The sequence below is a fragment of the Camelus dromedarius genome, chromosome 9 (genome assembly GCF_036321535.1).
Source record: "Camelus dromedarius isolate mCamDro1 chromosome 9, mCamDro1.pat, whole genome shotgun sequence".
NCBI classification, from domain to species: Eukaryota; Metazoa; Chordata; class Mammalia; order Artiodactyla; family Camelidae; genus Camelus; species Camelus dromedarius.
This window is the reverse complement of record NC_087444.1, coordinates 64,890,321-64,999,576: the sequence shown is the minus strand read 5'-3', so window position 1 is coordinate 64,999,576 and position 109,256 is coordinate 64,890,321. Positions and strand designations below refer to the sequence as shown.

Below are 109,256 nucleotides of genomic sequence, written 5' to 3'. Positions count from 1 at the left end.
ACTGTGATGTTTCAATGACAAGTATGCATTTAGAGCACTTAGCATAAGGCCTGCCACATAGTAAGCCATCAATAAATTGGCTAAGATTATTATTAGCAGCCTTAGCATGCGGTGGACAAGAAAACATAGGGAAGTCAATTTGTTGCAAAAGGGCCCTGAAGCCCAAGAGATGCTGGTGTTGGGTTCATCTGTGGCTTCGGATTACCCCTGCCGTGTGCTCCTCCGTCAGCATGTCTAATCGGACCGTGACATATCAGCTCTCCTTTGTTGGTTCTTCATTCTGCTCTTGGAGTTGACCTGATGCTGACAGAATGGTGGTTGAGCTCCTTCAGTCCCTGCTAATTACTTGGTAAGAATTCATTACACATGAAAACTTGTGTCCTCCAGAAAGCCTTTTTGGGAGGTGCTCCGCCCTCCTGTCATTTTCTCACTCATCCCCTCCAGTAGCGCCAACCGCACAGGACCTCCGCTGTGACATGGTCATCTTCATGCTTAGTGAGCGTTCCTGGAGCACTGTCTTCTCAGGGAGCTCTGCACAGGGGGAGGAGCCACTAGAAAAACTGAGGAGGCTAAATGTGGGCAGGATGTTCAGGACCAGGGTGTGGGGGCAGCAGGAGAACTGAACTGAAGTGCCAGCTCCTGGGGTTCACACAGACTGCTCGGGAACGCCATGGAGCGCACCCCGCCGAGGCCTGCTCCCTCTGTGCGTTGCATCAGGTCGGGGTAAAGCGACCCACTCTTAAATGAGGTCTTGCTTTGTCCAGTCAGGGCCCATCTGGATTGCAGCACCTCCCTATTACACCAGGAACCGGTTGGGCCTCCTGAACCTCATTGTGGGGAAGGTTGCTTGATTAGGATGTTTTGTTACTTTGAGGCAATATGACTCCCAAGCTGGGGGAGTAGGGTGGGGAGTGGTATAAGCTGAATGAAATGGAGTGGGCGCCCAAGGTTCAGGACCCAGATCCCGTCGCCAAGCGGGTCTCTCTGAGATCTGTTAGTGTTTCTCTATCCTTTGTCTTCTCAGCTCAAGACAGCTACCTCTCTAAAGACCCAAGAGTAAAAGATGGGCAGCTGGAAAATGGGTCCAGCCCCCAAAGGGAGAAAGTGTGCAGCATGATAGAAGGATGCTTGGATTCTAAGATAGCCAATCTAGCAAACGTTGACGCCACCTCTACAGTGTGAAGTGCAGAGCTAGGGAGATACAAAGGGGCTAAGACACAATTCCTGACCTCAAGGAATGTGGTACTCTATGCAGCAAGAACACAAGTTACTCTGGGTTCGATGCCAGAGAAACACAAATGAATTGCACTGGCGATTTCAAGAAGGGAAGTTTGAGGCGGGAGTGGTAGGGGGCTGGCGGACGCTGGGAGACATCAGGGAAGCTTTATCCAAGATGGATGTTGGGTTCTGAGAGCAAGAGATGAGAGAAGGGCATTTTAGGCATAAGGAGTAGCAGGGACAGATGCTTGGAGGAGGAAAAAGAAGGGTATCTTTGGTTAGGAGTCCAGTTTGGCCAGAAGGAGAGGTGCATGCAAAGGGAGGAAAAGACAAAAGAGTTAGAAGAGTAGGTTGAGGCCAGGGCATGGAAGGCCTTCAATGCCAGTCTAAGGAGTTTAGGCAGAATCAGGTAGGATGGAAAAAAGCCTGAATTATAAGAAAGGAACGAAAAGGTATAAGAAAAAGAGACAAAGACAATAGGAGAGGTTGCTTGGGTGTCACTGCCAATCCCTTGGAGGGACAGGTCCAACCTGTCTCCATCGCAGCTCCATTTGCATGAAGAACCCATCGCTGGCTCACCTCCCCAGTCCCCGGGCAGGTGGGAATTGAGAAATCCAAGGTAAGTAGGGAACAGTCCCTACCTCCCCATCCCAGAGCCCCAGGGGTGGTGACAGGATCTGGGGCTGAGTCAGTGGGGTGGGGACCCCACTTCTGCTCAGTATGCCTCCTTGGAATATAAAAGGCAAGCGGCAAGGCCTGGCCTCAGAGCACCCCAAGCCTGACACCATGAAGATCCCAGTCCTCCCCGCTGTGGTGCTCCTCTCTCTCCTGGCGCTCCACTCCGCTCAGGGCGCGGCCCTGGGGAGTTCGGAGGTGAGCACGGCACCTGGGTTCTCTTTCTCTTATACCTACTAGCTCACTTACTCCTCGATTTCTTTACCTTCCATCAGTTACGGGAAAAGTGGGGGTACTGCCAGGGGCAGAATGAGAAGCTGGGGCTCTGAGGAAGGAAGGAAAGAAAGAAGGAGACAAAGCATTCCTGGGAAGACACATAGGGACGGAGATGCTTACGTTGCTGGAAGGGATGGTGAGGTGTAGGGCAGAGCCTGGACACCCTGGGAGGAGACGGGGGCTGAGGCTGAGGGTCTGGGTTCAGCCCCACCTTTGTTTTGTTTGTATCCCTGGGAATGGCCCCCAGGTGGCTGGAAGCGCCCTGCTGTCTCTGGAACCTGGGCCAGAGTAAGAATCCTTAGGAGCCAGTCTCCAGCCAAGAAAAATCCTGAGGTCCCCCTCTCCCCTCCTTACCCCACCGCGGGGGGAGAGTGTCCATGCTGCATTTAAAAGTCTGTAAGAAGCGTCACAGACTCAGCTGCTTAGGATCCAAGCAAGAGATGTCAGTGAGCCAGAGGGCGGGCGGGGCCTCTGGGGAGGGGGCGTGAACTTGCCGGGTCTAAAATGGGGACACTCTACTGATGGCTGCTAAGTAGGAAAATGTACCCCGTGTGGCCGGAGTTTAAAACTTTTTAAGAGAAACTGGAAATCCGAATTATGAATTCTTGCTGATCAAAAATGTTTAGTTCAAATGGAAAATCAAGCAAGCCAAGTTACTATGAGATCGAAACATTTGGGTCTCACATGCAGGTAATCCTTTTGCAACCTTTGTTGTGAGAAGGAAGAAAAAAGGGGGCAACGAAGCAGAGCAGTTGAGGTTGGGAGGGGACAGGATGGGGTGCGCTGAGGCCTAGGGGCTTACCAGACGGAGGAGGGAAATGGATACTCGGACGCTGGTGGCAATAAAGTCACAAAGCAAACCAATCTCCATCAATTAAAGGCAGCGGGGCTCCCACCTGCATGTAAATCTCCCCGACCCAGCTCCACGGGCCGAGTGTGGGTGTCTCAGAAACACCCCAAGTCAATGGCAGAACAACACCAGCTCGTTTTTCATGGGAGGAGTCCTTTCTCCCCATGCCTTCTTCCCCCTGCCTACCATGGACGCCGGCCCGGGTTTGACTTCCCTGTCTCGCACGTGCCACCCTCCATTCCCTTCTCGTGGTCCGCACATCTGCCCACCAGCTGCCTTCCCGGGACAGGCCCCGTGGTGGAGAACAGGGCTGGCCTGTGGAGGGAGGCGGAGCTGGCAGAGAGGGTTTGGGGCAAAGGACTTGCCATCATGTGATCATCTGGCCCCTTTCTCCCCCTCACTTTCCAGGAAGAATCCACCATTGGTAATTACGCGTCGGGACCTGAGGTAAACCCCCTGTCTTCCCACCATCTGACTAGGAGTTTGTCCCCTGTCTCTTCATGCTGCTTAGTAACTTGCTTAACACTCCGCTCCTTTGCCTAGGCCTTTAACACCCAGTTCCTGAACATCGACAAGTTACGAGCCGTAAGTGCAATTCTGTAGTACGGCCCCACGAGCATCCTCATCCTAAAGGCCGCTAAGGCCTGGGTAGAGAGCTTGCAGTGATGCCTCCTCTTTCCCAGAGGCCGGGGCCAAGCTCTGCCCTTCCCCGGAGCTGACGCTCCTCTGCTGTCTCTCTGCACAGGCTTTCAAGCCCGAAGAGTTCCTGAACTGGCACGCCCTCTTTGAGGTGAGTGCTTGGCTGCCCTCTCCTTCCTTGATAGTTTGCCTGTCTTTCCCGGGTGGTGGTAACACACTGTAATTTAGCCCTTTCGGTTCTCTCCTGAGTTCTCGGAGGGAGTGACTGCCCTGCGTGGATGCTGCCCAGCTGTGGAAAGCTTCCCCGGGGAGCTGTCATGGCCGCATCTTATTTTCCTAACGTGGCAGAGGGGCAGCCGGCCCGCAAAGACAATCCCTGAAAAGGAAGAACTTAATTGGTCAAGTTTATCCAAATCCTCTCATCCTCTAGAAAGAAACTGAGGTCCTAAGTGGGGTGGCTTACCCCAACATAGAAGGCGAAGTCAGTGGCAGCGCTGGAATTCGAGCCACAGTGCATGACCCTGCATGTATTTGCTATGTGCCCTCGTGCAAATGTCTTCAGGTCTCTGAGCCTCAGTTTCCTCATCTGTGATATGGGGATGATGACAGTACCGATGTCAAAAGGTTGCTGTGAAGACCGAATGAAACGACGCCTAGAAAGCAATTAGTCTAAGGCAAGCACAGAATAAGGGCTCAGGAAACGTTAGTTCTTACTGTAATTATAAAACAGTAACAGCGTCGCCACTACAGAGAGCTCATTCCACAAGTGCTTACTGGTCCGTGCTCACCTGACCTGTATGAGAGAACCACTCTTGTTCTCTTTTTCTGTTTCAGTCCATCAAAAGGAAACTTCCTTTCCTCAACTGGGATGCCTTTCCGAAGGTAAGAGGTGGTGGGCATCAGGAGAGTAGGGAGGTTGGGGGTGAGGGCAAAGCAGAGGATCTGGGAGGGAGAGTGGGGAAAGGGAAAGGGGCGGGGGTGGGGGGAGCTTTCTTCTGATCAAACCCAAGGGAAACAAGGGAAAGCTTACCTACTATATTCAGCAACTTAGATGGGGCAGAGATTCCTTTCCATCACTGCCCCGCCCTCTCCTGGGCTTCCTTGGAACTGCAGCTCCCCACACCCGAGGGTCTCCAATCTGACCGTACCCCCTCTCCCTCCAGCTGAAAGGACTGAGAAGTGCCACTCCTGATGCCCAGTGACCATCCCCTTCAAGACCCAGCGCTGTCGATACCCAGTGAAAGAGGGGGCTAGTGTGGGATCTGATCACCATCCTATAATCACTCTTCGCTGGCTCAATAACAACAATAAAATGTTTTCCAAACAAACAGCTCCTGTATCTGCGTCTCTGTTCTTATCTGACTGGGCTCAGAAGGGAATTACAATGGAGTGGGCCCCAAGGCTGGCAGGTGGAAACCTTGACTTCTGAGGGGGTAGTAAGCAGTGAGACAGGAGGAAGTGGGGAGGACGTAGCAAGGGGGCAAAAGACCCCTTGTGTCTTAGCTCCTCGGTACTGGCTGCCCTCCTTGAGGAGCACGAAGCTGGGGCTGCTTGGTTAAGATCCCCAAGGAATCAGACCCAAACAGCTGGAAACCTCCCTCCCCGACCTGCCTTCTGAGAACCTGATTCCTCTGGTGGTGGCAGCTCAGTATAACAGAGCTGTCTGTAATCCAAACCTGAGGACCCAACTTAAATCATTAGAGCCCATCTAAGATCGTTTCGTTTTTTTATTGAATTAGGTAGGTTATAAATAAAGGAAACTAGTGGTGTGACCCTGGGCCTTTCTAAACCTCCTTTCTTCATCTGTGAAATGAGTATGGAAATAAACAAGAATGATAATAACTACCCCGAGGTGTTGTTATGAAGGACAATTGAGGTAAGTATGTCAAGTTCTTTGCACAGGGCTGGGTATACAGTAGGTACCCAACAATTGCTTCTTTTCTCCACTCCCACTGCAAAGGCCCAGATTCATTATTCACTTACTCACTCACCATTCCATCCATCCATCCATCCATCCATCCATCCATCCATCCATCCATCCATCCGTTTACTGCAAAGGTCTTGAAACACGGAATGGTTCATTTCAGTTCCTGCGGATGAACTCCGTATGGAATCTCTGTACCCCCTGGGCCTGCTCTGTGTACTTACAATGTTGAATAAGTTGGGATTATTTCTGGTTTCTCTTGAAAACCAGGAAAATGGGAGAACAGTGGACCTGCAACTGGCTTAAAGCTGCCCTTTTTACACAGAACATGGTCTCCAGATTGGTAACGTTCCACCTGACAAGTTTCACTTATTGACCTTGCTTTTTTGGTCCTTATGAGCAACTGAATTTGCAAACTGTGGCCTGTAGCTTGCTGAGGAAGTAGACTACGAAGGGAAATTAAACATGTGGCTGGACTAACAATTAAACTGACATGGGACAGATTAATAGGAGAAAAGCATACAATTTTTTTTTAAAGTATACACAGGTGTCTTCAGAAGGAAAATGGAGCCTTGCTGAAGAATGTACATTTAAAGCTAGTCTAGGTTGTTGCCATAACCCAGCTTGTCAGCCGTATAGGGATCCCACAACTTTTTCCTGAGATAATGATGCTTTTTATTTCCTCCTGAGACTTAGGATGGGAGGGAGTGGAGAGGGAAGGGAGGGTTAGGGCCAAAACTGGGCCTTGATGAGGGGTGACCAGGAAGACTGAGTCCTCCTTCTTGCTGGGATTTCCCAGGTGGCATTTTGCTGTTGCCAAAAGCAACGTGGTGAGATTTCCAGATGAACACTGACTGAAGTTTATGTCCTAACAGGGCTTGTTTTAAAGGAAGGCAGCATAAAAATACAGATACATAAATTGCATTTTGCTGAATTAATATTTCTTTAAGGAAACTCATTAGTTTTCTTTGCAACATTAAAAAAAGAAGAAGAAGAAGAAGAAGAAAAGAAAATGAAACCCTGAAGAAGCAGTTAGGTCCAAAAGCTTATAGTATACACATTTTTCCAGAAAGAACAATAGTTGTGGGGATGTGACAAAGCAAAGGGGCTTGAACTAGGGGTCATACCTCGTGGGACAGTGACTAGGAAGTATGTGAGGGAAACTGATGGAAGATAAGGGTTATTTTGGTAGGTTTGTTTGTACAGACTGGAGTCAACTCCCAGTCTCTGAAGATAAGAATGTTCTCTCTTCCTGGTACCAGGAGGGCATCCTTCTCAAGGAAAAATTTACAACCTGCTTTCAGGTCGAAAGAGGGAGGTCAGAGGCCCTTTTGTATCTGCTGTTTCATAAATGTCTTCAGCTCAAAATACTCAATATGTCAAAGCAGAATATTTTGGGGTGACACGTTCTGAACCCCTTCACTTGGTTCCTGCTTTCAGAGAGCTTAAAGTCTAGATGAATAAGACATGTAAATGTTGCTTTTACCTGTCCTTCTGGGTAACTGGCAATGACAGACACACAACACACACCAATAAGCAGCAACTTGTGAGTGGGATCATCAACAGAAAAGAAAAAAGATGGAAACTAGTCAAATGCCACAATCAATTAAAATATTTAACAAGGACTGAATGCTCATAAACTGGGTGACAGGAAATGGAGTCGAGGACGAAGGAGGGAAGTCCTTTAGCTACATTTATTGAGTGGCTAGGTTTTAGGGGAGGCTAAGAGTCATGACACAGACGTCAAGAGTATCTCTGAAATAAAGCAGTTCTCAAAGTGTAGCCCTGGGATCAGCAGCATTTGTATCATGTAGGAATTTACAAGAAGCACAGATTCTTGGGCACCACCCCAGAGCTACTAAATCAGAAACTGGGGGTGGGGCCCAGCAGTCCATGTTTAAACAAGTTCTCTATGTGGCTTCTAATGGCTTGAGAACCACTGAGAAAGGAAAGCCAGAGAATGATTAATACAAAATTCAGGATGGTAGTCACCTTGTAGGTGGAGAGAATATCATGTATAGGAAAGGAGCACATGGAGGAGGAGGGAAGTGACAGAAGCCTTCTATTATTAATGTTTTTATTTTTTCCTTAAATATATTGGAGGGGAGGGAAAAATATCTTTGCCTTCTACCTTTCTAGGTTAGAGATTGTTCCATATTTCAACGTATATCTCTACATCCTGTTTAAAGAGAGGCACAATGTAACAAAAGAAAGATTAACAAAAGAAAAGCATACGAATTTATTTAGCATAAGTTTTATGTGACATGGGAGCCTTCACAAGTCAAAGGAGACCTGAAGAAGCAGCTAAACCTGTATGTTTTCACGCCCGGTTTGATGAAGAGTGGGAAGTCATGGGAAAATGTGATAGGAAAAAGGGGTATGAGGTCGGTGTGGGAACCTGGGGAAACTCAGCAAGGCGTGTTCACTCAGATTCCTCTTGGGGGGTCCCTCCATGTTGGAGACAAGGATTATCCTTTCCTCTGGGTACAGGCAGGGCACTTCTCACATGAGGGCCTTATGACCTCCATCAAGGGAAGGTCAGGGAGTCCTCCTTGCATCTATTTTCTCGAATTCCTTCAAGTTGAAATGTGGTGCTAAGGTTGTGTATTCTGGGATAGTTGCAGTGCCTGCCGTAGTGCGTCCTGAACCCCTCCAATATATTCATTTTATACACACTTATGTACGCACTATTCCACAATGATATGTTATTAAAACAAGAAAATGTCTCTGAATAATTTGTGAGTGCTGAGGGAATACAGAGTAAAGAAACAACTGGAGTCTAGGAAGACTGGAATCTAAAGGAAAAAAAAAAAGTGTAGACGTGCTTGTGTAACGACTGGCAGACGTACTCCAGATCAAATGAAGCTGACAAAAATGCACCAGCAGGGGCCAGATAATTCAGAGGTTTCAAAGCACAGGAGACAAGACACCTGTTCTCTCTGGGGAACGTGCAGGATGAGGAAGAAGCCAAGAAGTCTCCCTTCACTGTATACTTCGTAAAAGCAACAAATGCAGTGGACTCTATGCCACTCATTAAATAGGATGTAGAGATACATGGTGAAATATGGAACAGTCTCTAAGATAAAGTAAAATGAAAAAAGAAAGTGATAAAGCAGTGTGAACAATACGTTAAAAAAAAAAAGAAAGAGAGAGAGAGAGATATGCTACAAATATGTGCTCTTCTATACATGAAGTGTTTCTAGAAGAAAACTTGAGAAGTAACAGTGATCACCTCTGGGGACTGATGTAATTTTACTGTATGCCCTTTTGGACTTTACACTATTACATATTCAAAAGAATAATTTAAAAAACCAAAATGCAAAATAAAACAAATAAATACACCAAACCCCCCTGCATTTTAAGGTATCAGGGCCTGGCCCAAGAAGCGGCCCAGAGCTGGTACTTCTCACTAAGTGAATGAAAGGGATTTCCCATACATTTACCACACCCTTTTGCCACCCAAAGTGTGGTCCTTCGACCAGCAGTATTAGCATCACTGGGGCGAATGAGAAAGCAGAATCTCAGCCCATCCCGGAGACAATAAATTGGAATATGCATTTTAACAAGACCATATGGGGTGGCAGCATACGACTCATAAACACAGTGAAGTTTGAGAAGCACTGCCCGGCATTACATTAAGTGCTGATCAGAAGCTTCAGGGAGCTTCTGATCTAGCTGAAGACAGAGAAAGTTCTGGATAACACTAGAAACGATGCTCTTAAATTCAGCAAGAGGGAGAAATTCCATCTGAGTCAGGGTAAAACACACAAACAAGAAACCCAACAAACTGGGGGAAGTAACTTTTGGCCTGGGCATTGAAGAACTCAAAATGGAACCAGAAAAGAACAACAAACTCATTGGTTACCTTTAGAGGCTGCTGGGAACCAATTCACTCTTTTGAAAGCTGCTAAATAAAGGGAAGGGACCAAACATTTATTCTCTTTTCTGTCTGAATTATACCTCAGAGCAAGCAAATAATTTTTCTTTATACAAATATTTGAAGCTGATAAATGAAGAAGGGATAATAGAATTATAATACTACCATTTTGCAAAATTTAATAAATTAATGGAGCTAGGCTGGCACCAAGGCCTGCTAAAACCATCAGGTGAACCACTGGCAGGGACCTTCAGAGTGCTGGGTCAGGCTGACAATCTGCAGACCCGCGGATTTATCCAACACTCTTAGAAAGATGAGGAGAGCTGCCGCTGCAGATCTGATTCAAGACAAGGGAAAGGTCACCACCTCTGAAGTATTCTCACCAACAATCACCCCCAAATCTGATTAAACCTCTAGAATCTAAATCTAACCACCAATTTGCAGGGGGAAAAAAAAGTACAGAGGAACCTGGTAAAGGATTCCAGGGAGAAGAAATTAGCAACCCCTCTTTGACACTTCCCATGGGAAATTCTCGATGACTAATAACCCAGTTTCTTCAACAAAAACATCATAAGAAAAAAACAGAAGGTGGGAAAGAAAGAATTTAAAGATAAAGACAAATTTAAGAAGCATATCATTTAGATGCAATGTATAGATCTTACCTGTGTCCTGATTTGAATAAATTAACTTTAAAAAAAATTATGAGATGATGAAGAAAATTTGAACAGGCAGGTTGACATTAAGGAATCTTTTTTAAGATGTGAAAATGGTATTGTAGTTATGTTTTTCAAAAAAAGTCTATATCTTAGAGATACACGATGACAAATTTAGAGATGAAATGATAAACTGGGATTTGCTTCAAAATAACCTAGTGAGGTGAGTAAATTGGGCTATCTATAGGAAAGAGGGTTGGTAATTACTAAAGCTAAGTGACTAAATACCTGAGGGTTCATTACACCAGCTTTTTAGGTTTGTCTTCTATTTTGAAATTTTCCATAATAAAAGTTTTTAAAAAATATTTTTTAAAAAGCGTACTCTCGTACTTGGGAGCAAAGGAGAGGACAGAGGAGGGTCCCCTCAGTGGGCAGGGCATTAACACATAACTGGTAGTGCCGGATACCGGCTTGGGGATGTAGTTCAGCTTGGCTATGGAGTGGGTGCTGAAGGCTGGAAACGCAGGTTGGGTCAGATGTCGGAGGGCCCTGAATGCATGCAAGGCTGAGAAATTTCCACTCCACCCTGTGGTCAGTGAAGAGATTCCTGCAGGTGGTAACAACCACGGTCACAAAGGCAACAACAGCCACTCTTATTTGGTTCTTATCACAGGCCAGGCTTTTTGCCAAGTGCGTTGCATGTATTAGCTCAGTCCATCCACAAAACAACGCTGTTAGGTTGGCATCATTATCGCTATCTCACAAATGAAGAAACTGAATCTCAGAGAGCTGAAGTAATTTGTTTAGACTCACTCAGCCCAAACAAATTAAAAAAAACAAACTAAAGAAAGCCTAAACACAAAGCTACAGAAACAATAAAAAGATCGTGGTTTCTGGGTTTGGGGAGAGGGAGGGAGGGAGAAATGAATAGATGGAGCACAAGGGATATTTAGGGCGATGAAATTATTCTGTATGATACTGTAGCGGTGGCTACATGTCATTATGCATTTGTCAAAGCCCATAGAATGTACAACATCAAGACTGAGCATTAATGTAAACTATGGACTGTGGTTGATAATAATGTGTCCATGTTGGTTCATCGATTGTACCAAATATGCCACACTGATGAGGGATGTTGAGGGGAGGGGAGTATATATGTGTGGGTGGGGAGGGCTATGTGCAAACTCTCTGTATTTTCTACTCAGTTCTGCTGTGAACCTGAAACTGCTCTAAAAAATAAAGTCTATTAATAAATACATATAAATATTATGCTGTTTTTCTGAATTTTGCATTTGTCAACTTTTTAAAAGTTGCCATTTTTGTGATTTCTTTCCTCATTGTAAATAAATAGTCACTTTTGTACCTAAAAAAAAAAAAATCCTAAGCAAACTTAGAAAAAGCCAGGATTAAACTGGCATGGACCTACGACATTACCCCCACCTTCATAGGAGTCCTACAACTTTTGTTTGCTTTCTAAACTGGGGTTTCATGTCAAATTTTGCTGGACAAAATGCTTCCATTTCATAAAATAAAAAAAGAAGTTTAGAAATCACTGCTGAGAATGATGGGCAGCTGCCAAAGTCACTGGAGTCACTATAGCCTGGTGGTTAGAACACAAGTTTTAACATCAGTCAGACATGGTTTCAAATTCTGTTCCGTCCACTTTACTAGCAATGTGATCTCTGAGTGGCCACTCCATCCTGGCCACGGTTTCATCATCTGTAAAGTGAGAACAACACTGATGCTTCATAGGAGTTAAGAAGGTTGAGTCTAAAAAAATGTAACGTTGTGACAAATGCAAGTTGCAAAATGAAACCTCTGGTGTGAAACTATTAACATAAAGTCTAAAAATACGCAAGGCGATACTATATGTTTGTGGCTACATCTACTACATCTACGCAGTAAAAGCGTAAACACTGGTGGGCAGAATTTTCACCACCTTCAGGATTGTGTTACCTCTGGGAATGGACGAGAACAGGATTAAGAAAGGTACAATCAGGGCTTCAGCTCTATCTGTAATGCTTAGCTCTTAAAACAAGTCTGAAGCAAATAAGTCAAATTTTTAAGCTGACTAAAGCCAGGGAATGTGTACCCCAGGCTTTGTTAGTATGGTTTCTCATATGTTTATGCATGTTTGAGATACTTCAAAATAAAATATTTTAAAGCAACAATAAAGACACTTGAATTTCAACCTGCCCAGAGCCGTTCAGCCTCGAAGGAATTCTGTGGCCGACACTCCTCACGCTGCCTCCTAAGCCCAGCGGCTCCTGAGAGCCTGGCTGGCTTCGTTACAACCCCCCGCGACAACGGCGCTGTGGAGGCAGCCCAAGAACTTTCGACAGATGAAATGGCCTCAGATGCTTCTGAGAAGTGAACGCACAGGCCACCCTTGAGGATTCCCCTCCTATAAGACCTCCCACTGCGTTTCCTGACACCCAACAGATGAACCTACTACATTTCCCAGTGTTCCTCCCTTAAACCAGTGACAACCCAAACAAACAAAAGACCAAAAGACAGGCTCCCCCCATCGTCTCCCACTAACAGAATCCTCCTGTTCCTTATATAAACCTGAGTCTCCCAGACCGGTGACCGGAGGTAATGCTCCTCAGTGCCCCCTCCTGTAGCTGACCCCTTTGGCGCCTACCCTCCTAACAGACTCTCCATCACCCATGGATACCTAGTCACCTCCCAGAAACCCTGAGAGCTCCTTTTTTTAAATGTCAAATCAGATCGTACCATCTTTCCATTCTCGACCCTCCAGTGATTTCCCATTACTTTCAGGATAAACCTGACAGACTTTACAGGCCTCTTCTCCTGTCTCCCTGAATTCCCTGCTCACTGTGGTCCAGCCACCCAGCCTCTTTGGGGCTCCTCCTCAGACCGGCCAAGCTCGCTCCGCCTCCTGCATGACTAATCCCCCTGCCCCTTCCCTCGCTCCCTCACTTCATTCAGCTCTCTTGAGATGACACCTCCTCCGTGAGACCTTCCCAGTCTGACCACCTTACCTAAAGAATCACCTGCCTTTTTGATCTTCTAATTCTGCTTTATTTTTTGTTATCACTTTTATCACCACCCGAAACATCTCTACTAAATTGTTATCTTTATAGGACTCAAGAGCTGCCCTCTCCAGTGCAGCCATCCACTGTCCACATGTGGTTCTGGAGTGCTTGAAATGTGCCTAGTCATAACTGAGATACGGGGCAACTGTGACACACATAGACTGAATTTTAAAAGCATTAAAAAAAAAAGAAAAGAGAATACAAATATCTCACTAATATTTTTATATTAACTGTTGAAATATATTTGGTTACATTTGGTTATATTTGGTTACAGGAAGTATATTAAATTTAAAATGAATTTTATCTGTTTCTTCTTACTTTTTCAAGACTTGGAAAATTTTAAATTACCTATGTGGCTCACATTCTATTTCTTACATATAGCTGGTCTAGAAGAAGGTCAGTCTTAAGAAGATGAGAACTGTTTTGTTTCCCACTGTATCCCTAGCACAAGTGCCTGGCACACACACAGTAGGCATGCAATAAACACTTGTGAATTGAACGAAGGACCAGCCCCCATCTATGCCTAAGCCTACATCTGATCATGCACAACCAGGTCTCCTTCAGAGACTGCCAAACAACAACTTTCCTTCACACGTTCCTTCTGAGAGCCCCGTCTCCAAGGTACTACACAATACTGGCCCTACAGTGATGACCCCAACATCGCCCACAGGTAAATCTCCCTTCATACTATTCTTTCACTCCCTCTCCAATAGGCAAGGAACTTTACCTTAAAATCCCCCAGCGCATCTCACCTGATGCCCTGCATTCCTGATATCATGTGTGGTCATGGGGTCACTGTTACAGTCTCAACCAGAAATCCTCCCCTCCCATGACAAACCTCCCTCCCTACACACAGCACCCCTCATCATTCATTCCCAGGGCAGCCTCAATGGAGGCTGACCCAATGGAAAGATCCCTCAAGACCTCCAATTATTGGGGGGAGGGTATAGCTCAAGTGGTAGAGTGCATGCTTAGTATGCATGAGGTCTTGGGTTCAATCCCCAGTAACTCCCCTAAGAATAAATAAATAAATAAACCTAATTACCCCCCACCCCAACAAAAATTTAAAAAAAAAAGAGAGATTTCCAATTATCACAGTTCTTCCTTACAGCTTATTCTCAGGATAGCCCTCCTCACTAATTCCTACCAGAATGTCTGTGGCTCCTCCCTTATGGAAGCAAGAGCCAGGAAAACTAACTGTTGACTCCTTAAATTATCTCCAAATCAGATTATTCAGAGACACAGGGACAGGCTGACTAGATTGAGAAACCAACGTCTCACTCACTGTACAGCTTAAAAGTTGTGTCCCATTACCAGGCCACCTTGTTATTTCTTGCACATCAAATTGCACACTCATTTTGTCTTGGATATATTTTTGTATAATTCATTCAGTGTAAACCTTTAAGTAATGGCACCGTTTTTGTAACACATTTTACTTTGGCCTTGATTCATTTCTCAATATGCCTCAAAGAAACCTCCCAAGTTTCTTCTGATCTCAGAAAAGCTGTCCCTAGCTTGCTCTGTGCAAAGACCCTGCCCAGGAATAAACCTTCCTCCCCCTGAGGCCCAGACTTGCAGTTCTTTTTTTGTTGTTATTGTCCTTAACCATGTGTGTATGCTTTTTTTAATTGAAGTATAGTCAGTTTACAATGTTGTCTCAATTTCTGGTGTACAGCACAGTGCTTCAGTCATACCTGAATATACATATATTCATTTTCATATTCCTTTTCACCTTAAGCTACTACAAGATACTGAACATATTTCTCTGTGCTATACAGTATAAACTTATTTATCTATTTTATATATACTATTCAGTATCTGCAAATCTCGAACTCCCAATTTATCCCTTCCCATCCCCCTCCCCCTGGCAACCACAAGCCTGTATTCTATGTCTGTGAGTCTGTTTCTGTTTTATATATAAGTTCATTTGTCTTTTTCTTTTTAGATTCCACATATGAGTGATGTCATATGGTATTTTTCTTTCTCTTTCTGGCTTACTTCACTTAGAATGACATTCTCTAGGGCCATCCATGTTGCTACAAATGGCATTATTTTATCATTTTTCATGGCTGAGTAGTGTTCCATTGTATAAATATACCACAACTTCTTTATCCAGTCATCTGTCCATGGACATTTAGGTTGTTCCCATCAGACTTGCAGTTCTTATTATCCTCAGTGGATAAGTCAATTTCCAGTTTCAACTTGGCTTCAAACACCAATGCTAACTCATTCTGGCTGCCCCAGCTCCATAGCCTGGGCAGGATGCCAAGCTTCAAGCTTTGGGAATCTCAGCCCTTTGGCTTTTTGCATGGACCGACATCACAGACCTCAAAGACTGCGCAGCCGCTTCCTTTCTTTCCAAACGCACTTCCGGTGGGAGCTACCCTGCGCGCATGCTCTGTGGTCTGGCGCCCCTTGCTCGGCTCTTCCCTATCCACTTCCGGTTAAGATGGAGGCTGGCCCTAGAGCGCGCCGCTGACCCCTGAACGCACCTGTTTTGTTTGAGCATCTGCACCGGAAGGCATTTTCACGCCTCGCTCGAGGACCACCTCCCCGTTTCTCTCCAGGCAGGCTCTAAAGAGCACATGCGCACTGAGAGAGGTGCAGAAAAGGTGAGAAAAGTGAGACATAGTTTGAGGGACGTTGAGGCTCCGTCCTGAGGTGGGGGCTTGAGAATCCCCAAATTTTGAGGCAGTGCTGAGCTCTTCAGAGCCCAGAAGGTGGACTAGAGTGATGAAAGAGGAGTAGAAAACAAAGAAAAATTTCTCTCTTTTAAAATCATTTAAACGTTGAGATAATATACTTTAAACATGTTGGCTTAGGTGAAATACGTTATTAATGTTAATTTCATCTGTTTCTTTTTACTTCCAATGTGACTATTAAAAAATTGAAAATGGCTTACATTGTATTTCCATTGGACAGAGCTGGGTTGACAGAAAGATACATTGCAAAGCTCTTAGCCCAGTGACTGACACATAGTAATTCTCAAAACACATTTTTACAGATTGCTTCCCCTTAAAAAGTTTTCTGCTGGTTATGGAGGATGCAGCGGTGAAAAAAAAATAGAACTGCCCTGTGTGATTCTCAGCTCTAACTGGGGAGACACACAATAGGTAAGTGAACCCAGAAAGAAGGCCCTTTCAGATCATGGTAAATACATGCTATGAAGGAAACAAAACAGGGGCAGCGGAACAGCGGGAACTGGCAGCGTCTCAGTTACTTAAGGTGTCAGAGAGGGTCTGTCTGAGCTGGTAGCACGTGATCTGAGACCGGAATGACTAACAGAAGGAACTGGCCCTGAAAGGCCTGGGGGCAGGAGCTCCAGGCAGAGGGAACAGACTTCAGAAGCCTTGAAGTAGGAATGAGGCTTCTGTAATGGAGGAATGAAAAAGAACTCTTGTGCTCAGGGACACGGTAATAGGAAATGAGCCTGCAGAGGTGGAGGTGTGGTGACTGCAGGTCACAAGGGCCTAGTGGACTGTGGTCATGGATAGCTGAAGTGTGATGGGAAACTTTTGCAGCTGTCTGCACCCCATTCTTGCAGAGAATTAAGCCCTATCACTCTAAGGCATCCATTGCATGTCATGAATTAGGTCATCTCCTATTGTATTAGACAGAGAATGGTATTAGCCAGTATCATCCTTAGGGAAATTGAGAAAACATTCACTCATGCCATTCTCTGCAGGGCTTAATTCTCTCCCCAGACCCTGAAAAAGGCTGCATGAGGGGATATTTAGCAAGAGATGTGAAAAATCACTTTGGGATGGGATGGGGGCTGAAAGACAGGAATGGAAGATGGCGATCAGTGAGGAGTCCTTCTCGGTGACTCAGATGAGAGATGGCAGTGCCCTCCGCTGGTGCTGCAGTAGCTGGTTAGTAAGATGCAAGCATATATCTTGGAAGCTGGAACCAACTGGACCCAATGGATTAGATAGACATGGAGAGGAAAAGAAGAGGGAGGAAGGAGCCAGGGATAACCACTGAGTTTTTGGTCTGAGCAGCTGGGTAGATGCCAGTGCTGTGTATGTTGATTTGGATTCTGGTCCCAATTCTGCTGGATGACCCTGAGAAAAATAAGTGACTTACTCTCTGCTGGGCCTCAGTTTTCTCATCTGTAAAATGGGGGTTGCCATGGAGATTTGATGAGATCATGCATGAAAAGCACAGGTCTGGCACGCATTAAACGCTCAAATAGCTGTTATTATCATCGTGATCATTCCTGCGTGACTAGCATACTGAAGTAGATAAAAGCATGGGCTCTGAAACCAGTCAAACCTGGGTTGAGTCCCTGCATTGTTTATGTGACCTCGGCAAGGCAATTCACATCTCTGAGCTTCAGGTCCCTCTTCTGTAAAGGGGGTTAATGATAATATCCTCCCTCCAGACAATGTTGTGAGGATTCAGTGAGTCTTGACTATGATGTGCTTAGCACTCGGCATAGTGCATAGTAATTGCTCAATAAACAGGGCCTAAATGTTAGAGTAATTAGAATTTTCTTCTGTGTGTGCGTGCGTGTGTCTGGGGAGCAGAATTATTACTTACAATAAGTCTTTATATTTTTATTATGAAATAATATGTGTTCCTTGGGAAGATGCAGACAGTAAAGGATTTTGTAAAGCAGCTGATGAAAGCTGACCTACCACCCTTTCCCATAACTCCCTAAATAACCACTATGGACTGTTGCATAGCCCTTCTGAGTTTCACAGACGCCCATTGTGTGCATGTGTGTTACATCCTTCTTAGGGATGCAGTATAAGGTAGTGGCTGGGAGTTCAGGCTCCAGCGCAGCACAGGTTCTAGTCCTACCCCTGCCGCTTTATTACTGTGAGGTATTGGGCAAGTTATTTAACAGTCAACCCAAGTCTCAATTTCCCTTTTTGTAAAAAGAAAAGTCATAACAGTACTGCTGGTAAAGAGTTGCTGAAACATTAATGGACCTGAGATTGTCATACTAAGTGAAGTAAACCAGAAAGAGAAAGAAAAATACCATATGATATCACTCATATGTGGAATCTAAAAAAAAAAAAAATTAAGCAAAAGAACTTATTTACAAAACAGAAACAGAGTCACAGGCATAGGAAACTAACTTATGGCTCCCAATGTGGGGAGAGGGTGAGGAGGGATAAATTGGGATTTCAGGATTTTCAGCTACTAATGACTATGCATAAAATAGATAAACAACAAGATCCTACTGCCGAGCACGGGGAACTATATTCAATACCTTGTAGAAACCTGTAATGAAAAAGAATATGAAAATGAATATATGTATGTATATGTATGACTGAAACATTATGCTGTACACCAGAAAATGACATTGCAAACTGACTATACTGCAATAAAATAAAAAAAACTTCATAATAGCCTATAATGAAAAAGAATATGAAAAAGAATATATATATGTATAACTGAATCACTATGCAGTACATCAGAAACTTAACATTGTAAATCAACTATACTTCAATTAAAAAAATAAAATAAAACTTCAAGAAGGGAAAAAAGGAGTTGCTGAATAATGTGTGCAGCACTGTGACTGCATATATGAAGATCTCAGGACACTTAGCTGCTTTTATTATATATACTTATTTTAACATAATGGGCATGCTGTTTTCTTTATGCTTTTCTGCAACTGTTTTTTCTTTCCTTTTTTTTTTTTTAACACTTTAGAAGGTTATAATTCCTATGTTTTTTTCCTTTATGCTCTTCTGCAATTTTCTTTTTTTTTTTTTTTTTTACACTTTAAAAAGTTTCAAGTTTTTAAGTTTTCTCTTTTTCTATTGAGGCAAAATTGATATATACCAGTATGTAAATTTCAAGTGTATATCTTTATAATTTGACATCTGTGTACACTACAGAGTGATCACCAGCAAAGGTCTAGTTACCATCTATCACCGTACAATTGATCTTGCATCTGTTTTTGTAGCTTAGTAAGATGTCTTGAGCCTCTTCCCACACCAAAGGTCATCTTGATTTGAGGCAAGGTTAAGGACATGGACCCCTTGTCAACTCCTCATCCCTAAATTTCTGCTTCAGAGATGCCTAGCTGCACGTGAGCAACAGACACCACAGCTTCTGTTGTGTCTGGGTCTCCCAGGCTTTGGAGGCAGGTAGTAACCTTATCTCCCCAGGAGGTGGCAGGCAGACTACAAGAGAGGACAGCGAGTGGCACAAGGAAAGTGTGGGGCCCTTGCAGTCTTGCACTTCTGTGACCTGTGCCCTTGGGACTTCTGAGGTTGCATCTTGCATCTTGTTTCCCACAAGGTGGCCACATTCCCTCCTTCTGCTTTTCATTGGGGAGCCTCAAGCAGAGTTCAGACTGTCCCGAGACCGATCTTGTCTTAGATCCCGAGATCTTGATGCCAGTCTAGAGTATTTTGTAACTGGCTTTATGACTATAATAGTTTTTTTCTTTTCATCCCCTCCCTACTCCATTCTTTTTTTTTTTTTTTCTTTGAGAGTCTGCTGTTTATGATAGATGGTTATTTTCATCCCACCTCTCTCTCACCATACACAAAATGCTGCTCTTTCATTCTGGGACCTATTCCTTCTCCTTCTGGGATCTAAGCACCCTCCTAGTACCAACCTTTTCTCTATGCTTTACTAATTCAAACAGTTCTTCTTTTCTTCTTTTTCTGTTCTAAGCATGTCACAAAACTCAGACATCCTCTTTGCCCAAAGATCCTTGGATTATTTAACCACATCTGTACTCTGTACCTCTTTTTCGTCTTTATGAGAGAGCTCATCTTGGGTTCTTGAGGACCTTTTCCTTGAAAGGCGACAAACCTTTAAAGTCTTATTTGCAGAGGAAGTGATGGGAGGGGCCAGATAAATGACAGCAGCAGGGGATGAAAGGTCAGGAACAAGGTTGGTGATTTCTTTGGCAGAGGACAGTTCTTGGCAAGGATCATAACTGTATTAGGGCAATAATAATAATAATCTGTTTCCTATCTTGTCCATGGCTATTGTCAGGATCAAATGCGATAAGATTCTGAAACCACTCTGTAACTTGTAGAGCACTTTATAACCTGTTAGGTATTGTTAGTCAGCAAAATCACTCACATGCTACCCACGCTGTGCCAGGAAGGATACAAGATGGAAAGTCAAGAGACCTGGGTCTGCCACCAGCTTGTTGAGTGTGAGTAGCAAGTTTCCTTCTCCAACAAATTGACCCAGTCATTTGTTGAACACCCACCTGTGTCAAGAATGGTTCTGGGTACTGGGGATGCTTAGCTGAACAAAACAGACCAGTTATCTTGGAACCCACATTCAAGAGGGGAAAACGGGCAATAAACAAGTAAACAAATAACAATAACAAAGAAGAAGTACTTGAGGCCAATGATGGTAGATTGAATACCCATGTCTCCTTTGCCTCCCTCCTGAAATCACAGTGTATATGACAGTAAAGAGATCTTTTCGAAAGGCACTAGACGCATAAAGGCAGGGAGTGGAAAAGAGGATGCAATCGTGCCAAGATTTTGGAAGTTGGAAAGCAGATAAATAAGTGGTAACTGGTCATTGACTTGGCAGACCTATGAAAGTTGAATCCCAAGCCAGTAGTGAGAAAAGCCAAGACTCAACCAAGTTTCTACTGCAGAGCCCACAGAAGGCTCACCAGCTAGAGGCAACAGGTGCCTCTGGAAATGGGGGTGAAGGGCAAGCTGACATAAGGAAGATGGTTGAAAGTTTATTTGAAAAGAACCCCCAGATCTCTTCTGCAGTTTCCTGATGCAAAGCTACTCCCCTCTCATCCAGGAAAAGACTGGAGTTTTATTCTTGGAAGAGGAGAACACAAAGGATCTTTCAAATGTGGGCTACCAGATGCAGTTGGAGGAGGAAGCAACATAATGTAAATCAGAGATTAAAGGAATGCTGTATGTTGAGACCCTCCTCCCCTAGCTGTCTTTTCCATTTGACTCATAAATTTCTGGCAGTCCAACTTTCACCCTCAAGGCAGAAGATTAGAAGAGTCTTCTCTGGGAAATTTGACCAGTCCAAGAAGAAACTGACATTGTACTGACATTGGAGGTTCCCCAACTAGGTGACCCGGCTGAATCACCCTACGGTGAAGCCTCATATGTGTGCTCACAGCTTCCATTCATGGTTCAGTACCTATGGAAGGTAGTCTCCAAGATGGCCCCAGTGATCCCACCTCCTTGTGTTCTCGTGTAACTCACTCTCCCTTTCAAAATGGGCTCAGCAAAAATGATGAAAGGTCACTTTGAAGATTAGGTTTATAAAAAGACTATCTTCCATCTTGTCTTTCTTGCTTTCTTGCTTGCTTGCTCTGGTGGAAGCCAGCTGCCCTATGGAAAGGCCCACATGCTAAGGGACTGAGGGAGGCCTTCAGCCCATAGCCAGCAAGGAACTGAAGCCCTCAGTCCAAAAACCCTCAAGGAACTTAACTCTGCCAGCAACCACATTTTTATTGTGAATATTTTCAAGTGTGATTAAAAGCAGGGGAAATACAACAGTAGAACCTTGTCCATCATCTAGATTCAACATTTATGGAGATTTTGCCATATTCCATTCTTTTTTTTTTCTCTTCTGCCTTTAAATCAAACCCTAGACATCATGTCATATTATTTTTATTTACTTTTTTATATATCTCAAGAAAAGTCTCCTTCCTTCTCCGTAAGATGAGCAGAGAACCAAGTTTTACCAGATATCTGATGACAACTTCTGACATAAAGGATAGAGACCAATACCAAAAAAAGAAAACTGGGAGCAAGGAGATGAAAATTCCTCAAAGAAATCCAAGTGGATATCACAACCATGAAATAAGGTCAAGAATAAAAGAGAGTACTTGGATATGAAACGTGATAGCAAAAAGGAAAAATGAAACAGAAGGGCTGGAAGATAAACCTGAGGAAATCTCACAGAAAGTAGCACAAATGGCACGTGGGAAATAAGGGAAATTTCATGGGCCAGTCTAGGAGGTCCAGGATCCCCCAAATAATAGGAGTCCCAGAAAGAGAGAAAAGAGAAGACAAAGGGAAATAATCACAAAATGTTTTAAGAGAATTTCCCCAAATTTAAGGATATTATTGTGCAGATTGAAAGAGTCCAAGTGCCTTATGCAGAGGATGAAATTTTGGAATGCTTGTGAGAAAGCTGAAGGACCCTAAAAGCCTCCAGTGAGAGAAAGATGGGCCATCATCAAGGAATCAGGAATCAGAAGGTCTTGGGAACTTTCAACAAGACTGGAAGCCAGGCAGCAGTATGGCAGTGCCTTGAAAATTCTGAAGAAAAATGATTTCCAATCTAGAATTCCACACCTAACCCTTATCAATTAATAAGCATGAAGGTAGAATAAAGACATTTTCTGACAAGCAGAGTCTCAAAACATTTACTTTCTAGAGAAGTTGTTAGAGGACATAAACCGAGAAAGAGATGCAAGAGCAGAGAAGCAAAAAGCATTCTCAATTTAAAAACATCCAGGGGTCAGCTATACACCTGGCATAAACCACCACCAGTTCAGACTGGAGCAGAAAGTTCCAGGAGAGATCTCTTCAAGAAGATGGAATCTGTCTCCTCCTGTTAACTCTGAACGTCTTGAGAGGAGATAAGACAATTGGCAAAGAGTTTGGGTGGAATCAGTGATAAGTATGTGAAAAACTAAGAAAATGAAAAATAAGACAATTATTAATTCTGGGAGAGGGGAAAGTTGTGCAGGATATTAAAAAATCATAGTTTGCCGTAGAGCTCCATTCTTTACATAGTCACAGGACTGTAAACATTGAGTATTGTTCTGACACCATTAAGATGTAATTATATTATCATGATACAGAGTGGGAAGGGCCCACACGTACTTATGTATTAGAGAGAGCCACAGGGAGAAATTAACAGATAAAACCTGATAATTAAAAAAACGAGAAAGTAAAGTGAAATAAGTAAGTTCCGTACAGACATGAGGGATAAATATTTAGTTGAAAAGAGGTGAAAGTTTCCTACAGGAAGGGGTAAATGAGCTGATGGGGCAAGAGGGTGAGGGATGCTGTTTTTCACAGCAAACCATCTGACTCATTCAACCTCATGCATGTATCTCTTTTATAAAAATTGCAAGTAGGATGATACCGGAGAGTGATCAATGCAGGAAAGTCTGGCGGAGGGAGGCAATTTTGGACCGGACTGAGGAGAAAGCCCTGGGAGCAAATGAAATTTAAGTCACAGGCAGCCTGAAGGATGGGGACTCAGCCATGTGAAAATCTTGGGAAGGAGGGCCTCCAGGAAAGGGGAACGGCAAGTGCAGAGGATCTGCGGGCAAGAGCAAGGTGTCGAGAGCACAGAGGAAGAATGAAGTGAGAAGGATGGGGCGCGGGGGAAGAGAGAGATGAGCTTTGGCAGATGGACCAATGTCAGATCATGCAGAGCCTTGCTGGCCACGGGAGGGCCTCAAGATTTATTCTGAGAGCCTTGCATGAGAAGCACTGGGAGGCTTCTAGGCAGAAAAATAGAATTTTAAAAGATCACTGTGTATAAACATCTGCAGAGTGCTCGATGCTATTCTAAGTGTTTGTATGTACAATAATATTAAACTCACTTAATCCTCATAATAACATGAAGAAGTCTCTCCCTTTTTTTTAGTCTGAAAATTAAAGCACAGAGAAGTTGAGTTGCATAGTGTAAGAAGCCAAGATTCAGGCCCAGTTACTACAGCCCACTGACTCCGTGGAAACCCTTCTGGTTAGTCCAGCCTAGTCTAGACATGGTGATCCTCAACCCTCCAGGCTTCCCAAGAAGCTGGGAGCTGTAACCCAAAAAAAGTGCCCAAATGCACTGAAATTTTTAGACGCTCCTCAGGTGGCTCTGAAGTACAGCCAGGGATGAGAATCTTCCGGCTAGAGGCTTTCGAAGATTCGGCAGAGTTCCACGACTCTGTTGTCATGCCTCCATCTCTGTTCCAGGTGGCATGGGGTGGCTCCTGGTGACCTCCTCGGCCTCCTGCCCCTGCCTCTCCCCAGCCACCACTGCTTCCCAGCACCCAGCTCTCCCTCCGGGCTGCTCTCTACTCTGCCCTCGGCGCTCAGGTGTCTTGTGCCACCTCTGCATCCTTCCTTTCCTTGGAATCTCAGCAGTCAGTCATCTCCCTCCCCAGCATTCTATAGTGAACAAGTGCGGTTTGCATGAATCACGTTTCCTGCCCTCCTTTCTCTTCCACAACCAGGTAACCAATTGAGAGAGAGAGAGAGAGTTTTGAGAGGGAGTCTGTAGTCCATACCAGGGTCCAGGGGTCAGAAGACCGTCTTTATGAGGACTGACACACGGTCACTTGACATCTCTGAGCCTCAGTTTCCCTTGTTGTTAAGTGGGGGAAAGATTTGTGCTGTGCCTCCAATCACAAACCTCGAGGCCCCCTATGATCCGACCCTTGCCTGTCTCCCCACCATCACTCAGCCCCAGTCACCCTGGCTTTTCAGTTCCTTGTGCAGATTCAACTTGTTCAAGCCTTGCGCTTGCCTTGAACCCTTTGCTCGGACTCTTGTTTCCCGCCTCCATTCTTGGCTTGCATGATTCCTTCTTGTCATTCCGGACATTTGCATGTCTGGAATGGAGCAGCCTTCCCAAGCCACTCATCCATTGCTCAAGGTCATTGCCTGACCCTGACTCTGTCTTACTGACAGCCCTTAGCACCACTCCAGAGTGTCTATTTGTCTCCCTGTCTGCCTCTCCCACTGGAACTTGGACGGCGTGAGAGCAGGGGTCTTGTGCTTGTTCGCAGCTGTGTCTGTAGCACCTAGAGCAGGACCTGACACGTAGTAGGCCTGCACAGAGCTTTGTGGATGAATGAATGCCTACGTATGATGACCAATGTCTGCCATGGCACTTCAGAAATTCTAGACAGCTGTACACGAGTATGGGCTTTTTATTTAAAACATCTAGCTTTGGGAGCAGTATATTTACTTTCCTAACACTGTTTCCTTGAGGCCAGTGTAGCCTGGGCAACAGATGGCAGGGGACAATGTTTGGGGAGAGGGAGCCTGAGGTTAGACTAGAGCCGTGGCCAGCCCCTCCTTGGGTAAGCTGCTGGTGGACAGTTGACCGCAGCCGTTGTTGGCTCCCCACCTCCACCACCTCACATCTTCTGCCTCATCAGACGCTCAAAACTTTACCAAGTGGGTTACTGGACTACAGTGTCTGAGGGCTTAGAGATCTTTGGCCCAATTTCCTGGTTGAATGTGCAACTTGTAGATGAGAAATTGTCATTTGCTGTGATTAGAGAAAAAAATGAAAAGGAAAAAAATGGGGCAGAAGTATTTAACCACAGGAAGTAGAGAAAGCTGAAAAAAAGACAGGGAGGGAGGGAGAGAGAAGGAGAGAGAGCTAACAGAAACCTGGAGGGAAGGGGCAGGAAAGTTAAAGGGAGTGGAGTTGGAATCTCGGCCACGTGTTTGCCTTCAGCCCCTCTCTCCAGGCCCACCCATGCCTGCCTTCTCCGACCAGTGTCCCCCACAAAACCACACTGCATGGGAGCTCAGGCTGTGTCATCAGATGAGGATTTCTGAGGAAGGGGCACACCAGCATCTTTTCCAGAAAGGGGAAGTGAAATAGGCAATGCAGGGTTCTCACTTCCTGATGGTGGCCCCCCCCACCCCGGGGGCAGCCTCAGCCAGCTCCCTCCACCCCTGTTTCCTGGTAGCGGCTCTGGGCTGCTGTCTGTGTTACTCATTAACCAGGCACTAATATTTCTGTTTACCCATCTGTCATCCTGCAGGGGATTCAGAGGAGTCCCACAATCTAAGCAGCCACCCGGATCCTCTTGGGTCAGGCCCAGCCAGCCATATTTAGCTTGTGTTTATTCAGTGTCAAAAGTCCTGTGCCAGAGCCCTGAACTATATGTAGCCAGGGAGAGAGAAAGTTTTCTCAGGTCGGATGTGATCCGCCTGCTGGTTGTGCCTGTGTGCTGGGAGGTGCCTCCGGCGAGGTGCTTGAACTCGCTTAGAAGTGCGGTTTATTAGCATGGCTGGCCAAACCCATGTTCAGGGTCTTCACATGGATAGAAACTGACCCTGGAGGGGGATGTATGCTCCCGAAGTTGGCAGGTGCTGCAGATCAGGACCTGTGCTACCCTCTACCCTCAGCCCCCGAGCCTCCATCCCAAGAACTGGTTGTTAAACATTGCCGGCACACACTGGGGACATCTATTTATCAAATAGATGCATGGTAACTTGTAAGGCCCCCTCCTGGCTATTTGGTTCTTGGTCGGCCAGTTCTAATGAAAGAAGAAATAGCCCCCACTTTCAGGGAGCAACCGGCCTGATGAAAACCCTCCGTGTTTGCTCCTTACTTTATGGCTCTTAACTCTGCTGTGCATATTATCTCCTTGATCCTAACAACCATCTCCCTTCAGTGGTGGGCACAGATACCAGAGTGATCATCCTAAATTGGAAATCAGATTATTTCACTCTCCTGCATAAAATCCTCAAATGGCTTCAGAAGCTCTTGCGGTAAATTCATTCTTCTCTTTGGGGCGTAAAACACTTTGCATGGTCCGGTCCCTGCCGACTTCCTTGACTTCCTCTTTCACTCTCTTCCCATTCACAGTATTCCAGCCCAGTGGTTCTCAAAGTGCGACCCCTGAACCACCAGCATCAGTATCCCCTAGGATTGTTGGAAATACAAACTCTTGGGTCCTGTACCAGACCTAGTGATTCTGAAACTGTTCGGAGGAAAGACTGCAATCTGTGCTTCAGCAAACCCTCCATGTGATCATAATACATGTATGAGTTTGCAGACCGCTGCTCTAGCACCACACTGGCCTTCTCTCTGCCCCTGAGATGCTCAGGTTTTCTCCCTCCTCCAGGGCTTTTGCACCAGTGGTTCCTGTTTCTAGAATGCTCTTCCCTTGAGCATTTGTATGCAACTCTTTCTCATTGTTCAGATCTCAGCTGACCACCATTGCCTCAGGAGAATCTTCTAAAACCTCTCAACCCCTCTTTATACTTTCTTCCATATCCCTGTTTTGGTCCACATTCTAAAATTATCTTGTTGTTTGTTTACTTGTTTATTAACGATTTTTTCCCCACTAGAATGGAAGCCCCAGGAGGGCAGGTACCTTGTCTCTCATACAATCTGCATCCTCAGCGCCTAGAAAAGTATCTGGCTTTTAGTAGATAAGTAGATAAAAACCAATACGTGTATTTGCTGAGCAAGTGAATTACTAATTTCCCAGTAAAGAAAGTGACTTGATGAAGATCAAATACTTGTTAGTGAGTAGCTAAAGCTTCACCCTGAAAGTCTCAGACCAGGGCTAGAAGTTTCCTTGCACTTTTTAGCAGGCGCGACCTGGTCCCTAAAATGGTGGGACTCTCCGAGTTGGAAGGGGTCTGGCCGTTCACTGGTTCAGCCCTTATCAGATGTGTGAGCTTCCTCCACGTCCCAAGTTGAGTGTTTTGTATCTTCTACCTCAATATTCCTGGAGACCGGGAGTGATTACCTTGCTGAGCCCTGGCTGTTGAAGATGGAACCCCCTGCTGCTTTGGCCCATGGTCCTTGTTCTTCTCTTTGGGGCTGCAGAGAATGCATCTTCTATAAAATGAACCTTATCTTGTTCCAGCCATGTGTTCAGCCTTCTCTAACTGGCTTCTTATATGCCAGTGAAAAAAGCAGGCACTTTGGAATCCGGAAGACCTGGATTCAAACTCCCTCCCACTATTGACCTTGGAAAGTGCCCTTAGTTGTCTCACGCTTCTTCCCTAGAACAGTGCCTGGCACTTAATGTGTATTGTTATTGTTATAATTATTATTATTAGGTTTTAAATCTCCAAAACATTTGGTCAATTTAGGGGCTTGATTCTTTTTAAGTTCACGTCCTTTTTACAAATGTGCTGCTTAGCGCTCGGCATGCTGCTGCTTATCCCCAGCACAGTGAGATTATCATCAGCTTGTTTGCACTCTGTTTCTTTTAATGCCCCCCAAAATCAAATCAGCTTTTTTGGGGGGAAGGTGTAATATATCACAGATGCATAGGAAGCTCACAGTCAGCTGAAAATCACAGATTTTTTTTTATACATTACTGTCAAACCATCCTATGTAGTTGACCATCTAGTATGTTATTTCCATTATTTAAAATTTCTACTTACTACGTTTCTTTTAAGTGGGAGTACGTCTGTGTTCAGATGGGTTGATATCTTACAGCTAAATACCACTGTAATTTCTCAGCAATTTAATCTATGCAGTCTCATTTGACTTCTCAGAATAACCCTGAGAGGCATGCAGTATCCTCATTAGTTTGGTTTGGAAATGGAGGCTGGAGGTTGTGACTTGCTCAAGGTCATCCAGTTAGTAATCAACACTGAACTCAGAGCTCTTAAGACACCAGTCCGGTGTTGTTTTGAGGAAGGGAAACAGAAAATGAGCTCTCGGTTGAGTGGGAGTAAGGAAGGAAGCCTTTCTGGAGAAAGTGACTATTGAGTGGCGTTTTGCAAGAGGGGAAAAAGTAAGCAATCGGAAGATGGAGCCATGTGGGGTTTAGGTGAGGGGGGATTACAAGCAGGGAAGGTCTCTGAAGAATAATTCCTTGGACAGTTTGGGCCCCTGAACTAGGCTGGTGATTCCTGACCTCAGCTGCCTAGCATAATCACGTGGGCTGCTTTTTAAAGCTCATCTGCTGGGCGGCACCCTCAGAGATTCCAAGTCAGTAGGGTTAGGGTGGCCATCTGTATTATTTTTTTACGTCTGTGTGATATTCTGATGTGTAGCCTCTGGTGCAAACCACTAGGGTAGGTGCTGGAGGGCCTGCTAAGTAGAGAGTGCGGTCGAGGGGTGCTTACTGCGGAGAAATGAGTTAGGCAGGTGGAACTGGGAAGGAGGAGAGGATACAAAGCAGGCAGTGAGATGATACGATTTGAGTTCTTGGGAGGAAAACTTTTGATGATAGGAAAACTCTGCAGGTTTCTAAGTGGGAAGGTAAAATGTTTTAAGCCCCTGTGATACATTGATAGCTTTGAGCCAGGACTCACCTCATCCTCTTTCTGAGTCCAGTCTCTATTCATCAGTCTAAACAGGAGTCCATCAGTACTCACTCCATGACTCACTTACCCCACGTCTTTATCTTAACATATTTCTGTGGTTTCAGATGCACCGTCCTCTCCCTTTGCTGCTGGGTCTGGTTCTCTATCCCATTTTTGCCCTCCTTGTGCTTGCAAAAATGTTACAAAAATTGTGGACGCTCTCTTCAGAGTTTTATAATCTTTATTTTCAATCTGCCACCCCAGACTGTCTTTTCCTGTGCTAGTCAGTGTTGACCTCTAACTGATGGGTGCCAAGCTGGATTCTGACCTGTGGGTGGCGCCATGGAGGGAGAAGATAAGACCCAGACCTCAGGTGGCTCCCAGATTAATGGGGGAGACAAAACACACACACACACACGGTGACGACTGGATCATACTTACAAAGCAGCGGGTCAGATGGACACCGTCCACACCTAGATCATTAGAGGTCTGAGCCCCAGTCCTCTCTCCTAGTCCCCTTGGTTCACAACCTTCCTACATCTTCTTTGACCTCATTTTCTATTTCTCTTCCATCTGTTTCCCATTGGCTTCTTTCCAGCACCAACGGCTAGGCCAGTGTGTGGGTGGTGTTTCAAAAGATTGCGTTAGAACTCTCTCCTTCAGTTCCTGACCACCTCACAAGGACTGAATTTGTATTACCTACATTGCTTCTGAAACTCTGGTCTGATAGTGCTTCTAGGCCCAACCATTTTCTTCTTTAGTCATGGAGCTGTGTTCCTTTGGGAAGGAAAATTCAGACAGGAAGGGATACCAAACCAGTGAGACAGATTTTGACAGTCCCAGCATCAGATTGGGTCTGAGGATTCCTGAATCTGAGACAGGAACCCTCACGCTCTCCCTCTCCTGTCCTGCTCAACTCATCCAGGGACATCCCTAGTCCGTGGTGAAGTCAGAACTTGGCCCTCCTTCTGCTTGACTCACACCCCTGTCCCCATTCGCCACCGCCACCTCCGCTGTCTGCCTGCCTCTGCATCCCAGCAGGGAGGAGCCCTGATGCCGCAGTGCCTGCAGCCCTTTCCCAAAGGTCCTGCGCACGACCGAAGAAGAGAAATAGAAAAGCAGAGGGTCCAGACCGGCATTGAGGGAACTGAATACCACAGCTTCCGCCCGCCATTTGGGGCTTTCCTTCGTGTGAAACCCCACCAGGTGGGAGATGTTATAGGGCCCGAAGCACACCAGGAAATTAAGGAGCGAAACGACAGCCAGCCCCACCGCTCGGCGCCGCCTCTGGGCCCCCACGTGGGGCTGGGTGAGCATGATCCACACAAAGCGCCAGTAGCAGAAGATGGTGACCACCATGGGGATGAAGAAGAGGACGAGGCACAGCTCCAGCCGCACGGGAAGCACCAGGCGCAGCTGCTCTCGGGTGAAGTTCACATAGCAGGTAGTCTCGCTCACATCTGTGGCCCTCTGGGTTGAGTTCAAGTACTGAACGACGATCACGACGGTGCAGTGACCAAACGACAAGGTCCAGGCGACCAGCACAGCAATGACCCCGTACAGGGGCCGGCGGGACAGCTTGTACCGCACGGGGAAGGCCACTCCCAGGTAGCGCTCCAGGCTGATGCCCGCCAGCAGCCACGTGCTGCAGTAGGTGCTGCTGTAGAAGCCGAAGCCCATGAGGGCGCAGACCAGCTTGGGCAGATACCAGCGGAAGTCAGACGCCGCCTCGATGATCTTAAAGGGCAGCAGCAGCAGCAGCAGGAGGTCCGCCAGCGTCAGGCTGAGCAGGAGGATGTGGATGGGGGCAGGGTCAGGCTGGCGGACCCGCCCCACGAAGGCCCGCAGGGCCAGGAGGTTGGCAGGGAGACCGATGAAGAAGATGACAATATAGGCTGCGAGGATCAAGGAGTTGTGCAAGTTGGGCATGACTGTTCTGGAAGAGGGTGAGAGAGGGCAGGGTCAGGAGGCCCCACGCACAGCCTGCAGACCCCCCTCGGGTTCGGTCTGCGGACCCCCTCCCAGGCGCTGTCCTTGCCCCAGGTCACGGCTTTCTGCTGTTGCTACCGCTGGCTCGCACCACCTGCCAGAACTGCCCAGAGCAATTATTGACTTTGCCTGGGGCGGGATATTAAGCGGTGGTTATTACGTTTGCCATCCTGTATCTCTGGGGGAGACCAACCCTTGGCTTCCCAAGGGAATTCCCCCTCCGGTTTTCCCAGCCTCTCTCCTCTCCTCACAGACAGACACAGGAAGTTACTGTTTTCCGTTTCGAACTTTCTTAAGCCGTTTCCTCAGTCAGAGACCTGCAGAGAGAAAAGGCAAGCCTCACCACAGCGAGGAGGGAGCTGTAAGAGGCCTCTCAGGAGAACTCGGGCTGTGAAAACCCAGGCTGGGCCACCCTGCGCTGGTTTCTCCTCAGGACCCCGCCGCCCGCCCAGGAAGCAGGTGCCCAGCCCCCAGCCCATCTCCCTACCTGCTTTCCTCTCCTTTTGCAGAACGAAGGCGCTCCTCCACCTTTGCCTCCCCTGTCCAGTACTGACTCTGGGGCTGTATTGAAAAGGGGAGCCTAGTGAAACACGGTCCTTTGGGGCTGGTCCCCCAAAAGACTCCAGAGAATATTCAGAGAAGAACACAGATGGTAACTGGCTCCTGAGCCTGGTGTTTTGACAATAAACAGAGGAATTCTTCTTAATGGGGTAACTTGGTTTCCACTTGGTTTGTAACCCTTGCTGCCCACACACAGTCAGGCCTCTTCATCCTCTCTCCAGGCTTAGGGGCTGGTCCGTGTTTCCTTGCCCCCGCTGGCTCTGTCTGTGGATATGATCTTTGCATTTGGTTTCCAACAGACTTCCTCCAGCTCCCCCCAACATTTCCCCTCCAGTTCTGATCCCGGCATCACTTCCCAGAGCGCAAGCACTAAGCTAGCAGCCTTGCCTTGCCTTTGTTCCGGATAGATGGCTCCTTGGGATTTGTCCTGAAGGAAAATCTGAAAGCTCCTGGGAGAGAGGAACAGAGCTTTAGCCACTGCTACTGCCCATTTCACACAGGAAAAACTTGTAAGGAACCTGGCTGGCAGAAAGCTTTTATACAAGCCCAAGTCACATGACTGGGGAGAGAAGGTCAGTAACTGAGCACTGTCTCCTCTCAAACCCAAAGGAAAGGGCACTGGCATCTTTATTCTCCCCCTAGAGATGCTCATTCTGATTTCCAGACCCAGGTTTTCTGCCCTTAGTTCCTGAGTGTTTTTCTCAATCCCAGGCATTTTTCCCATTTCTCAAGTCAGATCATCTCATCTCCTCTTTTCTAGGTGATTTTTTCTGTAAGTTCTTCTCACTCTCAGAAAGGATTTTCTACTTCATTTTATTCTTCAGCTTTCCCCTTTCTGTATAGTTTCCTGCCCTCTGACTTTAACGAGTTTCTTTTGCCCTCCCAGTTGAAGCAGATTGCTTTCTCCTAGCCTGTGTCTTGTGGTGGTAGAAATAGCATGGGATTTAGAGTCACTCAGATGTGGCTCAGATCCAAGTCCCTTCATTGTGACCTCAGGGCAGATCAATTTTCTGAACTTTAGTTTCCTTTTCAGTCAAGTGAGGATGAGAATACTTACATCCCAGGATTTCTGTGACGAGTCCCTGAGATAGCATATGTAAAGCCGTGCAGGTGCTTTAATGCCCGTAAGTGCCAGTGGTCCCTCCTCCCAAGCCTGTTGGACAGCTTCATAGAGAGTGAGCCACTTGGTAGACTGTCCAGAGGCTGAATATCCAGACGTGCCATCTGACTTGAGAAAAGGCCTCCTGGGTCTCAGCGCTTGTGTGGCTCTTTGCAGGCAAACGGTGCTCGGCTGCACTTCCTTCCCCCGTGCATTCCCTCTTCCTGAGCCGTCCTCGTCCTTTTCTCACAATCTCTCCCTCTCTGACCTATGTAGCTCCAGGTTAGAAGCTCCTCAGAGTCCTTTCTTGAAACACACACTTGAAGAAACAAAGACAATCAGAACATGTTTTCCTCTTGACCTGGGGAATGGGCCTCAGTTTTGCCCTCTGGGGCCTGATCCCCACTCAGAGACTCTCCGCTCTTTTCCTGGGACTTACACTTATTACACTTATTCCCATACTGTTTGCTTAGTCATTCATTCATTCATTCATTCATTCAGTCAATCAGCCATTCGTTTTGTAGCCTAGAGTCCCAGGGTCTGGGTATCTTAATATTTAGATTTTCTTTCTTTTCAGCTCTACTCTCCTTTAGAACTGAAGAGTTCAATCTTTTCGTTTGTTTCCTTCCCCCAGCATACAGCTGTACTTCGCAGATTAACCGGGGAACTAGGCAAGAGACCATTCTCTGTCGCTTGCTACCAAATTTATTTATGTCATTTGGCTTTTATGATTTTCTATAAATATTCACAGGATTGGGATTTAACTGCAAAATGGAAACTTACTGGAAAACAGGTGTTGAGGAGTTAGGACTGCTTCTTTATCTCTGCCTCTCCTTCCCCCGCACCCCCCATGCCTTTCTCATATCACTGTTGTATGTTACCTACGTTGAAGTTCCCCCATAAAGCCCCTTCTCCACGTTCACGGTGGTTATGGAGGTAGCATGAGAAAGGAAAGTTTTGAATTCATGATTCACGATGCCCACCTATGCCACAGGAAAAAGAAATGCAGCCTCCAGTTGAATTCATGGGGTGAGCGTTCATAAAAGCGTTATCTTTCACAATATCTTTCAAGTTCAATTTTCTGTCCTCATCACCCAGTTTATTATAATAGGAAATTAGACCTATTATTATCTAAAGTTACATACAGTCACTTTCTCCACTTCCTTATTCCTCAGTAGTCACCCCTCAGTTCGCACAAATCTGGATTACATCCCTATTTTTCCGTAGAATCTTATCTGATTAGCAGTGACTTTGTGTTACTCAGTTCACTTCTATAGAAGACATTTTGATTGAAAAGACCTATAGAAGAAATAGAAAACATTTTCTTCCTATTTGATTAACATTCAACACAGTTTCCACACCCTTCTTAAAACATTCTCTTTCCACGTATCCTGATATGTTGTGCTCTTCTGGTTTCCTTGCCTTTTCATTGGTAGCTCCGTAATTTCCTTTGCTGGCTCACCTTCTCCTGCTCATCCTCTAAACGTTGGAGTTCCTTAAGACTTGGTTCTAGGGTCTTTCCTATCCTCATCCTATGCTCTCTCTCCAATTTATTGCATCTACTTCTACAGCATGAATTCCCATCTTCAATACATCCAATTTTGGATCCCTGCCCTGGGCTTCTGTGAGCTTTCACATCCACATGCCCAATGGCCTGGTAGACATACCTGTTTGGATGTCTCCCAGGCACCTCAAATTCATTGTGTCTGGAATTGACTTTAGACATTCTCCACCAAACTAAGCCTTCTTCCAGAATTCTCCATGTTGGAGAATAGGATCTCTTCCCATTCCATCCCTGAGTCATAATCTCAGAGTCAATCCTAAAAAATCAGTCTTAACACCATCTTCTTCCTTATGCTCTGGATGCAGCCCAACATACTTCTCAAATGCATCACAGATTTGTCCATCTCCCTGCATCTCCATCTTCCCATCTCAGTGTCAGCCACCATTGTCTATTACCAGGCCATGACCAGCTCCCTCACAGCCACTCACTCTCCTGAAAGTCAGTTTCCCATACTGCAGTTAGTGGGATCGTCTTTAAAATGTCAAGTCAATTATACTACTCTCTTGTTTAAAACCATGTCAGAGGCTTCCTGTTGCTTTTAGGATGAGTATCAAAACTCTTAACAAGGCCTCTAAGGCTTGCCTGGCATTGCCCTTGCCAACTTCCAGCCTTAACTCACATCAGCCTTCTCTCTCCTTGCTCTCTAAGCGAGACCATCTTTCACTTCTGTGAATGTACCACCGCCAAGGGTGCCTGAAATGCTCTCTACTTCTCATTACCTGCTCCAGCCTCCCCAGTTAATCCCTAGTCTTCTTTCAGGTATCTACTTCTTCCTTCAGAAAGCCCTCCCTGACCCCCTAGACTGAGTTAGAGTCCCTTATTATATATTCTCCTAGCATCTTTTCTATTGCTGAATAGTACTGTGTTTTAGAATGTTTTATGTTTCATTTATCCGTTCACCTATTGATAGACATTTAGATTTCTTTTAGTTTTTGGCTCATGTAAATAAAGCTGCTATGTGTATTGTCATTTAGGTCTTTGTGTGAATATATTTTCATCTCTCTTGGGCAAATACCTGGGAGTGTATTGGCTAGGTGGTACGGAAAATATTTTGTTTAACTTTTGAAGGACCTGCCAGTTTCCAAGCTGGCCGTACCCTTTTCATTCGCATCGGCAACGTACGAGCGTTCCTGTTGCTCCACGATCTCCTTAACACTTGCTGTTGGTTAGTCTTTCAGTTTTAGGCATCCTGATCTGTGTGTTGTGGGATATCGCTGTGGTTCTGATTTGCATTTGCCTGCCAACTATTGATGTGGAGCATCTTTTCAAGTACTTCTTGGCTATTTTTGTATCTTCTTTTGTGAAGTGTCTGTTCAAGCCTTTTGCTCATTTAAAAAAAAAGACCTGTGTTATTTTCATGAGTTCTAAGAGTTCTTTATTATGTTCTGGGTACTAGTCATCTGTTTTATATATATATAATATATATATATGTATGATAAATATTTTCTCTCACCCTGTGACTTGTCTTTCCATTTTCTAAATTGTCTCTTGAAGAACAAAGGTTTTGAATTTTGATAAAGTCTAATTTATCTAGTCTTTCTATTATGGTTTGTGCTTTTACATCCTGAGAAATCTTTACCTGCCTATCTAATTCCAGACTTTCCTTTCCCCATGAAATTGCCTAAGCACCTTAACTAAAAATGAATCGATTGTATGCATATAAGTGGGTCTTATCTCTTTTCTGCTCTAGTGATCTTTATGTCTTTCCTTCCACCATTTCCACACAGTCTTGATCATTGTAGTTTTATAATAAGTCTTGAAATTGGGTGGTGTAAGTCCTCCAGCTTTGTTCTTCTTTTCCAAAATTGCTTTGGCTTTTCTAGGCCATATGCATTTCCACATAAATCAATTTCTACAAAAATGCCTGCTGTGATTGTGATTGGGATTGTGTTGGATGCATAGATCAGTTTGGGACCATCAACGCTGGAACAATATTGAGCTTTCCAATCTATGAACATGATGTCCCTCTCCATTTGTTTAGGAATTTAATTTCTCTCAGCAGTGCTTTCTAATGTTCAGCATAGAGCTTTGCATATCTTTTCTAATTGATTCCTAAGTATTTTTGGTGCTGTTGCAGATTTCATTTTTTGAAAAAAATCTTTGTTTTCTCACTATTTGTTGCTCTCATAGTATCATTTACTATCCCTTCATAGCACATATCTCAGCTTATTATAATAATACATTTATTTGTGTGAGAATTTGCTTAATGTCCATCTCTCTTACAAGACCATCCACAACTCAGGAAGCATGGTGGTTTTGCTCACCACTGTATCCTCAGGGCCTGGCGTACAGCCTGGCACATATTAGACACTCAGGAGTTATTTCCTGGATGATGTGCGGGTGGGTAAGTGGAAGTATTGGAATGGAGAGAGGTCATTTTGAAAAGCTCAGATATTTGTCTGCAAATGCCTCATTTTATCTTCTTCTGGGACCATCATAAGAAATCCTAGCTGGTAACCACTTGAGAGCTCTCTTGCAGATTAAGGCATTCCTGGTACTTTTGCTGGAATCCACAAGGATCTTTCCTCATGGTCAATATTGATAATTCAGAGTAATGTGCCTTTATTATAAAGACCCTGCCTAGGAAATATGAGGAAGGTATAGATATAAAGTATTCAAAAGTGAAGGGAAATGCAGGATTTCACATAGCAGCAGCACCACCAGTAAATAAAGAGCTGTCATTTCATTCATTCATTCAACAAATGTGTTATCTACTCCGTAGGATGTGATGGACCCCGGGGAATATCAGGGTCAAAAAAATAGAAGTGGTTTCGCATTCATAGAAGGTGGTTACATTCTAGCGGAGGGAGATAGACAATAACAGATGAGTAGGAATATGGGAGTGATTACGCAGTGATAGGCATTGTGAAGGAGAGGAAGCAAGGTGATGAGACGGAGCGTGGTGATGGCATAGCAGAGGCTTCTTTAGTCTGAGGGATCAGAGAAGCCACCTCTGGGGTTACCGGTGAGCTGACATCTGAGATGTTGAGCTGGTCTCGGGGGAGGAACTGGTACGTGCCAGGTAGAAGACACCTTTGCGTGTGGTAGGAACAGAAATGCTAGGGTGGCTGGAGCGTGGTGAGCCAGGGCAATGACAGTAGGAGATAAGACTACGTGAGGCCTTATTGATCACAGTAAGGAGCTGGGGTTCCATTCATAAGCAGTGGGAAGTCACTTAAGGCTCTGAGAGGAGCGTGACATGATGAGATTGATGATTTGAGAAGATCACGTGTGAAGAATGGTCTTCAGGAGATGAAACTGCAAGCAGAGAGATCAAATAAAAGTCCACTGTGGTCATCCAGCGGGGGCTTGATGATGGCGTGGATTCAGAAGAATGCAGCAATGGAGGTGGAGAGGATCCATTGGGATTTGGGCTACATAACTTTAAATAAATAGCAATAAATGAAGAGCTGCAGGATGCCAGAGAGAAATGGAACTCTCCTGGGGAATTAAAGGGAAGCTGATTCTAGACCAGTATATCTAAAGAGACTCTGAGATTTCATTGCTCCCCTGTGCTGGTGCAGCTCACCCTCCTTCCATGTGTGTATTACCCCTTCTGAGCCCCTGCAGTGGCCTTATGACAGTGTGAAGGTGGCAACTGATGCTCTTCACGACTTGCATCTCCTCTTTTAGATGCCACTTGTCCAGCCTTTCTTTGTCATCCCAATAGCGATGTCCTCCATTTCTGCAGCCTTTGCACAGCCATCCCCAGGGCTGGTGCACTTCTAAAGGAGAGAAATAAGGAGCAACTCAGGACTAGCATCTTGGGAGTACTCCCCAGACGCCATCTCTGTTGGCTTCTATAGTGGGCGCTGTGGGGTTTGCCACCCATTGCTGGTAACCATACCCCAACCTCCCTCTGCAGAGACCTCGCCTTCCTTCGCTCTCTGTCCACTCACTTACTGTTAATCAAACTCCACCCTTGGCCACTAAAATCAGCTACTGTGGTTGAGTAATGGTCCCCGCAGAAGATACCCACATCTTAATCCCTGGAACCGAATGTTACTTTGCATGGCAAAAAGGGACTTTTGGGTGTGATTAAGAATTTTACCATGAGAAGGTTATCCTAGATTATTGTATGGGCCTTAAAGTGAACAGAAATGTTCTTATATTCCACTAAAATCTGGGACAAGGCTGCCTACTATCACCATGCCTATTCAACATAGTCTTGGAAGTCCTAGCCACAGCAGTCAGGCAAGAGAGAGAAATAAAAGGGATCCAAATTGGAAAAGAAGAGGTAAAAATGTCACTATATGCAGATGACATGATACTATATATAGAAAACCCTAAAAGGTCCACACAAAAACTGCTAGAACTAATCGAAGAATTCAGCAAAGCAGCAGGTTACAAGATTAACATACAAAAATCAGTTGCATTTCTTTACACTAACAATGAATCAACAGAAAAAGAAAATAAAGAAATAATCCTCTTTAAAATAACTCCCAAAGTAATAAAATACCGAGGAATAAATTTAACCAAGGAGGTGAAAGGCTTATACACAGAAAACTATAAAACACTGATTAAGGAAATTAAAGACTTAAAAAAATGGAAAGATATCCTATGCTTCTGGATTGGAAGAATTAGTATTGTTAAAATGATCTTACTGCCCAAGGCAATCTACAGATTTAATGCAATCCATATCAAATTACCCAGGACATATTTCACAGAACTAGAACAAATCATAATAAAATTTATGTGGAACCACAAAGGACATAGAATTGCCAGAGCATTACTGAAGAAAAAGAAAGAGGCTGGAGGAATAACTCTCCCAGACTTCAGACAGTACTATAGAGCTACAGTAATGAAAACAGCATGGTATTGGTACAAAAACAGACATATGGACCAATGGAACAGAATGGAGAGCCCAGAAATGAACCCACAAACTTTTGGTCAACTAATCTTCAACAAAGGAGGCAAGACTATACAATGGAATAAAGACAGTCTCTTCAGCAAATGGTGCTGGGAAAACTGAACAGCAGCATGTAAATCAGTGAAGCTAGAACATTCCCTTACACCACACACAAAAATAAACTCAAAATGGCTTAAAGACTTAAACATAAGACAAGATACAATAAGCCTCCTAGAAAGAAACATAGGCAAAACATCATCTCACATTCATCTCAAAAATGTTCTCCTAGGGCAGTCCACCCAAGCAATAGAAGTAAAAGCAAAAATAAACAAATGGGACCTAATTAAACTTACAAGCTTCTGCACAGCAAAGGAAACCATAAACAAAACGACAACCTATGGAATGGGAGAAAATTTTTTGCCAAAGATGAAACCGACAAAGGCTTGATCCCCAGAATATATAAGCAGCTCATATGACTTAATAAGAAAAAAACAAACAACCCAATCGAAAAATGGGCAGAAGACCTAAACAAGCAATTTTCCAAGGAAGACATACAAATGATCAATAGGCACATGAAAAAATGCTCAGTACCACTAATTATCAGAGAAATGCAAATCAAAACTACAATGAGGTATCACCTCACACCAGTCAGAATGGCCATCATTCAAAAGTCCACAAATGACAAATGCTGGAGAGGCTGTGGAGAAAAGAGAACCTTCCTACACTGCTGGTGGGAATGCATTTTGGTGCAGCCACTGTGGAAAACAGTATGGAGATTCCTCAAAAGACTACGAATAGACTTACCATATGACCCAGTAATCCTGCTCCTGGGCATATATCCAGAAGGAACCCTGCTTCAAAAAGACACCTGCACCCCAATGTTCACAGCAGCAGTATTTACAATAGCCAAGACATGGAAACAGCCTAAATGTCCATTGACAGATGACTGGATAAAGAAGATGTGGTATATTTATACAATGGAATACTATTCAGCCATAAAAAAGGACAACATAATGCCATTTGCAGCTACATGGATGTCCCTGGAGAATGTCATTCTAAGTGAAGTAAGCCAGAAAGAGAAAGAAAAATACCATATGAGATCGCTTATATGTGGAATCTAAAAAAAAAAAAAAAAAAAAGAACACAAATACAAAGCAGAAACAGACTCATAGACATAGAATACAAACTTGTGGTTGCCAAGGGGGAGGTGGGGTGGGAAGGGATAGACCGGGAGTTCAAAATTTGTAGATACTGACAGGCATATGTAGAGTAGATAAACAAGATTATACTGCATAGCACAGGGAAATATATACAAGATCTTGTGGTAGGTCACAGTGAAAAAGAATGTGACAATGAATATATGTATGTTCATGTATAACTGAAAAATTATGCTTTACACTGGAAATTGACACAACATTGTAAACTGACTATAACAATAAAAAATGTTTAAAAAAAAAAAAAAGAAATGTTCTTATAAGGCAGAGGGAGATTTCAGACAGACAGACAGGAGAGGAGAAGGCAATGTGATCACGGAGGCAGAGATCGGAGTGATGTGGCCACAAACCAAGGGATGCCAGGAGCTGCCAGGAGCTGAAAGAAGCAGGGAGTAGGTTTTTCTCCACCCAGACATACTTGTTTTGGACTTTTGGCCTCCAGAACTGTGAGAGAATAAATTTCTTCCTTCCTTCTTCCCTTCCTTCCTTCCTTTCTTTTTCTTTCTTTCTTTCTTTTTTTTTTTTTTATATACTTTATTTATTTTTCAAAATGGAGGTACCGGGGATTAAACCCAGAACCTCGCTCATGCTAAGCACATGCTCTAGCGCTAAGCTATAACCCCACCCCAAGAGAATAAATTTCTATTGAGTTAAGGCACCCAGTTTGTTACAGTTTGTTATAGCAGACATAGTAAACCAGCACACCCGCCAGCATTGCTGCCTGTTCTGTGATACTGTGTATCAGGCACTGTGCTAAGAGTTTTGCAAAGGTGAACTCACTTAATCTTTAAAACATTCTGTGAGGTTGGCACACTCACCCCCACTTTACAGATGAGAAAACTGAGGTGTAAAGGGGTTAAGTAATTTGCCTGAAGTCACATGACTGGTAAATGTAAGAGCTGAACTCTGAACTCGGGACCCAGGCAGTCTGGCTCTGGAGTCCACGGTGTTCACCACTGCACTGTGCTCCCCACTGTACTGGGAGGGTCCAGGTTAGAACCAGTTTCCCTAGCAGCCCCCAGGAGTCCTGTAGATCCTACACAGGAGGACACAGGGCACAGGCAAGGGTGTAAGGTCATGTCATCTGCGTCCCACAGGGAGTATCTGCATGGTCACCCAGCTTCCTGCCGGCAGCCCTCACTCTGCCTGAAATCACGAAGGAGTGACCTTCAATCCCAGTTTCCTAGGATCCACAGACAGCTCTCAGCCTTTCACACGTCCTAGTTCCTGCTCTAACCCCAGATCCCAGATGTTGTGATCTTTCATCGATCCCTCCCTCCCTGTCTCTCAACACTTTGGATACGCAGGGTGTAGAGGGGAAACACCATTTACTGTTGCTCGCTACTAAATTTACCGTTATTTAGCATGTCTGAGCATGACTGTTTATAAGGTCCTGCCTTTGATTGTGAAATAAGAACTTAGGGGAAGACCGTTCCTTTATTCTTGGAATGTTGAAGAGGTTGTCTGACTTTTTCCTTCCTCCCGACCCCTTTTCACCATCTGCTGTCCGTGCAGAGCTGACCTTTAGAGCAAGAACAGGACTGAATAAAACCCCACCCACTGTCCCCTTGGTCACACACAGCTTCCAGTCTGGATCACCGAGTAGTTTACATGGGCTCATGCCACCCTTAGAAAAGAGCAGAAGGCTGTTACTTGTACTGCCTTTCAATTCAACCCTGAGCAAAGGAGGAGGGGCAGGGGAGTCTTTGGAAGCAGAAGTGGGGCAGATTCCCCCAGTAAAGCTGGAGGTGCTTGCAGTCGGGGGCTGGCTGATCCTGCAAAAGTTGAGCCGACTCAGGGCAAAATGGAATGCTCTGCGTGCCTTTCTTCAGCCCAGCCTTCCCTCTGCTTTCCTCCCTTTACCAGCTCATCTTCTTCTTCTAGTTGTGGCATCACTGGAATTTACCAGGGTAACTCTGGTTTGCAGAATCTTGGGAAATTTTAATCAGACCGCTGACTCTCAAGAGGTGTGGGGAGCATACCAGGAACCCCTGGGGGCGGGGGTAATGAGCGAGGAAAGCCCTGGTTTTCTTAATGCAGTCTACAGAAAGTATAGTTTGTGTTTACGGAAAGCAGGGGAAAAAACGGTTAAAAATAGATTGAGAAACAGTGATGTAGTTGATGTAATACTTGACTGCTGGCTCCCAGGAAAGTTTCTATGAACCAAGATCCTCTGCATGTTGAGTCACCCTTCTCTAGCTCCTTCCATCACCAGAAGAATTCAGGTTCGCTAGTGAGCAGTGAAAACTTACTGGAGAAGGTAGGACAGGACCACGCAAATGGAGTCTTGAGTTGGCAGGTGTCTGCGGAGTCCTTTTTTTTTGCCTTGGGCCCTTGCTATGTAGTGATACAAAGCCACCATGAATTAGCATCTGTCTCAAGAAGTCTTGGCCACATATAGAGCTCAGAAGCCTGAAATCTTAGTTGAGGATTACCGAGTGTGCCTGGAAACCCAAGTAACAGAGACTTGGGCACACAGATTTCTTTTCCTCATGTCACATGAAGGAAATAGGGAGTCCAATGCTAGCGCAGTGGCTCAGGAACAGCCCTTGAAAACCCCTGCTCCTTCTAGCTTTTCTGCTCCCCCATCCCTAGATTTTGGCCTTTTGCTTCATAATCTTAAAAAGCATCTACATTCTGAGCGAAAAAACAGGGTAGATGGGACAGAGGGCAAAGAACCTATGAGAGCCAGGTCTATAAGAAAAAATTTTTCTAATAGACTTTATTTTGTAGGGTAGTTTTAGGTTCACAGCAAAACTGAGCAGAAGGTGCAGAGATTTCCCACATATTCCACACGTGCATCGCCTGCCCCACTGTCGGCATCCCCCGCCAAGTGGTACATTTGTTACAGCTGATGAACCTGCACCTCATTATCACCTTAATCGATCCCTTTTTTAATCAAGAAAATTACAGCTTTTCCAAAAGCCCTACCTAGCCAATTTCTGCTTATTTCTCATTGGCCAGCACTGTATCTCATGACAACTCCTGGGTGCAAGGGTGTCTGGGAAACTTAACTGAGCACTTTCCCAATCCAACAAAATTAGGTTAGGAAGAAGGGGAGAGTACCAAAATTATACAAATCTTAAATAGCAAGTATAGGGAGGAAAATTACCTCTAAGGCTATAATATCTATGGTGGCCATTAAAAGGTGTGGAATTTTAGAGAGGGTTTTTAGAAATTGTTTTGATTAAAGTGTAACATAGATATCATAAAGTGTACTAATCTTAGGGGTACAGCTGATGGCTGTTAACATATGTATCTATTTGTGTAGCCTCTTGACTAGGTGAAGACAGAGACCATTTTCATCACCTTTAGGAGGCCCCTGGTGCCCCCTCAGTTAACGACCCTCCCACCCTTGAGATAACCACCATCCCAACTTCTACCTCTTAGAGAAGGACGTTAACTATCATGGATGTTGGAAGGAAAACAGATAGAGAGGAACAAAAGAGATGAAGGGTGAGGGCAAATGAATGATTGCTTTGGTGATATTGCTGCTTTCCTTTGCCTCTTAAATGAGTCTAATTCCATTTTGAAAACCTTCCTTTTAAAAAGTTATCAAAAACTGAAGATAGAAATTTTAGTTTGCTGTAAAGTTGACATATGATGAAATTTCAATCAGTTAGGACTGGATTCCACGGCATGCAATATAACAACCCCTAGGTAATTAATAGTGATATAAATGACAGGTTTATATTTCTCTGTCACATAAAAGCAGCCTGGAGATATGTAGCCTTGGACCGTCTTTGGCAGCCCCAGGAAGACTTTGGCTCTCTCTAGCTCTTTGCTCTACCAGTCCTGTGTGGCCCTTGTCCTCATGGTCCAAGATGGCAGCTGGAGCTCTAGCCATCACATCTAAATTCCTGGCAACGGACTAAAGAAAGGGAAAAAGAAGTTCAGCCCTTCTTAACTGAACAGACTTCTTAGAAGTTCCCCCACAACACTTCTGCTCATTGATAAGAACTTAGGCAGATGGCCACAACTGCTGGCAGAGAAGGCTAGGAAATGGTCTTTTAGTTGGGTGCAGTTTGCTGTTAAAAATCAGACTTTTTTACCAAGTGAAAAACTGGTAGTCTCTTCCACACTGCACTTCTGCAACTTTTGCAGGTGAGCCTCCTCTTCCCCTAATTCTGCTGCCTTCACATTGCATCCTCAAAGGCCTGGTGATGAGTGCCCAAGGAAGAGCACATCTCAGCTTACACCATCAGATGTGGCCTTCTCAGGGAAAACCTCAGCAGATGGGAGAGAATATCCTACACAGAACATTGCAAACAGCCCCACTACTGTCTTGTTCTGTGGCCCCTGGAGTCCCTCCTGGGGTTGGATGAATGTAATTCAAACCATGTTCAGGTAGCAGCGGTCAGTTTTGTTGAAGGAACACAAGATTAGATGTGAGCTTTCTGTTAGCACTGCAGCCAGCTGTCACCGGGCAAAATTAGATTACTTTTATTTGTATTTTCTCTGACACAAGTGCCACTTGTTGCTTGGTAGAATAACTCACCTGCAGCACTGTGGGATTGGAGCCCGGAGCCGCGCCGCTGAAGGAGCAGCCGCCCCACACAGTGGGTGGAGGGAGAGCCACGCAGCTGTATCCTCAGTGCCAGTCCAGCCAGGAGCCCTGGGCCACAGAGGATGCTGCTCCAGAAGCAGAGGCTAGACGAGGTAAAGTCGAAGCTTTACTTCATGCTCAGGCATCTGAAGTGGGCCGTAAGGGGTGGAAGTGGCCGGTCTGGCAGCATTCAGCAGAGGCCAGACTGGTCATACGTAGACACAGAGACTTGTGGAATCAAGTGAGGCTCTCTGAGAACATTCTGCTTGAGCCGTAGCCAAAGGCTGGGGTCAGCCCTGCTTGAACCACAGAAAGTGAGTGGGAAAGGCAAGTTCCCAAAGCACCGCAGGAGGGAATTCTGCATTGGGACCTGCGGTTCCCAGTCCGCACTGTGACCGTCCCCCTCTGGCAATGACTTTGTAACTGCTCACCTTATGTCTGTTCATGTCTGCGTTTACCTCACCTCCCAAACCCTGGTCCTTTCGATCTTTCCAGGAAACATTGACTTGTGTCTCTTGCCCTTGGTTGCCATGTATCAGTGTGTCTCCACATATCTTTTGAGAAATGCTAAGCTAGAGGATCAGATAAGTGGAAAGACGTCCTGGCTTGGCCAGGGATGACCACTCTGCTGGGGGCCCCTGTCGAAGCTGGCACCAGGGTTCGCAGCTGCTGGGATTCAGTTGGACCCCATCTACTTTTCTTCACTGCTGCCACCCATGGGTTGTTGCCCAGAGCGGCACCATCCACTTAGTTCTCCAAAAGTCCCTGTGCTTATCTGATGCGCACTCCACACGCCACTTCCCCGGACACAAACAGCGGTCAGCGTACCTGGCGAGCTGCGGTGCTTGCCACGCGTTCCCAGGGAAAGTCCCCAGGCTTCCGGGGAAGGGCATGGGCTTGCAAGCACCTTGATGGCTGTTCTGTCCTTGGGGCACAGAGCTTTCCCATCCACGAGTCAGTTGTCAGAGAGGAGGAGAGCTGGGTGAGCTCTTCTGAGACAGCTAGCACCCTGCTGGTCCTCAAATCTATGCCCTTGCAAATCTAATTCATCTCTCCGAATCTGAGCTCTGACTGTTCTCCTAGACGTCTCTTTACATCCATAATTCACATGACACAGATTTTCTTCTTCAGAGGATTCTTTCAGGTCATTTCTATTTACTCTCCAGCTGGGTCGTACCCTTCCTTCTGTTCTTTCTTCACCTCCCTTCCTGTCCAGCCCCACCCAGGGCTCAGTCAAGTTCACCAAGTTCCTGTTCCCTTTCCAGCATGATCCCGTCAAAACCGGTTCATCTCTCCAGCTTTGCATCACAAAGCATTCTTTGGCCAGCAGAGTATGTTTCCTAGAAATTGGGATGTGGGCTTTCAAGTCCAGGGGCTTCAGCCAGCCCAGGAAAATGTTCTGAGTCCAGGTGGCTCCACGAAGCCCATGGCTGTCTGGGGAATCAGCACCTGCTCCCACACCTCCTCCCTTCTCCCCAGTGTCCTCTCTCTGAGCTTCATAGGCTCAAGACCTCAGATGCTCCTGAAAATCTCTTGGATCAGAAGCCAAGGGCAAGGTGACAGCCAGATTACGTGTCTCACCCCTCGGTGAACTACTGGTGCTGGGGCATCAGACAAGACGGATGTGGGTCTTGGCTTCATGGGATTTACGTTCTAGCTGGGGGCAGGGGGAGAATAGAACATTATCCATAATGAACATGATTTTTGTGGCACATTCAATAAGAAGGAAATAAAATAGGATAACATTATGGTTGCCTGGGGTGGGGAGGGGTGCTCTCGCTGAGCGTGAGGGGGTGGCCCTTGAGCAGAGGCCTGAGGGAGCCCTCCATGCGAAGAGACAGAGGAGGAGTGCTCTGGGCAGGCAAGACAGTGTGTGCAAAGACTTTAGGGCCACATGAAGCTCGAAGCTCAATGAGATAGAGGAACCGAAAGGAGGCCAGTGTGGTGGGCGGAACGCGCATGAGGGAGAGCGATGGGGACTGAGGTCAGAGACTCCACCTCGGGGAGGGAAAGCCTGTCAGATAGGACTCCAGTGCAAGGTGAGGTTCAGATTTTATTCTCAAAGTAGTAGGAAACCATTGAAGGGTTTTCAGGCGAGAAATGAAATGATCTGACGCGTGGGTTTGGGAGACCCCTCTCTCTGGGTACCTGCTGCAGTACAAGAGTGTCTTGCTCCGCTGCCTGTCAGGCCCTTGTTCTTCCCCAGGCACTGGGGGCCTAACGATGCGATGCGAGTGCCCCGCCAGGACCTGGCACCTGTCATTCACCCCTCCTCACTCTCTCTGGGCTCCACTGTCCTCCTGCACAGGCCCACTTTCGAGGCTTGTCTCTTGACTAGTCTCTTGTGTCTCTTGACTAACTTTACTTGCAGCATTTTACTTTTATTATTTCCTCCAGAGCTCACGGCATTCTGAGTTTTAGTGAATGACACAGACTTGGTGGCGTGGGGGTGTGGGGAAGGAGGACAGCGGCTCTTCTCCTTGGGTCTTTCCTTGCCGCCCTGGCTGACTAGAAATGTTACTGAGGAACCTCATTCTGGTCAAGCCACAAGAGGTTCCCAGGATCCTTAGACCCCTGGTGTTACCTCCTTTCTGCCCGTGGCCGCCTGGGGACAGTCTGTGATGCTCCTCTCCAGGTGTTAAGCCCGGATCAGCAGGGAAGGGAGGGAGGTTCTGGGTGGGGAGAACCAACCCAGATAAAGCTGAGCTCTTCCTGCTTTCCGCCCGGGGCTCAGCCCCTTCCCTCTTTTACTGCCCTGCAGCCTGATAGGGAATGAGGAAGGCCACACTTCATGACACACCCACCCCTGTCCAGTGCTCTCCTGGGGCCACCGTGGACTCTACTCTGCCCTGCAGAGTATTAAGAAACTTTTAAATAGGCCAGTGTTTGTTTCCCAGGCCTGGCCCACCCCCCCTTTTAGTCTGAAGAGCAGAGGGTGGTGGGGTTATTTGGGGAGAGAGGGGTGGGGTGGAGTAAGCACTTTGAAAAAGCATATTTAATGTAATTGTATATTTGAAAAAAACAAAACAAAAAGCAGTTTTTATGATATGGGCCCGTGCAAGTCAGCTTTTGGTTTATTTTCACTAAAGGTTGAGAGGTCCTGAGAAGGCAAGTTGGCATCTCAAGCCCAAGTCAAAGGAGGGAGCTGTCTCCAGGATTTATGTAGGTTAAGCTCCAAGCTCCTCGCCAGGACTCCTTCCCAGCTCAGCACCCCCTCCATTGCTGTCACCACCCATAACCAATGTAGGGGTGTATGCAGGAGTTCAACACTCAGGTTTCAGAGTCATCCGAGCTGTATTCAGACCTCAGGTCCCATCCCGTAGCTAGCTGTGTGCTCTTTGTCAGGTTACCTAGTCCATAGTTAACCCACTAAACCCCTAATTTCAGGAGTTAAGAGCGTGGACTCTGGAGCCAGCCATGTGGGTTGGAGTCCTGCTTCTGCTCCTCGTTAGCTGTGTAACCTTGGGCAGGTGACTCATCCCCAGGCCTGCCTCAGTTTCCTCATTTGTAGAATGGAGGTAGTAATATACCTACCTAGTAGGGTTGCTGTGAGGATTGAAGTGAACATGCCTACGTATGCGTGCATGTGTCTGTGGGTGTGGACACGTGTACATATACGTATAAATGTATGTAAGTGTGTGTCTGGCACATGGCAAGTGCTGGCTGTTACCATTATTATTTTATTTTTGTTTAGGAGAAGGCTAAATTATATGTGAGAAAAATAAGTCCACTTAAAAAAAATCCATAAGTCAGTTATACTGCAGATGGTACACGGATGCAGTGAAAGTTGTGATACTGCTGCTTGAGAAATGACATGAAACACGAGGCTGGACCACACACTTCTGTCCTCTACTTCATATCTCACTGCTTCCCACTAAAATTTTGCTCTTACCCTGCTGCTTCTTTTCTATATTGGGTTTTCTGTCACATACCTCGTGGAAAACCAGCGCCTGAGGTCTCTGTTGAGTTCTTCTAGCCCTCTCACCATTTCTATTTCTCCACCTGAAGGACTATTCTCATAAGGATCCCAGAGTCCCATAACCACTGTCCCCTTCAGGAGGGGAGCTACCTGTTATATCCTAGATCAGTGCTTCTCAGAAAGCGGCCCCAGGGCCAGCAGCAGCAGCATCACCTGGGAACCTGCTGGAAATGCACATTGCTGACCCCTTACCCTAGACCTGCGGGATCACAGCCTGGGGGAGGGGGGGCGCAGTTCGTGTTTTAACCAGCCCTTCGGGAGACTCTGGCGCACATGATGGTTTGAGAGCCACTGTCACGGAGGAAGAGCAGGTCCAGCGGCTGTTTGGGGTTGTTCAAGTTCACAGTCCTGTCCCGGACACCTGGTGCTCAGGTGAAACTGTAAATCTCAGTTGTGAAGATGGAGACCAGAGGCAGAAGGGGAGATCAGAGTGGGGCCAGCTGACTGCTCTGAATGCCTTTTGGGCTGATTCCTTCCTGGACCTTCCAAAGGCGGAGCTCAGGAATGTCCCCAGGCAGCTGGGAAGACAGCCTGGATTCCCACATGGGCTCTTTCTTGATCAGCTGTGGAGTCTTGGGGAGTGACTTAACCTCTCTGGGCTTCCTTGTGAGTGGCAGCCCGCTGTGAATGGAGCAGGATTGTTTGGGGGAATAAATGAGGTCCCACACGTGAAAACACTTTGCAGAACTGCGGCTACTCCTCTATTGTAAACTGTAGCCAGACACTAAACTCCTTACTGGAGGGATCCTCAACTTTTTTCCAGTGGCTGCACATGGGACAGATTGTGCTCATGTCTTGGACAAACTCCCCAAGGATACCAGCTGCGACTTCTCCTATTCCTCTCCTGCTCAACAGACAGAATCTACAGCCTCTGAGTCAGAAGTTCCAAGGGGCTGAAGAGATGTCTCTCTGCCTGTGGGCATGAGTTTATCGGTTCCCTCTCCCCTACACCAGCCCCATTTCACGCTGTCCAGCCTCTCCGTTTGTGTCTCTCTTTCCCCTCCTTGGCCCTGTATGTCTCTTGGAAGTGAACCCCTTGCCTTGTCCCCAGCAGCGTGGCCTTCCCCTGGTTCCTTCTGTTCCCTGCCACCAATGGTCCCTTCCCGGAACAAAAGCAGCCACCTGAGAATTTGCTTTATTTTGATTTTTTTTATTGGGCAAGGGGGTGGGAGCCCCCAAAAGGAAGTCTTCGGGCTCCTTAACAAAGTGGCAGAGTTGGAGCTGCCTTGCCTCATCTGGCTCTACTCCAGGGTCAGGCCGCGTCATCAGCAGAAAGTCAGTGTTGATTACTTCTCTGTCTTTCCCCAGAAAGCCCTTCCTTGGCAACCCCCTCTGAAGGAGTCCTCCTCTCCTCCTTATTACAGTGCTCCACTTGGTTTTATTCATCATATTTTATCAAAATCTGAAATTATTTTTTTCATTTATCTTTTTGTTTGTCCACAGTTCTTGGTGACTGGGAGGTCCTACTCAGGCTGCAGACTTGGTTTTATATTGCTCCGGGAACAGCTTCTTATTGTGCCTGATAACTAGAAATGCACACATAGGCATACTTTTGAGTTAAACAAATAATTTTTTTGTTTTGTTTTGTTTTGTTTTGTTTAATTTGCTGCCTCTCACCACCCCTTGGCCCAGAAACAAGGAGGAGGAAGCCCCACTTACATTATCAAAACAACATTGTTAACTATCTGGAGTCTTTTGTTAGTTTGGTCACATAGTAATCATCTAAAGTGCATCTCATTCCTGGAGAGTCCAAATGCTAGACCTGAGGTGCGGTGTACCAATGCCAGCATGCCTCCAGAATGTCAGCTTCCTAAGAGCTGGTAGCTTCTCTGGCTTGTTCACCGTAGTATTCCCCGCATCTTGAACAAATCCTGATGTGGAGCTGGTACTCTGTAAATATAGCTGAGTGAAGGAATGAAAGACAGACAGATAAGGATGCAGACAGGTGTCTCTATCTCTGGAGAAGGAGTGGGTCTGTGTCTTCCTGAAGCCCAGCAATGAGAGCCTTTAGGGAGGGCTGGCATCCTGGTTTAGAGCATATGAAACATTTAGAACAATGCCAAGCCCACTGTGCGTACTCCGTAACGTATCCTGTTCCCCCAGGACCCTGGGAGAAGCACCAGCAGCCCCAGTTCCCCTCCAGGGATCCTGGCATTTGGCCCTTCAGTGTTCCTTGCATCACACCCAGCTGCTGTTGGATGAAATTCTGTACTGCTGTCTCCGAGTCCCACACACTGGCTCCTGACTTTTAAGAAAGCTGATGGAGCAGAAGGAGCGCTGGACCTGGAGGGTCAACATAGATTCTGGTCCAGGCGTGATCCCTGTCTGGCTGTGTATCTTTGAGGAAGGCATTTAGACTCTTGGGACCTTGGAGTCCTTGCTTATGAAGAAGGCATAAGAAACCAACCTCAGGGATTGTCTTATGGCTCAGGTGTGATAATATGTGCGGAAACACTTTTAAAACTGCAGAACACACTTCTTCTCATTCAAGTTATTGTTGTTAACCAGGCATCTGATTTATTAGAGTCGCAAAGGCAGTCACCAGCATGCCCAGAGCCACATGCCATTCCTAGTCACGTGCTGTGCCTCTAACCCTTGCATGTCAGATGCAAATGAGTTGGTGAATTGTAATTGTAAATCAGCTCTAATTTACTTTTAAAATATCATAAGAGATATAAATCAGTAATACTCATTCTCTATTATTAGTGACAAATTATTTACCAACTGTTTGTATTAATATCTTGATTCTGGGTGCCAGAATCTTGTCCCATCAAACAAAATGGGAATTTTTGGCTATGTAATTTAAAAGTCTGGGGCAAAGCAGCTTCAGGAATAGCCAGATCCAGGTGCTTAAATGAAGCTGTTGGTCATCTGTCTCCATCTCTTGGCTGTTTTCTTACACCAGGTCCATTCTGAGGCCAGCCTTCTCTTAGTGGCAAAGGTGGCTCCCCAAGAAGAGTCTAGAGATGGTTGACTCTTGGTGGACTGGCTTGGGCATGAACCTAAGTTTAGGTTATATGCCCTCCCCTGCAGTTGAGTTGGGGCCAGTCTTTTGTCCCCAACCCCCCACCCAGTGCCACATGGACTGAGAGTATAGAACTAGAGGTAGACTAAAGGAACAGTGGGATGTTACCAGAAAAGGAGGAAAGGATGCTGGACAGGCACAGCCCCAGATGTCCGCTCACGGTAGGTCTCCACCCAGGAAATGGGCCCAGCAGAGAGGCTAGGACTGCTGAAGACCAGAGTATTTCTCTGCTCTGATGAGGAAGACCAGTTCTGCTTGTTGCCTCCCCACCTCAACTTGTGTAATCCCTCCAGCAACTTATCTCTTAAGTCCTCTCTCAGTTTTCTTGACCTTTTCTATTCTGGCTTCACCCCTCCACTGGCAGTGACTTCCTCACCTTGTTCCCCAGCTGGGTGACCCTGTGGTCACTTGGGCCTCTCACCCCCTTCCTTTCCTGGGTCAGGTTTCAGGGCATCTTCTCCCGGGACTTGCTCAGAATTTTGGGTGACTGGCCTCATCCAGTCCCTAAGCAGATGACTCTCAGAGATCAGCCCTGAAGCACCCATTTACCATCTCGTGCAGAGACACAAGGAATCAGGTGCAGAGACACAAGGACTTCTGCCACCTCAGGGTCTCCCAGAAGCCAGGAACATTTGTAAATGAACTTATTGTGTGTCAGGAAGAGGGAAGGTCAAGAGTTGAGCTCTTAGGCCACTCAGCCCTCTCTATTTCCCCCCAAACTCTGTTCCCACAAATCTAATTGCTCTCTCCTAGATCTCAAGCCATGATTATTCCTTTCAGACTTGGCTCTGCTTCCATAATTAAGGTGTCCTATTTTACGTCTCTCCCTGGGCTGGTAATTCGAAATGAGCTTGCATCCTGCCAGCGTGCTCATGCACTCCCGTCCCCGCCCCTGGCCACACTCCTTGTTTGGTCTGTTTTCTCTCCTCAGAATCCAGTTGAATTGGCTGTTCTCCAGTCCTGTCTCACAAAACTGCTCTAGAATCCCTAGACACGTGAGCACCTAAGAAGAAAGCACAGCCACGTGGTCAAGCGTCCCCCGAGGGTCAGGGTCCTCATGCGGCCCATGGCTGTCTGCAAGGTGAGACCTCCGATTCTGTCTCCCACTATCCCATTGCCTGCCTCTGCACCGCCTCTGCCTTGTTCTCACCTCTTCTCTGCTTAAACCATATAGCTCCAAGGTGGCTCCAGTTTTCCTGGGAGCCATTTGACAAAGACACATAAACACATAACAGACAAACTGTGCTTCATGGCTCCCCGGGAATGTGTCTTGTCTTGGCCTGTATTATATGGTCCAGAGCCAAAGGAGGCTACATTCTCATCCCCACGAACCAGGACACTTGACCGCTTCCCCCACTTGTAGGACCCCAACATCTTATTTCCCCTGTACTCCACTGTCAGTCTGCGCTCTCCTCCAAGACCAAGATTTTCTAGCCTCCCAGTCACTGTTTCTCCGCAGCACAGAAGCACTTTTTACATAAACAACAGAATGGGAGGAGAACGCATCTCTGCTGCATTGACTTGTGTGGTTCTGCATGTGTGCTTTCCTTGAATGTTCACGACAATCTGGATTCGGTTAAGAAAGGTGAGGAATAAGGAGGTGGACCATTCCTTTACCCCTAGGGGCCTGGAGAAGTTGTCTGCCCCACTAGGCCCGTGTGTATGTATGTATATGGACATGCACACACCGTCCATTTATACATACGCACCACGTGGGTGTCTGACGTGTATGCCAATCCACTGGGTTACTTTGGGTGTCTCACGCCTTGTTTGAGCTCTTTTTCCTCTTGGCAGGTAGTACATACCTGATCTGTTCCCTCCCATTCATCACCGTATGTCGGTTGTAGGGCCAGAGTCAGAAAAATAACCTGCAGGAAGGTGGGAGTGGACTTTGGTGGGGGGGGGGGTGCTCTGTATTGTGAGCCTTTTTTCAGGAAATGCTGGATTTATGCCATCACTTTGGAGAGTAGTTTGGCAGTTTCTGTTGAAGCTGAAAATGCACCAATGCTCCCAGTATTTCCCTACAAAAGGACATGCACAGGATGTTCGAAGCAGCAGTGCTATGCTGGTGAAAAATGGGAGATTATCCAAATGTCTATAAAGAGTAGAATAGAAAAAGTAAAACAGCTTATTAATATGATGGAATATTATTCAGCAGACAAAAGGAATGAATGAGATCTGTCCACTTCAGTGACGAGTATCAAAGGGGTAGATGGCAACAATACAGTCTTGGGTGGAAAAGAGCTAGTTAGACTTGTACTGTGTGATATTTATGGGCGTTAAAAAAAACCGCAAAAGAATACTGAACAGTGTTTGTGGACTCAAGTACAGAGTACATTTCATGGACAGGAAAGATACACTTACATTCTGAAGAGAGGAAGCTTAGTGAAGGAGAAACATTAACAGGAACGTCAGCCTTAAAAATCTGAAGAAACATGACTTAATAAGCATGCGCTCTGCATGATTTGTTACGTTTTTAAGTTTCTATACTTAAATTTTTCATCCAGATTTTTTAAATAATGGAAGAAAGACAGGCTGCAACTCTGATCACTTGTGAAATGACATATCTTTTGGTTGCAAGTGACTGAAAACCCAATTCAAACTGGCTTAAGCTAAAGAGCGGTAGGGGGTCACACTCTGAAAAGCCCCAGAGTATATCTGCTCCAGGGTAGCAAATGCCTGGACTTGGTTTCTTCCTGTTCCGCCTTCCCTTAAGTTGACTTTAGCCTCTCTCCTCAAAGTGGACTCCAGTGTGATGGGCCACCATTCTTAAAGTGTTAATTCAGTAGAAAAGAGGTTCTTCCTCTTAAATGGTTAGAAGAGAAGGGCAGGGCTCAGCTTTCCTTTGCCTGGGTTGAGTCACACCCCGACGTGTGAACCATCACTGTGGTTGGAGAGGAACTGTGCTGAGATCCCCGGTCTGTCACCTGGGTCGCACATCTACCACTGAAGCCTGAGGTGGGGAGTGAAGTCATTACAGAAGGGGAGTGCTGTCACCAGAGAAGAAGAGATACCACAAGAAGGCCAAAGCAGCAACTGCCCACCTCTGATTGCTGGCTCATTTTTGGAAATGGGGTTGCAGAGCACAATGGGATAAAACTGTAATCTTCAAGTCCACCAGTCGGTTCGCCCTTCCCCACCTCCCCCTGATCGCTGTGCACCCGGCCCCTGGGGTGGGGCCTCCTGATGGGAGCGACATTGTCAGTGCTAGAGCGAGGCTCTCAGCAGCCTTCCCGTAAGCCATCAGTTCTCCACCCGGGGTGTGGGCGGGAACATAGCCTCTGCCAGCTGAACTGGTGACCATCTCAGAGGGATACTGTCCTAGCAGGATGGAGGGGATGGTTTGAAAATGCGTGTTTAATATAATTTGTTCTTTGCCAAATTATATTTGTTTAATGTAACATAAACGACAGCAGTTAGCAACGTGTTATGGTCAAAAAGGCATGTGTTCAAAGGTTGTGAGGTGCTGAGTGGGGGTGTGGTAGCCTGAGCCCGGCTTAGGGAGGAAGCTCTCAGGGAGGAAGCTCCCCAATGAGTTTACATAAACCCAGTGACCTGATTTTACATCAGAGTCTCTTTCCATTGGAAGCTCACCCTGCCCCCTCCTGACAACCGTACGAGGCTGAGGTATGACATGGCTAGTGGTATCTTCAAGAAACCTTCCTTTTTTCCCCCTTAACACAATGCTTCAGGAGCCATTCATTTTCTTAGCAGGGGCAACGGTGGTTGCATTGAACCAGATTGCATGAACTAGATGTTTTCAAGCAATCTAATTGCAAAATTGAGGCTTTCACTCGGGCTTTGTGAAACACACCCCCTTCCAAAATAAAGCTCACTAAGCATGTTCATAACCTTCACCCTGACGAACTGTCCTTAATCTTGGCTGACAAAAATCAAATGTACAGTTTTTTTCAGGATGACATTGGCAAGTATGTTTAGTATTGAGCCTTCCCTTCCTCCTGCTAATACAGCTTCTGAGATCAGAAATCCCACCTGTATTTTAGATCAACATACCACCACCTAAATGCAGCTGAAGTAATCCTGTCTTATAAAACAAGAGAACTGCAGTTCAGAAAATCTTTAGAACCAGATTCTTGACGGGCACAAAGTATTGAACATACAGGCCCGTGTGGAGCAATTGTAGCTTTTTTATCTAAACCAGTTTTGTTACTCTTTGTCTCACGACAGAGTAGTTCTGGGTTTTATGTCTCATTTGATGCATCAAAAAGCTTTGCATTTCACCAGGCCGACTTTAAACTCACATCTCTGAGAGCCTGAGTGACACTAAACTTGAACAGTGAAATTTTGAATCATTAAATGCGTGTACACCAGGTAGCGTAATGTTTTCTACGTGTGCAATTGCATTCAGCAGAACAAGCATGTCTGTCATCTAACTGGATCAACAGTTTTCAAACTTGTTGACCTCAAGATGCTTTTATACTCTTAAAAATTACTGAGCTGGCAGATCTAGTCACCTGTGAAGCTGACATTGGCCACACCTAAGCGCCCATCCCTTCTCTCTGTGGCCGGCTCTCCAACTCTGCTCCCCCAGTACCCTGACAGTGAGGCGCCCAGCTCTGCAGCCTCTGTAGCCTTTTATCAAAGGCTTTGCGCATAGCTGAGGAGGAGAAATAGAAAATCAGGGGGTCAATGCAAGCGTTGGGAGTGCTTAGCAACACGGTGCATGCCCGCCAGGTTGGATTTTTCCACTGGAAGAACCCCACCACGTGAGACACGTTGTAGGGCCCAAAACAGATCACAAAATTGAAGAGGGTCATAACAGCCAGCCCCATGGCTCTCCAGCGCCTCCAGGTCCCCACGTGGGGCTGGGAGAGGATGATTCGCACAAAACGCCGGTAGCAGAAGATGGTGGCCGCCATGGGGATGAAGAAGAGGACGAGGCACAACGCCAGCCGCACGGGAAGCACCAGGCGCAGCTGCCCTCGGGTGAAGTTCTCATAGCAGTAAGGGAGGACTTGGGCGTCACTCACCAGCCTCTTGGTAGCTGGTAAGTATTGGACACTGACCACAATGCTGCAGTGTCTGAAGGACACTGTGTTGACCAGCGCACAATGAGCCCGTACAGGGGCCGGCGGGACAGCTTGTACCGCACGGGGAAGGCCACTCCCAGGTAGCGCTCCAGGCTGACGCCCGCCAGCAGCCACGTGCTGCTGTAGGTGCCGCGGTAGAAGCCGTAGCCAGTGAGGACACAGGGTATGTCCCCCAAGGGCCAGCCCCCAGGAAGTCAGACGCTGCCTCAGCCCTCATGGAGGGCAGCAGCAGCTGCAGCTGGAGGTCCGCCAGCGCCGGGCTGAGCAGGAGGATGTGGGTGGGGGCAGGGTCAGGCTGGCGGGCCCGCCCCAGGAAGGCCCGCAGGCCAAGAGGTTGGCAGGGAGACCGATGAGAAAAGATATAAAACAGATGAAGAGACACCCCAGGCTTCAGGGACTTGGCTCCATCCTTTCTGAAGAAACAAAAAATAGATCAGAATTCTCTATGACTTTGGGTTCCCAGACCCAAACCAAGGTAGATCAGATCCATTGCATCTCCCGGCCCTGCTTTACCAAGTGACTGTCCGACCCTTCAGACGGAGGGCTGCTCTGCAGCCTGTGTGGAGTGGGCAGAGAAGACCTCCTTGCTTCCCAGTCAAACTGCTTCTTTAGAACCTTCCTCATCTCCATTTCCACCCTACAGATTGAGGGAGAGGGAGAGGGGGAGGGAGAGAGGGAGGGAGGGAGGGTCTCCTAAGAATGTCGATGACTCAGAAGCTCCCACAGGAAAAGTTCTGAGATCTCAAGTCCCCACTAGAAAGGGCATTTCGCGAGGGCAGTGACATCATCTACCTCGTTCACCAGTTCCCTGGAACTGTGCCCGACAAGTAGTGGGTGCCGAGCAAACGTGTCAGTACATGAATGGCTGTGGGAACTGTGCTCCATCGCAAAGAGGAGGTAGTCCTAAGACTGCCTCTGAGTTTCTCCAGATTCTACTCGGTCTGCTGTGGCTTTTCTCCTCTCCTTATCTTTGCCTCTTCTGTTTTTCTGTTCTCCCCGCAGGGCACGGGGCTTGAACACAAGATTCTCAGCTTCACCTCTGAAAATGGGAGTTTGATTAAGCATGAGGGTAAAACAGCTTAAGCCCAAGGGGAATCCCAGCTGCCAGCTTCTTGATTCCACGCTGAGCCGTTCAAAGAAAGCCTGTAGGTTTGGGTCAGGGCAGCAGAAGGGGACTGACCTGGGCCAGGTAACCAGGATTCCAGTCCGCGCCATACCTCAGATCATGTGACTCTGGGAAAACCATTCTACGTCCTCTCAGCATCAGCTTGTTTTCCTCTGCACCACATACATGATTTCACCAGAATTACCACCATTCACATACGCTGCCTCCCAGTTCCCCCTGTAGAAAGCATATGTACGTGAGAATTACATCAATCAAGAGTAACCTCTGATCTCTAATTCATCATTAAAAGATAGATATTTAAAATAAAACTTGAGTCCTTAACCTATTACAGGTAACGGATTGCTGGTGGCCCATGTGCGTAACTCTTTCCCAAACTGGAAAGTCTCCGAAGTAGAGGGCCGGGTAAACAGGTGGAGTCCCTGGTCCGGTTGAGTTAGGACTGAGCTCACCTTTTCTTTCTCTCCTGCGCTCACCTGCACCCCCACCCTCGCCAGCACCCTCTCTCCCTTGACTCGTCCTGGCTCCCTTCTCATTCCTGTGACCTTTTCCCTCCCCTCCTTGGAGAATAAACCCCATAATCTGCTCCCTTTTTGTAAGTTGATCTACATACACACCTTCCATCCCATCTCCTCCTAGGGCTGTGATCCCAACAGCCTCTTTCCTGAGCATAAGCAAAGTTGGGTGCCTTACTTTTTCCTGGGGGCAGATGGATGGTTTTTCAAATATGTCAGTTCTCAGAAGCGTATCGAGCCTTGTCTAGCTGGACTAACTTTCTCTTTCCCACGAACAGCAGTCTTGTACCTGGAAGAGTCACATAGTCAAAAAGAGGAAGGTCAATAGTTGAGCCCTTTCCAAGGCAGCTTGACCTGGTACCCTACCAACTTCTGTTCCTATCAAACATAGTTCTTCCAGAATCCAGATAGTAATTATTCTTTTGAGCTTTGCCTGGCTTCCTTTGGCCCATTAGGTCCCCTCTTACAAATGTTTTTCCTTAGACTCAGACTATCCTGGGCCCACGTTGCTGCCAGGCAGTCTGTTTATGACTCTTTGCCCCAACTCATCCCGTCTCCCCATCGTCTGTGTCCTGCCTAGACCACTTCCTCTTCTCACTGTTCTCTCACCAACCCGTGTAGGGTCCACATGGCTCTCCGGGGGCGTCTCCAGGCAGACATAGAAGATGCGGACACTCACAGAGGATGCTTTGTCTCTCCTCAAGGAATGTGTTTGTCTTCCACTGGCTGACTGACCCTCTCAGCAGACACTCTTGTTCTCTCCCCATGACCCGGGAGAGTGACCCTCAGCCAAGTTTCTCCTCTAGAAAGGATCTCTTCTCACTTAGCTTATCATTCCCCACCTTGGTACCCAAGTGCTCTCTCTACATGTCTGCAGGCTGGCCCTGCCTAACATACACGGTGCATATCCTAGGATGGACACTGAGGAAGTGATTTGTTGCTTGATACACATGAGATGAAGGCAACATCTTTATCTTTCATTATCTACTGAAGTTATTTGTGCCATTTTGCTTTCTACATTTGATTGAGCCACAGAAACTTACTGGAAAGGTGATGATTGCCGGTTAGGGCTGCTTTTATTATCTTAAAATGCTAAGGAACGGGCCTCTTTTCCATCCCCATCCCCAGCCATGCAGGGCTGATTCCCAGAGCTGCAGAACCCTCTCTTTTAGGTGCCAGGACTGTGGCACCAAGGCCTCAGGAATTGTTCAGTAAACCTCCTTTCAGCTTGGAAAAGGGCAGTGCCTCCTGGGGTGACCCCACCCCTTCTCATGGGGTGTTAGTTTTGAGTCTCGATAAGACTTGCTCTTCTGGAAATGACTATTTTGAAGTCTGCCCTTAGGGGAAAAAAAAATACCTAACATAGTCCCTTGCATATAACAGGCACTTGAATACTTGTGGAGGGAAAGGATGAAAGTTGGATGTGTCTGAAAGAGCTTACTAACTGACGAGACAAGCAAAGGGTGGGTCAGAACCTGTGTTTTTTCCTATTCCTCTTTTATCTCCATTCTGTCACCCAAGTTACCAGTATGGGGACATCCTTGATGTGGGGGTCTTAGGGTCACCAAGGTAGAGAGGGCAATTCAGACTAAGCTGTTTTACAGAATCACAAAGCTTCATCGCCCCCACACAGCTGCATCATGGGAGCGGGCCGTGTAGCATCTCAGGTCAAGCTCAACTCAGTGACACTTCACATTGGTGCACGCTAATTTATGCCTGTGGGCTTCCCCTCCACAGTGCCACCCCTTTCGCCTTCACTCCGCTTCCCAGTCGTCAAACACCCCGAGCTCTACTCCGTGCAGGGCACTGCTCTGGGTGCTGGGGACGTGAGTGAAGGAAACACACAGGAAACAGGCAGACACACAAACCGGGTAATTTCAAGTGAAGGAAGGAAGGAAATAGGGAAATCTAGAGAGAGAGACTGGCATAGGGCTATTTTACATAAGGTTGTCAGGAAAGGCCCGGGCTGATTAGGGATATTTGCACTGATGAGAAGGAGCCAGCCATGTGAAGAGCATTCCAGGGAGAGTGAACAGCAAGTACCAAGGTCCTGTGGTAGGAACAGGCTCGCTGTGTTGGGGGAACAGGAAGGAGGCCAGTGAGGCCTGGACGGGCTGCTCGGCCTCTGGGTGCGTTAAGTGCTGATTCAGCTGAGCTGTTGTCTCATCTGTGTATCTTATCTTCGTCTCCTGGGCTTTGATACGTCCTGATAAGGGCCAGTCCGAACCTGACAACCCCCTCCTGGCTCAGAGCCCTCCCGCTATCTTGATGACACAGAGCCACAGCTGTCCTCTCCAGCACCCAGGAACAACAGGCGGGGTGACAGTCAGATGGAGGTGGCAAAAAATGGTGCAATTGGAAAACATTTTAAGATGATAGCAAACAGAGGTGTGCAGCCCAGCGTGCGCTGTCAGTGGATGCCAAGGGAAAGGAGGAGCCAGGGCCCAACCAGGGAATGGGGCGTGAGTTAGTCACCGCTCTCCTTCAAGCTGGGCCCCCATACAGCTTAGCTCCTAGCAGCTCAGTGGCAGCCCTTTGATGCCACACACACAGTCCAAGATCAAGAAACCTCATCTGCTAAGAAATTGAGGTTTCCCAGACACCTCTCCTCTGCCAGCCACTCTGCCTGCTCAGGCCCTTACTTCCAGCATCTCAGAGTGGGATCCCCGCTGACACAGACCTTGCCTCCCCATTTTTCCGGTTGCTCAGGCCAAAATCCTGAGAGATCCCTTTGATACTTTAAAGATATCTCTCAGGACTTGACTCCTCCATCAGCAGATTCTTTCCACTCTGTCTTCAGAATACACCCCCAAGTCCAGCCACTTCTCAGCACATCTACTGCACCAGCCCGGTGCAGGCCGTCCTCAGCGTCTCTCACCTGTGCTCCTTCATGATCTCCTGTCTGGTCCCCTGCTTCTGTTGTTGCCCCCTTCAGCCTGTTCTCCACACAGCAGCCAGAGTGATCCTTTTCAAACACAAGGAGGTCTGTTCCTCCTCAACTCAAAAATCCTGGTCTCCCCATCTCTCTCAAGCCCTAGTCCTTACAGTGGCCTCCAAGTTCAATTCTGTTGACCTCCTGCCCCCGTCACCCTCTGGCCTCGTCTCCTCCTTCTCTCTCTCCCCCCGTTAGTTGGGACACTTCTCTAGGGGGGAGCAATTTGATGATATCTCTCAAAATTAAAAATCCCATGCCATCGGACCCCACCAGTTGACTTTTATGTGGATACACTTTCCTGTGTGCACAAAGAAGTATATTCATCCCTGTGTTTTTTGCTTGTTTGTTCTGTGATAATGAAAGACTAGGAAACACCTGGGTCCATCAGCAAGAGGGCCGGTGACATAAAAACCACGGGGCATCCAGTCAGCTGAAACACTTAAGCAGATCTACGTACGCCAGTGTAGGTCATACTCCAGGATGTGCTGTGAGATGAAAAAAGCAAGGTTTGAGACTAGGGAGCTGTGAAGGAGCAGGGACATACACCCACACATACGCTCGGTGAGTGCTTCCTGAGCAGCCCCCCGGGAACTGCACTCGCTGACGCTGGGGAATCAGCGGTGAACAGGCCTGGCTTCCCGGAGCTGACGTTCCACTGCAGCCAGACAGGCAATAGGCGGCCACACAGATACATGACCTCAAACTAGGCGCTAGGCTGGCGCTAAGAGGGGAGACAGAGAGCAAAGGCAGTCCAGGAAGGCCTCTCCGAGGAGGTGATGTTTGAGCAGAGGCCTGCAGGAAAGAAGAGTATGAGCAGTGTGACGGCGGGGGGTGTTCAGGCAGAGCACAGCTGGCCCTGAGATGAGCCACGTTGTGTCCAAGGAGGTCGGGGAGACCAGAGCAGCTGCCAGGATGTTGAGTGAGGGAGAGTCGTGGGAATGAGGTCAGGGCAGTCAGCAAGGCCCAGAGTGTGTGGGACCTTGTGGCTGTGGTCAGGATGTCGGTCAGGATGACATCTGGGTTACAATGGGCAGAGGTGGGGTGTAACCTGTTTCACATTTCCAAAGGAGATCTCTGGATGCTGGGTGAGGAGTCGACTGGGGGAAGGGATGCCCACGGAACTGCTAGCAGTGGCATGTCTCTGGGAAAGGGAACTAAGGGCTGGAGTAGCAAGGAAACTTACCTTTCTCCATATAGTCTGTGTACTGTTAAAAAAAAAATCTTTCGAGTTTGTGTGTGTATAATCTTTACTCAAAAAAATAAATTAAAAGGAAAAAATATTCATAGCTAATATTTATTGGACATTTACTATGATCCATGCCGCTTATCACAGTGAACCCTTATGATTAATTGAGGTGAGACAGTCCGTGTAAGTGGAAGACAGTGCAGCCCACATCACCCAGCCACAGCCTTTTCTTGTGTTTAGCTGCCCCAGATGGGAGACATAAAAACAAGATGGGCAGAGCTACCAGCCTCACAGCGCTGGGATCTCTGAACCACTTTCCCTCCCAGACTTGGTATTATCCAGCTTCCGGGGTTTTGCCAGTTGGACGGATATCAGGCAATGTCTGTTTGCTGTTTTAACACAGTCCCATTTTTTGATTACTAATGGGTTGAGCATCTTTCAACAGCACTCAAGCTTTCTTAGCTCACAATCATTGTGTTGGACAGTGTCTCAGACGGCTCTTAATTGAAGCAAAAGAGGTCAACTCTGGCTCATTTAGGGATTATACGATACGATGTTGGATAGAGTGGAGACTTGCCAGGAAGGCTGGAAAACCAGGCTTGGAGAATAAATGAAGCTGTGCAGCCGGGACCACGTTAAAAGCTGTGCCACTGACCCAGTCCAGTGAGGAGACAGGAGCCCTTCCCCCAGACACACACACACTGAACGCGGGCCCCAGAGCCGCATTCTGTTCACCACCACTGCTTCTTTGTGCCACTTCATAGCCTCAGATTCAGAATTTGGGCAGTTGCACTTGATGGGCTGAACACAAGAGAACTGCTTAGAAAATAAGGGCCAAGAATTCTCCGCTTCTCCAGTGGGAGCTGGGCTCTGCTTCCCACCAAGATTCAAGATTCATACGTGGGCAGTTTTCTAAACGTGGAAAGGGTTTCAGATGCTAGGCAAACGAAGGATGACCAGAGGCCTATGTGGGGCCTCTCAGAGGTCAAGACAGTTTAGATCACCTTCCATATTTTGGTTCCCAGTATATGAAAAGCAAGTGATGAAACGCCCAAATGGCACTGAATAGTAGGGCAGCATTCTTAACAAGACATAAGAAACATAATTGTACCATTCACAAATAGTTTTAAGGTTTCATTTGTATTTTGATGGGCTTCATAACAGTGTAGAGCCAGAAATGGGCCACAGATTTAAAGTTGGGGCCGGTCAAGGTAGTCCTGCAACAGGATATTTTTAAGCTTATTAAGGGATCACATCAGAAGAGTAATTATGAGGCCTGGGCCAGATGACACCTCCAGGCACCTCCAGGCTGGCGCTTCGACAGGCCCTGGTGTGGGCAGACGGTCCAGAGCTACGATGCTTTGAGTACCCGATCCACTCTCGGGCAGCAGCCCCTCCCTCAGGCAGTCTGGTCCTACCAGCTTCAGCCAAGAGCTGCCCTAAATGTTGTAGATGTTGTACAGATGCCGTGTGCCAAAGAGGCACATTACTTCACCCTGAGGGCATCTAAAATTAAATGTAACCATGTTATTGAATGAGCTGGACTTAACTTTACTCTTCCCCTGCACTCCTTCTTCCTACAGCTTGCATGGCTCCTTGGGTACCACGGCTTCTTTGGACACTCTTAGACAACAGAAAGTCCAGTCCAGTTAAATAATCTCATGGCTTCAGGCCAGCTTAATATGACAATTCCGAATTCTGTTCTCAGTAGCGCTTCTCCCCACCAGGCTCTGCAGCGCCTCGGACTCATAGCTTGGAGGGGACGGTGGGGCACAGTCTCCATTTCTCTTCCTTTGCTCCCCGTGGTCTTATCACCTCTGCTACTGTTAGCTGCTGCTTTGGACCTGCCTAGGGTTCTGCCCTCTGGGCAGAGAGGAGGGCTGGCCCGGTATAGTTATGACCTGGAGCCGATGCCCTCCGGATGGGACATTCATTCTCCCATGGGGACCTCTCACCGGTTCTTGGACCTCCCTGGCTGGCACCTTTCCCTGCATTTCCCTTGGATGTGGGGTGCCTCCTCTCCTTGGCCACATTCAACCCCCTCTCAGCCCCTGGACATCCCCTCTGTAGGCTGCATTGCTCCTCTAGGCGGACGCTTGGATGAGATCGTTACAAAATGACTTCAGGCTGGCTCCTCAGCAAAGGATCCTCGTTTGGTCCAAGAGAGCCATGCGCCTTTGTCCCATTATTGGTGGAACAACAGCTCACTCCAGTGTAAGCTTCTCTCCTGGTTGGCTCTGCCAGGCCCAGCGAGCCTCTCATGTTTTGATTTCTCCCAGCAAGTGTCTGGCACGAGCTCTCGCATCCTCTAAACTTCAGGGGGCATAGCAAGCTCTGCCAGTGGCTGTCCTGAGGTCCCTTTATTGTGTATCTCTTTGGTGAGCAGGGGGTTCCCTCTCTAAAGTTTTTGATAGATATTTCCATATTACCTTCCTGAAAATGCTCAGTGATGTACAATCCCCAGCAGCTGTGTGTGAGAGTAACCTTTTCCGTGAACATTCTCTAGCGCTGGCTATTTTGAATCTTTTAACATTTTGCTAATAGGATGGGTAGGAATGATGATCTCTTGTTGTTTTAGCTTACATTTTGAGGATTCTTTCAACTTAAGTGATCCAAGTGTGTTTCATATCAATACGGGAAAAGATGGACTATTCAGTAAATAATGTTGGGGTAGTTGACTGTCTGTTTGGAAGGGTTACAATTAGATAACAAAAGGAAAACTCAGGTATTTTAAAGATCAAATGTGTTTTTCAAAAATATAGAAGTTGTATAGATATTATATAATTTTTTAAGTCTTGTAAATGATAAGCCTTTTTCAAAAAATGTGACATAAACATAGAAGTCATCAAATAAATGGCAAATATGAGCACATAAAATATAAAACTATGGAGAAAATTATCATTAACAAAATAAGACCACTACCTTCCTACAGATATAACTGATAAAGGGGTTTATATACTAATATTCAAAGAACCCCTGCAAATTAAATAAGAAAAAAGCCAGTATAGAAAGAAACATAAATTACTGTGTACAGTACACAGATATTTTCTATCTCAATTTTTATCCAAGAAATTAAAATTAAAATAGTGCTGAGTGTGATGGCTTTTTTTTTGTTTTTGATGAGGGGAGGTAATAAGGTTTATTTATTTATTTGGTTAATGGAGATACTGGGGATTGAACCCAGGACCTCGTGTATGCTAAGCATGCTCTCTACCACTGAACTATTCCCTTCCCCCTCTGAATGTGATGTTTTATTCTATGTTTTCAGCTTTTCTGGGCCACAGTGCCTATATATTTGATCACACATTATTCTCAACGTTTCTGTGAGGATATTCTTGGATGAGATTTACATTTAAATTGGTAGACTTTTGAGTAAGGCAGATTTCCCTCCATTGATGTAAGCGGGCCTCATCCGATCCGTTGAAGACTTGAATAGAAAAAAAAGCTGACCTCCCCTGAGCAACAGGGAGTTCTCCACCAGACTTTATCTTTAATATCATCTCCACCTGGTTTTCCTTTCGACCTGAACAGCAACTCCTTCCTGAGCCTCCAGCCTCCTGGCCTCCTCCGTCATATTCTATCCTCACCAAACCACCAAAATCAAGTAAGTCAATTCTTTAAATAACTCTCTTTCAATGTGTCTTTCAACATCCTATTGGCTCTGTGTCTCTGGAGGACCCTAACTAATACACTTATTCATTCAATTTTAAATGTTAATTTTTTAAAAAATTAAAATACGATATTTTTCCTTACTAGCAGGATAAGTTATGGGGTCTTTTATGGAATGTTAGGGGAGAGAGGGTTGATTTGCCGAGGAAAGGTAATTTGTCAATATTTCAAATGTATGCACCACTTAATACAGCACGATCACTTTTAGGAAATGTCCAAATGTACAGCATTTATGTAAAAGGATGTTCCTTGTAGCATTATTTATAATAGTGACCAGTCAGAGGTTCTTTTTTATTATTCATTCATTTATCAAATACCAAATACCTACTCCATGCTAGGTACTGTTTTTGGCACCTGGGTATATAATAACGAATAAAACAAACGGTGACTGCTGTCAAGGGCTTCTCGGTCTAGACGGAAGAATCACATTTTAAACAAATGAATAGGCAAACATGTAAATCAAACTGTCATAGCACAGCTTGAGATAATGGAGGGGAGGAGGGCTACTTGAGATGGGTGAACAGGGAAAGCCTCTCTAAAGAGAGACACTGGAGAGAAAACCTGAAAGAAGGGGACGAGCCAGCCAAGTAGAGTGCGGAGGAGACTGTGTGTGGAGATTAAGAGCTTGAGGTCAGGCCAGCAGAATGGTATCAGTGAAGGCCCCGGGGGAGCTTGGAGAGAGAGGCAGGGCCAGATGGGCACAGGGCTGGTAAGCCAGGAAGAGGGGATCAGAATGAGAAGCCAGGGAAAGGTTTTATTCAGAGCAATGACATGATGTAATTTACATTCTTCAAATGTCCCTCTGGCGTGGTACGACCTGATGGGAACAAAGACAAGAGGAAAGACCAGGTTGGAAGCTTTCACAGTAGGCCAGGTGAGAGGTAATGGCTGCCATGGAGTTGGAGAGAGGTAGATTCACACAAGGTATATTCTGGAAATAAACACAATAGGACTTGATGGTGAATTGCACGTGGCTAGTAAGAGAGAAGGCATCAAAAATGGTTCCCTGACCACTATACACCTATCAGAATGGCTAAAGTAAAAATACAAAATGCAGATGCAGAATGGCACAGCCAACTGTTTGCCTTCAGTTTGCCAAACAGACTGAAGGTATCTTGAAAAGTTAAACATACAATTACTGTATGACTTGGCCATCTGTCTCCTGGATAGCTGATCTAGAGAAATGGAAACTCATATCCACACAGAAACCTGTGCGTGAATGTTCAGAGCAACTCTGTCCATAGTTGCTCTAAACTGAAACAACCCAAATGTCCTTCGGTGGATATATGAATAAGCAGACGGTGGCAGGGTCATATAATGGACAAACTACTCAGCAATGAAAGGAAACAAACTATGACACAATAACTAGGGTGAAGTGCAAAGATATTATGCTGAGCGATGGAAGCCAGTCTCAGAAGGTTAAAGACTATATGAATCCTTGTATGTGACATTCTTGAAAAGGTACAGCTCTGATGGTAAGGACAGGTCTGTGGTCATCAGTGGTTAGGGCTGAGGGGAAGATGTCTGTAACTGCTTTTTATCTTGATCATGGTGGTGTTACAGGAATCTATGTGTGTTAAATTCACAGAACTGTGCACCCCTCCCTGAAAAAAGTTCTTTCTTATTCTATGATCATTTTAAAATCAATCAATCAATCATAAGGGGGTGGTGCTGCTCAGCAGTAGAGCACATGTTTAGCATGCAGGAGGTCCTGGGGTTCAATCCCCAATACCTCCATTTTTTAAAAAAATCATTAAAAAAAAATGATACCTGGGCTTCTGGCATGGGCAAACAAGGGAGACTCCACCATTTACAGAGGTGGACTAGGCTGAGCGGTGGGGCCAGATTTGGGCGGAGGAAATGAAGAGTTCGGCCTGGACTTGTGAAGTTGAGCTGTTCCCTGGACACAGCTGGATACACAAGAGTCTGAGGCTGGAGATAGAAATCTGGGAGTTATTAATAATTAAAGCCTAGTAATGAATTAGAATACCTGGAGAGAGGGTGTAGGGCGAGAGCAGAAGGGGAGAGCCTTTCAGAATAATGCCTTCCAGAGGGTGGGGGCAGGAGGAGGAGCCAGGGTTGAGATGGAGGGCTCTGCGGGTTGTTAGGAGCACCTCTCCTCTGCCTGGCTGTGTCCTCCAGAGACCTCCCTTGTGGGGAGGGCTGCAGGGAGTGGGGCAGGGACTTTGAAATAAGAATGAGGGCCTGGTAAGAATGATTTTAGAAAGTCAGCAGGTCTCTGCAACTATTTGCCATCAGATCTGGGCAAAATTATCTCTGAGCTGCGCTTTCGGCAAAATGATGCTTCCTCCTGCTTCCTTCGCTACCCACCCAAGCCCGCTCTGAGCCATCCCTACCCATCCGTCCCCGACAGCTCAACCCTCCTCAGCCTCCACTGCTGCAGGGCCCGCCAACTGGCTGCCGGTCCGCAGCCTTCAGGCCTGTTTTGTCCTCACCACACACAATCCTTTAATATTTTGAATTGGTTCTCTGAATATAAGATCTCAAAAACATCAACAGCAGCTGGATTTTCAACTTGAAAAACTGGAAGGTATGGCAGCATTGAGCCCACTGCCCTGCTGGGTAACAAGACAGGAGCTGAATTTAAATGAGCACGTGCCCTGCAGCAGTCACTACTGCTCCCTACGCGTCTCCAGCACCCAGAGAAGAGCTGGTTTATCACCTGTTTGTGCCCCGGTCTCTGCCCTTTTGTGTAACCTGAGTTGTCCCACAGCCATTTCAACTTCTGCAGAGCGGTACAGCAAAAGCAAAGACCCACTTGGCTTATTGAAACATGGGAGGATTTTTCTGACGGTATGTACACCTATATAACGTGGACACAGAGGTGAGGGGCCACAACATTTTTAATCAACTTTTTAAATTGAGGCTCAATCTACATTCAATAAATTGTACCCATTTTAAGTACAGAGGTCACTAACTTGACAAATGTAGACATCTGCGTAACTCCTACCTCCATCGAGTTAGAGACTGTCCATCACCCCAAAATGCCCCTCTGATATCCTGCCATCAACCCCTTCCCTGTCTCATTCTCAGCCCCTGGCAACCACTGATCTGCTTTCTACCAGTTAAAGGGATTCTGGTACCAATTCCAACCTGCCAGGGTGTTTTCCCCCTCACTGACAAGCAATTCTCCAGGTACCAGCTGTCTCAGATTCCACAGGGCACTGGCTCTGTGATATATGTATACAATGGAGTATTACTCAGCGATAAAAAGAATGAAATAATGCCATTTGCAGCAACATAGATGACCTTAGAGATGATCATACTAAGTGAAGTAAGTCAGACAGAAAAATAAATATACGATATCAATGATATGTAGAAACTAAAATATGACACAAATGAACTTATTTATGAGACAGAGACAGACTCACAGACATAGAAAACAAACTTATAGTTACCAAAGGGGAAAAGGAATGGGGGAGGGATAAATTAGTAGTTTGGGACTGGTATATGAAAACTGCTATACATAAAATAGATAACAAGATCCTGCTGTGTAGCACAGGGAACTATATTCAATATTCTATAATGAACCATGATGGAAAAGAATATGAAAAAGAATATGTATATATATGTGTGTAACTGAATCACTTTGCTGTACACCTGAAACTAACACAATATTGTAAATCAACTATACTTCAATTAAAAAAAAAAGATGAGGGTTGTGCTCGAAGCGTAGAGAACCACTAGAAAAACAATTATTAAAAAGGGGGTAGGAGACAAGGGAATCAGTGAGCCACAAGCCCCTAACTGCATAAATTACAAGTAGTAACTTAGGCATCCAGGAACACATATCCTCATCTTCACGATGTGTGTTGTAGTGACTCCATGAACAAGAAGACTGGGTAGCTCTCCTGTTCCCAAGAACACCAAGCAGGGCCACGTACCCTTCCACAGGGCAACATCCCTCATGATCCCCACCCCACTCATTCAACCCTCTCTTGTTTCCATGGCAACCAAGCTCTGATAATAAGGGTGGGACTTTTTAATCAATAAAAGGAGAAGAGCTTTTAGTCGAGACTTGTCATTTAAATGATACTTGACTTTAGAAAGGGTCCATCCAGTAGGTTTGTTCTTCATTTGGTAATGCTGTGTCCCTGCAGCCTCAGCCAGCCAGCTTTCAAAAGCCCCTTTCTGAATGAGCAGAGTCCAGATATCTTGGTGCCAGAGCTACTGACTGGAACCATAAGAAATCTCCCCTTAGTTGAGCCATAATAACTAAGGTAAACACTAAGATTTCATATCTCCTGCAAAGCAAATAGAGTTCAGAAATTCCAGGATCATAAAATAATTTAAAATAAGAGAAGATGTCATTGGGTAGATCCTAGTAGGGTATAGGACTCTTAGGTTAGGCTTATCTATTACAGTTAAGATGCATTTGGCTGCATTAGAGAATATCTGGCCAATGCCAGGTCAACCATAAGAATGTTTATTACTTTTGGAGGTGGTGATCCCAGCTCAACAAGATCATCAAAGGCCCCAGCACTTTCCATCCTTCTTCTCTGACACCCTTAGCTTGTTATCTTTCCTCTTCAAGTTTGCGGCCTTATGGCCCCCAAATGGCTGCTGCAGCTCCAGGTCCTTCTCACATAAAAGCTCCCAAACCAGGAAGGGAGAGGGCAGCTCCTCACACATCCATCTCTTTTAGCATGGAGGAAAATCTTTCCCAGAGACCCTTAGCAGACTTCTTACCTTTTGTTGGCTAGAATTGGGTCACATGTCCATCCTGAGACCAGTCCCCAGTAAAGGGGAACAAGATTATCATGATTGGTTCTAATTGTGATTCAACTCCTGGGGGCTCTACAGCAGAGGATGATGATTTGGTGGTCTTACTGTACCCTTCTGTTCTGAATCCAGTGAAATCACCTTCTTCCAGAAATATTTCTGTACCCCATTTCCTCTTCTGCAGCATTTTCTGTCCCCTAGTCCCACGTCTCCATTGTGAGGGAGGGGAGGAGGGTGTAAACTCCATGCACCTTCCTACTTCCACCAGGGTTTATCAGTTTCATTCCTTCTAGCCCATTCTTTTCTGGCATGTGATCCCAGCATCCTTTCCCCAGAACATGGACACCATCTTGATGCTTTGAGGTCCCTCCGTATAATTTTTCAGAGCTGGCCTTAACAGGAAGTCAGCAAGTTTCTCTCTTTTCTTTGCAAAGTTTTAGGGGCCACAACTACCTGTATTGCTTGGATGTTAAAAATTTTTTTTTAACCAGAGGGGTCATGTCAGAGAGAGGAAGGTAAAAATTTGAGCGCTTTCTCACACTTCTTCACCGTGTCCGTCCCCATCCCACTCCCCTCCACCAGACTCTGTCTTCCACCTCTGATTCTCCTCCCTTGGAGTCTATGCTCTGACTTTTCTTCCAAGTCTTATTCTACTTACATTGTTGCTCTGCTACTTCCTTTTGAGATGATTTCTTGTGACTAATTTTGCACACTCCCAGACTTCTTGTTCTTACCCCCCAATCTGTTCTTCACTGCCCTCCTCCCCCAGCCCTAACCTGGTCTAATGTTTGCCCCTTCCCAGGGTGCAGGTGAAGTCGACTTAACCTCTCCTGCTTTGCATCACAGCTTCCCTTGCCCCCCCCCCCGCTTCACCCAGCTTCCACCGCCAACCCCCTGCACTCCCCGCCCCCAACCCCAGCACATATACACACATTGGGAGGCAACTTGCTAAATTAGCCAAAGTCTCTGGTGACAGGTGATGTATTCAACTCGGGAAAAGGCATCAAGCCAGCCTAGTGTCCTCTCTGCTTCCTGCCTGCCCCTCTGCCCTCTTCTTCTGCCGCTGGTTCCTGACTAGCCTGTGCTGAGGGGGTTCACCACTCACTAACTTCAGTCAGGCTGCAGGGAATGTCTTTGCCCATTTCTTCATGACTTTTTTTTTTTTTTTTAGTGGAGATTGAACCTAGGACCTCGTGCATGCTAAGCATGTGCTCTACCACTAAGCTATACTTCCCACTCCCTCTTCATGACTTCTTGAGTTAGCTTCCCTAGGTTTCTGGTCACACTTGGTGATTTAAAACTTCTAGCCTCCTCCCCATTTCCCAATAAGCTGAGACTTGCCCTGTGGCCCAGGGAACCTCTGACAGGGATGAGTCAAGTCTCCCCTTCTTCCCATCTTTCTCGGCTGCACTGCCCTGGGTTTTGGTGAACGGAGACCCTTCCTTCTAGAAGGGAAAAACTCCTACTTCATGGCCATCAGTGACTTCCTTTCGTAAACATTAAAAAAACTTGTTGTGCTGGGGGAGGGTGTAGTTCAACTGGTAGAGAGCACGCCTAGCATGCACAAGGTCCTGGGTTCAATCCCCAGTATCTCTATTTAAAAAAAAAAATTAAGTAAATGAACCTGATTACCCCCCCCCCCCAAAAAATCCTTGTTGTGTTAATTAACAACATTATGCTGCTAAGAAACCTTGTTCTCTAAAATCACAAACTGTCAGAAACATGGCTGTTTGAAACCCTATTAGTGAGAATGGACACCTCACTGCAGCTTGGAGGATCTGGGCGGGACCCTGTGACCCAGAGAAGCAGCCTTCAGCCCCCAGAGCTTCAGATAAAGAGTTTTCAGACACAAAATTCTACGTTTATCTTTATTTTGTATTTTCCAAAGAAATAGGGCCCTGAGTCTGCTTTAGCCCAGGCCTAAAATTCACCTCTTTCCACCCAGGTGTGCTTTGCTTTGAGCCTATCAAACACTGTTTCAGTGGAATATCACTTAAACGTCACCCTGACCCCAAACCTATAATAATCCTGTTTCTTTTTTTGTGAGATGCTCCACGCTTCCTCTGGAGCGTGGTCTCCTTTGCTCCAGCAAGATAATGAACCTAACTCTGTTGGGCTGCTGTTGTGTGAGACAGGCTCTGTCACTCTGTGAGTGATGAGACCTGGTCTCTAGCTCATGCTTTCTCAGCAGGGGCAAAATTGCCCCCATAGAGGTGGAAATTAGTTCTGGGGGAGCCAAAAAATCTTACAGCGAATTGTGGCTTTCCAGAGGGCCACACACATGAACAGATATATAGTATGCCTGTTGTATTAAAATTTCATGGACAGGGAAGGGAAGATACTGAGTAGGAGGAAAAATCCAGAAAGGCTCCTTGAAGGAACAGTGATACGAAAAGTCTGAGAGGCACTGCTTTAGTTTATACTGAGTAGCTTTTGGTATCTGCTGTGAGTCAGGTACCCAATCGTCGGTTCTCTTTTGCAGCTAGACTGCGTTCTTCCAACCTCAGTCTTGGGAGATCCAACCTGGTTTGACTTCTTGCAGCACCCCCAGAGCTCCCACCTGCGCCTGGGATCCCCTCACCCATGGGAGACTCACACCTGCTTGCTCTGCCAAATGGGGAGAATGCGTGATGCCCGCATCACTCATACAGATGCTCCCATGCCGTCTCTGCCCATCTCCTTCCCCTGCCTAGATGGGCACAGGGCAGCACCCCCAGAGTACACCCTCCACCCCATGAGCACCTCTTTCCCCTTGGTTTCCGAGGGATACGGAAAACACTACAACTCTCTCCCATCACCACCACCCAGGCTCTGATGACTTTTCATCGTCCCCACCCCTCAGCCTCGGCTTATACAACTGGGGTGGGGGTGGGGCGGTGCTGGGTGATGCTTGCCTCTTCTTCCTCAGCATAAACCCTGGGGAAGGAGTCTGACTCTTGTTCTTCGTGGCTCTCTCTGGAATGCATGGCTTCCAACTCCTCTTTGTCCTCCGACTTGGGTCCTTGTTTCCACGCCTGGCGTTGCAGGACTCCACCACACCTTCATTCCCTTCTGAACCACTTTCAGACCCATGTTCACATCAAGGCCCCTGTGCCTCGGGACAGACAGATAAGCCATGGGACAGAAACACAGCTCACGCCTTCATCTCTGCACAGAGACAGTGTCTTTCTCCCATCACCTGAGACCCAGTCGCCCACCCATAGCCAGTCCTCATTCCCCAGCGACCTTAACCCCAGGAAGAAAACAGATGCTAAAGACATTAATATTGAAATCCCTGAAGTTCTGAGCCCAGCCATCTGCACACAGTAGCAATAAATGTTTGAGAACCAAAACTGACTGAGTGCAAACACGTGCCAGCTTTTCTCGGGTTGCCTTGCCGGGGGAGGAGGCCTTGACCAACTCTTTCTCATGTACCATCCCTCAGTGGAAAATGAAAAATTACTAAATGATCACGTTTTGATAAAAATAGCTCTGAAGAACATACATCTGTCTTTGTAGTAACCTGAACTGGGCTGACAAATTCTCTTAATTTATTTTTCCAAAGGGGTTTTGTTGTGGGACACAACGGTGGCTGGTTGGTGACATGGTGACATGATGGTTGGTAAAAGAATTTACCAGAGATGAAGGAGGAGAATAGTAAAGGAGTTTATTAGGGGGACGCTGTGAGAGACAACAGCGGGCCACACAGACGAGAGGTTGTTGGGGTCTTTTATAAGGTCGGGTCCCAAGGTGACTGATCGGCTTGTGCGCTAGTCTCTGATTGGCTGTAAGTGAGGTAAGAGGTTTAGGGTTCCTGAAGGGCGGTGGGGTTGATGACTGATAAGGTGGGCGCAACAAGCCAGCCTGAGCTACTGTGAGATTAGGCATTACCTAGGGCTATCAGTTTGTTAGGGCAAACTCGCCCAGTAAAGAAGGTACTTTTTCTATTGAGGGATCACAGGTAGACATCTGAGAGGGTGTCATTGGACTTGGAAGGCTGTCATTTGGCCTCACAGATTTCTTTACTGAGAATAGGATGTATCAACACAAATGGTCGATTGCTTTGCATCAGTTCAATTGCTCAGCATGGCCTGTTTTCAGTTGTACTGGTCAGATTGCCTCCACTGACTCTGGAAGTGTGACTGGGCCCAGTCCCTGCAGATGACACACAGCTGGAGGCAGACTGGCTTCAGAGTCAGCTAATCCAGTCCTTCTTCAATCACTTATTAGCTATAGGATCTCACTAAGAGGCTTCACCTCTCTGGGCCTATTCCCTCACCTGTAAATTGGGAGCCATGAGAGTACCTGCCACGTGGCTATTGAGAAGATTGAAGAAGACAGTGTCGGGCCAAGTCCTGAGGACAGTTTAGCTATTATTTTTATCCCTCCAGCCCAGATCTTTTCCCAACAGCTAGGCATCTTTCTGTTTAATCCTTCTCCTTCAGCATCTTCCATTCATTAATTCCACCTAAGATACACCCATATACAGCACCCACAAACACCATAAGAAAAAAACAGAATAAGAAAAAGCCACTTCCTTTTGCATGCTGCCAGATTTATTTACGTGATTTCTCTTCTATCATTTTTCATAAATGTTCTTGAAAATCTGAATTTACTGAACAGTGGGAATTTTCTGGACAGGCCCATGTGAGAGCAAGATGCTTTTTTGTGCCTGGAGCCCCGTGTCCCCACTCCTGATCTGCTGGGTCACTAGTTCTGTGGGGGTAGATTCTGCCTCTCTCCTGTCCCAGGTCACTGGGCAGCTCCTCTGGACACTGTTCTCACCTCCTCCTTTACCTTCAGAAAAGTGCAGGAACTGGCCTGCTGCCCCGGAGAGCTCAGTTTCCTCCAGAGCTCTCTCTCACCTTGACTACTTCCCAGGGCCGAATGTGGGGGGATGGGAAGGGAGGACAGTGTGGTGAGATGGAGAGCTGGATTTCGGTGAGCACATCCTGAGGAAAGCTGGGGGCCACCTCTGCCCTAGACCGTGTCAGTCCCCAGCCTGCCCCTCCAAGGTCCCACCTGACTTGAGTGAGGAACTGCCCCCAGGAATGATCTGCCTTTCAGCCCAGTCCACCCGGCCGCCCGCTCCAGCGCCCTCCTGGAGTCCACTACCTCGTCTCTATGTTGGACAGCTCCTGCGGCGGCCCCTCTCCTTCATTCTTCTTCAGTTTCACACAGCCTTGCTGCCTCCAAGGGCCCCAGGCCCCAGCCAACCTCCCCAGCAGCCCCTTGAAGTCAGCTTGGAACCCAGATGATGAGAAGTAGTAGACAAGGGGGTCGACGCAGGAATTCAGGGTGCTGAGGAGCAGCACGTAACCTCTCCACGCCGGGCTTTTGCCTTGGATGTAGCCAATGACATGGGACACGTTGTAGGGCCCAAAGCAGACGAGGAAGTTGAGCAGCGTGGCTGCCACGAGGCCCGCCACCCTCTTCCGCCGGCGATGGCTGGCTCTCCTGCCAAGGATACATACCAGGCGGCTGTAGCAGTAGCTGGTGATGAGCAGGGGCACCCCGAAAAGGACCACAGCCATCTCCAGCCGGACGGGCAGGAGAAGGGCCAGCTGATCCTCCCGGAATTCCAGGTAGCAGGTCCCGTTGATACCTGAGCTGTGGGAAGAGTTCCCCGAGAACTCAGTGACGTAGACCACACTGCAGTGAGCGGCGGCCAGGAGCCAGCAGGCCCCGCTGACCAGGCCAGCCTGCCTCGGCCTCGGCTGGGTCTTGTACCACACGGGGTGGGCCACACTCAGGAAGCGTTCAATGCTCACAGCTGCCAGGAAGAGGGACGTGAGATAGATGGTGGTGAAGAAGAGGAATCCGGACAAGGGGCAGAAGATGAAGGGCAGGGGCCAGTGCATGCCACTGGCAGCCTCCACCATGCGGAAGGGCAGGAAGAGCAGCAGGAGCAGGTCCGAGAGGGTCAGGTTCAGCAACAGCACGTCCACGGCCACCGGGCGGCGCCGGAGCTTGCTCACGAAGATCGCCAGGGCCACCAGGTTGAGGGGGAGCCCCAGGAGGAAGGTGAAGAGGTACACGGAGAAGTAGAGCCAGTGATTGCCAGGGAAGGAGGACCTGTCTGGGCTGGTGTCCATGGTCATGGCCACTGGCGAGAGAGAGACAGAGATGGGAGCAGTCTGGGTGGGGATCTTGCACCATCCGCCTCTTGACTATCAGCAGGGAGCATCCCCACGCCCCCCATGCCCTCACACCCCCCATGCTTTCCCCAGCAGAGTCAGCCTGCCTCTCTTCCTGGTGGTGCCCTGTCTACTGTTCCTGTTCCCCAAGCACCAAGGCACCCTCCACAGAGCTCCTCAGGGCCCCGTGCTCACCTGCCGGTTTGAGAGTGCTCTGCTGCTCGGCACCTTGCCGACTCCTCCACAACAAGTATGGTTAGCTATTATCTGGACGAACTGATAAAAACCTAGCAGTGCCCATGACGTCACTCACTGTTGAGCAACAGCACAAAAGATGCCTTTAGCTCCGTTAGCAGCGCTGCTGGGCCAGTACACAAAATGAGGAGCAAATTCCACGACTGTCTGCCTGCTTTTCTCCTCGGCAGCCTCAGAGGGGATGCCCTAACCAGGCCCTAGCAGACTTCATCATCTTCTCCCTGATCCTCCACTTGAATTTTATCTGCTCCTCTAGAATGGCACTCATCCAGTTTGCCTTGTAAGGGCAGGAAGTGCGATGCAGTGATGGAGAGCGTGGGCTCTGGACCCGGGGTTCAGGGCTGGCCCTGTCACTCACTAACTCCGCGATTTGTGGCAAGTGACCTAAACCCTCTGTATCTCTGCTTTCTCATCTGTAAAACAAGGATAATTGTAGCACCGATCTCATAGGGTTCTTGTGTAGATTAAAGCATTAATATATGTCAGAGGCTTAGAATGGAGCCTGGCATGTTGTGGTGAGCACCGAACAGATGTCAGCTGCCATCATCCCAGTCACTGGTGCGGGCTGGTCTCTGGGGTGATCGTAATAGTGATGATGATGGCAGTGATGGTGACAGCTGTGTTTTAGTGGGCGCGTAATCTACAGCAGACATACTGCTTCTCAGGGCATCACCATATGTCTTTTTTTTTTTTTTTGAGAAATTATTGTTTTACTGAAAGTTAAGTGTGGGGAAAAAGGGAAAGGGATTTCCATAAGATGTGAGATAACAAGACCCTTTAACATGTCTTTTTTTTTTTAATTTACAATGTTGTATTAAGTTTCTGGTGACCAATCTAGTGATTCAGTATATATATAACTTTATAAATATATACATTGTTTTTTTATTATGGTTTACTACAAGCCACTGAATATAGTTCCCTGTGCTATACAGTAGGATCTTGCTGTTCATCTATTCTTTACACAGTAGTTTGTATCTGCCAATCTCAAATTCCCAATTTATCCCTCCCTCCCCTCTTTCCCCACCTAGTTCGTTTGTTTTCTATGTCTGTGAGTCTCTTGCTGTTCTGTAAATGAGTTCATTTTTGTCATTTTTTTATATTCCACGTATATCATATATCATATATGATATCATATGATATTTGTCTCATCACCATATGTCTCGAAATCCTCACGGTGGGGAAGTGACTCGTTACAGGTAATATAGTTTGTTAAGTATCACCAGCAGGGTTCAAACCCAACTTCTGTCCAGCTTCAGAGATTATGTCCTCATTCATTCAAATATTTACGGAGTGCAGTGAGATACCATTTCACACCCAGCAGAATGGCTATACACACAAAAAAAATATCAGATAATACCAAGTGTTGGTGAGGATGCGGAGAAATGGGAATCCTCATACATTGCTGGTGAGGACGTAAAATTGTGGAGTCACTTTGGAAAGCAGTTTCTTAAAAAGGTAAACACAAATCTACCATGCAACCCAGTTCTGCTGTAGGTATCTACTTAAGAGAAGTTCAAACATTTGTCCACACAGAGACTTGCTCATAATAGCATTTGTCAGGGTAGCCAAAAAGTGGAAACATCGCCTGGTGGTCCATCAGTTAGTGAATGGATAAACCATGTGGCATAGCTATGTGGTGGAATACTATTTGGCAAAGAAAAGGAATGAAATACCCACGCATATTGTCACATGGATGGACCTCAAAAATATTACTCTAAGTGACACCAGCCAAACACAGAAGACTATGAATGTTTCCATTTTTACCAAATGTCCAGAACAGGCAAATTTATAAAAACAGAAAGTAGGTTCCTGGTTGCCTGGGGACTGAGAGTGGAAGTGGGATTAACTATAACTAAGCCTTACTGGGGTGATGAAAATGATCTAAACTGGATTACAGTGATAATTGCACTCTTCAAAAAATTCACTAAAAATGGTGGAATTGTACACTGAAAATGGGTGACTTTTATCATAGGTAACTTTTATCTCAAATACGTTGTTAGAAGTATGGCTGTGAACAAAGCCAAGTTTCTGCTGTCATGGTGCTGACACTTGGTGGCGGGGGGTGTCCTTGTGGGGACTGAGTTGTGGGAGGATAATAAGACATCGGTAATACAGAGGCAGAGAATCCCCGCAGGCAACAGTGCACTGGCCTGAGGTTCAGGGCCCGAGGGGTGATGGTCATGAGAGGATGCTGGGGGGGCCCCAGGAGGAGCTGAACTCTCCCCCAAGTGGAGGAGGCACAAGTAACTGGAAGAAGTGGCCTGGCAGCAGCAGGCGCTCTGGCTCAGTGGGAGAGAGAGTGGTTTCGGTGTTACAGGAGGGGCAGGGGGCCACCTGGGCTGGAGTTCGGGCTGTGATTGACAGTCCCTGGTGTCACCAGTGCGCAGAGAACAAAGCTGTTTCTGCCTTCGGTGGCGCCTCAGGCAAGTTATTTAACTTGTAGGGCATATTTCCACATTTCTTAACCGAGGTAATAAAACATTCTTTGGAGGGCTGTTATGAACCTTCATTCATTCAGCAAATATTTACTGAGAGCCTACTATGTGCTTGGCTGTCTTTTAGATGCTGGGGATACGTCGACAAGGAAAACAAAAATCCTTGCCCTTGTAGACGGTTAAGCATGCAAAGAGATGACTTGTATAAACCAGTTCGTGCACGCCAGGCATGTAGCTACCACTTTTTCGCTTTTGTGTGTTCATGTCATTGTCATTAGAGGAACAAGTCGGCTTGCTCCACCTCGCCTCATCCGAGCCAGTGCCTGACGTTAATCTCTCGTGGCCACTCTCCTCTGCCCACTCTCTCGCTCGGGTTCAGGGCACTACCATTCACCTTCGCAAAAGGGACCACAAGGACAGGTATTAATCCTGATACCTCAAGTTTTCCAACTGTCCCCCCATCCTTGGGGGTCCTACCTTGAAGGATCACATCCTACACTCGCCTCTTCACTGCTGTAGGACCTCGGGCAAATTTCTTAACCCCACAAAATAAAGACAATTTTAACTCCTGGTTCTGGGACTGTGGCTACCTCATGCAGCACCTGAGTGCAAATTAGGAAAAGGTACCCCCTCAGGTGAGCACAGCCCCCTACCAAGGTGCACTGCTTAAGGAGTGGGTGGCGTCTTTGTTCAAAGTAGAATACGTAGCTCCTTCCCTTGGATGGAAGCAGCCCCATGCCAAGCACATGGCTTGGTGAGCAAAGCATAGGCTGGAATTCACTCAGTGTTTATGCCTCTGCAGGTCACCCTTGTGCAGTGAGCAACCTGCTCAACTGTACAGCAGTCGTGGGGCTAAATCAAAGGATTGTGGGAGGATGAAATAAGACAACACTTGTGAAGCACTTGGCATGGTACTTGTCCTGTATTAGAGACTCTGTATTTGTTTGCGACTGTCTCTGGTGTTGCGAGTGTATTCTCTCGCCCTGCTGCTGAATCTTTTCCTACCAACTTCCTGTTCCCAGTTCCAATGCTGCCCCCTTGTGAGTTCTAAATGGTATAGCAGTGTCATTATCTTGCATCCTGGCTCTTATTCAGAAATTTAAAATGTTCTTTCCTAGGAAATGATTTTGGAGTAACATCTCCCAAAGTGTAACATCAGAGTGGCATTTCCTCTAGCTTAGAGGCAAACTTCCCACCTCCTTCCCCATGTGGTGCACAGGCAGACAGGCCAGTCAGGACTGGAGAAGAGAGACAGACAGAGGTGGGAAGTCACGCTGATTTGTGCAGAGGCCAGCTTACCTTCCTCCTGAGTCCCAGCTCCAGACCTCCATTCTCTGTGACTGGGATGCCGTCTTCTGCCAGGCTCCGTTCTTCCCGTACGTGGCTCCAGGGATGCCCCCAGGCAAGGCCACCCTGCAGTTCCTTTGGAGCAGGGCCTAGCCAGGAGCCTAGAGAAGCAGTCAGGCTCTTCTGCACCCTGCCCCTTCCCCCTCACAGTGGCTATTACTTCTGGGATGGCCCTCCTTTTGTTCTTGCCACACATGCTGTCCCCCGGCCAGTACGCGCTCCCAAATAGCCGGTCACCAGCGGGTTGAGCACCACACTCCAAGCACCTGTGATGAGCCCCAGCTTCCGCCAGCGGCTTCCCAGGTTGGGGTGCAGGAAGCCAGCCACATTGGAGGCATTGTAGGGTCCTAAGCAGAGCAGCAGCGTGAGCAGAGCCCCGCCGGCCACCCAGGCCGCCCTGAGCTTCCGTCTGTGGCTCAGGCCTGAGCCGGCCAGTGCCCGGAGGCAGCCCACATAGCAGAAGGCTGTGATGGTCAGGGGCAGAAAGAAGAGCAGGAGAGAGAGGCTGAGGCGAGCAGGGCCCGCAGAGGCCGGGTCCCAGGCCTCCAGGCAGACCGGAGAGCCGTTGACTGGTGTGTTGATGCCCAGGGGCCTGGTGGTATTGTCCATCCAGCCTCCTGGAGCCTCCAACCCAAAGACCAGCCCCAAGTGACAGAGGACGAGGGCCCATATAGCCACGCACACGCCCCAGGAGTAGCGCGGCCTCCGGGCAGCTTGGTAGCCCAAGGGGAAGGCGGCACCCAGGTAGCGGCCCACACTCAGAGCTGCCAGGAAGCCCCCGCCCGCATAGAGGGGAGCGAAGTGGACCAGGGCGAAGGCAGGACAGAGAGGGGCCGGCAGAGGCCAGGCTCCCCCGGCCAGCGCCTCCACCGCCTTCAGGGGCAGGGAGGTCGCCAGCAGGAGGTCAGAGCAGCCCAGGTGGAGGGCGTAGACGAGGCTGGGGGTGAGGCGGAGCCGGGCGTGGGACACGGCGCCTGCGATGGCCAGCGTGTTGAGCGGGAAGCCCAGCGCAAAGGCGGCCATGTAGAGGGCGAAGGAGAGCTGCGGGGGCAGGTCCATGGGGCCACCCCTGCGCTCCGCGTGCTGCCTGCCCTCGGATCTCGGGGCCGGGGAAGGGGAGCTCCTGGGGTCACAGGCTGGTTTCAGCGCTGCTGCTCGGGGTGGGAGACCTGAGCGGACAGGCGTCCATAGAGGGAGGGAGCAGCCTGTTAGCCGTGGAGCTGGTTTAGAAGCAAGGACCTCTAGCTCTCAGACTTCTGCTTTCCTTCCACCACATCCCCTCCCTTAAAATGGAGAGAGCGACCTCAGTGTACCAGGAGGAGATGGAACACAGCATGCAGGTCCCATAAGAGGGACGTCCTCTTGATTTCTGAGACTCTGGGGAGACAAGGGGTAGAGAGAATTTCAGGACAGAGTTGAGCCTGACAGTATGTTTTTCTTAGGAGTGGAAGTTAGACTCCCGTGTTCACACCCTTCCCTCAAATCCCTGGAAAGATGAGCTGCCCCCCCACCCCCCGACCCCCCACTGCAAGTAGGCAGGTCAGGGTGATGGCAACTCCAAGCTGAGGCAGGGAGAAGTTGGGTTTGGCTATGGTAGAGGTTGTGGCAAAGGGCCGGAGCAGAGGGCGCCAGGGGAGGGTCCAGGGATAAGCCATCAGTGTCATGGGGAATAACACCAGCAGACTTTGGGGGAATCCCCAAGTGGGGATATCTGGGGGTCTGCGGAATAACTGCTGTGGGGAGAGAAGCCACAGAAAGAGGGACTCACCTCTTGGCGCTGCCAGATGTCTCTGAGGCTCAGGAGTCCCCCGAGGGAGGGTGGCCAGGATAGGCAGTGAACTGGAAAAGAGAGGAGGGCGGGGTGGCAGGGCCATTAGCCTGAGGCCCTCGCAGCCTGGATGAGCAGCTAATGGGGCATCTCAGGCTGGAACTGAGGCCAGACTGAAGGAGGTGAGGGTCCAAGGTGATGCGAACACAGGAAGGGGAGAGGTTAGCAATGTCGGGTTTTTCTGGCCAAGTGAGGAACATAGCACTTTTAAAGAGCAGGGTTGGTGGGGTACAAACTGCCAGAGCACCCCCACCCCAACCGCCTGTGCAAACCTGCTCTGGGGGCTAAGTCTTTTCTCCTGAGCTCGTGAGCTGGCCCTGGGCTCACTCCATTCCCTTCACTCACCCATCCATCTCCTCGTGGCAGTTAGCATGTGGGACAATGAGATCTGCGTTCCCAGTTGGAGCTTCCGCTCTCCCCCGACCTGCGAAGGCCTTGGGCTCCTCCATCTCCCTCTCCTTTCCCCTCTGGTTTGATGACAGTGGTTTCTGACCCTCGCGGTGCGGGTGGGAGCAGGGAGGAGGAGAGATGGGAAACAAGTACAGTCTTGCTTGGTGGTGCTGAGGTGCCTGGGCTGTGGTCGCCACTCTGGGCTGCACGAAGGTCAAAGGGGATGCCTCTCTGGGGCACCTGTAGGGACGCTGGCTGACGCTCACTAAGACACAGATGGCTCATGCCTCCAGCTGACTGCCTAACTTTCCTCTCAGCCTGGAAAGTTCAGTGGGTTACCTCCCTGGGGGTCACCTGGCCCTTCTAGGAAGACCTCCTAAGTGAGATTTAGAGATTACAGGCCATCTCTGTAATTCTGTCTCTCTGCCTCTCTCCCTCTGTCTCTTCCCTGCCTCTGACTGACAATACAGTTTTCTTGGGTGTATGTCAGTCACCAGGTCGCTGTGCCCCCTCCTCCCCAAATTCCAAGTCACCCAGAATAAGCCTGTCTGAGTGGTTTTTCTGGAAGTGTTTCTCACTCCGGCTTCAAGTGCAGGCAGCAGGAGATTCTCAGCTTATCTACAACTCCCTTCAAAGAAATGATCTAATTTCCTTCAGCGACTAAATTGACTCTCGGTCACCTCCCTCCTAAGTCCTGTATCTGTCGTCCAGCACATCCCTTGCAGTGCAGAAGAATGGGACACCTGTTGTGTAGTATTCTGTCTTTGGGGAGCACTGAGGAGCTGACAGCCCAGGGAAAAATCAGCAGGAGTGCCATTTCGCCTCTTGTGACAAGCCTTTGGGAGAAGAGCGAGGCCAGGTGCACAGGGAGGGAGACCGCACGTCTTCGAGCTCTTCTTGCCTTGGCCCTCTCACCTGGCAATTCAGGTGTCTGCCCAGTATCACCTGCTCAGAGGGTCTTCCTTGACCCCAGCATCCCAAATGGCTCCCCTCGTCCAGTCCCTCTGTTTTCATCTCATGTTGTGTTTATCCCAAGCAGCCACGCCTCTGTGACATCAGCTTTGCTAGCTCCTCTGCTAGAACGTTGGCCAGTGAAGCCAGAGACTTGTCTGCTGTGTCCACTGCTTGCTGCATACATAGTAGGGACTCAGTGAGTTGGATGAATGGTCAATTGCCTGGGCCCTGGAAGGACAGTGAGATCTGGGGCTGGGTCGGGGGCCACCTGTATCCTGGAGTCCCTGTCCTCAGCGCTGCCCAGCCACCTGCTGTGCACGCCTCGGCAGGGCCTGTCGACAGGCAGATCTCTCGGTCAATTGGTCATGAAGTAGGTTTATATCAGCAGCCGGGCTTGGGGACAGGATGGGAAGACACGGCTGGGTGCCAGGGAGCCTGTGCCACGCCTCATCAGGATGGCGGCTGCCTTCAGCTCCTAAAACACTTTGGGCACCCTAGACTAGAGATCCCCAAGATTAAGACCAGGTCACGTCTCTGTGAACGTCTCTGAACCCCCAACGACTGGCTCTGTGCTGGATGAAGTGTAAGTGTTTAGTAGATGTTTGCTGGGTAAAGGGTTGAATAATACTGGCCCCCAGCTCCTAAAACACTTTGGGCACCCTAGACTAGAGATCCCCAAGATTAAGACCAGGTCACGTCTCTGTGAACGTCTCTGAACCCCCAACGACTGGCTCTGTGCTGGATGAAGTGTAAGTGTTTAGTAGATGTTTGCTGGGTAAAGGGTTGAATAATACTGGCCCCCAAACCCTCCCTATCTCATTTCAGCAGTTCTCAATGCCTTCCCTTTCTCCAGAAATGCAAATGGTGCTCACGAGAAATTAAACTAGGGACAAAGTGGGTGGGTGGGGAAATCAGTGCTCCACTCTGCCACGGTATACCGAGTGAGACAGGAGGGAAGGGGGCAGGGCACAGCCAATCAAGGAATGACAGCAATTTAACACCAAAATGGTGGAAGATTCACCTCCTAGTTGGCCTTGAGGATTAATAGGTTTAACTTCTAGTAGACCTTGAGCTTCATTATATGTTCATTTTAACAGCGCGATCAAATAACATACCCTCAGGCACCATTGCAGCCCCAAGGCTAACGCAAAAGGCCAAAGGATGGGCGGTGGCCCAATGCCTGGGAATCCCAGCCCCTTCCCCAGGGCAATTGGATTGATCCCACCTGTAGACGTGTGAAGCTGCTGAGACCATAAAAAGTGACACCACCACGCCTAGTGGCCCTTGGCGCTCTCTCTCCCCTTTGGAGACAGCCCGCACTCTGTCTATGGAGTGTGAACCTACTTTTACCTAAACCTGAGCACCCAATTCCCACACCTCTTTCCTTGCCTTTCTCTTGCCTTATACTCTATGCAGTGTGTTTCTCTCTAAATAAATCTACCTTTACTCAACGGTGGCTCGTGCTTGAATTCTTTCCTTTGTGAAGCCAAGGACCCACACTTGGCGGGGCACGTCCCAGAGGCTCAACCAAGACCTGGGCCTCGGCCTTCCTCATGCCCCACATCTGTTTTCCTGCATCACAAGGACGACCTGAACGTCTCCTCTCCGAGAGCATCTGGTGTGGGGCAGATGGGAAAGGAAGGCGCACCTTTGGAGCACCCACCACAGGTCAGGAGTTTTACGGCCATCTTGCTGATTGATTTACCACGAGCTCCCACCTCGAAGGATGGGCCTTGGCAGAAGCAGGAGGCTGGGTGGAGAGAGAACAGACCGAGAAGCGGAAGGGAAGCCCAAAGGACCTCCCTGGCAAGTGGGAGTTAGTGCACACAACAGAGAACCAGTGAGGGTGACGGGGGAAGACAGAAAAGCCGTGAGGTTTCTCACTGCAGCTGGCCATCGAGAAGTCAGGCAACTGTGGGTTGTGAAAGAACTTAGCTGGGTCACTTTTAAGAATAGCTGTGAGTAGTGAATTGGCTTCCCCTTTTCACAGTCTTCAAGAGATGCAAATCAGATGGGAATTTGGTATTTAGGGACTTTTGGCTATTGTGTTAGCCTTCTTATATATAATATGATATAAGATTATATCTCACTTCCTATCTTGAACCACTGCTTTACAATAGATGAAAATGAGGCTCAGAGAAGCTGGCGAACTTTGCCCAAGATCACTGGCTGGTTAAGTAGAAGAATGTGCTTGCCTGTGGAGCCAACGCCCTCTTTACAACAAGACAATGAACTCTCTGATCTGCTGATTGGATCGTGAAATCACCTTTCCCCTCTCCCCAAACCACGTGATGCCTCCCCCTTCGCCCTGTCCCCACTCAGACTCTGCAGACTGGAAGTTGTTCACTGGCTCTTTGATGTGGTACCTGAGCCATTTTTATTGTGCAGCTCTGTGTCTGTTACGCGTGTGTCCACATCAGTGGATGTCTTAGACCACGAGACCCCTGAGGGTAGGGGCTGCAGCAGCATAGTCCTCTCCGTGGAATGCCTCACTTGCACAGAGGAGAAACCAGCCCAGGGCAGTGCCTCTTTCTACCTCACTTCTGTCACTCTTCCCCTGGGCTTTGCCCCCAAGGCAAAAATTAGGCTTAAGATTAGTGAGTGGGGCTATCAGAGCAGGGGTGGGCTGTCAAAGGCATAGGGAGAGAAAGAAAGAAAAGTAATGACCAGCTGATCTAAGCAGGGACATGGCCACCTGGGGATGGGGTTTGGGAGGGGGTAGGTGGTGGTAGATGGCTGGGGTGGGGTAGGGGGGTTTGTACAACTCAGGGTAGGTATTTAGAAGAATTTCTGGGTGGGAAGGCAAGTGGGAAAGGGCCAGAGACAGACTCTTTGGAGGGTCAGGGCTATCAGTGCTGAGAAGGAGGACTGTCTCTGGACCATGCACAAAGTTCTCTGCACCAACTGGCGTTGCAGTAACCACGTGCGTGCGTGCATGCGTGCGTATGTATGTATAGAGGGAGGGTGTGTAACTGCGGCTGAGCAGCAGGGGCTGAGAAAGCCCCAGGACCACCCTGGCCTCTGAGCCCATGGGCAACTCCACCTCCGCCAGTTTGGCCTTTCAGTGCTTGAGAATGACGTATTCCACTCCTTCCTGGGCCAGAGGCCGCTCCCCAGCCCCAAAATGAACCAGCTCCGAATAATGTATCCCCTCATCTTCCAGGACACTTGGAGTCACGTTCTCATAGTCGCCCTGAGAAAGCCACATTGTGGGAAGGTTGGCCTCACGGTCACCAGCCTCCCACAGTCTGCTTTCCTTGCCCATTATCTCCAAGAGCCCCAAGCAGGAGTCCTCTTGTCCAGAAACTGGCTGCAGCCAGCATCTCAGACTGGGAGGGTCCTGCCCTGGCTCTGCCCACACCTGGGCCTGAGCAGCCCTCCCCACTGCCCAGCCTGTGCCACCACTGAGTCCAGCCAAGTCCTTCCTGTCTGGGACTCACAGCCAAGGCCAGGTCCCCCACCCACCACCTTCCATAGCCCCGCCCTCTTACCAGCTGACTCTTCTGCACCACGGAGTAAGTGACTGTGTCGTCCCTGTTTGGGGAAAGTCCCTGCATCTCTGAGGTCCCTGCATCTCTGAGAGGGAAGGCAGATGGATGACCACAATGAAACCTTTTGCATGAACTCTGCTCCTTCTTCCAACTTCCCTAAACCCTAAGAGCACCCCCAGCCTCTCAGCCCCTTAAGTATTATGCCCAGTGCTCACAGTAGGAGCTAATATGTCAAATGAGTGAATGCATGTATGTAATGTGTGTATCACAAAATCTCAACCTTGGTGATGGAGCATGCATGTAGTTCCCTAGACCATCACCCAGGGTGGTGCTACGGAGCTGGACTGAGGAGATGAGTCACAGGCCTGGCCCCGAGGGGGCAGGCAACCCTCGGCCTTCCTCCCGCAGCCCTCCTGGGTGCAGGTGTCACCTCCCGGTACCCTCAGTACCCAAGTCTTGGTGAGTCAGTCTCGCCACGGGGAAAGCGCAAAGCAGCATAGGAGACTGCATCTTCCATCACCGGGTTGTAGCACCCCAGGGAGTGGGGACCTTCGGCTTGGGGGGTCCTTCTAGCCTGGGAGAGAGACAAGGTTTCAGCTCTTACCACTCACCCCCGACCCTAGCTCCCTTCTCTGGTCTCTGATACCCCAGGCACCACCCCCAAAGTACCCTTCATCACCCCTCTCCACTATTTCTTTCTTGACTTCAGGGTCTGCCCTCCATTTCATTTTTCTCCCATCCTACCTTTATATTCCTCACAAAGAAGCTCTGTCCACTGGAATTTTCCTGAAGCCTCTGCTGGCTCTGAATCCGCTTCCAGCTGAGAAGTAAAAATCTGCTCAGTGAGGATGAAGAGACGGGGAAGAGGACCCGGTGGATGGGCATGCTGGGGCCATCTACAGGATGGAGTAGCTGGGGTCACTCCCTGGAAGGGGCGGAGGGAGAGCGAAGGAGGTGGGCGTGGGAAGAGCTCACCTCCGCTGAAGCTTGACTCCCCAGATTGCCAGGAGGAAGACGGCCAGGCAGAACCCCACTCCCAGGGCTGCTCGCCTGCTGATGGTCGCTGCGCTGTCTGATGGAGAAAAGGGGTACATCAGTTGATGCCACTGCCTCAGTCGAGTACTGGCCAGCTCTGCCCCGCTGTGCTCCTGGCCTGTGTGACTCCTCCGCCATGCACGGGGGACGTGATGCAGAGCGAGAGAGAGAGGCCAGCCCTGTCCTCTGGACACCTCACCAGGAGGGAAGGGCAGCTCTTTTTCATGAGGAGCTCCTGCTTTGTGGCAGACTAGGTCACACACAGAGCACGTCACCCTCATAATGGGCACCGCCTCTTCAGAGGACCGTTCAGCCATACCTACAATTGTTTGTCCTCTGACCCAGCAAGTGCATGTAAGAACCTATCCTGCAACTCTCCTTGCAGGTGTGCCCAGAGCAATAGCCTGCACACAGCCTTGAGGAGGGCACTGGCTAGAGAACCACGCACCATCCGTGCATGAGGCCGCAGCACACCCTTAGGAAAAGAGGCGGGTCTCCAGGGTGGAGGCCCAGGGAATGTGTTTTCATACAATATGTTACTTTTTCAAATAACACACTCAGGCTGGCTCCCTTGAGTGTCCAGTTTGCAGGTGATGACCTTCGACATTTAAAGCCAAGGTGCCAATCATTAATCTGAAAAAAGTACAGAAAATAAATACTTGCCCTTAGTTTCCAGACTCTTCAGACACCCCATATAATGTGAAGATACAGAACAGTCTCCACGTGGGGTTATCACATGGAAGAAAGGAAAGTTCAAGGCCAAGTGTGAGCTCTCCCACCGTCTGCGCCTGGACACAGATCTATATAGGCCTACTGCGCATGTGCGGACTATCTCTGTGAGAGGCCGCACCCCGCTGCCAACAGGGAAAGCCTCGAGGGAGGGGGTAGAGTTCTCAAGGAGCAACGAGGGAGAGGTGTCTTCCCTTCCACTGTTTACACTTTCATGCTGTTTTAATTTTTTTATCATGTACTTGTATTGTCTTTAAAAACAAAACACTAAGCATCTCAAATGATACAAACAAGTGGCCCATCAAGGTGAGACCGAGAGGCAGTGGGGGTTGGGAGCCAGTAGCAGCTCAGGATGTCTGGAAGGTACAGGCAGCTTGACCCGAGAGTCAGGAGAGACTGAGCGAGAAGGAGAGAAGGCGGGGGAGCTGTGTATGGAGCTGGGGGTGTGCCTTTGAGCACTGGGGCTGGGCCGCCCAGCAGGACAGGGGAAGGAGGGGCAGGGAAGGATGGGGAGGTGGTCTGGAATGCACAGCCTTGGGAGCAAGCCGCAGGAGTGGCCAGCACCATTGAAGAGGATAGATAGGGGCCTTACAATAGACAGTGAGGGTGCTGGGGGGCGACTGGCTCCTGCCCAGCCTGTTGGTCCCCTGGCACCAGTAGGCGCCTGACTGCTGGACCTTCACAGGATTCAATCTCAGCATCTGATTGTAATGATGGAGGTCTTGGTTATTCCAGTCAAACCAGGCGTAATGGGAGATGGGAGGGTTGGCATCGCTCTCACACGTCAGGACTGCCTCCCCACCCTCGATCACTCCGTCTTTCGGGCTCACAGACACATGCAGCCTCCTGGGTGCATCTGGAAGGAGAAGCAAAGTCAGGATCCCAGCAGCCCATCACCTGCCCATCTCTGCTCCAGGCCTCCAGCTCCAGCCACTCACACAGCACTTGGACGGCCCAGGCCTTAGACTCAGTCTGTCCAATGGAGTTGTTGACCAAGCAGTTGTAACTTCCAGCATCTTCTGGAGAGATGGAGTCAAAGCTCAGGTCCTTTCCTTCCTCCAGAAAGACTCCATTTTTCTTCCAGAAGAAGTGGATGTCCGCGGGGCGGCTACTGGAGAAGTCACATTGGAGGAGGACCCGGTGCCCAGAGTAAATCTCAGTACGAGGGCTGATCAGGACTCTGACATCTTTGGGGGCATCTGGAGAGCAAGGACCTCAGGCTGACCTCTTGGGTTCCTTTCCCTCTTCCTGTCCCCAAGACTTCCTCTCCCCTTGGCCCTGAGGCCTGACTTTCATCCCTCGGTTCTCTGTGCAGACTCTGGTCCAGGCTTCAATCTCTTCACCCTCAGAGCCCCATACCCCGATTGGGTCCCCTCCCAGCTCCCCCTGCCCAGGACACTCACACTGGACATCCAGGTTGACGGGGGGAGACCAAAAACACCACTGGTTACAAGCTGCGCATTTGACTGGCCCTGTGTCCCAGGCAACATTTTGAATGGTCAGCCCCGCAGGTAATACTCGGGAGCCTACGGTGTCCCATTCATAGCGGGTAACTCTGGGGTTACTGGAATTGTAGGTACAGAGCAGGGTCACACTGTCTCCTTCTCGAATCGGCACGGGGTTTTGAATTACCGTGGTTACCTCCTTGGGGGGATCTGGGAGAAAAACCAGAGAGACGGGTGAAGAAAAGTCAGCTGTCCATAATACCTTTTCCTTCCTGCTTCCTCTGCCCCCTCCCCAGCCCCTGCATTCACACTGTTCCTTAATTAACTAAGGGAAGACTTGTGCTTCCCCCTTGCATCTGAAGACAGAAACCCTGCCCTGGCCATTTGGCCTGGTTGTGGCTTGAGGCAGGATGGTGCAGGGGTTAAGAGCCCGGCTCTGGGCAGGGTACGCGTGGCACTGTGCACAGCAGGGGCTGCTGTTTGTAGGTCTCTGCGTGGGTCTAGGGCATGGAGCCAGGTTGCTACAGCGAGGGCAGTAATTTAAAAGAAGGAAAGAAAAGCATGGCTCTGGAGCCAGACTGCCGGATCCTGCCACTTAGAGCTCTGTGACCTGGGGCTGCAGGCCTCAGTTTACTCATCTGTTAAATGGGGTCCTCCGAGTACCTAACCTTGTGGAATCGCTGTGAGGATGAAGTGACACGATGCCGTTAGAACAACATGACGTGTGCTAAACACTCAGTGCACCTTGCTGCTGCTGCTGTATCCCCATGTCCGGTGTCTAGATATTCAGGATTTGGGCATCCTTATCAGTGTGTGCGGCCCGGACTATGACATCCCAGGGTGCAAGGATCAAACCTATGGATTCTCTTTGTCCTGGGCTCGCTCGCCTCAGTGATCAGACTCATCGTGTTAGACAGAGTCTGACTACGGAGAGGTAATGAGGCATTTTGCCCTGGTTCTCCTTGAAAACTTCAGGACCCCTTCAGGGGCTCAGCCACTGCCTAGTGACGCCATGTCTTGGTGTCCCTCATGGGACCCTGGCATCTTGCAGTTCATTCATTCAACAAACAGCTTCTGGGCACCTCCCACGAGCCAGGCCCTGTACTGCTAAGCTAAGGACACAACTGAGAACAACAGCAGAACACTCGCTCCGAGAAGCTTATCTGTCTGGAGACCCTGGCCTCTGCTTGCTGTCCACTCTAGGACTCCCCGGCCTTCCTCCTGCTCCTACCTCCATCTTCTCCCTCCAGAACCCAGAATCTGCACCCACTCACATTGGACGTCCAGCTCAGCTTCCTGACCAACTTGTCCAAGACCAAGACTGTTTTCCGCCAAGCAGGAGTACCTCCCAGCATGCCTGAGGAGGGCCTCTGGGATCTGGAAGTTCTGGTTTGTCCTTCCAGGCATTTCTATCCCATTATAATACCAGGTGTAATTTGTTGGAGGAGGATTGGCCCGTGAGACACAAGTCAGCTTCACTTGATTTCCTTCCTGAACTGTCGAGGGTGAGAGCTGAACCCTGGAAGGTTCCGGAGCATCTGGAAGAAGAGGCAGAGGCAGCGGGGAGGTGAGCAGAGGCCTCCATCACTCCCGTCCCAGGGGCCTTGGTTGCGCCCCTGCCAGCTCCCTGCCCGCCCCTCCCCCCAGCACCCAGGGGCTCACGGAGCACTTGGAGGTCCACTCCTTCCGACTTTCCTGTGCCTAGGACATTGAGGGCCTCACACTGGTACTTCCCACTCATGTCCCTGGTCACTTCGGGCAGCGATAGCACGTTCTTTGTCCCCGGCAGCAGGTTCCCATTCTTGAGCCAGGATATCCGCCAGTACTGTGGGTTGCTGCTGATGACCTGGCACTCCATGGTCACGGATGCTCCCTCCATTACTGTGGCTTCTTGGGGAAGGACCTGGATCTTCAACTTGGGCAAGTCTGGAGGAGCAGAGGGACAGTGGAGGTGGGGACAGGGAATTCCCAGAGGGTATAAAGCGGTGAGAAGTTGCAGGGTTTTTATTCTGATAAAGCAGGGACCCGTACAGAGCGGGCGAAGGTGTGCAGCTCCTCACTGTCACCCTTGTCAACAAGCGTGGGCCTGTCCAAGTGCCAGGCAACTGTCACAGCCGCCTCCCTCGTCTCTCTGCTCCCCCCACCCCGGTCCCCGAAGATCTGGTCTCCACCAGCGGCCAGGGCAGTCCAACAGACCTCGCCACTCCCCGGCTTGAAACCCGATCAGTGGATTCCACACTTAGAGTTAAACCCCAAACCTTCAGTGCAGCCCATGAGATCCAGTGTCCCCGTCCCTCTCGGCCTTTCTCTCCTACCACTCGGCCCCCTGGGCGCAGTGCCGAGGCTCTCTGGCCCCTTGCACTGAGGCAGACACTCCAGGTTCCTCCCTCAAGGCCTCATACTGGCTCTCGCCTCCCCATGGAACATTCTCTCAAGCATTTGCCTGGTCAGTCCCTCTCTTCACTCAAGTCTCAGCTCAAGTTCACCTTCCTCAGAGAAGCCTGCGTCCCTCACTCCCTCTGTCCTAGCCCTGCTCTATTTTATCTTCATACCCTTAGCACCGCCTACAATGGTGTTCTCTCTTTCTTCGTTAATCTATTTACTGTTCGTCTCCCCCACTGCAGTGCTGGCTCCACGTGGGTGAGAACTTTGCTCACTGCTCTATGATAAGGCATCTAGTAGGTTCACGGTAAATATTTACTGAATGAATGAATGAGGCACAAACAAGGATGTGACAAAAATTCCTCACGTGCCTCCCAGGGGAACCAAAAAACCTTAAGCAGGTGATCCCCCAATCATGTCATGGTTTGAGGATAGACTAAATTATTTTCTTCCGTTGGACTAAAGCAGATGCTAATAGGAATCTGTTGCCTGAAACACCAGTGCGGACCACAGCTCTGCCTGGACCACAGCTCTGCCTGGACCACAGCTCTGCCTGGACCACTCCCAGCTGCGGGTGCCCACAGACCCATTGCACTTCCTTCCTTCTGTATGGGCCCCTGTTACCCTCTGTGCCCACCAAGGAGGGCGGAGAGATGACATGACCCTCGTCCCTCCCATGGGAGCACTGGGGAGACTCACGCTTCACATCCAGCTGCACCGTTTTCTCAGAGAGTATGTGCTGTTTCGTGGGGTCCCAGAGCTGGCAGGTCAGATTCTTGCCATGGTGAGTCCACTGCGGCTGGAACATGAGGTTGCTCTGGCTGGAGATGGTCTTGGTGGTCAGGGTGATGTGGGTGGTCGGGGGGGTCTTGGGGGCCAGGGTGGTCGCGTTGACAGCAGGCTCCTCCAGGGACCACTGCAAATGGATCTGGTACCCAAAGCAGGCGAAATTCAGCGAGCAGGTTACGGTGACTTCCTGGAGCTCCTGGATTTCCGGAGGGAGCTGAATGTGGGGTGGAGGAGCCTTCTCTGCAAAGGAGCAGGGACCATGCTGGAGGCCTGGGAGACTGAGGGCTGGCGTGCGCTAGCTTCTCACGCCTGCCTTTAGATGCCCTGCTCCAAATAACCCGTCAGGAATCCCTGGCCAGTCCAGCGCATCTCTCTCCGGGCCTGCCTTTCTCTGCTCGGCCGGAACCCCCTCTGAAAGGTCTTGGGCTGATCCTCCCTAGGAACTGTGTTTTATGTCTTCTGCTTCGTCCACACTCCCTGACGTTTGTTTTCAAACGTTTCCATCACCCCACTCTTCTCGGTGGATTTCACCACTTTCGTTCAACATGCATTTTTTTTTCTTAGCTTGGGTGACAAACCTGCATTCATCCAAAGGCTTCAATACTGGAGACGTCCCACACAGCACTCCTGTTGGGGGTTCCTTTAGTGGGAGAGGCCTGTGTGCAGCCAGGCCTCACTCTGCCCAGGACTGGGCCGCCCTCCGATTGCAGCATCTGAAGCTCCATCTCTCACCCCAAACATAGTGCTGCTTAGACCCACCCACTGAATAAACGGGCTGCGGAAATGGAGTGAACACACTCCCCGGGGTGAAGGCCCCAGACTTGTGTGTGGTTAACCCCCATCCGTGTGTCATGGCGCTACAAAGGGCTAGTTAGAATTAATCAGCTCGCCATGAACACATTGGGAGATTTCACTTGAAAATTCAGGTTTCCATCTTCTCTGGGAAAAATAGGCAACCCTGGGGCCCAGGTTCTAGAATGGGCAGGAGCCAAGTGGCAGGTGGGATGCTTGAGGGGGACAAGTGCTCAGGCTCCAGCTTGCCCTAGTCCCACTGTCTTGTGCTGCCCCCATCGCTCGCTGGCACCCCCATCTGGCCTCCACAGGCAACCCGGTTTGTGATCTGCTCCAGGAGTCAGGTGTTTTCCCACCTCCCTGGTTGCCCAAGACAGAGGAACCCGCCCCGGGGGCCTTACCAGAGACATTGAGGCCTATGGACTCCATCCACTTCTCAGGCCCCACCGTCATCATCCTCAGCCCCAGTTGGCCACTGTCGCTGACTTTCACAGGGTTGATGTAGAGGGTGCAGTTGCCTTTCTCGTTTCCCAGGAATTGTACCCTTTCCTGATAAGGAGGAAACTCCTCGGCTTTCTGGTTGCTATAGAGGATGGCCCCCTCAAAGTCCTTGGTGGTGGTGTTGTAATAAGGATTGTGGTACAGGGTCAGGTGGTTTAAGATGTTTTCTTTCCCTGGGATCCTGTAGTTGCAGGGAATCCAGGCACAGGCCCCGTCCCAGGCGTAGATGGTCTTGGGATGATAAAATGTCCATAAAGCTGAATCAGAGAGAGCCAAGTACTCTGGAACCCACCAGAGTGAAGAGAAAGCATTACTAAAGGACACTGAGAGCTTTCAAAGGAGTAAACAATTTTCTCTGAAGAGAGAGTGAGGGAGAGGGAGATACACAAAGAGAGAAGTATCTATACACAGGTATACACTCCCTGTCCCTACTCTGCCCCACACTGACTCTTCTCCGCCCCCGATCTTTCCCCCTCCTCCATCTCCCACAGTCATCCCAGAACCCAAGTACCAGCCTCGGCTCTGTCCTTACCGAGAAGCAGGAGCGAGGGGCCAAGGAGATGCATGATGCTGTGTCTAGGCAGGAGCCTGGGCTGGGAAGAGTTTGTCTTTGAGCCATCTGGTCGCTTATATCTTGCAGACTGTTTTTCTCGCTTACCCACTGAGCTCCGACCCCTCTTCCCTGATCCCGGGAGGACCATGTCTGGTTGCATGGTGGGATACGGAATTCTGGAAGCTCACGAGGTTTTTCTGGGTACGCCGTGCCTCTCTCATCAGCCTGAGAACCATGCAGGGCTAGCCTCTCTCTCCCAGCACTCTTTCCTTCCATCCATCCATCCATCCATCCATCCAGAATTGTATAAACTTGCTGCCCCACTCTCAAGCATTGAGTGGCACCAGACCACTGAGCACCTCGAATGCCAGATCCTGGGTCACTTGGAACTTACCTTGGGGCAACTAGCGAAGGGCTTCACATAGGGGAGGGATATGATCAAACCTTGATTTTAAAGACCAGGGGAAAAAACAACTCTAAAACCAATAAATAAGTATGATGCCAGGAGAGCATTTAGATGGGTCTGAAAGGACATAAGAGAATGTGGTCCGAGGATCCCACTCAAATGCCCCCAAGGGCTGGGGAGGAAACATAAACCAACCAGGTGGGGACAAGGTCATGACTATCTCAGTTCCAATTGTTGCCAAGTGGGAACGTCGGCTCAGCACTGCCTGATCTTCTACTGTTTTAAAAGAAATAAGAAGCCAAAGTTTCACGTGAAATGTCCTGCTTTGAATAAAACAAACACAGGGCTGGGCAAACAAAACCTATCTGTGGGCTAGAGGTGGTCCAAGGGCCACCAGTGTGCAACCACTGCCCATCTCTGTGTGGGTGGGTGCGGTGAGCTTGACTGCTACTCCATTAGACTTTTACATAGAATTCTATTTACATAGAGTTAATTTAAGTCCCAATTTGCATGGCTGTGCCCTTCAGGCCCGTCCCTGGGGAAGCCAGCAGGACGTGCCAGCAGAGTGTGTCTCCGGTCTCAGCACAGACCTGTCTCTCTCCCACCTGCCTGGCCAGCATTTCCCACACGTCGGCGCCCCTGCCCCCAGCCCCTCAGCCTGTTTATCTCCGCAGACTGCGTGGCTGATGCTAAGGGCTGCTGAGGAAAGCCAGGCTGCCTGCTGAAAGTAGGAAGGGGATCTGCCCCTAGGCGTAGCAGCCACGCTGGTCTGGCCCGGATACCACTCAGGGCTGGGAGGGGAATGTGGTCTGAACCCCTCAGGACTCTCCAGACAGAACTCATACAGCTCTGCAGGTGCTAATAGTGTTACACCCAAAAAAGTCTTCCAGGTCACAGCCATCTGAGAGAAGCTGGGTTAGAAAAAGTGAAATGAGATTCTTCAGTGCAGGTCTTTTCCAACCCTTTAACTAGCTGTGTGCATGGTATGTCTCCCAACATGGATGCTAGTGTACAGCGCGTAGCCCGGACTTCTTTAGCTGTGGGAACAGTTTTACAATTTCCATGAAAAACTTGCTAAGGTGGCAGGGTCTGTGTTCTGACGGATGCCCTTTGGGTTTCCACAAGGGCTCTGGCAAGGGCCAGATTCCTTTCCCCGTGGCGCCCCCTCTGGCAGCAGCCCCCAGTCACACCCTCCGCGGGGACCCGCTGGAGTACGCCACCGGGACTAGGGGGAGACGGGCGCTTCTCAGAGCAGGGCTGCCTGCTTACCCCAGGGAGCTCCAGGCAGTCTCTGGAGCATGAGGAGTGGGCCCAGGGCCTGGAATTGGAAAGCTGCTGAGCAGGGTAGGGCATGGAGTCAGCACTGGGTGCAAAGGCTCAGGACGAGGTCATGCTGTCCAGACCTGTGATCCTTGCAGGACCTCAGAGCTGGCCTCCTGGAGTCCAGTCTTCCCTCCTGGGCATCCGGTGACCCATCCTACTCTAGAAGACGTGCCAGGCCTGGCAAGGGAGGTGCTCAGAGACAGAGGTCACCCACCTGTTGTAACACAGGCAAGGGAAAGGCAGGGGAGTCCCCACAGTGCCCCCAGCCCCGGGAATTGTGTGCGGCACACAGCAGCTGCTCCATACGTGTTTGTTGAAAGCAAAAGAACAAAATAGTTTTTACCTGTTTCCTCGTGTCTTCGCTCTTCAGGGACCCTGGCGGCATCTAAGAGTGAAAGGGGAAGCACAGTAACATCGCCAGTGACTGATTTTCACTCTTCTTGGCCACACCCCCTGCCTCTCTGGGGCAACAGTTCCACTTCTGGGTATTTATCTGAAGAAAACTATAACACTAACTCGAAAAGCTATCTGCACCCCAGTGTTCCCTGCACAGCATTCGTTACAGTAGCCAAGACACGGCAGTGACCTAAGGACCCATTGATGAATGAGTAGATAAAGAAAATGTGTACAAAAGAATATTATTCAGCCATAAAAAGGACATCTAGCCATTGGTGACAACGTGGATGGGACTGGAGGCACTTACGCTAAGTGAAATAAGTCAGAGAAAGACAAACACCATGTGGTCTCGCTTAGATGTGGAATCTTAAAAAAAAGGAAAACAAACTCATAGATACAGAAAACAGATTGGTGGCTGCCACAGGCAGGGGGCGGGGATGGGAATGGGCAAAAGGGATGAAGGAGGGGAAAAGGTGCAAACTTCTGGTTATAAAATAAATCAGTCCTCGGGATGTCATGTACAGCCTGGTGACAATAGTTAATAATGCTCTACGGTACATTTGACAATTGCTTAGAGAGTAGACTGTAAAAGTTTCCATCACAAGAAAAAGAATTATAAATATGTGTGGTGATGGACATTAACTAGATTTATTGTGGTGATCGTTTTGCAATATATACAAATATCGAATCATTATTGTTATACACCTGAAACTAATATATTGTTATATGTTGATTATATCTCAATTAAACAAAGAAAGTAGGATGGACTATAATAATAACAAATAAAGTAGACTTCATAACAAAGAAAATGACCAAATCCAGAGAGGGGATATTACATAATGAGGAAAGGGTCAATCCACCAAGAAGACACAGCAATCTAAACGTGTAGGTACCAAACAGCAGAGCTACAAAAAGTTTGAAGCAAAATTCAACAGAAGTGAAAGGAGAAATAGACAGATCCACAATTATGGCTGGAAAATTCAACACCCACCCTCAACAACTGATAGAACAATTAGTTAGAAAATCAGCAAGGATGTATAAAAGCTTAACATCACCATCAACCACCAGTATCTAATGGATGTTTTTACAACACTCCACCCCAAAACAGCATGATACACATTCCTTTCAAGCACACATGGAACATATACCAAGATAAACCAAATTTAGGGCCATAAAACAAGCCTCAAAAAAATTGAAATAATTGAAATCATCTATTCTCTAACCCCAATCAGACTAGAAATCAATACCTGAAAAATCTTCAAACACTTGAAGACTAAATAGCAAGCTTCTAAATAATCCATGGGTCAAAGAGGAAATGTAATGGGAAATTTAAAAAATACATTGAACTGAAAGAAAATGAAAATAGAACTTATCAAATTTTGTGAGACACAGCCAAAGCACAAGAGGGAAATTTATGGCACTAAATGCTTACATTAAAAAAGTAAGTCTCAAATCATTAATATAGGGTTCCATCTCTGGAAACTAGAAAAATAAGAGCAAAACAAATGCAAAAAAAGCATAAGGAAGGAAATAATAAATAAAGGCAGAAATCAATGAAAGTGAAAACAGAAAAATAGAGGAAATAAAATAGTTCACTGAAAAGATCAATAAAATTGACAGATCTCTCGCAAGACTGACAAATTTAAAAAAGAGGGAGAAAAATTGCTAATAGCAAGGGCAAAACAGAGGATCTCACTACATATCCTGCTAACATCAAAAAAGGCAATAAGGAAATACTATAAATAACTCTTTTTTTGTATTTTTTATTGAAATATAATCAGTTTACAATGTTGTGTCAATTTCTGGTGTACAGCACAATGCTTCAGTCATACATGAACATACATATATTTGTTTTCACATTCTTTTTCACCATAAGTTACTACAAGACATCGAATATAGCTCCCCGCACTGTACAGCATAAACTTGTTGTTTATTCTCTATATATATCAGTCAGTATCTGCAAGTCTCCAACTCCCAATGAACAACTCTTGACACATAGGTTTGACCACTTAGATTAAATGGATCAATCCTCAAAAAGTACAAACTACCACAACTCACTCAATGTGACTTAGATCATTCAAATAGCCCTGTGTCTACTAAGGTAATATAAAATGTGAAGAAGAAATCTTCAGGCCAATATGGTTTTCCTGGAGAATTCTACCCAACATTTAAAGAAGAATTAGCTTCAATTCCACATCATCTCTTTCAGGAAACAGTAGAAGGAATGCTTCCTAGCTCATTCAATGAAGCCAGGATTACCCTGAAACCAAAACAAAACAAAACAAAAAGACAAAGATAATACAAAAAAGAAAACTGCAGATCAATCTTCCTCATGAATATAGATGCAAAAGTCTTTAACATAATATTAGCAGAGAGAATTCAGCAATATATAAAAATAATTATACACCTGTGACCAAGTGGGGATTATTCCAGGGATGCAAGTCTGGTTCAATATTCAAAATACAATCAACGGAATCTCATATTAATGGGACAAAGAAGAAAAATCACATGATCATATAAATTGTCACAGAAGAAGCATTTGACAAAATTCAACACCCTTTCATAATAAAAAAAAAAAAAAGACCTCTCTGAAAGCTAGGAATAGAGAGGAAATTTCTCAACTTGATTACTTACAACTAACCTACAAAAACTACAGCGAACATACGTAACACTGAAAGACTGAATGTTTTCTCCCCTAAGCTTGGAAACAAGGCAAGGATGTCCACTCTCATCACTCCTATTCAGTGTAATACTGGAAGTTCTAGGCAGCATAATAAGGCAAGGAAAAGCAATAAAAAGCATACAGATCTGAAAGGAAGAAATAAAACTGTTCCTACTTACGGACAACATAATGGTTTATGTATTCACATTTTTTTTTAGTGGAGATACTGGGGATTGAACCCAAGACCTCATGTGTGCTAAGCATGGGCTCTACCACTGAGCTATTTCCCTCCCACCTCATAATGGTCTATGTAGAAAATCCCAAGGAATCTACAAAAAAAATTCTAAAACTAGTAAGTCAATTCAGCAAGGCTGCAGAATATAAGCTCAACACAAAAATTAGTCACATTTCTCTATATTACTAATGAATATGTAGAAACTGAAATTTAAAATACAGTTCCATTTACAATGGCTTAAAAAAAAAAAGAAATGCCTATATGTAATAAATCTAACAAAATATATATAAGATGTCTATATTGAAAACTGCAAAACAAGGCTGAAAAAAATCAAAGAAGAAAATGAATAAAACCCTAAAAGGTCCACACAAAAACTACTAGAGCTGATTGAAGACTTCAGCAAGGTAGCAGGTTCAAAATTCAGTTGCATTTCAAATTCAACTGATTCAAAAATCAGTTGCATTTCTTTACACTAATGACGAATCAACAGAAAAAGAAAGTAAAGAAACAATCCCCTTTAAAATAGCACCCAAAGTAATAAAATATCTGGGAATAAATCTAACCAAGGAGGTGAAAGAATTATACATGGAAAACTATAAACCATTGATGAAGGAAATTAAAGAAAACTTTAAAAAATGGAAAGATATCCCATGCTCTTGGATTGGAAGAATCAATATTGTTAAAATGGTCACACTGCCCAAGGCAATCTACAGATTTAATGCAATCCCTATCAAATTACCCAGGACATACTTCACAGAACTAGAACAAATCATAATAAAGTTTATATGGAACCATCAAAGACCTAGAATTGCCAAAGCGTTACTGAAGAGAAAGAAAGAGGCTGGAGGAATAACTCTCCCAGACTTCAGACAATACTATAGAGCTACAGTCATCAAGACAGCATGGTATTGGTACAAAAACAGACATATAGACCAATGGAACAGAATAGAGAGCCCAGAAAAGAACCCACAAACTTTTGGTCAACTAATCTTCAACAAAGGAGGCAAGACTATACAATGGAATAAAGATAGTCTCTTCAGCAAATGGTGTTGGGAAAACTGGACAGCAGCATGTAAAACAATGAAGCTAGAACACTCCCTTACACCATATACAAAAATCAACTCAAAATGGATCAAAGACTTAAACATAAGACAAGATACAATAAACCTCCTAGAGGAAAACATAGGCAAAACATTATCTGACATACATTTCAAAAATTTTCTCCTAGAAGAAATGAAAGCAAGAATAAACAAATGGGACCTAATGAAACTTAATAGCTTCTGCACAGCAAAGGAAACCATAAGTAAAACAAGAAGACAACCTACGGAATGGGAGAAAATTTTTGCAAATGAAACCAACAAAGGCTTGATCTCCAGAATATATAAGCAGCTCATACGACTCAATAAGAAAAAAATAAACAACTCAATCCAAAAATGGGCAGAAGACCTAAACAAGCAATTCTCCAAGGAAGAAATACAAATGATCAAAAGGCACATGAAAAAATGCTCAATATCACTAATTATCAGAGAAATGCAAATCAAAACTACAGTGAGGTATCACCTCACACTGGTCAGAATGGCCGTCATTCAAAAATCCACAAATGACAAATGCTGGAGAGGCTGTGGAGAAAGGGGAACCCTCCTACACTGCTGGTGGGAATGCAATCTGGTGCAGCCACTATGGAAAACAGTGTGGAGATTCCTCAAAAGACTAGGAATAGACTTACCGTATGACCCAGGAATCCCACCTCTGGGCTTGTATCCAGAAGGAACCCTACTTCAGGATGACACCTGCACCCCAATGGTCATAGCAGCACTATTTACAATGGCCAAAACATGGAAATAGCCTAAATGTCCATCAACAGGTGACTGGATAAAGAAGATGTGGTATATTTATACAATGGAATACTACTCAGCCATAAAAACCAACAACATAACACCATTTGTAGCAACATGGATGCTCCTGGAGAATGTCATTCTAAGTGAAGTAAGCCAGAAAGAGAAAGAAAAATACCATATGAGATCACTCATATGTGGAATCTAAAAAAACAAAAACAAAACAAACAAACAAACAAAAACAAACCATAAATACAGGACAGAAATAGACTCATAGACAGAGACTACAGACTAGTGGTTGCCAGGGGGGCAGAGGGTGGGAAGGGATAGACTGGGATTTCAAAATTGTAGAATAGATAAACAAGATTATATTGTATAGGACAGGGAAATATACACAAAATGTTATGGTAGCTCACAGAGAAAAAAATGTGACAATGAGTGTGTATATGTCCATGTATGACTGAAAAATTGTGCTGAACACTGGAATTTGACAGAACATTGTAAAATGATTATAAATCAATAAAAAATGTTAAAAAAAAAAAGAGAGAAAATAAATACCACGTCCATGAATTGGAAGACTGAACATAGTAAATATGTCAATTCTCCCCAAGTTGACATAGAGATTTAATGCAATTGCTATGAAAATCTCAGCAATATTTTTTCTTGTAGATGTAGACAAGAGTATTCTAAAGTTTATACAGAAAGAAAAAAGAACTAGAATAAAAAACATTTCTGAGAATGGAGGATGAAGGAAGCAGAATCACGCTACCTGATTTCAAGGCTTATTATAAAGTAATTTTCAATAATCTAAACTGTGTGGTTTGGGTCGGGGGATAAACATATAGATCAATCGGGGACATTAGAGAACCCAAAAATCTACACAATCTACAGCCAACTAATATTTGATAAAAGAGCAAAAACAGTTCAATGGAGAAAAGATAGGCCTTCCAACAAATGGTGGTGGGGCAAACACATATCCATAGGCAAAGCATGAACTTCAACCTAAATCTCATATTTTATACAAAAATTAACTCAACGTGGATCATAGATTTACAGGTGAGACATTAAACTTTTAGAAGGTAACATAGTATAAGATCTTGGGGACGTAGAGGCTGACGAAGAGTTCTTAGACACAAGACCAAAAACATGACCCCTAAAACTCAATGAATTGGACTTCAAAATAATTTTTTTTCCTCTGGAAAAGACTTTGGTAACAGAATAAAAGGACAAACGATAGACTAGGAGAAAATATTTGCTAGCCACTACTCTGACAAAGAACCCATACCTAGAGTGAATATAAAAAGAACTCTCAAGACATTAAAAAAAAAAAATCAAACAATCCAATTAAAAGATGGGCAAAAGGCATGAAGAGACATTTGACTGAAGATGGTATATGAATAGAAAATACTTACATATTTCAAACATGTTCAACATTACTAACCTTTAGAGAAATGCAAATTAAGATCACAGTGAGATCTCACACACACCTATTAGACAGCCAAAAAAAAAAAAAAAAAAAAAAAGCAATAGCAAATGCTGGAAAGGATGTACAGTAATGGAATCTTTTTTACATTGCTAGTAGGAGTGTAAAATTGTCCAGCCACTTTGGAAAACACTCTCCAAACAGTTCCTCAGATGTTAAACACAGAATAACCACATAACTCTGTAATTTCACTCCTAGGGTGTACACCCAAAAGAAATGAAAACATGTCCACCCAGAAATTTGAAGACAAATGTTCACAGCAGCATTATTCATAAAAGCCAAAAAATGGGAGCAACCCAGATGTCTATCAAGTGATGAGTGGATAAAGAATACATGGTGTTTCCTATTGTGTAGCACAGGGAACTATATTCAATATCTTGTCATAACTTACAATGACAAAGAATATGAAAAAGAATGTATAGCGTGTTTGTAAAACTGAATCACAGTGCTGTACCCTGGAAACCAACACAACACTGTAAATCAACTATACTTCAATTTTAAAAAAGAATATATGATGTATCCATACCATGTAATATCATTTGGCAATAAAAAGAGATGGAGTACTTTATAGATCCTACAAAATGAATAAACTTGAAAACATTAAGTGAAAGAAGCCGATTATAAAAGGCCACATGTTGTTTGATTCCACTTCTATGAAATGTCCAGAAAAAGGGAATCTGTAGAGACAGAATGTAGATTTAATAGTTGCCTAGGGCTGGGGTGAGGGTTTTGAGAGGATATGGGGAGTGACCACTAACAGGCATGGGTTTCTTTTTGGGGTGATGAGATGTTCCAAAATTGACTGTGGTGATGGTTGCCAAACTCTGTGAATATACTTAAAACCATTGAAGTGTACACTTTAGGTGGATCGTCTGGGCGATTAGAAAACGGGCAAAAGACGTGAGATGTTTCATCAAAGAGGATATACAGATGGCAGATAAGCACATGAACAGATGTTCGGCACCACTAACCATCAGTGAAATGCAAATCAAGACCACGATAAGATATCACTGCATACCAGGAAAACGGCTAAAATAAAAAATAAGGACAATATCAAATGCTGGTAAGTTTCAACTGGATCATTCATGCGTGGCCGGCAGGAATGTAAAATGGTACGGCTACTCTGGAAAATCGTCTGTAAGCTTCTAAAAACACTAATGAGATGCTCCTACTGTGTAACTGAACAATTACACTTCTAGGCGTTTATCCCCAAGAAATGAACATTTCTGTCCACACAAAAACCTGTCCCCGGTTGTTCATGGCAGCTTTATTTCTAATAGCCCCAAACTGGAAAACCACCATGTCCCCCAACAGCTGAACGGTCAGCAACCTTGATGCCTCCGTGCCGCAGGGCGCTACGTAGCCCCGGAATGATGTACTGAACAGGTAGCAACTTGGGTGATTCTGAAGGGCATTATACTGGGTGGAAAAATAAAAAAACAACAGTCCTAAAGGGTCACATACCATTGCTTTTATGTTAAGTTCTTGAAATGACAAAATGGTGAGATGGAGAAGAGATTATCAGTTAGTTGCCAGAGGTTACAGACAGCAGAGGAAAGGGAAGTGGATGTGACTACAGGGAAGATCTTTGAAGCAGCGGAATAATTCTGTATCTTGACTGCAGTGGTTACATACATCTAGACATGTGATAAAAAGACTTAGAACTTGGACCAGTGTCAAATTCCTGGTTTTGCTACCATACTATACATAATTATGCAAGAAGTAACCATCGGACGCAACTCAACAAAGAGCGCACCAGATGTCTCTGTTCTATCTTTGTTACTTCCTGTGACTCTGTAGTTATTTCAAAATAAAAATTAAAAAAAAAAACAGCTCAGTGATCTCCATGGGGGACTCCCTGGCCGGGGGACAGGGTCCCAGAGGTCTTCTGCAAGGGGTCCCCTGGGAATGGATATTCCTGCTTATCACATAGAAGGAGTGTCTGGCATTGCTGAGGGCCCCGTCTCAGGAGGAAATTGGGCTTGAGAGCTTAAGAGCATGTCTGGATTGCTGGAAGGCCAAGGGCTGCAGCAAGAAGGGGCACGGGAGTGATGGGGAGGCAGGACTCCGGACAACCGTGCTGTGGGGCCTTCATTCTTCCTTCCATCTTTCCCTCCAAAGAGGTAGATGATCTCTGTTTTGGGTGACTTGACTTGACTGTACCCACCCTGCCCTGGGAAACAGGGGAGCCAGGCAACTAGGTGAGGCCTGGGCTGCCTTCCCCACCTGGCCGTGTGCCCCCTCTGAGCCCCCTGTCCGGAGCTATAAGACAGGGATGACACTGCCTTTCTTGTGAGGCCACACACTGGCTGCACACAGCTGCATGTGCAGTATATGCCAAGCACGTGCTAAACAGACCTGGGTTCGTATTCCAGTGCTGCCATCTGTCAGCTGTGACCTCCCTCAGTTTCCCCTCAAAGGGCGACGCTGATATCGGCAGTTCTGACTTCCCGAGTGTGCCATAAGAAATCACGAGCACATAAAACACTTTGCACGGTGGCGTCATGGAATGAGTGCTCTGTAAAAGTGAGCTGTCATTATCAGGGACATCGTCCCTCTCTCTGCTTGGTGCAACACTCCATGGTGACATTGAGTCATATACCTCTGGCTACTCAGCTCTAGCCTGAGTTTGACAGAGAGGCCCTTTGAGACCAAACTGTGGTTCCCCTCTCACTCCCCAGGGAAGATGTATTCCAGGCAGACCAAGCTCTCGGGGTGGGGAGGGGTTTTCTGCTAGGCTGCTGCCCAGCCTGTGAGCTGAGGTGGTCACCTCCCGTCCAGGCAGCTGACTGGAGCAGAGAGTGAGGAAGGTGGGGAAAGAAGGAGGCTTGGCTGCTCTTGAGCCGAGCTGGGAGTGCTCCCCTAGCAGGGGAGCCTTTGAAGTAGCCAGTGCCCCCCTGGAGCCTTTTCATTGATGGGGATAATGGAGGTGCTCGCCCCAGGCACAGTGCTCAGGACAACCTTGGGGGAGGCGAGGGGTAGGTGACTAGGGATGGCTCATCTCAGCCAGGATTGACCCAAGAGGTTGGCGGGAGGAGAGGGACAAAGTGGCCCATGTTGTCATGCCCCTGGCCTGGTGCCTGCATGTCCTCTCTCCTGCACAGGGTGACCCATCTGTCCTGACAGCTAGAACCATGAGACCTGTTCGCCTCTATCCTGGCCCGGCCAGACCTCTTCTGCAGGTGTCCTCGTCTCCCTGAGTCACCATGTTGTGGTTTCTGACTCTCCTTCAGCTTGAAATTTCCCAAGGGGCCTTCCTTGAACATGCTGAGCAGGGCACACTTGTGTTCTCCACCAAACTAGTTCCTTTTGGCCTCTCTGGCATCTACGAAAGGAGGTCAGCCACCTCAGACTCCTCTCTTCCTTCCTCTCCAGCATCAGGAAGCCCCAGCAGTTCCTCCTCCAAAATGAGTCCTGATGCTGTTCCCTCTCACCATCTCTACTTCCCCTCTGTCGGACAAGCTCTATGGCCTCCAGAGCCCCTTGCCCACGTCTGCTGATCCCCGGCGCTCACTGTCCCCACAGCGGCCGGCAGGGTCTCTGAAACCTCCAGCCCCTCCATCACATTTCTCTGTGTATAATTCTCCAGCAACTCCCCAGTTCCCTCAGGGCAAAAGCCTGAGTCCTGACTGTGACCTAAAGTCCCTCTGTGATCAGGCAGCCACTCCGGCTTCTTGTTCCATGAACACGACAAGTACATCCCCACAGTGGGCATTTGCACCTGATCTTGGCTTTCCCTGGACCCACATTCCCCAGGAATCAACAGAGCTCCTCCCCTCTTTCCTTCCGGTCTCTACTCAAATGACTGCTTTCTAAATCAGCAGCCTTGCAATCACGCCCTGTCCTATCTCTCTTAGTTTCCGTCTAGCACACTCCCTCTCCGAGCACCCCTGCTTATCTGGCCGTTGTCTGGCTCTTCCACAGGATGTCAGCTCCACCAGGTCAGAGTGCAGTTTTCTCGGTCTCTGTGGCATCGCTAGAGCCCAGCGCAGGCCTGGCACACAGCAGGTGCTCAGTAACCATGAACTCCGTTGGGAGTGTGACAACTCAATTGTGTGTCATCGCTGAATGTTAGTCCCTCCTAAGAGATGATACGGCCTTTGTGTCAGATCACTTCATTGTTTCCCAAACTTTAAAGGTTTGCCTGTGACCATCAGGACAGTTGTCCTGCCTGTGAACCACCTGAAATATTTTTATTTCATCCATTTCTTTAAATCAATTCACTTGATTTTTTTTTTAACTTAGTCTCATCCTAAGTTTGTATCAAAAAAAAAACACCAAAAAACACATTTGGTCTGCTGGTTTCTTTTGGTTCTGCTACAGACTAAGTGACTATTAACGTAAAAGTGGCTCCACACCCCTCCTGGGGGCCCCGGCTCACCGCCTGGTGCTCAAGCCAAAGGCCCTTGTTATTGACATGCTCTGCGTCTCAGGGCGAAGTCCTTCAGGGCTTTCCTCCCAGGCCAGACCTGCTGGAGCCAGGGTCCGTCGTCAGAGGACAGACGTTGTGAGGGCGGGGCTCCTGCCTGTGTGCAGGAAACCTGGTCAAAACTTCCAGTGTGGCTGCCGTGAAGCCCCTGCTCTCCTCGGCCACCCTCTCCAGGCTTTTTTCAGCTCCTGGAGTCACTTGGGGCCCTCACACAGGGCATTCTTGAGTGACTTTCTTTCCACATGGACACCTCCCTGACCCCGAGACCCTAAGTCACAC

The 109,256-nt window shown here is 47.4% G+C and overlaps 5 protein-coding genes, 1 long non-coding RNA gene and 1 pseudogene across 17 annotated transcripts; 2 read left to right on the top strand and 5 right to left on the bottom strand.

Moving 5' to 3' along the window:
- Nucleotides 1-1,923: 1,923 nt before the first annotated feature.
- On the top strand, nucleotides 1,924-4,986 carry KRTDAP (keratinocyte differentiation associated protein). Of its 2 annotated transcripts, XM_010978815.3 has the most exons (6): nucleotides 1,924-2,091; nucleotides 3,428-3,466; nucleotides 3,563-3,604; nucleotides 3,765-3,809; nucleotides 4,493-4,540; nucleotides 4,822-4,986. In XM_010978815.3, the coding sequence occupies exons 1-6, from the start codon at nucleotides 1,939-1,941 to the stop codon at nucleotides 4,858-4,860; spliced, it is 366 nt and encodes a 121-aa protein (XP_010977117.2). In that variant the 5' UTR covers nucleotides 1,924-1,938; the 3' UTR covers nucleotides 4,861-4,986. The 2 variants fall into 2 exon arrangements, with proteins under 2 accessions (XP_010977117.2, XP_031312818.1); XM_031456958.2 differs by lacking the exon at nucleotides 3,563-3,604.
- A 23,064-nt stretch (nucleotides 4,987-28,050) lies between these two features.
- On the bottom strand, nucleotides 28,051-31,047 carry LOC105088040 (free fatty acid receptor 2). Its single transcript, XM_010978814.3, has one exon. The coding sequence runs from the start codon at nucleotides 31,045-31,047 to the stop codon at nucleotides 30,052-30,054; it is 996 nt and encodes a 331-aa protein (XP_010977116.2). The 3' UTR covers nucleotides 28,051-30,051.
- Nucleotides 31,048-31,050: 3 nt separating this feature from the next.
- On the top strand, nucleotides 31,051-58,139 carry LOC135322051 (uncharacterized). The gene is made up of 4 exons (XR_010382343.1): nucleotides 31,051-31,566; nucleotides 44,883-45,053; nucleotides 52,876-56,952; nucleotides 57,998-58,139. It is a non-coding gene; the product is annotated as an uncharacterized LOC135322051 (long non-coding RNA).
- LOC105088039 (free fatty acid receptor 2-like) lies at nucleotides 56,412-58,139 on the bottom strand (annotated as a pseudogene).
- Nucleotides 58,140-75,367: 17,228 nt separating this feature from the next.
- Nucleotides 75,368-81,406, bottom strand: FFAR3 (free fatty acid receptor 3). The gene is made up of 2 exons (XM_010978810.3): nucleotides 81,272-81,406; nucleotides 75,368-77,251 (listed from the first exon to the last, which is right to left on the bottom strand). The coding sequence occupies exon 2, from the start codon at nucleotides 77,244-77,246 to the stop codon at nucleotides 76,257-76,259; it is 990 nt and encodes a 329-aa protein (XP_010977112.3). The 5' UTR covers nucleotides 77,247-77,251; nucleotides 81,272-81,406; the 3' UTR covers nucleotides 75,368-76,256.
- On the bottom strand, nucleotides 81,334-82,378 carry FFAR1 (free fatty acid receptor 1). Its single transcript, XM_064489252.1, has one exon. The coding sequence runs from the start codon at nucleotides 82,376-82,378 to the stop codon at nucleotides 81,476-81,478; it is 903 nt and encodes a 300-aa protein (XP_064345322.1). The 3' UTR covers nucleotides 81,334-81,475.
- A 166-nt stretch (nucleotides 82,379-82,544) lies between these two features.
- CD22 (CD22 molecule) lies at nucleotides 82,545-98,413 on the bottom strand. Of its 11 annotated transcripts, none has more exons than XM_064489249.1 (15): nucleotides 98,281-98,335; nucleotides 97,884-98,151; nucleotides 96,188-96,243; nucleotides 95,556-95,886; nucleotides 94,273-94,602; nucleotides 92,854-93,117; nucleotides 92,466-92,729; nucleotides 91,150-91,401; nucleotides 90,685-90,945; nucleotides 90,339-90,602; nucleotides 88,958-89,054; nucleotides 88,727-88,802; nucleotides 88,432-88,556; nucleotides 83,088-83,158; nucleotides 82,545-82,696 (listed from the first exon to the last, which is right to left on the bottom strand). In XM_064489249.1, the coding sequence occupies exons 2-15, from the start codon at nucleotides 97,912-97,914 to the stop codon at nucleotides 82,545-82,547; spliced, it is 2,574 nt and encodes an 857-aa protein (XP_064345319.1). In that variant the 5' UTR covers nucleotides 97,915-98,151; nucleotides 98,281-98,335. The 11 variants fall into 11 exon arrangements, with proteins under 11 accessions (XP_064345319.1, XP_064345317.1, XP_064345313.1 ...); XM_064489247.1 differs by having other exon boundaries at nucleotides 95,556-95,936; nucleotides 96,188-96,248; nucleotides 98,281-98,334; XM_064489243.1 differs by lacking the exon at nucleotides 97,884-98,151 and having other exon boundaries at nucleotides 96,188-96,433; nucleotides 98,281-98,413.
- Nucleotides 98,414-109,256: the final 10,843 nt, after the last annotated feature.

Coding starts and splice junctions, on each gene's coding strand:
- FFAR3 (XM_010978810.3), bottom strand. CDS start 77,246: ATGACCATGGACACCAGCCCAGACAGGTCCTCCTTCCCTGGCAATCAC.
- LOC105088040 (XM_010978814.3), bottom strand. CDS start 31,047: ATGCCCAACTTGCACAACTCCTTGATCCTCGCAGCCTATATTGTCATC.
- CD22 (XM_064489242.1), bottom strand. CDS start 96,496: ATGGATGGATGGATGGAAGGAAAGAGTGCTGGGAGAGAGAGGCTAGCC. Junction 92,730..92,853: donor AGTGGACCTCCAAGTGCTCC/GTGAGCCCCTGG, acceptor CTCTTCTTCCAG/ATGCTCCGGAACCTTCCAGG. Junction 83,159..88,431: donor ACTGACTCACCAAGACTTGG/GTACTGAGGGTA, acceptor TCTCTTTTCCAG/TTCACTGCCTATCCTGGCCA.
- KRTDAP (XM_010978815.3), top strand. CDS start 1,939: ATGCCTCCTTGGAATATAAAAGGCAAGCGGCAAGGCCTGGCCTCAGAG. Junction 2,092..3,427: donor CGGCCCTGGGGAGTTCGGAG/GTGAGCACGGCA, acceptor CTCACTTTCCAG/GAAGAATCCACCATTGGTAA. Junction 3,810..4,492: donor ACTGGCACGCCCTCTTTGAG/GTGAGTGCTTGG, acceptor TTTCTGTTTCAG/TCCATCAAAAGGAAACTTCC.
- FFAR1 (XM_064489252.1), bottom strand. CDS start 82,378: ATGGACCTGCCCCCGCAGCTCTCCTTCGCCCTCTACATGGCCGCCTTT.